We start from the raw sequence: 140,905 nt of genomic DNA on the forward strand, positions 1-140,905 counted from the left end.
AGAGTCTGATAATTTTGACTGGCAAAATTGAGTTAGGTTAATTCATAACAGTCAAGGCCTGAGAAAATTATCTTGGGCCACTGGAGCCAGTACTGATTAACATTAAGTAGGCAGTAGGCTGCTATGGATGGGAGCTTCTTACCAGTTGCTAGTATGAAAGACTATTGATGTCATTCTTTGGCACAAGAGACATGATTCTCACTTGAATGGATCCAGAGGTTTTAGAGTTTCTGACTTAGTATCCGTGCTGTTCCCATGGGCTGACAGTATAAAGTGCCACTCCAGTGGGGGCTGGCTGTTCCCTGGATTATGACTTACCTTCATCCTGTATGGTTCCTCCAAGTCTGCAGCACATTGTCCCTCAGCCCCATGAACATCTTATCTCATCTTAGTTCCTTTGTCTCCCTTCAACTGGAAAATTTTAACTAGACTTGATGATGGAGAAACAAGAAGCTTTGTTCTTGGCTTCCTGTCTTCTTTCTTGCTTTAAGTCTCTTCAGAGATTGCCTCTTGATGTTCAGAAGCACAAGCATTTGAAATTTTAAAAAGCCTTTCCTGGTATTCAGCTTTAACTGAAAATCATCCTGCCCCATGATTTAGCGTGAATGATATAGGAGACCAGAATATGCCACCCCAAAATATGCCTCTTTAGCATAAGAATTATTTTGAGAAACAGCAGACACAGGAGAAGCTCTGAAAACAAAGGAGAAGTAAACCCTTTTCTATGGGAAATTTGCATTTATAAAATAAATCTCAATTTTTTAAGTGTGTCTCCCTCTCTGTATAAGAAAGAGAAAGATGGGTAAATCACTAGAGACTCTTATCAGTGGGGAAAGTACTGATTTACATCTGCATTACAAAACTTACTCTTCTTTACTGTACTTTTCCTAGTTACCCTCTCCTCCCTGACACCATTCTCTGTTTTGTCTTTAGCTGAAGATAGTATTTATGCTTGAATTCTAAGCTATCTGTTTGAGAGTTCCTCATTTGTCCCTGGATAATGACAACGTATACATGTCTCCCATGTATACATTTATTGCAGGGTACCAAGCAAGAAGATTCAGGCAGCTCGTGTTTAAAATCTGAAGTCCCAGACAGTTTAAATGCAGGGGTTTATAAAGATGGCAGGGGGGAAGCAGAGGTTACAGAAAAAGTCATTGTATACATGTTAATAAACTTCTATTTGTTTTTCTTTTGTTAGTCTGTCTTTTTATATTGAGGCCCCAGCTGAGAATTTACAAGGGTAGAGGAAAAATTATTTTTTCTGTCCCTGTAATGGGCACATGAAGAAATACCATGAAAAAGAAACTTACTAATTCATTATATATATATATATCCCAAGCCTTATCTCAAATCCCTAGAATGAGATAGGTTTGGAAAGCTAGAATTTTGGAGAACTTTGCAAAAGATAATATGGTACATATTATATGTGCAGGGAAGTTTAAACTTCTCTTCTGAAGGTTTGATAATTGAGTCTGCTGAAATAAACTGATAATAGACAGATTAACAGGAGAAAAGGCATACAGATGTATTAACATGAAAGTGCAGAGGAGTCACAAAAAGTATGAAAACTCAAACACAGTTCAGATGATTGAAGCTTAAATTCCCTCTTATAAACCAAAAATAAAATCCTAAGCCCCCTCAGCTAACTAAACATGAAATCGCCTGGTGGGTTCTTCCTGCCCATTACATGGACAAAATTAATTCACTGAGATTGTGGTATTGCAGTAAAGAAATAGTTTAACTGACATGAGGCAGACCACACAGGAGAACTGCAGTTGTCACTCATATCAGCCTCCCTAAAGGCTCAGAGGTTAGTTTTTCAAAGATAGTTTGGTGGACAGGGGACTAATGAGTGGGTGCTGCTGATTAGCTGGGGATGCAATCACAGGGCATGGAAAATAGTCCTTGTGTGCTGGAGGGGCACTCGGTGAAGGGCCACAGGACCCGTTGAGTCCTGAGTCTGGGTGGGGTCAGTGGTTGCCAGAATACAAAAGTCTAAAAAACATCTCAAAAGGCCAATTTAGTTTCTACAATAGTGATGCTATCTAAAGGAGCAATAAGTCACAAATCTTGTGACCTCCAGCCGCGTGACTGCTGAGCAGTAGTGGACTACAGAAAGTAGATCTTAGCAGAATTCAATCCTCTTTCATGGTTAGCTTGGCCTGTAGCCAAGAATGGGTAAAAACAGCCAGCATGTGAGGCTAGAGGCAAGTTGGAATCAGCCATGCTAGATTTGTCTCACTGTCATAATCTTTGCAAATGCAGCTTTAATCAGACCCTCTCTAGTTCAGGGAGAACCCAGAGAAACCTGAAAAACTGAATTACCAGCTATGATGGGAATGGAGGTCTGATATGCCTCATCATACTCCCACCCTTTGCAGTTTAGGCACAACTGACCAGCATTAACGTTAAAATAGAGATCATAAGACTGAGTAAACAGACTATGGCAATAAGACACCAATTCCAGCCTGACTGGTATAGCATGTCATGGCACATGACAAATAGCAGACCATGAAGGAAATAAACAGATTTTACTTTAAGTTATTTTTCTTTAACATATTTTGAAATGGCCCTGCAAAGCCATCTTCTGTGGGGGAAATTTGCATCTGTAGAGAATCTCCATCAATGGAGTCAGGCCTTCACTTTCTAGGCTTTTCTTGGATCTAGGGGAGATTAACTGAGAGTTTGATACCTTTAAAGTCTGAAAAGAGACATTTACCTTCTATTCTCTCTGAAGACTGCAGTCTATGAAGCTTCATCTACATACCAAAAACCTTGGCCCTCACAACCCCCCTTATCTTTACCCAAGCATTTTTGTTTCTACTGACTTCAAGTCTTTAGACAAAACTTAACTCTTTCAACCAACTGCCAATCGGAAAATCTTTGAATTTACCTATGATCTGTAAGCATCCCCTCAACCTTGCCTTCAAGATATCTCAACCATTTAGGCTGAACCAATGTATACTTTCTATATATAGATTTATGATTTTACCTACAATTCCTGTCTCCCTAGAATGTATAAAACCAAATTGCAACCTGACAAGCTCAGTCACACTGTTGAAGGAGCTCTTGAGACAGTTCTCAGGCCATGGTCACTCATATTGGCTCAGAATAAGCCTCAACACTTTCCATGGGAGAAAGGGAAGTGGAAGATAATAGACAATTTTTGAGGGAAAATACATGATTTTTAGGGGAGGTGAATGGGCTTGAAGAACAGACAATAGCCTGGGAAAAAGTTTGTATGGGCTTCAAGTGTAGAGTCAGCTTCAATCTTCTTTCCTATGAGTTAGTCTCATCTGTTTGATGAAATTATGGGGGTGACGGGTGGGGTGGGGCAAGAAAATGCCTTCCGAAGGAAATTCTCTTAGTCAAATAAGGAACTCAGCATTTGCTGCTCCTCAGGTCCTCTCAGTTGGAAGTTCAAAGCAGTATATTTCAGGGTATCATTTTCCGACCCCCAACATTTGATACGCTGCAGCAGAAAGTAACACTCCCATAATCAATCATACTAATATTTCTGGTATATAACATAAAAATATGCACCCTAAGTGTGGTAAATAAAGACTTAAAAGTAGCCTCACATTAGTTTAGGTCAGGTTTAGAAGCCAAATGAGCTAGAAGTTATTTCGATTTTTCTGAGATTTTGAATGTGAAACAGCACATAGGGATTATGAACCTGTATTATCTTATCCCAACAATAAACACTAAGTCTGCCATTTTGCTGTTTCTTTGGCATTTCTTCAGTATCATCAGCCATGAAAGAGGCTGCTCTCCTGTTAGACCCAGAAGATTTAGGAAGCAGTTAAACATAGACTCAAAAAATTATCTGATGGAAGTGTGATTCCCTTTATATATTGGAGAATATGCAATGCATATAAATTAGACTGATGTATTCTTTTGTAGCAGGATGTGAACATTCACTCTTATTGTGGAAAAATAGTCATTTGGTTCTCCTTTTCTCTGAAGCAGTAGAAAGATGGAACGCAAATATTTCCTTCTCCAGGGAAAGTTTCAGGATGAAGTCAAACAGCTATTTGGTTGCTAATGATTTTGGTAGGCTATCAAAAACTATTGAGAAAGGAGCAGGAATAGAGCCTGGGTAAGGCAAAAGGCAGAGGATATGGAATCTGTAGGACCTGAGGGAGAAAGATTTGTGGGGATCTCTGGAGCAGAGGGTGCCTGCCTACTGTTCCAAGGCAGGACCCTGAGGACATGGAGGATATAAGGGAATTGCTTGTGGTGCACCAGAAAGCAAGTCTAGACCTGAGATACTCTGTTTCCTGGAGAATAATAACAAACTCCCTGCAAGGCAAGGAAACGTAAGAGAGACAGACCTGAACAAGCCCAGCAAATAAGGATAATGGGCATTTCAGGGTGAATTCGGTTTCATGGATAATTGAGAACCAAAACCCTTCAGACCCCTCCCCTTTGTTCCAACTGTGTGAGACCTGGATGAATGACATAACCTCAGGAGTTAGTAGGGAAGGTTGTCTCAAAATTGAAGGGCTATATTTCCCACCAGCTCAGCAGGACAGGGGTTCAGAATCAAAATTAAAACAGATTTATAGTAAAATAAGACATTTCTGGCCCACCTGAGTTTGTAATCTGAGGTCAACAACCACTACAATTTAATTGGGATATTAAATGTTACTGTTTTATAATATGTTTAGTTATAATGGCAACTGATGGTCTTTAAAAACAAACTTTCAGAATGTCTTCCTGGATTGTTTAATTCTGAGAAAAGATGCCAAAATGATGTACTGGTAGGTTCATCACACTCACACACACAGACTCACAAGCACCAAAAACAAACAAACACACACACAGAAAACAACTCTAAATATGTAAATACATAAAGATCTAGGCATTGAAACTGAGCCTGTTTTTCTATTTTTAAAAATTCTATGTACTACGGTTATTTTATGATAGAAAAGAATTGGAATACAAATACTAATGTAAGTATCTATAAGATTATTAAAGGAAAGGGCTCCATAGACTTTAAGCCCTAGAGGAGTCTTAGAGACAATGTAGTCCCATTTTATAGAGGAGAGCAAGACTCACATAGTATAAAGTACCTGTGGTAGTTTTAAAATATTGCTCCCAAATTCTTTGTCACATCTCCTATTGAGAGGTGGGAGCTACGTCTCATTGCTTTGAATTTGGGTGACTCGCAACTGCTTGGCTCAATCGAGTATGGGAGAAGTGATCTTATATGATTTCCAAGGCTATGTCATAAATATCCATGTAGTTTCCACAGGTTCTACACTCACCCTAGAGGAAGTCAGAATGTCATATTAAAACTATTGTCATAACACTGCCACTTGAAAAAGCCATGTGCCAGTGTCCTAGATGACAGCCCCAACTGAGCTCCCAGTCAACTACTAGTACTAACCACTAGAGTGAGGCATCTTGGATATCTAGCCTAGCTGAGCTATGAGATGATTTCAGTCCCAGTTGACATATGACTGCAATGGTAGAAGAAACTCCAAGTGAAAACTCTCCAGCCTAAGCCTTTCCCAAATTTCTGACCCATAAAATTTAAGCAAAATAAAAATATTACTTTAAGCCACTAAGTTTTGTAGTAATAATAACTAGAATATCCAAGGGTCATGGAGCTAAGAGACTTAGTAACAGGACTTGTGCTAGAACCCAACTTTCCCTTCTCACCTAGGGTATTCCTGTGGCCCAAGGTAATCAGATGAGACACTGGATCAAGACAAATATATATACTTGTTGTTAAATTCCATAATATTCTTTGTGTACCATGGATTGCTCCTATATTGTGTCAGGGGCTGTTAAACACAGGGTGGCATTAAAAGAGGTTACAACGGGTGGGGGAAAAGTTGTCAATCTCACCTCATTCCCATATTCCTGGGAAGAAAAAATCATAACTGCTGGAAAAATGATAGATGTTCAAAAAGTATGTGCAAACGTTTAGATAAAGAGTAATCTTTACATGATGTTTTAATTATCATACACTATAAACATTATCATTTTTTTCATTAAGATAGGAAATTATCATTGTTTTCATTAAAATAGGAAGTGAAACCAAATAAAATTTGCGAAGCTGTCAGTCATCTTTGGGAGGCCTCAGATGAATGAGGGAGAGTCTTGAGCTTGGTATCCTTTCATCTTGGAAGAATTCATAGCTGGGTATTGGCTAAAACTTTGCAGTGGGTTGAATTATGGCTTCCAATGAGATCTGTCCATGCCTTAGTCTTCAGAACTTGTAAATGTGACCTTATTTGGAAAAATGGATTTTACAGGTGTAATTAGGAATCTTGAGATGATATCATCCTGGATTACCTGGGTGGGCTCTAAATCAGATGAAAAATGTTCTCATAAAAAACTTCAGAGAGAGTGAAGCCTGCAGACACCTTGATTTCAGGCTTCTAGCCTCCAGAAATATGAGATAATAAATTTCTATTGGTTTAAGTCACCAAGATTGGGGCAATGTGTTACAGCAGCTCTAGGGATCTAATATAAGCTCCTTAAAAGAGAGTTGTAAGAGACCTGGAGGAACAAGGCTGTCCTCTTAGGGTAACAGCAGTGACTACAGCACTACGACCACATAGGTAGATATGAGACAGCAGTGAAACTCATATTAGGAGTTTCTCTGCAAAAGTCAGACATTTTTTGCTGCCAGCTGTTTTATTCCGGAGACATTACCAATTAGAACATGCTGATCATATGCTGTTGGTTAGTATGTCTGTCTCCTCAGCTGATTTGTGAATTTCTAAAGACCAAGAGCCTTCATTTCTTTGTTCAACAAAACTTAATTGAAAGACTATTATATTCTCCACTCTTTGCTAGGTGCTAAGATGCTGAGTCACACATAGTTATTGTTTTCAAGATGCCAGCCGACCTTGGGTGATACACCACATTGCATTCAACTAATGTTTGATGGAGGAAATAAATATGGATAGATAAAATGGTTTAGAAGAGTAGACAGTTTTTTACTGACAGAGACCTGGGTTCAAGTTGTGTAAACTTGGATAATTTCCTTAACGGTAAGATGGAAAAAAGTAACACCTATCTTGTAGGGCTTCTAGGATGATTAGCATGATTTAAAATATAGGCCCCACATAAAGTACATATTTTCAAATGCCTGTAATGTTACTAATAAATGAGGAACTAATGTTCCAGCAAAGATTATACCTTGCATCCTTGCATTAATATTTTAGTACGTTTTCCATGTGTTTTTACTTATTTCATCTTTCTCCAGCTTTCTAATGTAGGCAGGGCGGGGATGATTCTCACATGGAGCAAAAGAACAAGACACTGAATCCATAAAAGAAGAGAATGGTAATAGAGCTAGACAACCCCCTAGATTTCTTGTCCCACAGGGCCCTGTATTTCCCACCACAGCCATGCCATTCACCTAGTTGAGAAAGCCCTTCAAGGAAAAAGGGTGATCTGCTCACAGTTACAGTTTAAACATGACTCATCTTCCTTAACAGTCAATTTTACCCAAAGATTTGGGGAACAATATATCCTTAAAATACTGCAACAACACAGCTTCATTTTAAAGAATGCAAAAACTGAATTATAATAATGAATACTTATGTGCATCAGTCTCTGTTCTAACCATTTAAAAAACCAGTATTTCATTTAACTCTTACAACTTTCCCAAGTAGATCTTATCATTACCCTCATTCTACACATTAAGAAACCAGGAAATAAAAACAGTTAAAAGACTTACACAAAGTTACAGTTAGTGGCAGAGCTGGGATTTGACCAAAGAGATTTGGCTCTAGAGGTTCCAATTTTAACCAATTTTTATGAATGTTTAGATAATTAATTATGAATATTTTAATGGACCTAGGGTACCAGGGCCACAGTTATTTTATTCTATTGTCTATCATTGTGGGCATAGGTCAGGGGAAGACAGAGGAGAATTTCAGAAGCAATGTGCTACACAGGCTGTTTACAGAAATGGTTTTTAAGGATCAATTGTGTGCGTCTGTGTGTGTATGTGTGTGTGTGTTTCTCTGTGTGTGTGTGTGTGTGTGTGTGTGTAGAGAGAGAGAGAGAGCAAGAGAGCAAGCATTTCACAGTGTGTGCAATTTTAGCTTAATTAGAATAGGAAGACTATTAACAAGTTATTTTTAAATGCACCAAAGATCAGGAGGTATATTAGAATTAAATTACACCGTGTGAGGCTGATTGGCAGCCCATGTAATGTGGGTAAGTTCACAGTCTTGTCTTTATCAGCACAGTTTGCAAAGTAGGCCTGAAAGGCATGGCCCCAAACCCACAGAGTGTGGAGCTGTAATTATTCAAGTAAAAAAAAGAAACTAATTGGAAATGTGATATGCAATGATTAGCTAGCCCATTTCAGGAGGAAAATGAACAAAATGAGCAGATGCCAACTGCAGTGGCTTTAGTGAAAAAGGATAGATACACTTGTTTAAATGAAAAGTTCTCTGTCACCTGAAGACAGAATTTCCCTTAAGACCAGACCATTAGCATATCATTTGCATAGACAACTTAAAACAAAAACAGCCACCACAAATAGAAACTCCTGGGCACAAATATAGACTGCATTCAATGGATGCTGACTGGTGCAAGGGACTGAGTCTGTGCTGAGGGCACTGGGAGACCAATTGCCAGTTGGGAATGTTCCTGACCTTGCAGTAGCAAGAACTAAAATAACCCCAGCAAAACAGAGCGTGGAAGAAGGGAGAGGGGTTAGAAGACCTTGGCTCCTGTTTTGGCTGAAGCTCTTGGGCTGGAGCCCAGAGCCCATGTGCATTTGAGGAATAACTTTTCCTCCCTGGGTTCCCTCATGGGTAACTCCCTCCTCTCCAGTGCTAACTGCATCTGCCTCCTCCTTATTTTGGACTGTTGAATCAAACCCTTGAGCTCTCCAGAGTCTCCACGTTGTTACCCCCTAACTCCAGCTTTATCTTGTGTTCAAGGTGGGGGTTTGATCTCTGGAGTCCAACTGCTTCAGTTCAAATTCTCATGCTAATGATTGCGACCCTTAGCTAGACCTTGTGCTCTGCCTCAATTTCCTCCTCTGTAGGATGGAGGTAAGATACTTCACAGGGTTGTTGAGAGGATTCAAGCAGATAAAGAAGGTAAAATAGAGAATAGTGCTTGGCGCTTACCAAGTACTCAATAAATGTTAAGAATTAATATGAATTTGCCTCCTTGGGTAGAGCTCCCTAACTTCAATTATTCGTATTAACACCTCCTGTAGTTGTCATGGGTAAATTTCATCTACTTAATGTATTTTAAAAATCAATTCAAGTTTTTAAACTCAGCCATATGTCAAGCAATATTATTTGTGAAAGCCCAGGCTGTGTTAATGATTTTTTCTAATATATGTTAATGATCCACTAAAATAAAGGTGGATCTATTTTTATAAAGGTGGCACAATCTTAAATTATCTCAGATAACAGTACACATTTCACACATTAGGAAACACAGTCTACACACATTCACTCATCTTCCAGTTGTTCTCTCAGCAAGCATCTAGACAACACTTACCATGTGAATGGAGAGGAAGTCAGGCAATAGAAGTGGAAAAGCATCTTTTCTGCCTCCACTGGGCAGAGACCCAGAGAGAGATGAGAACAATGACCCAGTAGTAGAGCTTTTCTTCATGGGGTAGCCTTTTGGTCCTGCTTGGGCAGGTCGGTTCCCTCAGGAAACAGCAGGAAGTAAAGAACGAAGCATGTAAGGTGTTCCAAATTCCAGTTCCAAGATAACTTGGCCTTGCAGCCAGATTCTACATGGTGAGACCCTAGGCTTCTTATCTGAGCTCTCTGACCATCTGTTTCCTCATCTGTTAAATGGGCATAGTATGTACATCACTGAGCTAGTGGAGGATTCAATTCGATGACATAGCGAGTACTCAGTGAATGAGCGTTCTCCTCAGATTATTAGTGCTCACACAGGACCCACATTTCCTGTCCTGCAGACCTGGGGAATGTGCCCATTCTCCTCTGTTGTAAATGCTCTCTAGGTCTTTACCTAAAAGTCTGCCTCTTTGCCTAAGCAGCCCTTGGCATACTAAACCAACTTAACATTGGCCAGCATGTAGTGAAGGCTTTCCAAAAAGTTCAAGACCCATCTTCAAAAGCCTAATGTGTCTTCTTACCACAATTTTATGTTGTATAGTATGAGACTTGTAAAATCTCATTTTACACATGATGAAACTGAGGCATGGAGAGGTTAAGTAATTTGCCCAGATCATAAAACTGGCAAATGGAGGAGCAGGTAACCTCTACAATTTGTAACCACTAAAATTGCTACTAGTAAAGACAAGACTATAAGGCCCACAGTAGGACCACATCATCTAGCTCAGTGATTCTCCACTAAGAGGAACTTTGTCTTTCAGGGGACATTTGGCAATGTCTGGTGAAATTTTTGGTTGTCACAGCTGTGGGGTGGGTGCTACTGGCATCTAGTGGGTGGAGGCCAGGGATGCTGCCAAACATCCCACAGTGCACATGACGGCTTCCCTCCCTCCCAACACACAACTATCCAATGCAAAAATAAGTCAGCAGTGCTAAGGTTGAAATACCCTGGTGCAGGCACTATGACATTAACTATTTAGAACCCAGTTGATAACTAAGAAGAAGCTACAGAATCTCTCAGATTCCAAAACAGGTAGCATGAAGTTCAGGCAGAAAATCTCATGCACTTTGTCACAAGAAATGACCAGGAGCCAATTTCCTAAGGCATATTCATCTCACCATTCATGTAAGTCGATTAATAGCACCAAATGGATGTGGTATCTGGGTAGAAAAGGGAAGCATGGAATATGACAAGAGTCAAGAAGAGAGCCAACAGCTTGCTAGTATGAGGAATGGAGAAAGTAGAAGAAGCAGTAGAAACTTTGGCTGTGTAAATCCCTGCAAGAAACAGCCACGTGGATAGAGGCAGCTTCTGAGACCGTGGGAAGAGGTCTTCTGTGCATTCAGATGGACATCATGCCAGGACACCAGCATGGCGGGCAGGCCATGAGCAGCATCTGCTTCATCTCATATTACTGAGCTTCTGTGACTTTTTTTTTTTTTAAGGAGTGTGAGACTGTCAGTTGAGGAAGACAGTATGAAAAAGCTGGAGATTATTTACTTGGTGACGTTTTCTGCATAAATTGCAAAATAAACAAATGAGGCAAATGGATTTAGCTACTAGGAATGGGAACAGGAGGCAGGATGCTCACCTGAGTATTTTGCTTTATTCAATCTAATAAACATTTTATTTATATAAAAGACAATGCATAGAATGAAAATAAGTGCTTGAGACTTTTGATATAAAAAGAGTTTATAGCATTCACATTCCTATTTTAATACATGAGTACAGTTGAAGTGTTCCATAAAAGAATAAAACTTTCCCTTTATGTATAGTAGTGAAAAAAGTCAGTATTTTTAGGAACTACAGAATGTTATTCCTTGGTCTTTTTTCTTGAATAAGAAAAAGAAAACATAAACAAAACAAGCCATAGTATTGTCTGACACTACATTCCAGTTTATGCTGATAACCCAGAAGTGAGAATACTCGAATCTTGAATATCTCATGAATGGACCAGTATTCTAGAAACTCACCACTAGAGGTCAATGAGCAACAGCTATTGGGATGGTATCAGCATGCCCTACAGTGCAAGTGGAATTTCTAGGCACCTCTATTCTACTGCAGCCACACTGTCTTTAACTCTCAGCCCACCCACACTGAGCAGGGTGCCCAGAGGTTCTGCCTAGTTCCAAACTTTTGCATGTATCCTAAAAATCTCAATAAAATGAGACCTTCCAACAACCAAACAGAGTTGATATTCTCACTGCCAGTCCCTTTCTAATATTTCTATTTGGCTGAAAATAAGTAGCTTCAAAAACAGTTTTAAAAAAGAGATTACTTGCAGCATTAACACTTCTTTGTTGATTAACAAGTTTCCTATGGAGTTTTAAAGCTCATACTTTGTTCTTGTCCTTGTGGACACAAATTTCCTAACTGCAAATGGGACTTTTATGTCCCACATTCAAGTCCTCTCTAGTAATTTCTGCAAAGGTTGGGAAGGCTGGCATGATGGAGAGAACGGTAACCATGAGGAAAGCTTCTTGGAGTAAAGCGCTCCTCTCTCCAATGCAGAGGGTAAAACTATTAACATATAAGCAAAAGAAACTTGGGCTAACTAAGACCCTTAAAGGAGTTCCCCTTTAGTCCAATAAAAGGCCAACTTCAAATCTTAACACCAGATAAGGTAGTCAAAATCATATTATATACCCAGAGAATGACTGCTTGAATGGACATTTCTTACAAGGGACCTTGGTTAGGTGCAGATTTAATTCCTAGACTGGGGTCCAGGTAGGCAGTGGAAAGAGCTAATGTTTATAGTGAGAAGTGAGGCAGCTTTGTGTCTCCACACCTTCACATTTTGTGAACGTGGACTGGAGATAACTGAAAACCATCTGCTATCCTTACCTGGGGATCCAGATTTTCCTGCAAAATCTCCAAATATTTATAAAGTGGCTTCACTTTTTGAAACGTTGTGCTGACCAAACAAAACATATGTTTAGAGTGCCTGAGATCATAGTCCTGACAATGATAGTATTGTGTAGTTGAAATCCTTTTCATTAGGCTAAACTGTGCTTGAGCAATCAGGAGCCCAGAAAGATGGAACCCATAGGTGTTTGTATAGAAAACTAGAGAATCAAGTCAAGTGTAATGAAAAAGTAAACACGATAAAGCCTAGAGTGAGAATTTGCTCCTTTTTAGAAAAGGATGAAGGCTGGGAGCAGAGAATAGTAACGTAAGTGCAGGGGAAAGATGAAACAAAGAACAATTTTTCATTAGTAGATGGTGGGGCAATAGCATAGATGGGGACATCTCTTCTGATTTTTCTGCAACCCATGAAGGTAAAAAGTGGGGTTCAGAACAGTCAAGGTAGTAAAGATAGGGTAGAGTTTCTAAACTAGGTTGAGGGAGAGTTTCTAAACTAGCCCCCCAGATGTGGGGCTTGGAGCTCAAATGAAAAGTCCAGGAGACATAAGGGCACACAGGAACCCCAGGAACACTGGTCCCCAAACAGTGCCACTGTACTTAGTTCCATGGCCAGAAGAGAAGTGCTAGGCAGGGAATGATTATTTTGCAAAAGCAAGTGCAATGTGGTCATAGCTGGCTGTGAGACATGGAGCCTCTTTCCTCATGCAAAGTTCCCTGTTTTACAGTCAGAGAACAACTGCATGTGTGATTGTCAAATGCTAATGCTGTCATGGGTCCCTTCCTTCTCTGCTTGGTTCTAGAGTTCTCCAATAAAACCAATTTCCTGGGAATATTTGATCTTTTTCCTTGTCTCTTTTCAAGGTATGGCTATATATATAGAGATATAGACATATATAGATATATATATATATAAAACATAGCTATTCATATTTATATACAGGCATTAATAAAGTGCAAATGTTATTGGCTATTGTAAAAATCAATCTCATTTCCTGAGGAAGTGCTAACACAGCTTATCCTATGACAACGTCAAAGGCATAGAATGCTCTATGTCACCTACTCCCTGCTGCTGTTGTTTCTGCTTATCCCCACAGCTTACAGGGAGGGGAGTGACCCCCTTGGTTTTCCAGGAAGCATCAGTTCAGGGGCAGCTTCCTGCTGCCTCTGTTCTTTGGTGAGAGGGGCAGCCTCTTTGGACATGGCCCAGCCTGCCCCAGAAGAGCTATTTGGTAGTGTTTAGGGAGCCGTCTTCAGGAATCTTCTCCTCCGAGCAGCTCCTCCCCGAGAGCCTGTCCAGGTGCTCCAGCTCACCGAAGCGTTCTGCCACACACTGGGCTGTGAGACGGGCCTCTGGGTCGTGGTCCCAGCACTCAGTCAATGTCTCACACACCATCTGGATGCCCTGCAGCGGGAAAGAGATCCAAAGGGCACCATGAGTTGGTGGGCTCCGCGGAAGGCAAGGTGGCCTGCTGACCTTGTTGCTATAGTGAGTGCAAGCAGGGTGCAAAAGTGCCTGTGCATTTAACATGTGCTGACTGAGTGCCTGCTGCTGGAGGCCAGCCAGTTCCATGTGGAAAGGGTAGGGGGTGGTTTGTGCTGGTGGCAGCTGTGCTCGAAACCTACCATACTTTTTGGCTCTGGTGCTATCTGATCACAATAGGTCCTGACAGCACAATGATCCTCTGCTGGGCTTCTGGGGTACACTAACACTCCCAACACCTGAAAATTTCCCATGTAGTGGCCCTTAATATCATTTTAACACCTTTCTATTTAGAGAAGTTCTTGGTTCACAGCAAAATTGAGTGGAAAGTACAGAGAGTTTTCACAAAACCCCTTCCCCATATAGGCACAGCTTTCTCCACCTTGACATCATGCGTCTATGTGGTACATTTGTTATAACTGATGAACTAACACTGACATATCATTATCAATCAAATTCATAGTTTACATTAGGGTTCACTCTTGGTGTTGTATATTCTAGGGGTTTTGACAAATGTATAATGACATGTATCTACCATTATAGTATCATGCAGAATATTTTCTCTGCCCCTCAAGCTCCCTGCATTCCACTTATTCATCCCTCCCTCCATCCCCCTAAATTTCTGGCAGCCACTGATTTTTTACTGTCTCTGTAGTTTTTGCCTTTTCCAGAGTGTCATATAGCTGGGTCACATACACTGTTCTATTTTAACAGGGCTGATTACCCCAGTCAGAATTGTATGCAGGCATTAGCATGGTTTCATTTTCTATAGGCCACACATTTTGTAGAGTGATTCAGTAGCAGCTTCTATGAGCTGCCAAGGATGACCTCTGGGATGCTCCATTCGTCTCCAACAACATTAGGTTGAGCCCTGTAAAACAGCTGCCTTTGTGGGTCAGGTATGCTTAACTCTGTGCCATTTCCTAGGGTTCACTCTAACCAAATCAAGCTCCCATCCAAGGAGACGATCCAGGAGATCCTGCCCAGGAAGGTGGCAAGAGTTTTCTCTCACTGGCTTAATTTTTATTTTGCATTGCAAATATTCTTGTTATTTCAAATCCTTATTGGAAATAAAGCAGGCAGGAGTTAAGTAAATGGTCTGATAGATGGAAATAGAGTGTGCTCCTCCCAGTTATAAGATCAACATTGCTAATGGGGATCCCTCACACAGGTGGCTGGGAGTGGGATGGATAAATCTCAAAACTACCTGGGAGAGCTGGCACTTTCTCTACTTGCTTTCTAATACCAACAACTTTCCAAACACACCTAGGAACCTATCTCTCCCTCCCCACCCAATGAGTTCATGATGTTAAATTAATTGCATAATTCACCTAATTGACAGTATTGACAGATGGCCCTGTTAAGAGTAGAGTGCTATTGTTGGTACACAAGTAACGTTTATTTTATTTTGGCACCGTAATTACAGGCAGTAAATTAAATTAAATATTAAGCATTAACTTGAAATCAATAGGGCAACAAATCTCATTATGAGAAAAAATGTATTATGCAAATTCTTTTCAGAATTTTATCATCATGAATAATGGCTTCATTACGAGAACTATACACCAGAGGAGGCAACAGAGTTTGAAAGAAATATAACGCTCCAGCACATTCTGATTTCAGAATTTATGCAAAACATTCTTACAGTCTTAGTGTCAAAGAGGATTTGCCCAAAACTCCAGAGAAACCTGTGACCCACCACAGCCTGGTTCACCCCCGCCCCCTCCTTGGACTTTATTAAGGTCTGTCTGCTGAAGTGGCTCTGGGCCAGGACTGGCACAGACCAGGCTTCCTGCTCCATTTGTCTTCCCAATTGTGCCTGATTTGTTGTTTCTGTTTCTTATCTGAATTTGCCTTGCCCTTAGGGAAACCTACAACTTAGCCTCGGCCTTCATGGTTGAGGGAATTCACCCAAAAGAGGCAATAAAAGGTTTTAGTCAGTAGAAAGAACAGTTTTCTCAGTGAGATAGGGCCACACTGTTCTCTCTCATTCTTCACTAAGGGCTCCTTCCTGGGTGTGTCAGACATATGGCTGCTTCTGACTCACTCACAACCTATCGTTTTCTTTTTTCTCTGACCATTGCCCTCATCAAAGTGCCCCCAAATGAACAATTTGGATCAGCCTCTTTATAAGTCCAGAATGACTGCCCGGCTATGGACAGCCTTAGCTACCATTTCTTAACAAGAAAAAATAAGAGGCGATTAAGATGTTCCCAGCAGACAGATTTCTCATTCCTTCCTGGGCATTCTCCTCTTCTTTGCTTTCCTTAATTCCAGGGTGAGGAGTCGGTCTCCTCTTTCCCACGCGTGCTCACTCAGGCCTCTCCGAAGTGTGTGCGCACAGCCTGCAAACACCTGTACACAGCCTTCTGCATGCCACAGTCACTTCTCACCACAGCTGCCTGACAAACCCTGCTTGTTTTGCATCTGCTAAGTATTTCCTTACGGAGCTGAAGATTCCCAGAAGAAAACATTTGGAATCCAGAGGGAATGAAATGTAAACTCCTGACGTGAAGGCCCAGGAGTAAGTAGCAGAGGCTGCAAACAAAATGTTTTAACCCAGGACCAAGGGGGCTTCGAAAATGTGACAAATGCCCTCCAAATGGCTATTTGTGAGCTCTCAAAGTATACATCAGCTGGTTGGAACCTATAATAATTGGGTCATTCACTGTATTGAAATTTTCTTTGTAAACAAAATTTAACAGGGCCATAGAACACAATGGGACCTTCCCTCAGATTTAAGCTCAATATTCCAGAATTCTCTGCCACCTAAGAGGCAACTTTGGTTGAATCTTACTGACCTTTGTAAACACTCACTCCTTACCTGGTGGTTGAGCCAGAAGCTGGGAATTTCTGGTCGCCCTCGATCTCTCAACACGTTGTCCTTCATGCTTTCGACACAGGGGTGCTCCCGCACCTTGGAACCAAATGGAGGCTCATAATCTTTTACTTCTGTGAAGAAAGCCAGCAAACACAGGGTCACTGAGAATGGCGTGTGCAGCCAAAGGAAACGAGCATGGTGAGATGCCTGGCTGGGGAGCATGAAGCGCTAAGTAACAAATACATATGTGATTACTCTAAGAGCAAATTTTAATAATAATGGTTAAGATAAGAAGGAAGGAGTGCTTGGGGAAGGGCTAGAGAAGTTTTCAATAAATGATTGTTGAGCACTTAAAATGTGCTAGGTGTTATGCTGGGGGACAGAGTGGACAACAAGATAGAGAGGGTCACGGAGCTTACATTTTAACACAGGCATTCTCTACAGGGTGATATTGCACCAAAAGGGTGAAATTGGTTCTTGGGAAGTGGAAAAATCTTATGTATTACAATGGCTTGTGAGCCTCCAAAGGCCCAGAGTATACAAAGAGATTTAAAATGTGGTATTAAATTTCATGTAGGTATTAAGGCATAAAAAGGAATGAAACTCTGGCACATGCTACAACATGGATGAACCTTGAAGACATTATGCTAAGTGAAATAAGCCAGACACAAAAGGACAAATATTGTATCATTCCACTTATATGAAGTACCTTGAACAGGTATATTCAGAGACAGTATAATGGTGGTTGTCCACGGGGCAACCTGGGAGATAGGGGTATGAGAAGTTATCCTTTAAGGGGTAAAGAATTTCAGTTGAGCAAATTTCAGTACAGAAAAATGAATAACGGTGATGGTTGTAGAGCTCTGTGAATGTACTTAATGCCAGTAAACTTTACACTTAAAAATGGTTAAGATGGTACATTTTATATTATGTCTATTTTGCTACAGAAAAACATCATGGAGAGTAGTGTTTAGAAAAAAGCTGTCTATAGGCCAGGTGCTGTGGCTCATGTGTGTAATCCCAGCACTTTAGGAGGCTGAAAGAGGATTTCTTAAGTCCAGGAGTTTGAGACCAACCTGGACAACATAGTGAGATCCTTTGTCCATACAAAATAAAAAACAACAAAAGCAAACAAAAAAAGTTGTTTAAAAAGTCTCCTTATGATATCACTGATTTTAAAAAAGGTTGAGAAATGCTGTTTTAGTGGGAAGACAGAGGGGACAGATTAATGACATCAACAAAATTTTAAAAAGATAATTTTCCTCTGATGGTATATTCAATAAATAAAATGACAAAGGAGCAGGTAACCCTTCACCAGGGCTTCAGGCTTCAACTAAGGTCAAATTCTTTATAAAAACTTCCTTGAACATCCTTAGGGTCAATCTTGGTTAGATATCCTGGGCAGGGCTCTATTCTTGCACGTACCATATTTTATTTAATATATCCACCTGCTTATTTTTCTCACCTAACTGGACTGTGAGCATTTGGGTGCAAGTTGAGTCCCTTTCTCATTCTTGTATTCTTGGTGCCAATTGCAAGGGTCTCTCATGCCAACAGGCTGTCAACAAATGCTTTGTTGAGTGAGTGAATGAATGAATGAAATCTTAGATTCTCTCCAAAGTGGCAGTGCATAAACTCTGGCTGAACATTAAAACAAAACACCAACTTAAATGAGCAGATTAATATAGTGTAAACAGAGCAAGGACAGTTAAAAAGATAGAAAACATCCCAGTACTAAAACACGCCTGGGCTGAAAGGAGAGATTGGGCTGGATTCAACACTTTTCTCCAAAGTAAGTAGGATCTTTGGCCTTTAGCTTCAAAATAATCTTATTTAATGAGTAAAACTTTCAATAAATTTGCACTTCTAGGTAACGAATTGAAGAAGCTTTCATGGCAAGATGACATTTTGAAAAGGGATGGCTTGTTTTTGTTCTTTGTTCATTTGCTTTTTACCCCTTTTCCAGAACTCTACTTGAATATTTATCTTTTTCAGCTTCACCCAAATAGTAGAGCTGCCAGGATATTTTCTTTTTTATAGTTTTAAATACAGGGGAATTTGGGATGAAGGCCTCCCATCACATTAAGACAAACCACAAACTATCCTCCTGTGTGTCATGCTTTTGCCTTCAAGTGCCCAAGCATTTAATCCACACTGCTCTTGGGTGAGATCTGAATTGTGATTTGTATAGTATTTATACTCTTATTTTTTCTTTCATTCCCTATCTTCAACCAGACTGTAAATGCCTAAGGCACAAGGCAGTGGCTGAATGTGGTGTCTTTCACTTATCTGCTCAGTGCCTAAAACTGTGCCTTATATGTAGTAAGAATTTAATGAGTTGGGTTGAATTCAAGCAAAAGAGAAAACAGAATCAGATCTGGTTCCCAGTAAGTGTTTACTCTCACGTACTTCTTCTCTTCTATAAAATGAATATATTGAACTGAGCTACCTCCATGTTCCTCTTCAGATTTATCTTGCAATCCAATCTAATCAAATATGATGCCCCCTTGGTACCATACCTTGAGATATATGTACTACCATATAATAGTAAAGGATAGGATTTGTATATGATATAAATTGTTCCTTAGATAAGGTACAGTCCACAAACCTTCCATCTTCAATTGTTCTGGCTTATGTAGCAGTTGTAGTGGGTGCCTGCCAAGGTCCCCTTGGCTAAGCTAGGGCCAGCAGCCTACAGCTGCCACAGGTTTTGGCTCATAAGGGCTCACACCTTCACCCTTTTCTGGGGGATTGTCCTTGGTCAATGGGAGTTGCCTATCCTAGATGTTTCTGGACATGACCACCTTACTCTCAGAGGCAGTGTATAGCCAATGACAAATTAATGTTGAGGTTTAACAGTCCAATTCTCTTGGCTCTTGGTGGGTAACTATGGTGCAATTCACACTCTCCAGAGCTTCCTGTGAGATCAAGCTGAGGTTAGACTTCTCCTGAAATACAAGTTCACTTAACTCCTTCCATGCCTCTTCCTGCTTCTCTTACTTCCTTCTCATGAGAGCTTATCCTCAACAAATCATTGCACAAAAGTGTGTCAGACTCTACTTCTAGTAAAGCTGGCCCAATACAGCTGCCAAGGAAGTGCTTTCTCCTCTCTCCCTAGGCCTTTGTCTCAGTGAATCTGCACAATCTGACTGTAGCTGCAAAGCTACCCTGGGGAAGCCTTGATGTAGCCCCTTCTTGTGAAGGTGAAATTACTAAACCAGGAAGAACATTCTGAATCTCACATTGTATTACTGTTATTCTGATGAAACTCCTTTGCCTTTCTAGAAAGCTTTCATGCTTTTTCCTTTCTACCAAGCATTTCAGAGAGTTCTTTCTCCTCTGACTATCAACAACGATCCCTATACTCATGGTCAGAAGTGACAGAGACATGACCAACATCAGAGGAGGAAAATGCTGGAATCAGAATAAACCCCAGTCAATCTCATGGCTGATAGTCCTTGAGAACAAAGAAAAAGTCTTTGTCCTTGAGACTATAAACCCAGAGCCAATTCATTTCAAGTCCTAATCTTCCTAGTTACAAACACTACAGAATTTATTCTAATTTTTTTTATAGGTACTCTGTGGACCAAGGCAAGTTTCCATGGGGAATGAGAGAAGATGGCACTGGGCATATTTTTACTTAAAGAAAAATTAATGAATGCTGTTTTAGAAAGGAAGACAAAGGCAATAACCCCTTCCCAGAACAAACAGACTTATAAATAGGTTACTTCCTACTTTTCGTAAAATCTTGGAAAGTTGTGAGATTCCCTGATATTCGCAGGGGATACAAGGCCTGCTTCCCATCTTTGACTTACGGGTAATTTCAAAAGGAAGGGAGGTCACGGGTAGTCTGAAAGGTGTTGGCAAAAGGACTGGCTCCCTGTGCCCCACTGGGAGAATTTATGGCTCTTCTGCCTCCTCCTAAGCTTAAAATAGACAAGTCTGGGGAGGGAGGATCATCATTTGACCCAAACTGTCATACTCTAACCCTTTAATACTAGTTTTTCAGATTAGGAGTATGGATGGGGATCTGCAGTGTGTGCATGATTTATGCTGACGTTTCTTTAACTTCTGAAAAATGTCCTATTTATGTAACATAGATTTTCCAAAACAGCTAAATGCATGTTTGCTTTTTTCTTTCTAATTACGGATTTTTGCAATTCTTCTTTCTTTACCCTTCTCTCTCATTTTGGACCTTTTTTTTTTTTTTTTCTCATGCCCTGCAATGTGTAGGAAGATGGTTTAATGTTTGGCAGTGTGTATACATGTGCCTCTCAGTTAACATCTTTGATATCCAATGCAGTGATCAGGCAACGTTGCTCGTTTTTCCTACTATGGCCATTAAGGCAATGCCATTCTCAGGGCCTCCATTAGGACTTGTGGGATGACCATGTAACATGGAGGCCATTCCCTCCTGGAGGGCATTTCTTAATTGCTCCTCAGTTCTAAGTGTCCCTCAGAATGCCTCAGATATTTGCTTTGACTCAGCAGAAGAAGGGAAGAGCGTTGCCAGAGACAGCCTGAACCCTGTGAGAGGAGGTTAGAAAGCAGAAAGCCCTTTGCCAGCCAGGTGGGTACCAATGGTCCTTCCTAGGATGAGACCTCATGTAACAGAACCCAGGCAGTCCTGGGGAACTGGACAGAGCTGGTGATTGGCAACAAGTTGATGGCCTGAGACCTTTGACACTCCAAATTTTTCCCCAGGGTTTCAGGCAGCTGGAGACTGGGATGTTTAATCCACTTTGGCAAAATCACTGGGTCCAAACTGTGTATCTTATTTATTTTCCATGATGGTGCTTAAAATATTTTTATTTTGGAAAATGCATATGATTAAAACTATGAAATGACTAAACAAATATGTATAAAGAAATGCAAATCTCTCCCCAACTCCTAACCACTGTTTCTTTCACAAAAGTGGCTTAGGTGGAATAGCGAGATTAAAAGTGATTAAAATTTTTCCCTTATTACTTATAAATGAGCACTTCTCAATTGATTTTTTTATAAAAGCCCAGATGTTTTACCCTCAATTCATTGGGAAGAAAGGCTTTGGTAAAATACAGTAGAAATGAATTACAAGAAAAATGAATCCCACTTGAGTGTTGTGGCAACATCAAACTGCTATTAAAGGTACTAAACACATCTTGGTTTCTGTCCTTACATTGCAAATCTGAAACAGAGAGTTTGAGGATCAGCACCTTCCAAAGACCACACTTGGGGCAACACTGCCCTAAATGCTTCCTAAGGAATGTGAGATGCATTTTGACACAGGAAAAAAGAACACAAGTTATTAAACGTATTTTAAGGGTTTCAAATGAGTCAGACAAAGAATACTGAAAAAGTCTTCAGACACGGGATCCAACATCCTCATTTTACAGTTGAGAAAACTGAGGCCCAAAGAGTACACTGGATTCCAGGAAGAGCATTTAGAATTGCACACTGTATTACTGTTACTCTGAAGAAATTTGCCTTTGCCTTTTTAGGAAGCTTTCATGCTTGCTCATCTCTGCCAAGCATTTCAGAGATTTCTCCCCTAACCAGAGTAAGTACAGCTGGGGCAGTCCCCGGTATGAACATGCCCTTCCCAAACGTGACAAGTGTGTCCCTCCCTGCCTTGATGGGACCCTCCTCGGCATACAACCTTGAGAAGGGGAACCTTATGGGATCTGCTGGATGGTTGTTATTTGTAATTTCTAAACCAGCTGTGCAAAAAAAAAACAATTACAAAGAGCAGCCCTCTCCTTAGCTGGTATTATTTACCCACATTAAACCCAAACACTTGTCCTTTCTGGGTTTAGGGAAGTAGATGTGACTGGTGGTGGAGGTGAGGTAAGGATGAGAATCTCATTTGAACTACAGGCATCAGATCAGGGCATAGTTGGCAACAGAATTAATGCAGTTCCTCTTTGCACATTTGATCTAATGATGCTTGACCTTGGGCCTCTCTTTTGTGAAGAACTGTATAGAAAGCAAGTTCAGGATGGTGTGGGCTGAGTCCAGAGAAAATGTTACACCTGGCTAACCTATAATAAGAATCACCTTTTTAAAAAATATTGGAATTGCCTCTAAGAAAAAAAGTGCAGGGCTTAGAGAGTATGACTGAGTTTAGCACTTCAAAAGTGGAAGAGCTAACAATATGCATAGTAAGTATTATTTGTTGTCTTTGCCCTGACTCCTTTAAAAAGTAGACATGAGGACTTAGAAAAGAGATGCCAAGAGTTTGTGCCTCACTTCTTATATCCACAAAATAAGAATAGTCACATATGCCCCCCACAATTATTCACTGTGATGCTGCAGGGCCAGCTGCACCACCACCTCCCAACCCCATTGCACCGGCTCTTCCGGTTAGGCTGGCCCAACTCCAGGAGGAATAGGCAGGAGGGCTGGGGAGTGAACCCTCCCAGGTCGGCCTGGAGCAGCCCTCCAGCAAAGACTGATGGGAGTTGGAAAGATAAACACCCAGCCTCCTTTGAGTCAGGTGGTATGACATGAGGTGTGTGTTTTGCCTGTAGTTACACTCCAGTTGCCCACGGTGGTAATTCACTTGATAAGATATCCTTTACTGGTTTCCTTCCCTTTCCTGACTCATTTCCTCATTCTTTTACTGGCATTTCCTGCAATCTCTTCCCAAATAAACCACTTGCACTCAAATTCTTGTTCCAGGGTCAGAGGCACTCCACCCAAGACTTATGCCTACACAGCAGAATTAGTTCATCAAACCAAGTCTTTGTCTCACCCTCAGACTGTTTCTGAAGCCACACGGACGGGGCTGAACACCTCAGAATTTCCCTGAGTGCCTCAAACAGCATCTTTTCTAAAAAAACCTCTTTATTTCACTGCTTGAGAACGACTTTCTCTTCTTTCCATCTCCCTCCCGCCACCTCTCTCTGGAGTCTTTTCACTGATGGACGCCACCCACAACTGCCCGGCCCTCACAGCTTCTTTTAATTTGTTTCAAAAGGCTCTTAAGAGAAAACTACGCTTGCCTGTCTCTTCCCAGTTCCGCAACACTCAAAGGGCAGGTCTCTGGGACAGCAATGGTATTCCTCGGAAAGTCAGCATCTGGTGCACAGCTGCTGTTTTGACTGTAGTCCCAACGTAACAGGGCAGCAAAGTTGTTGATGGTTTTCCCCAAAGCAGTACCCCCGAGTTTTCATATCTGCTTTCTAAACTGTGTTCCCTTGAAATCCAGGAAAATGAAGTGTTTCAATCTTGGTCTCTCCTCAGCCCTCTCTCCAACACCTCCTGTTTTTCTCTCTCTTTCTTCCCCCACCCCCTTCCCTTTCTTTTTGGTTCATTTGCACTTTTTTTTCTTTTCCATCTCACAAGGCTGCAGCAACTTGACAATACGCTAAGGAGCCCTTCCTGGAGTTGTGTGGCTCCTCGTTAAATACTTGTTCAGCTGGCTGCTACATGTCAGCTTCTGTTCAAAGGCCTAAATGCTAGGGATGTGGAAGTCAGTGTGCTTGTAGGCCAGTTTGGCTGGGGATGACGAGAGTATTTTGCCTGCTGTGTTCACCAAAGGGGGCCCTGAACAGGACCGCCTTCACCCGCCTTCCACACAACACACAAACACTTGCATGAACACCAAACAGACTGAAAGCCTGGGACAGAGATTTCTTTGTAAAAGAGAACCAGTCTCCAGTGCTGTCCTTGCTGAATGGCGATTTCATGAAGAAGCTTTTTCTCCTTTTTCATAAAACAGTAACACACCAATCACCTCCTCCTGTCTTGTTCTTACTTCAAACAATTCTGAAATATTTGTTTTCTTTTTTTTTCTTTTGTATTCTTTCAGAGGATTAAAATGTCTGAAATGACAGCCTCTTTCATTATCTATCCCTCAAGTCTATTTTTCTTTCTAAAATCATCCCACCCACCCCACCCAACTCCAACATTATATTACATATCTCTTTGTTCATTACCTGTCCCTAAAATACTGGCTCTTCACTAGACTTCCTGTCTGTCAAAGAAAGACACTGCTTTTTAAACTGCTGTATCCCTGGCATTTTAAATAATGCCTGCGACACAATAGGTACTCAATAAATACTTTTTGAGTGAATGAATGAATAAATATATCTTTAGGGAAATAAAGATAAAACAGTTATCTCAAATTTTAAGGCATCAATACTGTGATATGCTACACAAATTAACAGCCTTGGATTCTGTTAACAAGGATTCACCCAGAGAAGTGAGGCCATCACTGAATGTTCCTCAAACATGTGATTGTCTCCTCAGCTTCTGCTGGAAGGCTTCATATCAACTGCCAGGATGCACAGAGTAGCTCTGACTCTCCTATCCATACTGATCATAGGAATCATAGCTACTATTTTTTTGGGGGTGTGGGGACGGAGTCTCGCTCTGTTGCCCAGGCTAGAGTGCAGTGGTGTGATCTCAGCTCACTGCAACCTCCGCCTCCCGGGTTCAAGCAATTCTCTACCTCAGCCTCTTGAGTAGCTGCAATTACAGGCGCCCGCCACCATGCCTGGCTAATATTTGTATTTTCAGTAGAGATGGCATTTCACCATCTTGGCCAGGCTGGTCTTAAACTCCTGACCTCATGATCTGCCTGCCTCGGCATCCCAAAGTGCTGGGATTACAGACGTGAGCCACCACACCTGGCCATAGCTACTATTTTTTAAATACGTTCTCCATTGGCCAGGCTAGCAGTACACCAGGAATACTAAGGCCCGTGAGCTACAGAGTCAGACAACAGGGCTTTGATTCCTGGCTCCACAACTTTTGCACTTCCTGAGCCCTCAGTTTTCTTGCTGTAAAATGGGATTAATAACAGTACACACCTCAAAGAGTTTTGGTAGATTAAATGAGTTGATGTCTGCAGCAAGTGCTTAAGAAGTGGTAATTATTCATTTATGGCTTTCTTTACCTGGACCAAATGTACTTTCGACAAGAAGACTTTCTCTCTGACCACTCTCTTCACCTAACTGCAACACATCTCCTGAGGCCCCTGGTAGAATTTTGTGCTAAATGAAGCTGTACCACCTGGCTTTTGAAGAGCTCTATTATCATCTGTTTATGTTTTCTCACCTGATAAAAGTGAGGCTTCTCCAGTGTAGTGCTGTTCTTTCTCTGTTTTCCCTGTGCTCCCTTGCATTGAGGGGAGACTGGCTGATAAAGAAGTAACTCAGAAGGACATCCCAGAGTCTTCCTCTTCCTTTAAGAGCTGACCTAAGTCTCATTCCCTGATCCTAACACTGCACTCCCTGTAGCCAACCTGGGCATTCAGTCCTTTGAGCTCACTGCCTTCCCTTCCTAAGCATTTATCACAATTGAACCACACTTGCCTGTTAAAAACAGACTAGTTAAGTGTTCCAGTGCCAGTAAATAGCGTGAGACAAAGCCTGGAGGTAAGACCTAAAAGACATTCATCATGATGAACTGATGAACACAGAATGAGAATGTGGCCTGGAGGTGAGCTTGGAGCCTTAATATCCATGTTTATGGGTCACTTAAAGGCAGGCTAGGTGAGACTTCACAGTTTTCTGTGAAATCTTCTGTCCCTAATCCTTGTATCCTATTTCATTCAGTTAGATCTTCTGCTGCTTAGAACATTTTTCTTCAAGTAGTGAGTAGTGTAATGTTAACATCCAAGAAAGTAAAACAAATAGTCACCTCTGCAACAGCTCATTAACAATTGGTAACAGAGAGGTTAATGTTCCATAGCTTTAAAAAGTATCAATACAACTGGGGACTCTCTCAGTACAGGATGGGGTGCTATATCCACATTACCAATGGCAGTCATCCTAAGAAATCCAAGCAGCCACACTTACTCTCCTTCAGTGGGTAGATCCACTACACTTGTCATGTAGATTAGCTGTTTTCACTGGAGACTTGGATCCCACCATCCTTCTGCACACAGTCGAGGTGGACCATACCTTTTTTTTTTTTTTTTTTTTTTTATTGAGACGGAGTCTCGCTCTGTTGCCCAGGCCGGAGTACAGTGGCATGATCTCGGCTCACTGCAAGCTCCGCCTCCCGGGTTCACGCCATTCTGTGGCCTCAGCCTCCTGAGTAGCTGGGACTACAGGCGCCCGCCACCATGCCCGGCTAATTTGTTGTATTTTTAGTAGAGACGGGGTTTCACCATGTTAGCCAGGATGGTCTCGATCTCCTGACCTCATGATCCACCTGCCTCAGCTTCCCAAAGTGTTGGGATTACAGGCGTGAGCCACCGTGCCCCGCAGGACCATACCTCTTGAGTAGGCTTCTCTGCAGGTGCTTGGTAGCTGGCTCGATGTGTCAGATCATAAGCCTTTCATGTCACAGAAGTGGCCCTGATCCATGATCCCACAAGCACACAGACTCAGAGCCTACAGAGAAGATGATCCTGGAGATCTGGTTCCATTTACTGTCCATCTATGATTCATCATACAAAGGTAAGCATATTCCACATTTCCTTTTTTGAAATAAGACTGCTGATTTTTAAAAAATGGTAATTACATATGTTGTACTGCAAACTGCAGAAGTTCAAGCTCAAGGAAAGACCTTTTACATCCTTCCCTCTTCCTTATACCTTAAAATTAAAGTCTAACATCAAACAGGGGGATTCATTATTTATTTAATTTGTAAAGTAAGAAACATATCTGCATGTGTACGTTTTTTAAAAAGAAGGGAGAAGAAAGAAACAACTGTTTCCTGTAGACTACAAGCTTCTTGAGGTCAAAACCTGTCCTTTCCATCTGTGTTTCTGCAAAAGCTACAGCAGGGACAACATCAAGATGAATGCAGTTGGAGGGAATCCATCTGTCTTCAGGCTTCGTGTACTTTCCAAAGGACTTTTTGAATGTAAAAGAAAAGCCTCTGAAACTAAGACTAGGCTGAAAATCTGTCTTTAAGGTTTTTGAGACATGCCAAAAAGAAACAAACAAACAAAAGCCACTAATGTTTTTAAAAGAAGAAGTCAAGGTGGGAGAAGGAGCTTACTACGTGAGTTCACACACTTAATCAAGCGAAGGGCTTTGTGTCAGGACAAACGTGAGGATGGATAAATAATCTTGGTGTCTGCAGCCTGAGCAAAGATGGGAGAAACAGGACTGTGGGCTTAAGATCAAACGAAATGAGAACTGGGATGGCCTCTTTCCGGTTCCCCAGGACTGTCTGTTCTTATCCTAAGGATATAAAAGGTTTTATGAGACTAGCTGAATAAACCAGATCCTGTTCCTTCCTTGGGAAAACTTGTTTATACTGTAACTGTTTTTAGACCTCGTAAAATTTGGTGAACTTCTTCCTCATTAGCTTAAATTCTTCCACACTCAGCAAATATCAACAGGCAAGGGTTTTAGTCAGTGATAACAATGAAAGCTGGGAGCTCACCTAGGGCCTTAATAAGCTGGCTGCACTGACAGAGGGAAAGACAGAGACACAATCTCTAGCTCATGTTTATAGAATAACAGGGTTGAAACGATAGGGAATGATACTGAAATCTAGGTAAATTTATTCTGACAGTGACAACAGCATTGTCTCTGATACAACTCATACCCGGCTCTTTAAAGATTCATTTTGGAACTGTCAAAGCTTTCAAGCAGAAAATTATTCTCAGTGGCTGAAACTTGGTTAAACAAATTTCACTGTGCAAGGAAAAACAAAGTCAACTTTTGGAAGTGTTTTGGGGGAAGAAATCTCGGTCAAGAAACTAGAAAATAATAACTATGTCAGCTAGATAGGAAGTGCCATCCCCATGTGGGGTCTCAGGAAAACACGTGAGGTTCGGCAGGGTGCAGGATGGGAGGGGGTGACCCAGACCCATGCTGGAGAATTGGCTATGCATATTCTGAACAGGATGAAGAATCAGAGCCAGCAGTGGTGCCAATTGAATCTGCCTTGGGCAAAATGTTGGGTAGTTTAGACCAGTGACCCAAGCTGTGGCAACCTGAGCAACAAAATAAATAATAACAATACTGGATACTCATATAATAAAACAAATATCCAAAATCCCCTGCTGATATAAATACGTAATTAGTAAACAAAGAAGAGGGGATGGTGACAGAAGAGACAGATCTTTTTTAAAGTAGAATGCATATTAATAAATACAGAAGGAACAAGAAAAACAGAAAATCTTCCTTAAGTAAACATTACAGTAATAATTCTTTTAGGCAGGAATTAGTCATAGATTGTCAAATTAGTGGGTAAATGATGAATAAGAAAGTTCTAGTACCTTTGCTAAACAGGTATTTGGTATCCTTAGAAACAAGTCAAAGGCATGTATTACTTACAAATGGACAAATAGCAGCAGGTCCCGCTTTAACCAAAGGACCAAATTTAACATTAATAACCAGACACATGGACATCTTATTCCCCCTGATATGATGCACTGAAGACAGGAACACTATCATTTCTGTGGTAATTTTGCCCAAAATATGTAATCTCAATCTAATCATGAGAAAACATTAGTGAAACCCAAAGTGAGAGAGAGTCTAAATAACTGTTTTAAACTTTTTACAAGTGTCAAGGTCACAAAAGACAAAAATCGACTGAGGAACTGTCACAAGGTCAAGGAGACTAAGGAGGCATGCACATTAGATCAATGCGAGACCCTAGACTAGATACTGTTTCAGAAAAGAACATTACTGGGGACTTGGAAGTACAAACAGGTATATGGACTAATTAAGATCACTGAATCCAGGTTAATTTGTTGTTTTTGACAGCCACACTATGGTTTAAGTTAGATATTAGCAACAGGCAAAGTTGAGTTAAGAGTATATAGAAACTCCACTATTTTTGCAACTATTTTGTAAGTCTAAAATTATCACAAAACAAAAAGTTAAAAATGGAATGGAGGCTGGGCGCAGTGGTTCACGCCTGTAATCCCAGCACTTTAGGAGGCTGAGGTGGGCAGATCATGAGGTCAAAAGTTCGATACCAGCCTGATCAACACAGTGAACTGCTTGAACCCAGGAGGCAGAGGTTGCAGTCAGCCGATATTGCACCATTGCACGCCAGCCTGGGTGACAGAGCGAGACTCTGTCACAAAAAAAAAAAAAAAAAAAAAAAAAAAAAAAAAAAAAAAGGGAGTTAGTTTGGCTTCATTTGGCAGCCAATCAGGATGAACTTGGGTGCACAGATTTCTCAGGTGAGACCTAAGACCCTGTCTCACCTAAGAAATAAAGAAGGACATGAATAGAAACAAACAGTGGACAGGAGACAGCAAAAGGCAGTTCTAGTTCAGTGAGAGCTTGCGCTGGGCTGCTTTCAGTGGACAAGCATGCCAGAATTCTATTGCTTTATGTGTCATGCATCTGCCCTCCAAGGTACTGAGAAGAGAGTCAGGAAAGGGTATAGTAATGTAGACCTCAACTGTTCTTGCCTCCTGGACAACAAGGGACAATACTTCCTAGAACAATAGCCTCACCCTGGCACCCCAGATGTTTGTTGCCCATCCTATCTACAGTCTCACGGTCAGTAGTAGTAACAGCCTCTAACAGTGAAAAGGACTCAGCACACAACCTGCTGAGAAGACATAGCAGAGGGCATCTGGGAGGCTATGACAGTGGGTTCAGGGAAAAATGATCCTAAAAGAAAAAAAAAACAGTAGGTGGCTGAACTTGGGGAGAAAAAGAGCAAGCCAGCTGGACACCTTGGGCTTTTCAGGAGAAAAGTTAGTCTCCTAATCAGTCTTGCAGGCTTAAGCAGTAAGAAGATGGCCTTCCTCAATAACCTCTTCCTAGAATTTTCAAAACCTAAACAAATATCTCAGACAATGATTTTTTTTCCCAATAAAAGAATGTCATGTCCATAAAAGTAAATTTTGAATCAAATCTTTTTCCCAGACATAATTCTGAAAAACTTTAAAACACTAAGTAAAAGAAATCAGATGCTTATCTGAATATTATCCACATGATCATGAGATAATTCTTATACATTTATTAGTATTTGTCTCTTGCCAGATATTTAAGTAACTGTGAAGAGATGTGTCAAGAGAAGAGTAATTATACAAAGCTTTATAAAAGGAGATACAAAGCTTTATGCTCCAAATGTCGCTTTCAGTTTAAAAACCTAGGCTGTTTAGCATAACCCCAAATAGTTCTGGGATGGTTGTGTAATATCAGATCTCGACTAGCTCTAACAACTGCTTTGTAACCCCTGGAATAATGCTTGAAGCAACACATGATCTTATTTTGAAGTCAAGTTTACCACTACACAATGATGCTGGTCCATACATACCTCCCACTGCATTACAGCGAGATGTCATTTCCCAGAGCACTAGAGCCATGGAGTAGACATCGGTCTGCTTGAAGGACTCAACATTCTCCAAATTCATCCTGGATTCTAGGACTTCTGGAGCCATGTATCTTGCAGTTCCCACCTATAGCAAAAACAGACAGTGAGGCCCATCGTTTAATTCCAGCTGCATTTTTATTTTCACAATATAGCTGATGGTGGCCCCTGACATGTGCAGAGGATTTTTTTAAAAAACCAAAGTGCTGTTTTAAAGAGTGAGAAATGCACAGAAAGGTACAGATAGATGATTATTTTTTAAAATAGATGTTCTCTCCCTGAAAACCCTCTAAAGACTATAAACAAAGCATGCCAAAATAAGGAAGTGCCAAACCCCAGAGCTGCCTTATCTAACCCCATGACTTATGCCATCACATTTTTCAATAACATCCTTACAGATAACCTGAGACAATATTTGTGATATTTTAAATGTTTATTTTTGCTTTCTGAAATTGAATTTTTTTTTATTCCTGAAACTCCAAGACTTATGGTAAAAATAATAATTGCTATCAGTTTTGATCACTTCAGGACTGAGTCTTAATCTTTGTTTATCCCATGGCACATTCCAGTGTGCAAAGGATATAGTACAATTGCATAACATCTCTACTAAATTAAATTGTATAAAAGCATTTTCACAGTGAAAGACCAAATCTGGATCACTTTATAATTTCGACGTGTGGGCCATGTAGTTTTATTTTGACTTTTAGGCCTGTGCTAATCTCTATGACTGATAATATGCAAACATGGGATCCACATGAAAAAGGAAAAGAATATTCCAGGGAATGGATCACTTAAATATTTAGTATTGTAGTATGTATAGACTGATTAAATAACAATAAAGTCCTACCTTCCCAAGGATTTAGGGAAGCCAAATGAGTTGACATTATCATTCCAAGGAATGTTTCTTATTGGCATGTATTAGAAAAAAGTTTTTCTTCTCAAGAGGTCATTGCATGGCTCATTACTCTGGCACATTAGTCTGTCCATGTTTTGATGTTTACCTCAACACTGTGTGGGCTGCCATGGATACAGGGTTGACTGAGCAGTAACCGAATACTTCAAAGTGTGTCCTGCCACCTGGCTAAAGAAGACAGTGCTGCTCTCCACAGACTCCACTGTGTGAAAACACTGGGCTCGTCATTTATAAGGGATGTTGTGGTGATTTCGAATCACCTTCCAATAGTTTCTTAGCCAAAAACATTTCCATTTTAATCTGTGAGACTGCTTCAAGAGTGGAAGTGCTCACTCAGTCGACAAGTACTTATTTTACCTTCAATGTTCAAGGCATTGTGCTAGATATCTTGGGTGACCATGTGGATGTAGATTTGCACTTCAGGGAGATTGCCTTCCTCGATGCTATTAATACAAAGAATAATACAAAGAAACCAACACAACTACAGCTAGTATAGAGTAGAAAGGACTGAGTACAACCATAAGAGAGGGAAAAGTAGAGGTAAAGTACTAACGGTGCTTGAAACAAAGAAAAAACATTTGCTGGAAGAGAAATGAGGATTGATCCAGGAGGAAAAAATGTGCTGAATTGGGAAGGATTTGAAGACAGGAGGAGAAATGCTGTCCATTAGCAAAAATGCTCAGGCAGGAGAGAGCAAAGCATGCTCAAGGCAGACTCCTTAGTTTGGCTAGATTCCCTAGACCAGTGTCCAGAGCACAGGGCTGTTTGAGATAAGAGCCAGGAGATATGGAACAAGAGGTAGGATGAGGCCAGACTCAAGGTAAAGGGGATCTAGCATTAGCTCTAACTTACCTGCCCGCTGTTAGCCAGGTCATCCACAGACAGAGTAGGGTCCAGACGCAGGGAAAGCCCAAAGTCACAAAGGCAACAGGTTAGGTCATTCTTCACGAGGATATTGGAGCTCTTGAGGTCCCTGTGCACGATGGGCATCTTGGGCCTCCCGCATGGAGTGTGATCACTATGGAGGTGAGCAATGCCCCGGGCGAGGGAGCTGCCCAGCTTGCGCAGGTCCTCCCAGCTGATGACATGCCGCGTCAGGTACTCCTGTAGGTTGCCCTTGGCGTGGAAGGCAGTGATCAGCCAGTACTGTTTCCCCAACTCCGTCTTCCGCTCCTCAGCCGTCAGGAACTGGAGTATGTTCTCATGCTTCAGGTTGATGTCTGAGAAGATGTCCTTCTCCGTCTTCCAAGATGCATACTCCTCATAGGGAAAGATTTTGACTGCCACTGTCTCAAACTGCTCTGAAGTGTTCTGCTTCAGCTTGGCCTTATAGACCTCAGCAAAGCGACCTTTCCCTACCAGGGTGTCCAGCTCAATGGGCAGCAGCTCTGTGTTGTGGTTGATGTTGTTGGCGCACGTGGAGCTGATGTCAGAGCGGTCGTCTTCCAGGATGATGGCACAGTGATCGCTGAACTCCATGAGCTTCCGTGTCTTGCCGGTTTCCCAGGATGAACTCAGCTTCTGCTGCCGGTTAACACGGTAGCAGTAGAAGATGATGATGACAGATATGGCAACTCCCAGTGGTGGCAGGAGGCTGATGCCTGTCACTTGAAATATGACTAGCAACAAGTCAGGATTGCTGGTGTTATATTCTGATGGGGAAACAAAACAAGGAGAGAAGGAGTTGGATGTGGTAGGTAAGTATGGTCAGGAAGTGGGTTCATGCCAGAGCATCTATAGGTTTTAGCATCTGCATAGTTTTTGTAGATACAATATTGTTAATTTTTATTTCAGGGATGCAAGTGCATGCTCGTTCAGTCTTCCCTGCCTCTGGCCATCTATTCGACATCTCCTACTCTTCCTTCAAACTTTAGCTTAAATGTCACTCCTTAAGAGAGGCCTAGAAAAACTTGGAAAGTTGTCTTATTTTATACATTTTCATAGCACCTTATATTTTTCCCAGGTAACAATTCAGTACAACTTAAACTAAATGAACTATGACTCTACCTCTTGATTTCACGTCTATCTTTCCCTACTTTTGCCATCCCCCACGGACAGAGAACTCCATGCTGGAAGGGACCATGTCTTCTTCACTACTGTAAACTGCACTTAGCACACAGTAGGTCCTCAATATTGCCAAATAAAAACACAAAGCATTTACTGAGTGTTATCTAAGTTCAGGACATTGGGAACATGGAAAAAAATGACACAGCTTCTGCCTTCAAAATATCTGCATGTATGATATCTGGTAAAAACACAGAGCGTGCCAGTTTCCACCAAAATCTTTGTTCTTTTTCAAACTCCAACTTGTTCTGCTCTGATCAGCATTCAGGCTACCCTGGGCCCATGGGTGACATGGAGAGGAGTCCGTGGAAAGGATCTCTTTGGACAGCTATCTTACATCCACCCAACATTCCTCTTTTCAGTGTGCATGTGAGTTATAGTTTCATGGAACTGAAATATTTAATAGCAACAATGGAAACATTGCCACAAAGGTAAAATAAGTTAAAAATGGAAATGCTGCAGTTTTATGACGTGGAATTCTGAAGCAGGCTCCTGTGGGCTGACAAGGAGAGTCCTTAGCACCAGATATCTAACTATAATATCTTGTGCATCAAACTTTGGTTCATGTGCTGGCCTTGTTGGCTCTGGTGAAACAGTTTTCCTCTTTGGAAGAAGGACATGAATAGAAACGGACAGTGGACAGGAGACAGCAAAAGGCAGCTCTAGTTCAATGGGAGCTTGTGCTGGGCTGCTTTCATTGGGCAAATATGCCAGAATTCTATTGCTTTATGTGTCATCCATCTGCCCTCCAAAGTACCCATTAATGAGCAGGCCTCATGCTCAGATCCTAGAATCATTCATTAAATATATCACTACTGAGTGTCTATGATGGGCATGGCACTGCCCTCAGAGAGTACCTCAGTAGAGGACTTAGGGCATATATACAAGTAAGCAATATATGGCATCTGGGATAGGGGCTAAATGTACAATGTAATCTATAATATTAGTGGAATGTGGAAAAGCTTAGAGAAACATGGAAGGCACAGTATCAAAAAACTGCCTTTAAATTGGTCTCTGAAGAATGGGAAAAGTCAGCGATGAGTGGAAAGAGTGCTATGTTAAGGAGAAGGAATATATGATCTATTTAAGGAAGAGCAATTATCCCATACTGACTACTCTGCACCTGGGGAATAGAAAGGAAAAAAATGGGTAGGTGGTATGGACCCAAACTCCATGTCAGAGAAGGATCTTTTGATTATTCATTTGTCAGTTTTCATCTACAGTAGGTGTTTGAAGAGAAAAAAAAAAAGTGATGAGAATATAGTCCAGGTGGAATGAGGATATAACCAAATTCTCTCAAAGGGAACCCATCACCTAAATGGTACTGATAAAGGAGTTAAGAAGAAGTTACTTGGGCAGATAGTAAGGGTATGGAAGTCCTCAGTAAGGCGTTTCTTTTTAATGAAAAGCAGCCCCACATCATTTTCTAACAAAGAGCAGCCTGTAAAGTTGAGCTTCAGACATAGACAGGCAAGCTGGGAGCTTGCACGGGTGAATGCCAGCAGGAACTAAGGACATGTTCAAGATGGCAGCTCCATCTTCCCTTCTCTTTGTCAGCCATGTGTACAATAAAGAGTAGACAAGATGGCACTGATCAACTGGAAAGCCCATTTGCATAATAAGATTAGGGTGGGGTGACCAGTCTTCCCCATGCACTATGTAAACGTCACACCTGATTGAACCAATCTGTGAGCCCTATGTAAATCAGTCACCACCTCCTCAAACCAGAGTATAAAAGCCAGCATATTCACCACCGGCCCGTCCTTTCTGCTTGCAGACTCCTTTCTCTATAGAGAGAGTTGTTTCGCTTTCTCTTCTCTTCTGCCTATTAAACCTTCACTCCTAAACTCCTCGTGCGTGTTCATGTCCTAAATTTTCCTGGCTCACAATGATGAACCCCAGGTTATATACCCCAGTCAACATAGCTGCTTCAGCATCTGATACTTTCTTTTTTTTTTTTTTCTCGAGATGGAGTCTTGCTCTGTCACCCAGGCAGGAGTGCAATGGCAGGATCTCTGCTCACTGCAACCTCGCCTCTTGGGTTCAAGCGATTCTCCTGCCTCAGCCTCCCAAGTAGCTGGGATTACAGGTGTGCACCGCTATGCCTGGCTAACTTTTTTTTTTTTTTGTATTTTTAGTAGAGACAGGGTTTCACCATGTTGGCCAGGCTGGTCTCAAACTCCTGACCTTGTGATCTGCCTGCCTTGGCCTCCCAAAGTGCTGGGATTACAGGTGTGAGCCACTGCACCTGGCCCAGCATCTGATACTTTCATCTAATGAAACAGTGAGAAATGAAGCTAGTACATACCAATTTTTAAGGTTTATGTGTAATATAATTATTTGTTCTTAAGCTAAGTCTGAATGGAAATGCCAACTTCCACTGACTATAGATTCTAGATGAAAATCTTGGGTTTAGTAACCAGAGAAGTAACCCCAAGATATCAGAATTCCAGTAACCAAGAGGAAAAAAACTACCATTTTTTAGAAAGATACATGAATGCATTTTAAAAGTATAGGGAAAGTGAGAAAATTTGGTGATTGACTCTTAAAAACAAATTCTTACACTGGGAGGCTTGGATTGGGACAAAGAACAGGCAAGAGTAGGGCAGAAATGGGGTGGGACAAAGCAATTACAGAACGATTTGAATGCAAAAGAAAAAAAAGATGCTCTTGTGGAGATGTATGGATTGTCCTGTTGTCCAGCAAAGTATAAACTTGGAGAACAAAATTAAGGGGGCAGATGAACTAATGTTCAAACACAACAGCCGATCCAGCAGTCGGCATTTCCACTTAGACTTACCACTTCCACAATGCTCCCTCCCTGAAACTCCACCTCCATTATATGTGGTATCCAATGAATGTGTTTGCTTGAAGTACCCACTTGTCTCCATTCTCTGTGTCTATAACTACACGGAATGTCTTATAATCACAAATCCACTTGATTATCTGATTGCTTCTCTCCTGACAAAGCAGGGTAGTGGCCAGATCTGTTTTGATCACCATGATATACCCAGCGCCTGGGGCAGAATGGGGCAATTTACGGTATTCAACAAACGTTTATTTTAGAAGCTGAATGATTACTTATGTGGAATGATACTTCTCAAATTTTTTATATTTTACAGCAAGGTTTGACAAACTATGGCTCAAGAGCCCATGGCCTGCTTTTGTATAGTCCTATGACCTAAGAATGATTCCCCCCCCATTTTTAAAGAGTTGTTTAAAAAACAATAAAACTAAGAGGTTCCTGCAACAGAGATCTGATCTGGCCCAGAAAGCCTAAAATATTTACTATCTGGCCCTTCACAGAAAAACTTTGCCGACCCCTGTTCTAGAGGTGTTATTTTAATAACCTCATTGGCAGAATCTGGAGAGACTTCACTTTGGCCAAATGTGAATACGTAGTCAATTTTTTTTCACATATGAGAAATACAATTTGAAAAAATTTAAATATTAACTGCATAATTACTTAGCTGTGTCCTTAATTCACTAAAACGTCCAAATGAAATGTTGATTCATCATGGATAATTTTATTTTATAATTCCTAACTATCTATAAAAACAGTTGTATTTGCTAATTTCAATTCCTTTTTAGCCTAAAGGAAACACAAAAACAGAAATCCCCTTAAGTTTATGTGTGCCACTGACTGAAGAAGATTCTAGAAATCCCCAGTTCAATGTCAGAAACCAAAGTTTTACTTTCTCCTAAAATTTCCTGTTATTTCTTTAGAAAACTTACACTTACAAAATTTGAGGGGGAGGAATTCTTGAATAACATCTGTCAATCTTGAAACTTCAAAGAGGTGGTGAAAAACTCTAACAATAGCAACCAGGGCTGGAAGGAAGCTTTGGGATGTGGCTTTATCTAAACAGGAGCCACCCACACCCTCTGGCAGTATTAACCCTTGGGTTGCTACTAGAAAACCCAACAGCTGTTGGTGTAGGTACAAGCCAGCATCTCCTTTAGTCGAAGACCAACAGGAAACGTTTCTTTTCATCAGCCGGCAGTCACAGAGAAACTCATAAACTGAACACTTACTAAGTTCCTGGCTGTCTGCTAAGGATTTTATAGAATATTTAAGTTTAATTGATAGAAAAGCCCTATGAGGTAGAAACTGCTATTATTATAAACCCCATTTTACAAATAGGAAAGCTAAAGATCAGACAGTTTAGGTAATTTTCCAAGATGATAAATTTAGGCAACAGCAAAGCTGGTATTTACAATGAGCACTGCCTGATTGGTAAGACTTCTGATGTCAACTCCATACCTGATCTCTAAACTTCATATTGGTGACAGCGAACTAAGAGTGACAATGACCTTGGGCTGGGTGTGGTGGCTCATGCCTGAAACCCTAGCACTTTGGCGGGAGGATCACTTGAGCCTAGAAGTTCGAGACCAGCCTGGGCAACATAGTGAGACTGTCTCTACACAAACTTAAAAAAAAAAAAAAAAAAATTAGCCAGGCACTGTGGTGCTTCCTGCAGTCCCAGCTATTAGGGTGGCTGAGGCAGGATTACTTTACTTGAGGTAGGAGTTCAAGGCTGCAGCACACTATGATCCTGCCACTGCATTCCAGCCTGGGTAACAGAGCAAGACCCTGTGTTTGTGCGGGCAGGAGTGGGGGGTGGGGGGGGGGGGGGGGGAAGAATGACTTTATGTAAGCTCCCAATTTGATAAAGTGTTTTTCTTTAGTGTAGCCTGGACTAAGTGATTTTACAGCCATCCACCAAGTGACATTGGCAATTCTTGTATAATGTGTCTAAAGGAGTATATTTTGGGTATGGGGATTATATTCCTTTGTTCTGAACTAAGAACCACAGTTTAGTAGTGTCTCTGTAAATATGCATCTTTTTCCTGCCAGGAAATAAAAAGTTTTATGTGAAGGAGAACCCCCAAATCTTTTTCTTTTCTCAGTGCCTATTCTCATGGCCTAGACCTTAGCAGAGCTCAAAACGTAATTGTCGCACTATTGGGACCTTCCATGAATAGTAATAACATTGAACTAGATATAGCTCTGAAGGGCATTAAAAATAAGGGTGGAATTTATCCAAGGTCCATAAAAAAATGAGGCTATAATAGTAAACATTTTTAGCCTGGGTTCGATAAATAGAGTTCAGTGGGTCTGTGAATTTGAACGGGCAAAAATTGCATCTTTTTTATTTTCTCTAACCTTTAATTAAAAATTAATATTTCCTAGTATTAGCTGTACCTATGAGTTTGTTGTTGCAGACGTCTCAGCATGTGATTTACACTCATCATTTAAACATTTCAATTGTTTAGATCTGCTGCTATTGTTATTTAAAGCATTATTATAGAAATACATATTACTATAACACAAATTCATTTTTAAAATATTTGATCATTGTATTTCAATGTAATTGGTTTTCTTTGAAATACTCCGTGTTCTATTTTATGCATTTAAAAAACATCACAGTGAGAAGGGGTCCACAGGCTTCCCTACTTCAAGAAGTCCGTGGCACAGACACACAAAAAGGGAAGCTCCCTTGGCAGAGTGAAGGCATTTGGGCTCTAGCCTCTTCTCCAGGACTTGCTAGAGCAGGGATTTGGAGATTGATGGGTTTCTCTAGGAAGTTGGTAACTAGTGCCAGTGGGACATCTGCCTGGCTTGATTTGTTGTGCTGCACATGGACAACTGCGGATACTGTCAGAGCTTCTGTGGAGTGGGAAGGGGGCTCCCCAGTGGAGAATGAGGAGAAGCCCTCCTTCGAAATCTTGTAACAATAAGAAAGATAACTCATATACGATGTGCTTTGTTGGGTTAGGCACTGGGCAATTTATTTTGTAAATATGATCTACTTTTAGATTCTCTTACCCTCATTTTACAGAGGAGGATACTGAACCTTGGTTGCTTCTACAACATTTTTGTCTACTTAGTAAATAAGTATTCTTGTTAAGTAAAAGTTGTTCCTAGTAAGTACTCAATAAATGAATGCTGTCCTTTTAATGTTATAATTAACATGACTTGAGACAGGAAGTTCTTCCTTCCCCTCAGCTATCTCTCTTTAGCACAGTTTCCTTCTCTGGATCTCAGCCAGTTGCATATATACTCTTGCTTTAGGTGAACATGCTGGCATGTGAACATCCTTGTGGTTAGAGCTTCACTGCCAACTTCACAAGAATCTCTCTTGGCATCTGAGGCTCATTAGTGTACTAATACACCAAGGTGTGCGAAAAACTGTCATCCGTGTCCCTTTCTATTGCTCGGATAAATTAGTATCCCACAAAATTTTTGCCCTAAACTCCTTTATCGAGTGGAGGAATTGCCAAACTACTTCAAATATTAAAGTAGGAGCCTATCTCCCAAATTCAGCTATGTTGATTTGCTTTTTATCAAGACACATTAACTGATCCACATAGGATTTTATTTACTAAGTTGGCCTTAATTGAACGTTTTTATTTTTTTAATCAAGTGACTTTTATTTAAAATACTGAATTAGGTTCAGTTTTAAGTTCCTTTTAGGAACTAGTGTCGGCATAACAAAGCACATAAAAGAGGCTGAGAGCAACGTGTGTGCGTGCGCATGCACGTGTGCATGTGTGTGCGCACATGCATACTCAAGTTATAAGACAAATTGTTTACTTTTCAATCACTCCAAAGGAAAGTATACCACAGGATTTCCCCTTGAGGTTTTCTGCCAGTTTGCATTTTTTTATGGCATACTAACATTTATCTTTGGAAGACAGAAAAAAAAAGAATTTGACATTTGTCTTTAAAAAAAATATTTATGTAACAAGACTCTGACATTTGCAAATGGCTCCTTATTTGCAACTAAGTCTGGCCTCTATGAGTGACAGAAGTGACTGGAAATTTTCAGAATTATTAAATGGATCTCAGAGTTCATTGTTAAGGAGATATCTTGGTGGTATGGAAAGAACAAAACTTTGAAGCCACTCAGATGATTAAAAAAAAAATGGGGGGCAGACATGGTGGCTCACACCTGTAATCCCAGCACTTTGTGAGGCTGAGATGGGAGGATCACTTGAGCTCAGGAGTTTGAGACCAGCCTGGGCAATATACTGAGACCCTGTCTGTATAAAAAAAAGAAATTAGCTGGATGTGGTGGTGTGGGCATGTAATCTGAGCTACTTAAAAGGCTGCGGCAGGAGGATCACGAGCCCAGAAATTCAAGACTGCAGTGAACTATAATGGTGCCACTGCATTTTAGCCTGGGCAACAGAAGGAGACCGTCTCCCCCCGCCCCACCCCCGCTGCCCCCCAAAAAAAAAGTTAGCCCTCTCTTCCTCTTTCCTTTCTCCTAAGGGTATTTAAAATAATATACTTAGCCCAAGAGCACGGCATGGCTTTCAAAATTAGAGAAATTACTCTGATTTCTCTCTTGTGAAAAAGAATTCATTCCAAAATAAAACACAGATATAGAAAAGTGCATAAAACAAGTGTCGGGCTTAGTGAATTACTATAAGATCAACACTCTTGTAACCACTGGTCAGGTCATAAAACATAATTTTGCTGGCCACCCCAGAAGTCTGTTCATGTTCCTCAACTCAATCGGAGATCCCTCCCTTCCTCTAAAAAGGAATCACTATTCCTGGCTTTTATAGTTAGCATTTTCTTGAGCTTTTAAACTTGGTTTATCATCCAAGTATGCATCTGTAGTCGTCTTGGTACTAACAGGACTGAATATAAATGGAAAACCTTGTTTTTTTGCAGAATTACTGTTTAAAAAAAATTTCCTACAATGAAAACACCAGAATCTTTATAAAAATGTTTAATCTGAATTAATCAAATCATCAGACAAATCTACAAAGTGCCTTTATAAAGTAAATGAAATGGTCTGACCTATTTAAATCAAAGTCAATGTCATGAAAACCAAAAAAACACACTGCAGAGGCAAAACAATCAATTTTAATGTGTTGTCCTTGACTGGATTCTGAATTTAAACAATAGACCCATAACCTTGAAGAAATCTGAATATGGACTGTACTGTATATATATTTAGATGTATATATGTGAATGTATCTGTGTCTGAGTATCTATATACACACATACACACAGAAAGAGAGTGAAAGCTAAGCACTCACATATATGCTTCATACTGCAGAGTTCAAAGATCTTGCCATCATTTTCTGCACCTTTAAAAATTTTGTTGGCATGTTACATAAAGAATAACTTGTCACCTCGTTATTCTAAGTGTGCCCGCAGACCAGCAGCCATCAGCATCCCCTGCCAACTTACTGGAAATGCAGAGTCTTAGCGCTGTCCTCAACTAACTGAATCAGAATCTGCATTTAAAAGTTCTCTCAGTGATTCATTTACACATTCAAGTTTCAGAGGTAAATGTTATTCTTGCTAAAGAGTTTAGCAAAAATAAAGTAAAGTTCTTTGGTACTCTGCCATAGAGATGCTTTCCTCCTACAAAAAATTTCTTAGTGGAATTGTTTGCAAAGCTCTGGTATAGTTGTATTCAGCACTAGCCAATGAGAAAATGGTCCATGATAATTTTCTAGTCAATTAACTGGTGGAGGAGTGTAGAATGAGATATGCTTCCCCATTCATCATCCTAGTAAAAAGCACACCAATTTAGGCAAACAATAAAAAGTCATTTCAATTAAACAACAAAAGGACAGTAAGCTCACTAGCAATGAAGGATTTAATTTAACTTCTAGCTATTGACAGCACTGTTTGACATTCTGGATATATTTTGAGAGTATTTTTTCCCCAAATGATGAAAGAAGTCTTCTCTCCAATCAATGTGGTTGTTTTATTCCAACTGCACATATTTCAGAACAAAGCTATTCTCCACCTCTCCTATCCCATGGCACAGTCTCCTTTGTATTATTTCCTTCTTATCTCTCTCCCAGATGGAAAAGCCTTGCATGTATTCTAATCCAGTATGATAACCTCTTTCTAGAATACCCATGAGAGGTAGAGGTAAAACCTCTGCTTGAAAATGTTATGGTAGAAGGACACCATTCCTTTGTTATCATTCCATAATCAAATCACAATATTTCTAACTGCAGATATATTGGGATAAAGTCTAAATATTGGGATATGTTTAAAATTATTCTTTACATTAAGTCAAATGTAGCCTCTGTGTACTTCTATTATAGGTCCTTCTGCTGTTCTCTAAAGCGAAAAGCAACAAAATGAATCCATTTTCTATGGGATGAGAACTATCAAACTCCTGCTGGATATTAAACTCATATCCCCTAAATCATTTCATTTTCAGGTTGAACAGCCATGTTTTCTTCGGTTACTTTTCAAGAGATATATTTATGAGACTCTAAAGTCTGACATATCTATCAGACCCTAAAATCAGCCTGCCCAGCATATAGCACCCAATAAATGCCAGGACCTTTTTTCTAAGGATAAAGTGATCTATCCACACTTGCTATTTAAGATTCTTCATCATGTGTTTTGATAGACACAGATATAATACTTGGAATATAATCTGTGTAGCAAAGATTACAGCAGGACTCTCACCTCCTCTTCCACCGAGTGGAGTTTAAGGCTCTTGATGGCTTGTTCTTTCTGTTTTGTTTTGATTCTTTCAGCCAGATCATCCTGATTTCAGAATGACCTTAACTCACCTCTAAACCCTGGGGTCTTCATCACATGAGCAGATTCCCAGCCAGTGCTTTGACAAGTGCTCCTTTGCAACTGATTGTTTGAATCTATATGTCTGATTTTACATCTACCTGTCAAGTTTTAGAAAATTGGTCATTTCAGGTCATTAAAACCCTGATTCAGCCTTTGCTCTTTTAGGCATCCCTTCCACTGTGCTTTTCACCCTTTATCTTCCTCCTTAGGATATAGATTCCTGCTACTTCTCTTGCTCTGACTTTAAAAGGAGGGCAACCAACATTAGGAGGGTGCCTACAAGGTACCAGGCTTTGTCCAGGAAATGATGACACATCTGTCCCTCCACAAAGAGAGTTTCACACTTGATATATGTTCTTTGGAGCAAGATCTTTTTTTCATTTTCTTTTCTGTGTTATTACAGTCTTCTGACTACTAAAAGCTTAGGTTTTGTTAGGATCCCCACACCTGCCTTGATTCTTTAATTCTTTTTCTGGCTGGCTGGCTGAATTACACCTTGTACTCTGTCTAGGGGCCCTCATATTCTCAGGAAACCTGAAAGCAAGGTACATTTCTTAAGTTATTTCAGGATGCTCTCCAACAGGGAGACCAGATTGCTTTGGAAAAGCATATTCATTATTCACAATACCTATTAAGTCACCAAAATACATCCTCTCTCTCTCTCTCTCTCTGGCTTTCCAGGTGAACCACAGGCTTCTGCAATTCCTTCCCACCTGAGTTTATCACCTCCTAAAATCATGCAAACAGCCTCCCTGGTCCCTGCCTTGTCTCTGCCAAGGCACTGGCACCCAAACCTTGCCATCCAACCTTTTGGACACATTAAGGTTTAAAATGTGCTTTCCTTTAATGTATAATTTAATCAGTTTTAAAAGCTAAGATGCCTATTGCCAGTGAGACCCTTGACCTTGTTCTAAAGCAATTGCTTGTAAATTGTTGTAGAAAACAAAATAATATTCCCTCTTAAAGAGTCTTGTTATTCCTCCATGGATGGGATAAAACAGGTTGGTTTTTCTCCTCTTCTAACCTTCGAAGGCAGAATTTTGGCTCCTTCCTGTGGTAGTTGCCATTCTTTAATTGTTACCGTCCCTTTCCAGGCTATGGGGGGAATGTGATGAAAAATATAAAAAGATTTGGCAGAACAAACTGTCTTGAGTCCAGTGGTTCCCAATGTTGGCTGCATATTAAAATATCTTGAAGAATTAAAAAATAATTCCTGATACCAGGCCCCAGACCAATTAAGTCAGAAACTGCAGGAGTAAGACCCAGTTAATGAGTAGTTTTTAAAGCTCCTCAGGTGTTTCCAATGTGCAGCCAAGGCTAAGCATGACTACATCAGCCTGGTGGAAGAAATAGGTATTTTGAATAGGATGGGGCCTGGAAAATGAAAGACATGGAAATAATTTTAATGACTAAATTTCAGATAAATTGTTCTTGACATTGGAACCAACTGTACCCTCTAATTAGGCAACAAAAGGCATATATAATGTATATTTTTAAAAGTAGACAAGCAAATATAAATTATTTCTCTAAAAGTTAACTTTTTTAAAAAAAAAGTATAATTTGTAATGGCAAAATTGATATTTTCCACAACAGGTAACATGCAGGAGCAATTTAGAATAAAAAAAGACTTTCCAAAGGCAAGTCATCCAGATGTCCAAATGGTGGTGAATACAGACTCTGGAGTATACGTGGGAGGAAATAAAAGTCAATTTCACAGTGGTTAGCTACCTCCCTGAGCCTTTTTATCCCCTGGTGGGACACTGAGACACTTGCAAAGCAACAAAAGGTCTCAGTGGACCCTTCTTGCCATTACTTATGGGTGTGGAGTTTATGGAACACATGGAGGCCGCAGTGGGAGAGACCTGAGGCTGCAGAGGAACCACCAGAATCTTGCTACAGCACCAGCAGTATGGGTCCGATTGCTTTCTTGGCCACTCATATCCAGTGGATGGAATTTGAGACAGCCTGTGTCCATACTGGATTCCACTCTGCTGATTCATACCAGAATGAGGTTCTAGAGTACAAATATTCACAACCAGAAACCACATCTGGCCTCAGTGCAGCTTTGTTTACTTTGCTACTTAGGAGAAAAAAAAATCTTGAAAAGTAAGTTGCTTTTGCCTTAATGCAGTTCAAATACATTCTAAGCTTCCTTCAACTGAGTCACAGTGTCCTCTAGCATGCAAAATGTTTATTATTTCCTTGGCCAGACATAGGGCCATATTGATGAATTCCAAGTGTGCTTTCTAACCAAGGCTGGTTCACAACCAAAGGCTGCTTCAGCTCTGAGTCATCACCTCAAATAACTGATTTCTCTTCTCAGGAATGAGACTAGCAACTTTAATCCATAATTTTCTTCCTCTTCTAACAACTTTTCTCAACCATATTTCCACACTTATTTTTTCTTCTGCATTTAGACCAGAAAGTAAATCTGGTTTGTTTCTTTTGAAACAAAAATGCACAGCTGGAAAGCCAGCTATTTTGAGGCGTGAGTGCACAGTTCCAAGGCAGCATACCTAAAATCCCCCAGAGCTACCAAAACACCATTTACTCTTTTCATTTCTTACATGCAAGAACTAATCATTTCCCCAAGAAGCCAGCTCCCTGGTGTTGGAGCTGAACAAACACAAAATGAGATTTGGGAGAAAGAGGGCAGCATTTCTAAGACTTCCCTTACTCAGAAAGCAACGGAAGTCAACAAAATGCTCAAGGCATGTGATCAGTACACAGAGTGGGTTTGGTGGATGGCGTAAAGCGACGACATTAAGGACACAATGGGTCCAGAGGGAACCAGCTGGCTGAGATGTTCTGCTAGCAAGTTAAACATAGACAGGAAACCGCGTGTCTGATACTGTAAAAAAATAATTTGTCTTCCTGCCAGAGTTAGGCTTGCAAACCAGAAAGGCTGTTTTCACTTAAAAGAAATGCTACAACAATGAGAGAGGAAAGAATGAAACTTTGTGGCTACAAGAAATCCTCTTCTCTGCCCCTCTCTCAACATCTCAGGTTAGAGGGCACACATCACCACACTAACTGCTAAAGCCTGTACATAGCTTGCGAGTCAGCAACGTGCACCACTGGGCGTACATCTTATGGTCTGCTTCCCTATTTAACCACATAGATTGAACTTTGAGTCAGAAGTGGTTTCTCAAGTCCTGGTTTCTAAGCTAGCAAGATATAATTGACTTATTTACTTACAGTCCTATCCCATTCCCAAAAACAACAACAACAACAACAACAAAAACACAGTGAAAGAAGATAAAGTCAAGATAGGAGCTATAATTATGACAAATGGAATATAAATGTGAGAAAACAGGGTAAAAACTGGTAAGCAAGAGTGATATTAGTATACTTAATGTGTAGGTACATATTTGCTAAAAGCATGATTCAGATTTGACTCTAAGCTTTTCTGGTAGCTAGCATTTGAGAGGGAAACACAAAAACCATGAATATCTCTATCAGGGGTTGGCCTGAGCCCTGTTTTTGTAAGTGAAGTTGTCCTGGAACACAGCCACGTCCAATCACTTACACACTGTCTGTGGCTGCTACCACAGAAGAGTTGAGGAGCTGCGACAGAGACTCTGCCCTGCAAAGCTGAAAATATTTACTATCTTGCCCTTTATCAAAGAAGTTTGCAGACCCCTGCTCGGTATGCTTCAAAGTGTCCTTAAGATCAGAGGCAAACAGGTCCTCATGAGGAGAACACCTTTCTAAAACAGAGAGCCAAAATAAATGTCTCCTGGCTTCCTCATGAAGATAACAATACCATGCAGTGAACTGCATCCTCCACATTCTTTACAGTAAACATACCACTTTGATTCACAGGACTCCTTATAATGGAGAGCACCTCAATAGGACTCAGGTGGAGGAATTTTCAGGGAAGAGGAGAATATATGACGTTGGTACAAATCTCCTCACTCATCCGGCTAAAGCCAAAGATAAGAAATTTGAATCTAGTGGAACAGTAATAACTATTTACAGTCAAAATTCATTAAGTGCTCACTCTGTGCCAGGTGCTGTGCCAAGTTCTCTACATAAATAAATACATTTATCCTCAAAATAATCCTATTAAAAGTATTCATTATTTCTACTCCCATTTTTCAGAGAGGAAAACAAATAGTTTTCCCAAGAACCAAGAGCTTATACACGGCTGAGCTGGGATCTGAACACAGATAATCAGCAGGGAAGCCATGCTCTCAGCCCTGCCCTCTGTTGTCTTCCCAACAGATGAGCATCTTACTGGCCATTGTTTATACACATCATTTCTCATGGACATGGAAACAGTGTCAGCCTGAGGTTGTGCTTCTTGCCAAGGACATGCTGAGTGATGGGTTTGGGCTGCTGTTTGGCAAACAGAACAGGTAGCCTCTTATGTAAGGTGTGCAGCCTCCCGTGGGTTAAGACTGATAAAAAAGCAAACACACCACCACCACGGGAATGTGGAAGGGTAAGGGTATTCTTTCTATAAGAGACAAGATTATCTGGTTCTTCTATGATTCTCCTATGGATAAAAAGTGAGGAACAAACTATGAGATCTTGGAAAATCCCAGCTCCTCTTTGGAGATCCATTTTTTTGTCATTAAAATGAAAAGTCTGGAGGAGCCAATTCACGGGTTTCACTTCATCATAAAAATGTAATGAGTCTATGAAACAAGACAACACACCTGAAAGTAGTTAGCACAGGTGCGCACATTCAGAGTAGGCTGCAATCCAAGGCAGTGGTCATCACTATGGTTGTTCTATGAGTTCCCACAGCCTAGGCCATGGGCTTGCCGCCACCTTGCCTACATTTCAATTGGAAAAGGGGTGGGACCCTGGTCCTGCAAACAAACTACTGAAAGTCTAGTACTTGGGTCCAATGCTATCCCTTTCCTACATGGCCCCAGTGCCTCTCATTTTCTAGAATAAGCAGTTCAGTTCTAAGTTAGCAGGAAAAGCAGGATGGCCAAGATCCAGTCATTTGGGAGCTGGAAGTGGTCCAGAGGCATGCCTCCCTTCATCCTCCTTGGCTTACCATCTTGTTTTCCATGTACCCACCTTCAGCAGACAATCTTAGCAAACAACCCAGGAATGAACTGATTCAGGCCAACTCTTCTTAGCACCACACTATTACTCTCCAAGGATTTCCAAGGCCACCAAACATCTCCTCCACAGATCAAATTCAAAACAGTATCTTGTACAATGCATCTTGAAAACATTCACAAATATCTTCTTGCTTTGGGAAATATTAAGGGACAGTCCCACAAATAAACTAATACAAATACAATAAACTAACATGAACATGATCATAGAAACAAAAGAAATGCTTACTGAAAAGGTCTCTGATTTTCTCCACATTAAGATCCACACCAGAACAACGTTCGTGGAGTATATTTAAAAAATAAACTTTATTGTCACTGCTGAAAAAGACCCACATGCCACTGGAGAGTTCTGTTACACAAACTGACTGAGTAAAGTATATTTAGCTGATTTCCAAATGACCAGGCTTTAGACCAAATTTATTCCTCATGGGCCCATTAGCTCAGGGAGTTACTAGCATGAAGTTAATAAGACCTCCATCTCTGGTTCCATCCCTACCTGGTGAGTTCACACCAGTGCTTCTCACACTTCAGTGTGCAAACAAATCACCAAGGGCCTTGTTAAAGGCAGATGCTGATGCAATAGGCTCCGGAGGACCCAAGGTTGTGCAGTTCTAATAAGCTCCCTGGTGATCCTGCTGCTGCTGGTCTAGATACTTTCAGTAGCAATGTTTTATACTATTCAGAAGAGGTATGTGTCTTGGTGTAGAGTGTTCTCCTTAATTAGAGGAAGAAGGAGTAAGAAAGGATACACCTACTGTGTGCCACCTACTGTGCTGGGCGCTCCCAAGCATCATCTCCTTAAATCCCACAACAACCCACAGGTACCATTTATCAGCACTACTTGGCCAATAATGGCGCAGTCATTCAAAGAGAAGGCCTTGTGGCCCAAAGCAAGCTTTCCATGGAAAAAATGAAGAGGGAATGAATCCCTTTGGCAAGTACAGAACTGCGATTACCCTAATCACTTATGTGAAAGGCACTTGTGAGTTGTTTCAGTTTTATTTAGCTGCTTCCTGCTGTGATTCTGAGTCAAAACAGGAACAACGTGCCTAATTTGTAATATTATCCAACAATGCCAGGGATGTGGTTAGCTTTGATTAGAAATTCTAGACTCAGCATGCTCCCCTTGCCTCTGTGAAGGCATGTGGAGAAAAAGAGAAACTGGATGAAACAGGGATTAAAGCAGAGTGAGCCTCTCCAAAATCTTGTGGTGTGATATGTAGGTATCCGAATGCTCAGTTTATGCACCACAGTCAGCACTCAACTACAAAATCTCAGTGTTAGAACAGACCTAAGGCTACACAGGCCTGGTTTCCTGCATTCAGACAAGCACAAGTCACCAGCCCTCTATAAAAAGCCCAACTACTGCTAACAGCTAACAGACAGTGACATGTCAGGCAATGTTGCCAGCACTTTATATGCACTAATCTACTCAATCCTCACAACACCTCCCACCCGCTTTGTATTTCCATTTTACAGATGAAGAGACTGAAGCATGGAGATGTCAGTCACTGGCCCGACATAGCAGAGCTAATAAGCTGTAGAATAAGCCTTAAATCCAGGAGATCTGGCTCATTCTTGAGTATTACACTAGACTGTTTCACTCTTACCTAAACCAGCAGAAATCACCTCTTCGCTCAGTGTTCCACAAATTAAATGTCTCACTGCACTTGGAAACCATTTATGAAATGAATAAAACTGAGTTGTTGTGTTTGATTCTTACAGGTTCAGTGAGAGATCAATAACCATATCATGTCTTTGCAAAGTGGGGATGTCATTGGCAAGTAAACAACGTGGCTATTTGCTCAGGATTCCTTCCTCTCCTACCTCCTGTGCTGCTGCCTTCAGTACTGGTGCCCATCAGGTCTCATCTGACTGACAGCTGTCACCAGGCCATCCATCATGACCAATCCAAACAACTTCTCTTCTAATTGGAATTTTATATGTTGGTTAGTACAGGGATAGACTCTGATTTCCTTAGAATTCTACACAAAATGTTTTGGCAGGAGGGAATCTTCAGAGACTGGGAGGGAACCATGAATGTGACAGAACAGTTGTGCAGTGCAGACCCCAGCCCCATTCTAGTTGTTTCTCGACTCCTGCCTGCCCTTGGTCACTGTACGGAGGCAGGGGAACTGGCGCTAGGCCCCACTGAGGGATTCCAGGGTTAAGGGTAGGTACCCGGTTCAAGGAAAAAAACAGCAAGGTTTCTTTAACTCTTTCATTCTAAAAACCATGATCTCAGTCCTCTGAGGAACGGGCATCTATGACACCAGTCTCTGATGTCAAGATGTTACTGTGTTCCTCTGCCTCTACAGACAACCAAGCCTCATTTACAACGACAACAAAAGGAACAAATGTTAAATCCCTGCACCATTTAGTCTAGATGTTTGAATTTGTCTAGCATTTGAATTTTTTATCATGTGCATATATTATGTTTGGAAACAGAGAGATATAAAGAGAAAGAAGGAAATAAAAAGAGGAAAAAAGGAAAGAATTAAAAAAGGAAAAAAGGAAAACCTTCACAGGTTTTAGTGCCTTACATATCCCATTATAAATCCTAGCTTTGATACTTACTAATTGTTTGATCGTAGACAAAGTGTTAAATTTCTCTAAGCCTGGTTTTCTCATGCATAAATAGGGATACTAACAGTGCCCACTTGCATGGGGTGGCTATGAGATTAAATGAGGTCATATTTGGAAAGGGCTGAGCTCCCTGCACAGCGACAGTATGTTTTCTCTGAATATTAACTATCATTAATAGTAGCACTAGAAATAAAGATCCATACTTAAGATCTTGTGGCTCAACTTTTTTTTCTTACATATTAAAAAAGGTAGATGTACATAATTATCATCCATTGTGTAGCCGCAGATCAGGAACTTGCCAGCAAGAGTACTGTACTACTAATAATACAGCCACAATGCACTTCATAGCTTTTGCGTTCACCACCTTGTTGGACTTGGAGTAGAGAAATCAACATTAAGAGTTTTCATCCTGGCCGGGTGCGGTGGCTCATGCCTGTAATCCCAGCACTTTGGGAGGCTGAGGCAGGTGGATCATTTGAGGTCAAGAATTTGAGACCAGCCTGACCAACATGGTGAAACCCCATCTCTACTAAAAACACAAAAATTAGTCGGGCATGGTGGCAGATGCCTGTAATCCCAGCTACTCGAGAGGCTGAGGCAGGAGAATTGCTTGAATCCAGGAGGCAGAGGTTGCAGTGAGCCGAGAGTGTGCTGTTGCACTCCAGCCTGGGTGACAGAGTGAGATTCTGTCTCAAAAAAAAAAAAAAAAAAGTTTTCATTCCTCAATATAAAGAAGAGATGGTGGCAATAAGGGGAGAAACGGAATATAAAATGTTGCTCCTAATGTCTGCTGTTTTAGGTGGAAGAAATATCCCACCACACAGAAGAGAGATGGTTAAAAAGCAGACACCCCCTACCTCGTGGAGCATTTTAGAAGACTCTGAAATCACCCAGACATTTGAGTCATCAGCTGTGAAAGGCTTCCTGTACTGTACAGTGAGAAATTGTCTTTATGCTTATTATCTCACTTCATAAGAAAGTCTGAGAATAAGTAAGAGGAAAAATATGAGGGATGCCCATGATGATCACTTGAGTTGAAATACTCTGAAAATGCAAGTCATTAATATCTGAAAGGCTCATAGCAAAATATAAAATGCATGATATATTTTGACAAAGATATTCAATGATAAAATGTAGATCCAACTTGCGGGCCATGTATCAACTTTTGTCCTTTTGGAGGAAATAAACTTGTCTAATGTAGACAAGCCAGTATACAGAAGGAGAGAAAAGTTTCTTCAATGCTAGTAAACATGCCTGGGTATTCTACTAACAGAGATTAATTCCTTTGGCTTAGCCTAGGCCTTCTTTTAAAACTACTTGAAGAAAGCCGACCTGGTAAGTCAGAATATCAGGTGTTACCATGCTTCATGTGATTAAACTATTTAGATTTCCCTCCTAACTCAAATCACATAAAGAACATGAGGCCGAGCACAGTGGTTCATGCCTGTAATTCTAGCACTTTGGCAGGCCAAGGCAGGTCGTTCACCTGAGGTCAGGAGTTCGAGACCAGCCTGACCAACATGGTGAAACCCGTCTCTACTAAAAATACAAAGATTAGCTGGGTATGGTGGCACACTCCTGCAGTCCCACCTACTCAGGAGGCTGAGGCAGGAGGATCACTTGAACCTGGGAGGCAGAGGTTGCAGTGAGCCAAGATCGCGCCATTTTACTCCAGCATGGGCGACAGAGTGAGATTCCATCAAAAAAAACAAAAAACAAAAAAACAGAAAAGAAAAGGAGAGAAACGCATCATTTATAGGATGAGAACACAGGAAGGAAGAGTAATCTGGCAAGCGTTGCCCTGACAAGATGTGCATGCCTGCCTTCAGTTCACGGAGAAGTTGGCCTGGGGGATGTTGGACAGGAAGATAGGGAGAATGGCAGTAGGCGAAGGACACAGGAAGAGAACAAGCTGGATCTGCAGTGCTACTGAGCACCAAACACGAAACATGAGGACACATCTCTTCTCGCAGGTGGAATGCACATGGCCGCAGAGATAGGGTGTAGAGTCAGCACTTGTATTTCAAAAAGATTTTTTAATTAAATCAGACCTGTTGTTGACTAAACTAACTTTTACACTATCACACTGGTAAAATTAAAAGACTTATCCATCCCCGGTGTTGGAGAAGGTACACAGAAATCCATATGCTTACATCCTTTTCAGGAGGAGAATAGTTTAGTAGTGCTTATTCAAATTTAAAATACACATAATTCTAATCTAGAAATTTCACTTCTGGCAGTCTGCCTTGCAGAAATATTAGCACAAATGCATGAGATATTTTTACAAAGATATTCAATGTAGCATTAAGTGGAAAAACTGAAGACAATCCATCAACAGGGACATGATAAGATCCATCATGGGAGATGATATGAAATTCGAGACTAAATTAAAAGATGTACAGTATATCTACGTGTTCTATCTTGTTTAGAAGGAATTGTAAAAGTGGTTGGGTATAAAAAAGTGTTGCAAAATAATATTTATAGTATGATCAAATAGTTGCACTGAAAGATGGATGGGTGGATGGAAGGATGGACAGATGGATGAAAGGAAGGAAAGAGAAAGGAAGAGAGGGAGAGATTGGGAGAGAGGACGGAGTGGGAGATAATATGAATGAATGATAGAGACGTGTGCATCTAATACATTGTCAATACAGATGATCTGTTGCATTGGGTGTGAGGGGAGGAGGGACATGTACTTCCATTTTTAATTTGCACACACTGTCGGATTGTTTGAAATTTTAATGATGAGCATATACTACTTTTGTAATTAAAAACCACTGAATACTCTTCTTATTAAAAATTGAGGGAATAGTGTATGCCTTCCTTTCAAGCTGAGTAAACGCTGAACTTCAAAGATGGAGGCTAGTATCTAATCTACTCTTCTCCTGGCTCTAGGAGTAAACTTTGGCTTATTATTTCCTCTCTGTATTTCAATGTTTCTCTCAAATGGGATCGATGACAAGTACCCTAAAGACAAATCCTGGGACTATGTACAAGAAACGACATCAGTTATAAAGAAAGTCCTCCTCTAAGATTAAACAACCCCATCCAAATCTTTAGAACAATGGTTACCAAATTTTAGCTGCACAGAATTACTGGGAGGGCTTGTTAAAATACAGATAGCTGGGATTCACCACCTATGTTTCTGATTTAGTGGGGCCTGAGAATCTGCATTTATAACAGGTTCCCAGGTGATACTGATGCTGGCTGCTCAAGGGGCTGCACTTTTCTCACCACTGCTCCAGGTGAAAGAAACTATTTGTCAAACACAAATAATAATGTTTGCCCCAGTCAACCATATTTGATGAGAACCAGAACAAATCCTGCTACTCCCTAAGCCCCTCTTTCCGCCAGCTGAATGGGCTCCTAATCTACTGTATGGAATCCACCACAGGAGGAATGTGCTCTACGACACTGCAGACCAAGGATGCAAAAAATTGGCACAGATCTCAGGTCCCACACCCTTAAGAGAAGAAAACTCACCTTCTGAGAAGATGATGTTGTCATTGCACTCATCAGAGCTACAGGAACACATGAAGAAAGTCTCACCAGGCTTTTTTTTTTCCTTCATAATGCACTTTGGAGAAGCAGCATCTTCCAGAATAAAGTCGTGGTAGGGGAGCTTGGGGTCATGGCAAACTGTCTCTAGTGTTATGTTCTCGTCATTCTTTCTCCTAGAGTGCAGAGATTCATTGGAAATGAGGGGAGAGGGAGAGAGAGAAAGAGAATAAATGAATAATATGGCCTCCAGACAGAAAGGCAATCTGGAATACTTTTCCTTCATGAAGTTGTTCCTAACAACGGCAGCTGGTTCCTGTTCTCCAGCATTCACAGGCTGTCCTATAGTCTCCTATGCTTTTCTACTTTTTTCTGTTTTTCCTTTGTTTATTCTTGGAACCCATTTGTGATTATAAACATCACCTGGAGCAGACAGCGTTCCATGGGGGCAGTCCTGGTGGAGAATTTTACATATTGAAGTCTTAATTAAATCATTAAAAGGGAAGACACAGAAAAAAAGAACATTCCTAGGTACTCAGGATAATTTTAAATCTTCTATCCTAATGCAAACCTCACATCACACCCCTAGTTTAACTGGCAAAATCTGTCCTGTCTAGCTATACTGTTTTCAAAGAACATGCCTGGGGAAATAGTCACAGTTTCTCTTTTTTTGTTTGCTGGGCCCCAGAGCATTGCGTGTAAAGGGTATACTCCTTGTCAACAGCTGGTTCTGCCGAGAAAAACGGGAAGAAACATCCCAGATAAAGAACTAGTCTTTCCCAAATTACAGAAAGGAGCAATTCAGAAAAAGCAAACAAACAAAACAAATAAAAGAAATGGAAAAGGATGTCAGGGTGTTCTTCATTTACAGTTCGATGAAATATTTTATGCTGTCATAAACTAACTACTTGTACACTTAGTATCCCTTCATAGCACATATTTGAAGACTAATTTAGCCCAGGGCTCAGAGAATTTCTCACATAGCATTTTCCTTGGGCCCTAGGAAATGCTCAGTTGGCTGTGAGTGTACATTAGATTTTTAAACAACATGATTAATGCCCACTATTATAATTGAACAAAAGAACACTTTGGCTGTCTTGGAAAAGGGCATCACCTCTCTATCTACCTCCCTCTGCTCCCTCATGAACATACGATCTTGGATGACTGTCCAACAAGGTTAGTCTGACATCCTCCCTTTCACCTCTGTCCTTTTTAGATGCAAAATACGTGTTGTCTTGAATCCCGTTCTCTCTGTCTAGAGAGGGAGCAGAAGGAAGGGCTAATTTGGTCCAGTCAGTTTTACTAGAGTAATCTTCTATGAAGATTCTGAGTGCACACATGAGCCAATGCATGCATGTACTCACTCACCAATTTTCCCCTAATCCTCCCTGCCCCATGCACAAAGGCTCACTGCTCACAGCAAGGAAAATGGAAGGCAGGCTAGAAGCAAGAAGCTGCTAAGACACAGCTTGCACCTGTAAAAGATGTGGGGCCATCCCCATGAGAGAAAGAGCAACTTTGACCAATACCACCTTTTTAGTGCTTAAATCAAGGACACTAAAGGACAATAAGTTGACAAAGGGATAAGGGCAAGGGTATGGGTTAGGACAGCCCAGGCAGGAATGGTGCCAGTGTTGACATCCATGCAGCCCAGAGTTGACTCCAGTGGAGGTCCATGTGTCTGCTTGTGAAGGGGCTCAAGGGTTCTTAAACTAGAATTCTGAAAGACACAAGAGGAGCAAGGCTTTGCTAAGTTGGTCCCTGCTGTGACAGGAAGAGTGACAGGCAGAATAATTGGTTGAGGGTAGCTATCAGGACACCAAATGAAACTAAATGAAAGTTGGCATGATCATACAACAAATGATGTATATTTGGAAATCTACCCATCTTTAACCCCAAAGCTACTGGGCAGTCTTCAAATCAGCTGTAGTCATGGAACAAGAACACCTTCCTCCCTGCCCCCACAGTTTTGTGTGTGTGTGTGTGTGTGTGTGTGTGTGTGTGTGTGTGTGTGTGTGTTGTGTGTGTGTGTGTGTGTGTGTGTGTGTGTGTGTGTGTGTGTGTGTAGGTTGTTTTTGGTTTTGGTAATAAAATGAAGGTATGCTGTGCCCACAGAAAGGCACGGTCTCTCTTCCTTGTGACGCTTATAGAGGCCAAAGAAGGAACTGTGAGCCATGAAAGAAAGCTGCTCTATAATTATTGGACAGCTCTTCCAGAGCCTCTGGTTTTCTACCTCTTAGCTACTTAGAGAACTAAAATCACAGAGAGAAAACAACCGTAATACTTGAGACCTGGTGAAGCCCTTAACTGCTTTCTCCACTCACTCCTGTAATAGCCAGGCACAGCTAACTTTTCAAACCCTTTTTGGATACAGCTGTGCATAGGAAAGGTAAATACAAAGAAGTAAATATGGACTTCTTTTTTTGTCCTGCAACATTTGCTCTGAGCCACTGAAGAGGTTGTCAATTTCCACTGAAAGAAGAACCAACATGATAAAATTAATTTTGGAGGCTGGGCGCAGTGGCTCATGCCTGTAATCGAAGCACTTTCGGAGGCCGAGGCAGGCGGATCACAAGGTCAGGAGTTCGAGACCAGCCTGGCCAACATAGTGAAACCCCATCTCTACTAAAAATACAAAAAATTAGCCAGGTGATGGTGGGATGCACCTATAATCCCAGCTACTCGGGAAGCTGAAGCAGGAGAATCGCATGAGCCTGGGAGGCGGAGGTTTCAATGAGCCAAGATCATGCCATTGCACTCCAGCCTGGGCAACAGTGGGAGACTCTCTCTCAATTTAAAAATAATAATAATAATAATTTTGGTTATAAAATATTTCTATCCTTGGAGATAGCTTAAGCATTTTACATGGAATGGGCACACAACTGACATTAGTTAAATGAATTAATGAATGAATGAAAAACACTAAAATTGATTAAAAAACAACAACACTGAAATCTACAATCATAGTAGAGCCTTTCAGTTTCCACATTGGCTATTTTTACAATAGACTCCTGTCTTAGTTTAGGTTTCCTGGAAACAGACCTTGAGGCTGTAAGAATTCTGTGCAGAAGGTTTTTGGAGATGCATCTGTAAGGGACTAAGGGCAGCAGTATTGCACAGAAGGAAAAAGCTAAACCATAATGCAGGTTGCAGCAAAGGCCTCGGTGAATGTCTTGGAAACTCTGAAAATGGGATGGTCCTTCAAAGATGTCCCACATTATGGCAAAATAACCAGGAATTTGTTTCTCTGCATCAATTAGCCATGGGATGATGGCTACCCATGAAAAGTGTCCAACGTGAATGAGGCAGCTCCCATCACTGGAGGGAAGGCTCAGCAGTGATCCTTCAACAGCCAACACTCCCAGGGAATGAGTGCCTTGGTCATGAAGGAGGATCAAGGAGGGCACCACAGCATACCCTATACTTCCCCTTCTCATTATCAACACCCCCAGCTTCACAGGAGAATTTTCTTTGGCCAACACAGGTCAAAATAATGTTCATTGTATTTACCCTTTATAGCTGGGACACCGAAAAGACAGCCTACTCTCTTCGACATGCTCACATTTTTTTGAGGCTAGCAAAGCCTCTGTTCTCGAGAGACTTGATTCACATTCAATGATTTAGGCTTGTATTACTGGTCAGGAAAACAAAAATCTTAATTAAAAGAGCCTTTCTGGGTAGCAAAAGCAAGCGTTCACACCACCGTAGATATTTAAGAAACCACGGAAGGAAGCTTTGAGGCCATCTAGTCTGGTGTCTCAATCTTTCCGGCATTCTATCTGACATATGGTCATCCAGCCTCTCCTGAACTTCACTTGGTGCTTACAGAAAAGGAAGCCTGTTCTGCTGTTGGGAAACCATGATTGTGAAAATGTCCAAACTTATGCTGAGCACAAGTCTGCCTGCTTGCAAATGTTACAGATCCTCCCTCTACCCTTCAGAGTTATGAGGAATATGTTTATTATATTTTCTACCTGAGAGCCTTTCAACTTCTTCAGCAGAACCCACGATGTCTCTTCACTGTACTAACCATGTCTAATTGCCCAGGCCATTCCTCAGACAGCATGATTTCTAGGCCTCTAACCTCACTGGTCCCTCTCCTCTGAACACATTCTTTGTCCAAATCCTTTCTTTGAAAGCGTTACCTAGAAGTGGACATGGACCGGTATCACATCATATTGGCAAGTAAGTCATGACAAGTCTTTGCTGTTAACATTCCTTCAGTTCTTAAGAAACCAGTTCATCCTCTGGTATGTACAGAAGTTTGTAAGGTTTCCAGATCTATCATCAAGGCTAGCTTTACATGGTCTAGGGGTCTCAAATGACTCATTCCCAAAAAAGGGGGAGAGATATTTGGGTTTATATTCTTGTTTGTCAACTAGCCAGGAGCCACATAAGTTACTTTTTAAAAAACGGCCAACAAATTAAAAACATCAGAATAAGTCTGCAAAATGTCCTATCTCATTAATGAATTTATGTACTTTTGTAAAATTACAACTCTTCTAAAGATCAAGGTTGTTTATTTCTTGTTCATGCTCACAATCTATAACCATGAATTAATCAAATGATTCATGAGTATCCACTGTGTATGTATAATTATTATTTGAGATATGTGTATGAGTTGGAGGGAGTGAGACAGAGAGAGAGAGAGAGGAGAAAATGTGATTTGATAAAACTATATAGTTCTAGTTGGGCACGGTGGCTCATGCCTGTAATCCCAGCACTTTGGGAAGCAGAGGCGAGTGGATCACCTGAGGTCGGGAGTTGGAGACCAGCCTGGCCAACATGGTGAAACCCCGTCTCTACTAAAAATACAAAACTTAGCCAGGTGTGGTAGCGGGCACCTGTAATCCCAGCTACTCGAAAGGCTGAGGCAAGAGCATCGCTTGAACCTGGGAGGTGGAGGTTGCGGTGAGCCAAGATTGTGCCATTGCACTCCAGCCTGAATGACAAAGCAAGACTCCATCTCAAAAAAAAAAAAAGAAATATGTAGTTCTGAGCCAAGAGAAAGAAGTCATATCTAGCCCAATGGTTATATGAATGATATAACCAGGATTTCTGACTAAAAAAATAGGTTGTTTTTGTGGTTCTCCAAGTAGATTCCCCATTTTTGGCTGGTAGTTTTCTTTTCCAACAGCCAACCTTTCATCACCTCTTCTTCCAGACCTGAGATTGCCTCAGGAGAACAAAGCTCCTGGTCTCACTATGGGGTGCTGAGGAGGTGTCGGTTAAATGACTACGAAGTGGCAAATCCCTCTTCTTGATACAAGAAAGAGTTTCCAGATTTATTATATATTAAAGATCATTTTGTGATCTTTATGTTTATCATGATCATTTTATGATCATGATACGTTTATACACCCACATAAACATACACATACATGCAGAGAACACCCCTAGAAACTACATTTAATAATCGAAAGAGAGATGGTCTAAGGGAAAGGGAAATGGAACAGATGTTTACATTTAGGGGACAGAGATACACTGACTGTGTGTACTATGAGAATACATGATGTAAAAGGGGGAAAAGAAAGAATAACTTCTTAAAAGTCTTGCTTACCATACAGCCACACAGACTTCCTGTGGCTTCTCACAGATGGAGGTGATGCTGCAGTTGCTCATGCAGGATTTCTGGTTGTCACAGGTGGAAAATCTCACATCACAAAATTTACACAGTTGTGGAAACTTGACTGCACCATTGTTGTCAGTGACCATCATGTCATTATTAACTGAGGAGAGAGAAAGATATATTAAATGATTATCCAACTGCCAGGTAGCCTGCCAATGCATTTCTGAAGATGTTATGCAATTTCAAATGAACTTGATGTCATGAGAATGAATCTGAAGAAAGGCAAAATAATTCCTTCACATCAGATTAGAATTCCCTCATGTATGCAATTTGTAATAAAATCCATTGCACAGTGGTGAGGGGTGGTGAGGGGTTGGGGTGGTTGAGTAGCCACTTGCTTTTGTCAATGGTTGTCATAAGGCCCACTTTCTACAAAAATCTTATCATTCAATAAAGAAACCTAGATGGGCCCACTGTATAGTACGGAGTGCTGGGCCCACAAATAAAAGTACCCTTAAGGAAATTGTAGTTTAGCTGGGTGAATAAGACAGGAAACAGACCAAGTCAGGGTGACCCAAAATAGAGGGCAGCACAGAGGATGTGGGAGCCAGGCGAGCATCACCGCCCAGCTGGGCAGGGAGGCTATAACCTTACAGAGTCATGAAGTGCCACACAAAAGGAGGAACTGTTGGTGGAGGCACAAGACTTTGCAGCCATTTTCCTGACCTACTCCTGAAAGAGCTATAAGGGTCTTCTTTTCAAGGGACTAGTTCTACTGACCTCTCTCTGTGTTTGAGGCAAATCGATTGATTAACCAGCACTTACTGAGTGCCTCCGAGACACAATCCCAAGCATTGGTGAGGCATTGGAGTTACGATCGCAGCAAATAAAAGCTGAATCCACCTCAGGATCTGCCTTCTGTACCTCTCCCTTACCAGTGCCATCACCAACCTCCTGCCCCTTTCTGGGAAGAAGCCAAGTTCATTCCCTCCTCAGGCCTTTCACTTGCTATTACCTTTGTTTAGCTTCCTGTCACTTTTCTGGTCTCTGATCAAATGCCACCTCTTCATCCTACAGCAACTCTGTTTTATTGTCTGCACGAACTATCTGCATCACATACTTGCTAATAATCTATCCACAAAAATGTAAGCTCCATGAGACCTTCTCCACCTCATTTACCTACTATATCTCCAGTGCCAAGAAGAGAACCTGTCACATAGCAGGTATACAAAAATCTTTATTGGATAAATGAGTGAACACAGGATGAATACAAGGAGTCCATGTTTGGCCCTTGATGCCATGTAGGATAGGATACAGAACTTCTTCACTCAGATTAGAGAGGAATGTGATTATAAATGTGATATTCATTCACATTTATTCAATAAAATATGGAAGACAGACTATTCTTTGCAAAATACATGCTGCAAATTAGGGGCAGTTTAAATAAAGGTGTAACACCCCATTCCCCATTTTCTTCCTCAGTGAGATGGTGATGATGTTTACGACATGAGTTTGGACAGTCAGTGAAGTATGACAAGGCTACTAGGCACTCAACCAGCAAACATGAATTAATACGTACATGCTAGACTAAGAAACATTAAGCACTTAGACCACATGGGGTGCTGGAGGAGTTGCTGGGCCATAGAAAGTTGTGAGGTACTTTTCCAAGGCATAACCCTTAGAAAGGCCTAAGCAAAGCCTCATGTTCCCTCTGTTCTTGCCTAGAGAGGAACACTTTCAATGCCTTTCCACAGTCACTCTCTGCCCTGTGAATTTTAGGTTTCTGTCATAGATACTTTGCCCTGCAACTGTCTTTATAGCTTGGGCATAGCACCTGTTTCCTGGGTCTCTAAAAATACAAACATATATAAATTTAAGATTTGCTTTCTTGTGGTAACAGTAAATATAGAAGAAAAAAATAAAGCCATTCATCCCTCTCAGGCCTCAAGTTCATTTCAGGAAGTTTATTTTTAGGTAACAAGCTATTTTGAAATTCTCAGTGTCTCCCAGACCAAGAGCTCTATACTTAGCTAAAAATATAGGCAGAAATACTCTCTGAACTGTGTGTGAAATTTGGGAGAAACACAACAATTAATATGTATTTTTTTCTAACATGTTTATACTTGGATCAATTTTTGAAACAACTAATAATGCTTTAGGTTTCTTTAACATTGTTAAAGCAAAAAAAAAAGTGAAACCACATTTTGTTTATTTCATACATACGTACTTTTTGTATAGAGTATCTTTTGGACAAACATCTATTTGCTGATTAGGAAGGTTTGTTGTTTGTAAATATAAAATCAAATTTCCATGACTTGAAATTCAGCCTTCCAACATTTTAGAATTTTAGCTTAGACTGGTGGCTATCAACTTGGAGAGCATGTTGAAATCCATCACCTGAGGAAATTTAAAAAATACTGAAGGGGTCCCACTCCCAGATAGTCTGATTTAATTTTTCTGGAAGATAACTGAGGCATCAGGATTTTTAGAAGCTGCCCAGATGATTCTAATGTGGAACCAAGGTTGAGAACCCTGGCCTATAATTAGTTGGAAAAAAACACGATAAGCAGAAAACGAAACAGCAACCCCCCCAACCCCACCCCACCACCACAAACATGTATACAACTTATGCTGCTGAGGGGACAGCACCTGGATAAAGCTGGAATTAGTTCCCTTGTGAAAAACATGCACCTAAGGAGAGGTGATTAGCTCTTTCACACCTCAGATAGAAATTCTTCTCTGTGCTGGCCAGTCCTTTTCTAGCAAAACCTTGGAAACATGAGAATAGTGACAGGAGTGAGCAGTGATAGATAAGACAGAAATGAAAACAGATGAGATGGATGCTGGGAGCACTGGTGGCCACAGATGTGTTGACAAATACAAGTGGTTTAAGTCTGATGCTTGCAGAACACAATCAACAGGGAAGAGAAAAAAGGACCATTAAAAGAAAGGGAGAGAAAGGGAAGAAGGATGGAGGGAGAGAGAGAGGAAGGAAGGAAGGGAGGAAGGGAAAGAAAGAGGGAGGGGGGAGAGAGAGAGAGAGAGAAGGTCCACCAATTTGCACAGCTCCAGGCGTACCACTGTAATGGGGCCCCTGGAGAGATACAATACATGTTACTTTATGGGTAGACCCAACGAGAGAAAGCCTTTCCATTGAATTTGAAGAAAAGCCAAACAAGCAACCATACTGCATACAGACACGGGCATATGGTGGGAAGAGCAGTGTACAATAAGAATTTGCACACGCTGGGCACCCACTGTATATGAGGAAAGTTGCCTAAGATACAGCATATTACTTCACAAGAATCCAGCCAGGGATGCCACATTTTTCTCCTTGTTACAGCAGAAGTTACCAAAAGCTACCACTGCTACAGCTTAACCAGAACTTTTTTCAAAAGTCTGTATGCAGGACATGTTCACCACCAGCCAGTGACTCCCTATTAGTTGACCCTAGGAGGCTCCCCAGCTTAACAATTCCAGGTAGCCCTTGAGGTCATATACATTCCAACCTTTGTTTTAAACCAGTATTCTTTTCCTCTATATGATATAGGTCCTCAGGTCCTTTTATGCATACCATATGTACTGGTGGAATAGGTGGTTAAGTTCAGAGGGCAAAGCTACCCTAAACCTTTGCTGGGGTCACCTAAGCTTGATAAAAGCCTTACGAACACACTTTGGAGTGGGGGAAAGGGGAAAAGAAACAAATACAAAATTTGTAGGTCATCTGAGAAGGTTCGCAGATTCTCTGAGGCCCATAAGATCCAGTTAAGTCATCCCAAGCCAAGCCCAGAATCCTCAAGAGTCACTAATAACATGCTCAGTGGTATACTGCTGGTCAGAGTGGGATGAGGGCCAGTGGGAGGGAAGGGTAACAGTCATTTGCTGTATGGGACATTGCATCTGTGCACTCCAAACCACAGGAAAAGATGTTACCAGTCACGACCTCAGATATCAAACAACATCTCCTTATGTTTAATACATGATGTTTAAAAAGCCAAACGAATTGGAAGGATAGTAAGTGCATACATGTGCATAGCTAGGAATATACTCCTCTAAACAATGATACAAAACCCACCTAATTAACCCTATAGCAGACCCTAATCCAACTTCAACATTACTTTTAATCCAGATTGTTAAATTAGTCCAAGTCTCTCTAGTTAAGATATTCTCATATTAAGGCAGTATATAGTCAGCCTTCTGTATCTGTGGGTTCCACATCTGCAGTTTCAATCAACCGTGGATGGAAAATATTTTTTTAAAAAAATAGATGGTTGTGGCTGTACTGAATATGTACAGACATTTTTTCTTGTCATTATTCCCTAAGCACCACAGTATAACAACTATTTACATAGAATTTACATTGTATTATGTATAAGTAATCTAGAGATGATTTAAAGGATATTGGAGGATGTGTGTAGGTTATATGTAAATATTACACAATTTTATATAAGGGAGTTAAACATCTGTAGATTTTGGTCTCCTCAAGGAGTCCTGGAACCAACCCCCCATGGGTACTGAGAGATGACTGTACTTCGATTCCTATAGACTCTCTGTGAGCAGCTAACCATCTTTAGAGAATTTTCTACCCCTAACAGGCAAATTCGTTATTCATAAATATCTCCAGAAAGAAGTTCCAATAAGAATCTCTGTCACCTAGAAAGCCATCCACTAAAGGAAGTGAACATGGGTAGAATCTCTCAGCATATGATAGTATCACATGGCCCATAATATTTCACTTCTCTTCAAATAAGCCCATGAGTAATATCAAAACCTTCACTCTAGGTCATACCACCTTCCCCATTTTATCTCACATTTTCCCCACACTCACTGCCTACAGACAGAGGTTCCAGGTCTTGAGAATATGAATTGACTGCTTAGCTGTGTCTATTTCTGGAACTGCACTATTGTCTTTGAGGGTCAGATGAGCAGCCTAATAAGATTTAGGCTTATTTCAGATAAATATTAGAAATTCTGAATATGACCTCAGTCCAAATCTTTGAAATAGTGTCTATTATTAGCTGAACCATTAGGTAAAATCTCAAGGTTTAACAATAATCATAAACACTTGTCAGAAATGCATTCATTTATTGAATTCATGCATTCGTGTATCACTGAATTCATGTATCTACCTACTGTTGTTTTCTGGAATGTTTTTTGTGGGGGGAAACTTAGAAATTTATTTGTTCTACAAACACCTGTGGATGTCTTGATTAGTGTTATATATTCATAGTAAGACCGCTGAAATGGACACAATTAAATAACATCTCAAAGAATAATCCATGGAAACTGGTGAATAGAATTTACTGTTTTAGAGTACTGCTTCTCAAATATTAATACACAAGTACTTTGGGAATATTTTTAACCTGCAGGTGTAGCATAGTGGTATTGCCAGTGGCTGGCAAGTCTGAAATTTATAGGGCAGACTGGCAGCCTGGGAACTCAGGCAGAAATCAGTGCTGCAGTTTTGAGGCAGTATTTTTTCTCTGGGAAACCTCAGCTTTTGCTCTTAAGGCTGTTCAATTGATTGGATGAGGCCCACTCACATTATAGAGAGTAATTTATTTTACTTAAAGTCAAATGATTTTAGCTGTTAATCACATCTACAACATACCTTCACAGCAACAATGAGATTAGTGGGTACCAGAACCTAGCCAAGTACACACAAAACTGACCTTACAGATAGGAAGGGAGCTGCCACCCTGGGTGATGCCGTGCTGCCAGCCCACCTTATGTTGAGTGGGAAGGCTGTGGAGAACCCAGTTTTTAATCATTGTTTCCCTTTCTCCAGTCATTTTGGAGTTAGTGAAATTAAATACCTATTCTTCACCTTTTTACAGGCATTTCTCATCTTCCAGTTCTTTCCATATGCTTTTCTCTTGAGCCTGACCTCTTAAATGATTGCAAACCCAGAGGCCCTGATCACCATATGGGCCCAGAATTGAAAGCCATGTTCTCTGAAAGGAGGTTTTTAATTGCCTGCAGCATTTCCGAGTCAGATACTGAGGCAGCCATCTGGCAGAAAGCCGCTGTGGCCTGTGATGCTGGCAACAGCAGCTCCGACCCTTGAGACAAGGTGGGACAAGGCTATTGGCCAGTCACACACTTCCTCCCACCCAGAACAAAGAAGAAAGTCAAGCAATCTGAGAGGATTCCCCGTATAATTCTTCAGGAAAGACATCCCCAAGCCAATCAGATACCTTGGCCAATTACTACAACCAACCAACCAACCAAATAAACACCTTGTGATTAAACCAAAGATAGGAACATTTTAGGAATATTTCTTTTTGCTGAAAATCTATTGCACACTCTAATTGGAACTTCTAATATAATACCTTCTTTTTAGTTTTTAAAAATGCGTTTGAACCCTAATGCTTTATCTAATTATACCTTGAGAGAAGAGAGGCGTGGGGCTTTCCTTCAACTGACAGTCCACATGGTCTCTGGGGTACCAAGGTCAATACTAGAGAAACCATCATTTAGCTAACAGGGAGACTATGGCGTGTGCAGGAAGAAAACAGAGACAAGTGACCTGAAGGCATCAATTCTCCTTCTTATGCAAATATTTTTGTAGTAATAATACTTTAAAACCTTTCAGAGATGACAAAGTGAATACTCTAAAATCTCTGTGAAATGACAATGCCTTATAATTCTTGCTTTTAAATAGTAAGTACTCAACAAGTGCCAGAAGAATTAATGCCATTTAAAATCATTATCAATGCTTATTGGAAACAAATATCATCTCATATGAGTTCTCTATATTGTGTTAAAATGCTGCTTTAAATACTACTTCCTGACCATGCCACCAGAGAATAAGCTCTAAAAGTGAAGCATATCAACCTCATTGCTAACAAGAGAAATGCAGATTAAAAATGCATACCATATTTCACCTAACTCATATTGAAAAAGATCAATAAGTCAGATAACACAGTGAGCTGGGTAAAGTATGGGGAAACAAACATCCTCATAATGCTGGGGTGTAAATTGGTATAACATCTCAGGAGTACATGTTATTGATATCAATCAACACTGCAAATGCAAATAGCCTTTTGTCTAGCACTGTCACTTCAAAAAATTTATGATATTCATTGATAAATTCGCTGCAGTGTTGTTTGTAAGGACAAACAGATTTTTTTTTAACCACTCATCAAGAGAAGACTAGTAAAATAAATTAGACAAATCCAAACAAGGAATACGACGCAATGACTAAAAAGCAGGGGGCAGCTCCATGTGGCTATCTTTATAAGTGTTGAAGCCCAGGCTGTAGCATTCAAGAAAAAAAGCAAGATAGAGACCAATGTATAGAGTTACTTGGGCTGGGTGTCTTCTATTGCCCTTAGAGATCAGTTCTCCACCCTTGGTCACCAGACTGTCTGCCCCAGGAGGCTCATCTTTATGGACTACATCAACCAGCTCTCTTGTCCTCAAGCTTCCATTAAGTTTGGCCAATGGGGAGACCCAGCGGTATCTAAGGGAAGCAATGAGGAGCACATTTAGGGTATCTGTACTCTGGCTCCCTCTGTGGAATTTTTTCCAGCTGGCTGAGTCCCTCACTTAGAGGTCACAGGTTCACTTGAGGAGGTCATTTCCAAGATTTACTTCTTCCCTCTCCTTGCCCCTTTGGGCCTAGCAAGTCAACATAGCAATTACTAGTCCCAAGTATCTGCACTATGGTTTCTCCCCTTTTGTGGTGGTTTCCCTTGACTCTGTCCACACCTTTGTAAGTACTTCTTTTACTAAACTCTCCTTAAATCTCCCTAATTTGAGGGTGCCATCTGCTTGCAACTGGAACCCTGGTTGACACACCACCATTTCTGTTTTGTTGTTATTGCTTTTATTGTTTTGTTTTGTTTTGTTTTTTGAGACAGAGTCTTGCTCTATCACCCAGGCTGGAGTACAGTGAAGCCATCTCAGCTCACTATAAGCTCTGCCTCCTGGGTTCACGCCATTCTCCTGCCTCAGCCTCCCGAGTAGCTGGGACTACAGGCACCCCCCACCACGCCAGGCTAATTTTTTGTATTTTTAGTAGAGACAGGGTTTCACTGTGTTAGCCAGGATGGTCTCAATCTCCTGACCTCGTGATCCGCCCGCCTCAGCCTCCCAAAGTGCTGGGATTACAGGCTTGAGCCACCGTGCCTGGCCTGTTATTGCTTTTTAAAGGGAATACATATACATACACACACACACACACACACAACTGCACACACACACATATTCATGCTTATATATGTAGACTGTCTCTGGGAGTAGATGTAAGAACATGAGAATCAAACATTATTTGGCCCTGTAAAAGGAAAATAAATAGGTAGAAAACTGAGGTTGAGAAGCAACTTTTTCATACCCTTCTGTTACTTTTGAATTTTCTATTATTTTTCTGTACTTAAAAAAATGTTTTCATTATAAATAAGCAAATGCAAGGCAGATTCTGTCATAGCAGATGCATGCAGCTTTCATTCAAGTGACAGCCCCACATGGCCTCTGGGCACCAGGATCAGAAGTGGAGAAACCATACCTAATAGGGAGACCGCCATGTGGGCAGAAAATAAAGAGATAAGCTCAAAAGCATCAATTTTCCTTTTCATGCACATATTTTTGTAATACTGATATTGTTTTTAAAACCTTTCAAGAATGACATAATCAATACTCTAAAATCTCTTGAAAGAGCAGGAAATAATTCTAGTAAAATACCTAGTAAGGGCCGGGTGTGGTGGCTCCACACTACACACACACACACACACACACACACACACACACACACACACACACACAACACACACACACACACACACACACACACACACACACATATATATTTTCACACTGAAACTACCTACCATCTGGCCAACAATTAAGGATGTCAAATGTCTGCGATACTCTCCACACAACAAGAGATCTAAAACAAACACCAGGTTGGTTCCTACCCTCCTGTGGCTTATATTCTAGTTTGAGGGGCAAAATCAACAACTGCGACCTCATGTGAATCAGTTACTTGCCTTTAAATGCAAACATGAGGTCAGAAATGGAGACAGAGCTGATACAGGAAGTGTGTGTGTGAGTGTGTGTGTTTATGCATTTATGTGTGTGATTTCCCCATTTGGACTTGTTCAACTGAGGGAATTCAGCTTTGTAGGTTTGAGTTTCACTAGCATTTTGGCTCATGAATTTAGTATTATGCTATGATTGCTTTAAGAAAACTGCATAAACATAAATTTGTATTTACCAAACAATTAAATTAAGGGATTAAGGAATGATTACTGTGTCTCAAAGGAATTCATCCAATGAGGTACTTTAAATTGAAATCTTGGCTGTACCTTTAAACTCAAATTTTTTTAAATGTAATTTACAAGGAAGTTTTTTTAGTCTTCTACAGAATGAAACAAGCTGTAGCTGAACGGAAAAATAATTGGCTTTCTCCAGTGACAAACATAAAATAACTGAGCTGGAATTTCAATTGCATCCTTTCCTATTTAACACTTACCAGCCCCAATGACTCCAAATAAATCCTAAAAATGCATACTTGTTTTTCTTACTTTCTTGTATCATTGAAGAATGAAGTACAATTTGAGTCCCCCCAACACTTGCTGAATTTTCATTTATTTTTCTGTTTTTTGTTTGTTTTTGTTTTTGTTTTTAGTGGCAGGGGACCTCTCTGAGATACAGGCCACATAACAGGAGACAAAACCTAAACATTTAAAATGACTCTTGCAGGTGGAAATATCTACACATTGTTGCCAAAGGCAGTATTTCAGAATTCTAGCACTTGTGCCATATTCAAAAAGCTGAAACAATTGTAGCTTTCTCAATCATGCTCTTTCAGCTCTAATAGGACTCAGTGATTAAAATAAATTTCTGAAAGCTGGGGAGAAGCAAGCAGTTTATAGTAAATACTGTCATCAATACATGAAATTCTTAAGTTTTTCATTGATGAAGCTCACTTTAACAGTGCCTTTATCTGGCAAAGACTGACTGCAGGGACTATGACATGAGTCAAAAACCAGAATGTAGGGTTGGGGGCTGAGAAAAAGAGGAAGCCAGTTGAAAAAGTTAAGCCATATAAATGCAAATGGTATACTAGATCAACTTAAAGAGTAGAATGGAGCACTATTTCATGAACTGTCAAAATAATAACTTTATGCCTCTGCTGAGAAGTGCTTTAAAGTTGGTACTTTACCTAACGTGATAGCAACTGAGAAAGCAATTCTCCCTCAGTTGACAGGACTTGGAGTGCTGTAGCAACAAGGAAATAATTTATTATTGAAAATAAAAGATGATTAAATAACTGTCTTGGTGATAGTCAAAACAACATTGGTAAACGGCACAGACTGATAGAGGCAAGATAATGATAAACAACTGATGGAGTTTTATAACATTCCAATTCAACTAAAGTAATTTGTTACTTACCAGCAAAATTAGTCAACATAAATGAAAATGCGCTGCTTTCTGAGAGCCCTCATATTTAAACCCTTGAGGAAAGAGGGGACAGGATAAGACATGGTCCTTTCCTCAAGATCTTTAAGTTCTTCTAGGGAATTTTTAAAAATGCACGAAATGATTTTCATCAAAAGAGCTTTGGAAATAAGGAAGGTCTAAATGAAGATGTGCTTTTTAATTAAGTTATTCATTTAGGATTTAAACAATTCTTTATCTCAAAGTACTGAGGCAGCTTAATGGAAAATGCAGAAACTAACACAAAATCTGGTAAGAACAGATTTTTAAAAGATAGTGACTATTTGAGAATCTGAAAAATCAGCCCCTGAAATGAGCCATTTGCCTCAACTAAGCATGGAATTAGGTCCGAATATCAATTTTCTGTGAGAGCAGTATTTTCGCTGATAAATTTCTCTGTGGAGGCTTTTGCTTCATTTTTTCAAAATATGCTGCGGGGCTCTTGTGCATGCCTGGTACCTGAAAGATTTTTCAATTACAGTTTTATTAAACATGTGAAAATATTGGTCAAAACAGATGATTTCCATATTTTCTCTGGAAAAGGGCCAGAGTACTACCATATTTGGGAAAGGCATCCCTTTAAAAAGTAATATAACGAGGTCCAAGGCGCTTGGTTTCTAACAACCAAATAACTTGGGAACAGACTGAGAAGTTAAAGCAGAAATTGCTATAGTGGGTACAAGAGCTGGATACAGAGCACAGATGTGTTCTGTTTGGCCTGAACTCTTTTCTTTTTAAAATATAAACCAAGTTTTAAAATTCAGAGATTTCACATGCAAAGCTGGTTTTCTAATTCTACTTAAAGAAATAAAAAAGACTTGGCAACAGTGGGCCCACACCATCCCGAGTCGACAGTCAGCTGACTGTGAGCTGTGATGCTCCTCTTGAGAAAGTCTCTGTGTCCTCAAATTTGCCTCCTCCCTGACACTCCTTCATGTCACCTACTCCCCTGCCAGGCCCCTGTGGCCACCTGAATGTTTACAATTAATGATTATTTCACCTGCCCACTCAATTCTCTCTTCTAATATTAGGGTTTAACTAGAATGCAAAAAGTCATGATTTAACTCTCTAATATGAATATTTTTAACAGGTATGTAATCCTCTAATGTGGATAATCACATTTCAGTTCAAGGCCAGAGGCCATCTACTTTAGAAATCAGATCTATGTGATAATAATAATTATTATTACCATGATCATGATTTATTGAATGCAGACCAAATGCTTAGTCCAGTACTAAGTACTGTGATGATTATTTCATTTACTTATCACAACCACCATGCAATTTTGTCATCAACATTTTATAGATGGAGAAATTAAGAGTCAAAGAGATGAAATAACTTATCATATCATATCAATGAGAGAAAGCGAGTAAAAGACAAAGCCAATGGTGACACATAAGCCCTCATCCTTCCTGATACTCCACAATGAAATAGATACTCCATCAAAAAGTTTAAGAGTAGAACTTTACACACATTCCGGTACAAGGCAAAGACAAGTGTGACTACTAGGAGGTGAACGTATACAAGGGGTGGCGAAGCAGTAAGTTTCTTAGACAAAAGCTTTGGTTCTTTGTAATTACTTCACTTATTTTAGGAGACATATATAATAAAGTCAGCTTGGTGAAGCCCAAGAGTTTTAAGATAAAAACTTGAGTGTGAATTCAGGCTCTTACATGTATTAGCTGTGGGCCACTTAACTTCTTCAAACCTCCATTTCCTGAGTTATGAAATGGCCCCATGTAGGATCATGATGAAGAGCAAACACGCTTGAAGTACATGCGAAAATCCTCTAGACAGTAAGAAATGCCACACAAGCATTCACTTGTTAGAAAGGTAACATTCCATGCAATGCTCTCTCACACCAAAGAAAACTGCAGGAAACAAATGACAAGATAAGTATGGGTTTGGTAAATCTATTCCTATTTATCAAAAGAATGTAGCAGTTTGATGACTTCTAAAAAACCTTTCAGGAAATTTGAATGAACAGACAAATTGAAATATAATAATTTTTTGTTACCACTGTGCCCTGATGCTTTCAAATATACGATGGAATCAATCATTGTTACAGTAAAGTTGCCAAGAGTGTTTAGGATCTAGAACCAAATAATCTGGTTTTGAAATATTGTTCACAACCAGCATAGGTCTGGCAAATAGCAGTAACTTGAGAATCCAGTTCAATTTTCAAATCCTCCGCTGACTCCTGCACATTTATCAGGTGAGAGCTGATCTACTTTGGCTTTGAGACACTTAGTGTGTTATTTCACAACATGCTAATAAAATCAGTAAGTTTGACATGCAGAGATGGGAAGGCAATGATGTGTCTTAAGATTGTGGAATTCTAAAATATTGAAATAAAATCATGTTTGGCTTATTTTTCAAGGAAATAAAACTGGTGTACTTTCATTCACAGCTGATGAAAGAATTACAGAAGAATATGGGCAACAACAATTGTATTAGATTTTTAAGTACCTAGTTAAAAAGTGTTCTGGGCCATCCAGATATATGGAAAGCAATATTCCTTAATCTTCTCTCCTTGAGCTCATTTGCTCATGTAAAAGTTAATTATAAAACATTGCTATATGACTTCTACTGGAGGAGAATTCACCATGCTGGGAATGGCAGCAGGTTGCAGTGGAGAAGGCTCTGAATCGACCATGAGCTGGCTTTGAGTTCAAGGGCAATTACCCAACCACTCTCTGTGCCTGTTCTCCAACCAGTCAAATGGGTTGGACATGATGAACTTAAAGATCCCTTTCATTTTGAAAAACGACACAAAAAGGACAGAAAGACACATTCAGATTCACTTTGGTTTCTAAGATAACACCAAACACTTTGAAACTTCCCCCTTCATGTTTTTCAAGCAGAGGAAGTAAAAAAAAAAAAAAAAAAAAGAAATAAGTTTCAAGTATTGTTAAGGCTTCTAGAAAGGACAACAAAGGGCAGGAAATTTGAAACAAAATCTGAGAATCTGCCCTTAAACTGGGCAATTTTGCTTGTTTTCTCACAGTGCACTTAGATGAAAAAGTGTAAGGTTGATCTTCGCCTTTCCTGGGCATTACTCATTGCTGTCATGACCTTGATGCTATTTGCAGTAAACAGCATAAAGGTCTCTCTTGTGGTGAGTAGCTGCAACTTTTATGATGCTACCTCCTGTGATTAAAATATCTACTCCCGGCCCGGCATGGTGGCTCATGCCTGTAATCCCAGCACTTTGGGAGGCCGAGGTGAGTGAATCACGAGGTCAAGAAATCGAGACCATCCTGACCAACATGGTGAAACCCCGTCTCTACTAAAAATACAAAAATTAGCTAGGGCATGATGGCGCGTGCCTGTAGTCCCAGCTACTCAGGAGGCTGAGGCAGGAGAATCGCTTGAACCCAGGAGACAGAGGTTGCAGAGAGCCTAGATTGTGCCACTACACTCCAGCCTCACAACAGAGCAAGACTCTGTATTAAAAAAAAAAAAAAAGTCTACTCCCTTCCAAGTCCTACCAATCCCACTAAGGTTGGTAACTTAGTCTGTTTGGCTGCCATAACAAAATATGTGAGACTGGGTAATTTATAAAGGACACAAATTTTTCACAGTTCTAGAGGCTGACAAGTCCAAAATCAAGGCACTGGCAGTTCTGATGTCTCGTGAGAGCCCCCTTTCCTGCTTCCGAGATGGCGCCTTGTTGCTGTGTCCTCTAGAGAGGATCAGTACTGTGTCATCACATAGCAGAAAATGGAACACCAAGAGGACCCAGGCTGGTTACCTCCAGCCCTTTTATGTGGGACTAATCCACTCATGACTTACTCATTTCCCCCAAATCTCCAACTCTTGATACCACCATAATGGGGATTAAGTTTCAACATAAATTTTGGAGGGGAGACATCAGCCACAGTAGTTGGTGAGAAAAAAGGACAGTATTTACATAATGACAATTGTCAATGGGCTGTGGAAAAGTCAAGATAGATTCCAGCAGTGATTTTAAGATGGAAAATGAGAATCATGCACACAGTCTTCAAGGTGCAATCCTCCAACAGAGTTCTGGAACACAGCTGCCTCCTTCCATCCATGGGGAATGACCACATTTGTGTGCTGAAATAACATTTGGTACTAGAGATAAAAATGGAATAAGTGATCTAAACTTTGAAATGTTTTGAATGACCTTTGGCTAAGAAGTCAAATTATAATGCTTTCTATTTCTTAAGACAACTCTTTATGAAAGTTCTAGTATGTACCTAACTCTGACACCTTAAATTTGCCCCACACTGAATCTTATCTATTAATCCTATCTCATTCTGGGGTGAGAACCCAGATGTGTAAAATCGTATGGCCAGAGGTGACTGAGAAGTGCATTTTGACTATGTTTCATAGTCTTTTATCCATCTTAGCATAATCTTTTTACCAGCACCAGTGGAGTTGTGAACTGGCTCAATTTCTTGTGATGTCCAGTGTAAAAATGTATGCCTATAAATGTAACTCTTAGAAAGAGAAGCAAAAATGAGAAACCATGGGGGAGGAGGGGAGGAAATGACAAGCACAGTCTGTTTTTAGGACACTGTACTTGCTGTTTCCTCCAACTAGAATGAGCTTAACCCAGAGATCTGCCTTCTTCATCCCGATTTCATACCAATTACCACTCAAATATCACTTTATCAAAGATGCCATTCTTGACAACCGCTTCTAAAATTACAAGCATCTACCATTGTTCTCAGACCCTCGTGCTGTACTTATCTGCTGACATGTTGATAGAATCTTATTAGCTTGTACACATGGACTTTAATTCATTCTGTATCCCCCAAATCTCAAACATTGGCTGGCACATGGTGGTTGGTACTCTATAAACACTTGGTGATAGCTTTCCTATTCCTAAGTCCTCCGAAGCCAAGTTTCATACCTCATCCTTAAGTTCCAAAGGAAACCTTCTTATCTGCAGAAAATTAATGCATATTTGCTGTTGCTGGATAAAGAATAAGGATATAGTCACAGAGAAAAAAGGACATGTTGAAGCCAGGTATGGAGGGTATAAACAGTTGGTGAAGAGTTTTAAGCTCAAGGCTTAGCCTGTCTAAATTAGCAATAAAAGGAAGTCAGTTTTGAAGTCAAAGAGAGTTCTTCTTTCCCCCCTGGGAGGAGCTGGTTCATGAAAGTGGAGGGCCAGAGCCAAGAGAATTCTCCCAAGACACACTGTTCAAAAGTCAAGGGCATAATCTAGAGCTACACAGTAGCCATGAGGACACATGGATTTATAAATTTAAATTAACTAAAGTTAAATGAAATCATATATTCAGTTCCAAGTCAGACCAGCGATTTTCAAGTGCTTAATAGCCACATGTGCTCAGGAATAGACAGGATACTTTCATCATTGCAGAAAGTCCTATAGGACAACACTGATCTAAAGAAATTCAAAAGGACCTGCATTCCTCAGCTTCCGAGGAGATCTGAAAACGAAGGCCCAGAAGGAACTGGAAGGAGAAGCAGGGCAGAGCTGGAAAAGTAATCGCACTGGAAAGGGCCCTGACTGCTGGCTTGGATGCCTTGTGTAATTAAAGTTCTATCCCAACTTCTTAAGGAATGAGTCTAGTATTAAATGACTGGGTGTCTGTAGTGTCACTGCTGAGGTAGGGAGAGAAGACAATTAGGGACAAGGAGTAGTGTTCCATGGAAAACATGTTAGCTATGAATGGCAGCAGCAAAAGGTCTCAGAAGTGAGAGAAATGGACCCAACTAGGTTTGCAACAAGCTGAAACCTGTAAAGGCTCAAGTCAGCTGGCACAGCCTCTCAAAATGCAAATCCCTGAGCCCAAGATAAAAGTAAGGCTCGTCTGACTCCTAAGGTATCAAGTAATTCTTATTAAGCCCAATTTCAATGACTGAAACCTAATGCAGAGCCCAGGCACACAGATTAAATTTCCAGTCAAAGCCCACAGAAGCCTAAAGAAAGGAAATTAACATTTTAGAAAAAAAAAAAAAAAAAAACCACTGGCTTTTTCAAAGGTTTTTTGTTTGTTTGTTTGTTTTGGAGGGTTTAAGTCACAGCATGCCAAATAAAGGTGAGTTTCTAGGAGAATACAGCACAGAGGTGACAAAGGTGGGTGAAATTTATTCACAGGGGAAAATCCAAATGCCTTCAGAGAAACTGCTTTTGCAGGGTTCTTCTGATAAATACTGAACCCAATTAAAAGCATCCCTTCAGGGCAAGTTTTCTCCTAGGAGACTTCTATCTGCTGCTTTAACTTCCCTTTCCCCAGAATTTCCAGGAAAAGTTTAATGGCTTATAATTCCTACCACTCCATGCTCATAGACTTTAAGCATATTTTTCTCCCACAAGGCAGTACTATTTTTATAATCCTTTTGAGATTAAAGCTAAAAACATAGATGAAAAAAAAAAAAAAAAAAAGGCCTGGCTGCATCCTCCTACAATAAAGTATTATAATTACAGTGCACTACTAAGGAGTATTTCCACAAACATTAGACTATCTGGTTTCCAGGACAAAGAAACAGCCTATAATTCCAAAGCACAGGAATGGAAAGGTACAAGTAATTTAATCTGTCCCACTGTGATTATAGGTGCTAAGAAATTACCTGAATGTACCTCTTTGGGACTTGAGAAGAATGGGAACTTCAATGATGCTCTATAACTGCCCTATTCATTATGATACCCAAAACCACCTGTGGCTATTTAAATTCAAGTTAACTGAAATAAAAATATATCTATATTTGAAATTCAGTTCCTTATTTGCACCTGCCACATTTCAAGCCACATGTATCATCTAAGATGGTCTTAGACCCACTGTTCAATAGAACTTCTTGCAAAGGTGAAAATATCTTATACCTGTGCTGTCCTTAAACCTTAGCACAGCCCAGGTATAAGATATTTTCATCTCTGCAGAAAGTTCTGTTGAACAGTGGTTCTAAGATCATCTTAGAGAGATAATTACATAATTTTCCCCAATTTCATAATAGAGATTATGAAGTAACAACCTCCAAAATACAGGGTTTTTAGGCTACTGGCTACCTTCTACACTCAGATGAACTCTTTGTAGTGGTTTACACATGTGTACCAATTGCCCTCATCTCCCCAGTTTCAAGTACATTAAAATGGCATTAGATGTAATAAAATGCATGCCACTGAGACTCAGCTCAATTGAAATTGAGTTTCTTCAGAATTCCAAAGGATGGTGCATCTCTTTGTGAAACCTGAAGTGGGGACTTCTCAGGAAAACGTCTATGAGTGAGGCCTAGGAAAAAGAAGGCATTTTCCGAAATTAATAAATTTATTTCCTTGTTTTTTTGTCACACCTTATTCCAGAGGTGTCCCTAGGTTACCGTGTGCGGAACGAGGTCTGGACAGAACCTAATGATAAATTGGGGGATGCTGAAAGTCCTGGCACTCTAAGGAGCTTCCCCATACATCTTTAGATTTTTTTTCCCATATGGGGAAAAAAGAAAGGGATTTCCTATCTTCCAATCACAAACTCCTGGCTTTGCAGTGGTTTTATTACGTCATTCCCCTACTTACAATCTGCCGGTGGCTCAGAGAATTTAGCCCAAACTGGCACTTAAGGCTCCCATAATCTGATTACCTTTCTGCTCAATAACTCCTTTTATCAGAAACCCTTTGACCTGATAACTGCTGGCTTTCCTACCACCAAAATTTCTACCTCCCTACCAGATCTATCACGTGGATTTTAAGGTCAAGAAGAGCATCCCCAAGACAGCCTGCCCAGCCCCTGGAAGGAGTTCAGTGCCTTCACTGTTGGCTGTGAGGTTTACGTGATGGAGGGAAGAGACTCCAAGAATGGTATCTGAAAGGATGCCTGGTGTCTGATGCTGCCCCTCAGGAGTGATCCAAGGTGGTTCAAATACTGCCTGCTTTGGCCATGGCTGACAGAGCTGAAGAACTGCCTCTACGTGGTGGGTGGACACACACCTGAGGCAGGCACTTGCGGCTTCCCTCTGTTTCCTTGAAGGAAGTGGAGTAGCATGGCCCTGGGGCTAACAAGTGAACAATAGTGCCTGCTTTAAATCATACCCAGCCTTTCAGACCCAGGTCAAGTGTTTTCTCTTTTGGAAAATCATCCATTCCCCCCACTACCAGCCCCACCAAGAGTGCTCTGCCTCCTCCGGTTTTGGTTTTTAACCATCTTTACTGTGAGGTATCCTTTTAGATAGGCCTGTATTTGCTCTGTTCTGCAGATGTTTCCAAAACTTTCTAAAACCTTGCTCATATTTGTTTTGCTGGATTTAAAGTCAACAGATGGGAGTTTTGAACCCAGTAAATGGCATTTCTTTGCTGAGGGAAATCAAGTACTTTGACCTCTCTGGTGAAATTCTTCATTTGTAACCTCACTGGGTTAGGCTAGATTAGTGTTTCTCAACATGGTTCCACATCGGAATCATCTGGGGATCTTTTAAAACAATAATGATGCCAAAGTCCTACCCCAGGGCAATGAGTCAGAACTTCTAGGTGCTTGGCTCAGGCTTTGGAATTCTTTTAGAAGTTTGCAGGTGATCCTAACGTGCAGCCAGGGTTAGAAAAATAAACTGAGTTCAGGAAGGGACTTATCCTACATGGACCGGAGAACTCAATAGGAAAAAATGTAGTAGTTAGAGATGGGGCATGGCAGTACTAGACAGAGGCAGTCAGGCCCATAGGTGATGCTTCTCATCTTTGCCTTGAGCTGTAACTAGAAAAATTTCAAACTGCATTATAACCAGAACATTATTATATACGTATGCATGTACAATCAAGCCCAACCCAATTAATTTTCTCATATGACTCAAACTCTAATACTATTTGGAGATGAGGCAGGAATCATAAACATAATTGGCTGCAGGGCATTTAGTTGCCATTGTATAAATTCTTCCTGAAAAATAATTTTAGATTAATTTTTAAGTGTGGATTTTACAAGTTCCTCTCTTTTTAAAGGGTGGGAATCTTTTGCCAATTCCCAAGGGGACAATAAGCTTAAAGGAAGATAATGCCTGAAAGATCTGAGGACCGAGTTTCCTGAGAAAGCTGTATTTCTAAAGTTTTGACCCTACAAGGCAACATTAAAAGAAAGTTCACGGAAACAAATGTGAGAAAACATATCTCCCTTTAGATAACCTAGCAAAGAAGTTAAGAAGGGAAATAGTTCCTTACATCAGAATTAACAGTTGTGGATAGCCTCCTCTTCAGAAAATTGCAATGCTAAACAGACATTACACAAACAATATATCCCTGCAACTTAATTTCTCTTCCTAGGATCTTTAATATTTTTCTTTTTTTATTCCATTAAACAAATATATATTGAGCATCACCTATCCACCAGATCTGAAGAAACACTATTTTTAATATGTTCAAAATTTGAGTCTTTTCTTGATACAATAGCATCGGCCTTAACAGGAATCAGTATGTAAAAATTATAGTTTTTAAAGAATTACATAAAAGGTATTATTCCAGAAGACTTGCTATGGAATCCCTTTTAAAAAGGGCGTTCAGAAAAAGGTAACACTGAAATTTATTACAGTTTGAAGAAAATCACTCCAATTATAAATTCATGAACCCAGTCATTGTTTAATGAAGCTCATCTTTGCTGGAAAATCCCTACTGAGAACAAGGCATCACAATGATCCACACAGTCCTAACCAAGCCCACTGGAAAAATCACCCTGAAGAACACTGGTGGAAAAGAGAAAGAAGTCCATACCACAGTGTGAGAGCTAATTTAATGTGTTCTTCAACAAAAATTAAATAAAACAACATGACTCAATTTTTCTTTTATGTTGCAAGGAAAATAACATTTATATAAAGCTAGTAGAAAAGCAGAAGTATAGCTTAGATTTCTATGATGGCAAGTGAAACAGTTTCTGCTTATCAAAGTGATTCTTTTTTTTTTTTTTTTCCTTTGAGACAGAGTCTTGCTCTGCCGCCAGGCTGGAGTGCAGTGGCACAATCTCGACTCACTGCAACCTCCGCCTCCTAGGTTCAGGTGATTCCCCTGCCTCAGCCTCCCGAATAGCCAGGACTAGACGCACGTGCCACCATGCCCAGCTAATTTTTGTATTTTTAGTAGAGACGGGGTTTCACCATGTTGGCCAGGATGGTCTCAATCTCTTAACCTCGTGATCTGCCCTCCTCGGCCTCCCAAGGAGCTGGGATTACAGGTGTGAGCCACCATGTCTGGCCATCAAAGTGATTCTTAGCCATTTTCTTTGAAAATGTCAGCCATACAGGTAGGCTCTGTTGCTCTTCAATGTATACCTTCTTTTACATAAAAGCAATTTGACTAAATATTAGATGTCTGTGTGAGTCGTGTTCTGCTACTCAAACCAGTTCTTCTTCTGTTCTTCTCTATATTTTGTTTGTTTTTTGAGATGGAATCTTGGTCTGTTGTCCAGGCTGGAGTCTAATGGCATGATCTCGGCTCACTGTAACCTCCACCTCCTGGGTTCAAGCGATTCTCCTGCCTCAGCCTCCCGAGTAGCTGTGATTACAGGCACCCACCACCATGCCCAGCTAATTTTTGTATTTTCTAGTAGAAATAGGATTTCACCAGGTTGGTCAGGCTGGTCTTAAACTCTTGACCTCAGGTGATCCACCCGCCTTGGCCTCACAAAGTGTTGGGATTACAGGTATGAGCCACAGCGCCTAACCTCTTCTCTGTATGTTTATTCAGACATTCATGTTTAAGAATTTCTGAGAAAGGAAGCCAAAGATAATAATACCTGACCTCTATGTCTATATGATGAAGAAGTGCACTTCCTATGTAAAGATGCCCATATTCCTGATTAGGTTAAGTAACTTGAAGTTCTAGTGAAGGGCAAAACTACAGGCCTGTAGGAACTGGCACAGCCTTTTATACATGGCAGCATTTGTCTATTGACAATGGTGACACAACCTCCAAGAGGGCAGACCACACGGTGTATAAAAGAGAATCTGTCCCCATAAGAAAAGGGGAAAAGTAAAATGACTCATTACATAGTTTGAAATCTCTTATGATGGGTGGACAAAACCCTCAAAGAAGAAATTCTCCAGTCTTAAATAGGGCTTTTAATGTTCGAGGCAAGAACAAGTCTCCTGATGACTACACTGCCATCGCCTCTTTGACAATTTAGCTATGAAAATATGAAAATACGAGGAGACTATAGATTTTTATCTTAGATTTACTTACAAATTAAGCAGTGAGGGAGCACAATGACTAAAAATAGAAAAATGATGAAAAGATTAATTAATGATACATTACTATGTCTCAGTGGATGGGCAGTCCTATTACAGCTGGGGCAGCTGATTTCATCTTTCTGGGCCTCCATTTCCACATCTGTAAAACAGGATAATTATATCCATCTCAGAGAGTTGTTTTTAAAATTACAGATGACAAGAAAGTGAAACTGTTTTGAAAATAATGAAGCTTTCTATCACTGTGAGATTATTAAAAGATTATTATAACTAGACACGGTCAATATGTTTTCTTCAAAGTTATCAGACTAGACATTTTTCCCTCTGGTGCTCTTTCACCCATGTGTCTCAATCATACTAAAATTATTCAAATCACTTCTTTTTTCTGTTTTCCTGGTACTAGTTTCTCTTTTTCTTTTTCTTTCTTTTTTTTTTTGAGACAAAGTCTCGCTCTGTCGCCCAGGCTCAAGTGCAACAGCGCAGTATTGGATCACTGCAACCACTGTCTCCTGGGTTCAAGTGATTCTCCTGGCTCAGCCTCCTGAGTAGCTGGGATTATAGGCGTGTGCCACCACTCCCAGTTAATTTTTGTATTTTTAGTAAAGACAGGGTTTCACCATGTTGGTCAGGCTGGTCTCAAACTCCTGACCTCGTGATCCGCCTGCCTTGGCCTCTCAAATTGCTGGGATTACAGGCCTGAGCCATTGTACTGGCTGGTACTAGTTTTCTATCTGCCTGAAGAAGTACGCAAATGACTATTTTCATGACTATCTTTTTTTTTTTTTGCCTTTAATATTATTTAACAGCTATTTTAACAATGAAAGACATTTTACATATTCCCAAAAGGTATGCACCAAAGAAGGGTGTGGGCAGAAATGTTCACAAAATCAGGACCTTTCATTGCATCTTAGTGACCACCAATAAAGTACACAGAAACCCATAGTGATCTGAGGTCTAAGTGGCTGCTATCAACCAACACATTCTTGAACTGCTGAGTCTGATCACTTCATTTTCTTAAAACTTCAGGACAGTTCAATTTAGAGAGCACAAGAGTGAAGTTAGCCTCCCTGGTCATCTTAAGCAACATGGGAAGATAATTTAAGAAAAGTGACACCATATCAATCACTTTCCCAAGCTTTTCAGGTGCTCGCTCCAAAGACTTTCTTGATGATAAATTTTATTAAAGTGCTGACCATAATCAAAACAGTACATTGTATCAGAGGTCGAGCATTGTTTTTCACTTCCCTTCCCAGAACTTATTAAAGATGTACCTCTGAAGAAAGACATAAGGAAGAACAAAATTGTTTCGACTGACAGAAAATGGCTTACACAGACATCTAATACTTAGTCAAGTTGCTTATATATATGAAATAAGTTATACCTTGGGAGTAACAAAGCCAGTAGGCTTGGCTCATAGGGGGCTAACTACAGCTGCAGCAGTTATTTAAGAAGTTAACATATTCCCTCCTGTCCCCTAAAGACACCACAGGCATCTAAGTAATAAACTGATAACAACCAATACTCAGAGTCTGTGAAAATGCTTTGTAAAGTGCTGAATAAATGTGATTATCTACTAACGACAAACGTCCTCACCAACAGCATCATTAAAATCTTGAAAGATAAGTGCTTTTCAGTAGTTTTGAGAGTGAACCAATGACATGCTAAATTAAAAGCATTATATTTCAACCATTTCCAGTAAGTGCCACAGAATATTAAGACTTCAGAATATTAAAATTCTGGTCAGGTGCAGTGGGTCATGCCTGTAATCCCAGCACTTTGGGAGGCCGAGGAGGGTAGATCGCCTGAGGTCAGAAGCTCGAGAGCAGCATGGCCAACATGGCGAAACTCTGTCTCTACTAAAAATACAAAAATTAGCCAGGTGTGGTAGTGGGCACCTACAATCCCAGCTACTCAGGAGGCTGAGGCAGGAGAATCACTTGAACCCAGGAGGCAGAGGTTGCAGTGAGCTGAGATCGTGCCATTGTACTCCAGCCTGGGTGACAAGAGCCAAACTCTGTCTCAAAAAATAAGAAAGAATATTAAAATTCTTATTTCATCTCCTTTTCCTCTATAGATAGAGCAGGTAGGGCACTGCCAGTCCAAATCTATGTAATATTATGATGTCAGTGGTAGCTCCAGAATTCCCATAGAGGAGGGGCTACATGGGTGATGATCTGGCTGAAAGGGAGGCGGGCAACACATCTGGAAGCTGTGCTTGCACAAGAGAACACTACTTGTGGCACCTAGACTGCATGTTTATTCAGGATGGATGGGGACTATGGCGGAGGAGAAGGCTGAAGGCCAAATTCAAGACTATCCTTAGAAACCCACTCCTATTAAGCGCCCACATAAGAAAGGCCTCATATTTAAGTCTCCTTAGCATGTGTCATTTTAACAGGGCTTTCCAAAAAGTACAACCAGGGGTCACTTTTGCGATATGGGATTATTTACCCTCAGGTAGGTAGAAGAGTATCTTCAGGCACTCTTCATTTTACCAAGACCCCTTCAGCCATCCCTATTCCAGCAATCCCAATGACTGAGATTATCTATGATTCATAAAGAGGAAAGGCAGGAGTGGCAAAAAAAATTGTCATGCGTCAGGTGGTGTGATTTACTTTATGACTTTGTCTGGTCTCTATAGTCATAATGCATTGAGCCTTCTGCAAAAGATTCACACATGAGAGAATAAATGAATCAAAGGCAGAGCCAGTGATGGATGGAAAATCAACCTTAACACCCACACACCACAGCTCCCCAAAATTCACAGAAACTAAAGACTGCAGACAGAGCAAGTCTCCACTGTAAAGAATAATTTACACAAAGCAGATCATACGAGATTTTCCATAAGCCTACGGTTCTGTCAAACAATGCTACAGGTGGCTTTAAGCCATTGACATTTATACTTCGTGGTGAAAAGCCATCTAGGAGAAAAAAAAATAGCACTCTCAGCCTTGGATCTAAAAGCAAGTTTCCTCGGCCTTTAAAAGCAATGAATTCCAAACAGCAACAAACACAACACATAAACAGAATTAGAATCTGTGCTAAGAGCTATGGCAAAATCAGACAGAAGTTTCTCCCTCAAAGAGTTTTCATTCTAGTAAAAGAGTTTTGTTTTGTTTTGTTTTGTTTTGAGACAGAGTCTTGCTCTGTCTCCTAGGCTGGAGTGCAGTGGCGCCATCTCGGCTCACTGCAAGCTCCGCCTCCCAGGTTCAGGCCATTCTCCTGCCTCAGCCTCCCAAGTAGCTGGGACTACAGGCACCTACCACCACGCCCAGCTAATTTTTTGTAGTTTTAGTAGAGACAGGGTTTCACCGTGTTCGCCAGGATGGTCTCGATGTCCTGACTTCGTGATCCGCCCGCCTCGGCCTCCCAAAGTGCTGGGATTACAGGCATAAGCCACTGCGCCTGGCTAGTAAGAGTTTAAAACACACAGAGACAACACAGGTAGCTTGGCAAACAAGGTCATCTGAATGAGGATGCAAGGCTTGTTAGAGAGGCTATGGGCAGGAAAAAGCATCGCAGTGGGATGGATAATCAAGGAAGGCCCAATAGAAAAAGTAACATTTAGACCAGGCATTATTTCAAAGGGTGGAGCTGTTGCAGGGCACAAATAGAGAATGGTAAAACTTGGGGGAGGTGGTGGAGAATGGTCACAAGCTAGGAAATTTGTAAGCAAAAAGGATGTGTGAGGCAGCTGGGTTCCAGTGGAACCAGGGTGTGAGGGATGTGAAGGGTGGAATAGATGATGGGCAAGAGGTTTGGCTTCATCTGTGCACGTAGTCATCAGACTGGTCCTGTGTCCCATCAGCACAAGGCACTCTCTTAGGAGCCAAGGGACACTGAGACAGCCCCCATGCTCAAAGAGGAAGGGAAGGCCGTGTGATGATCTAGGATTCCTAAAATCCATGGAAGGCTTTCTAGCAGGGGCCAGCTATTCAAAATGCCATCCGGGGGGAGATTCAACTGATGGCAATGCCTGTGTTATTGACAGAGAAAGAACAAAGGGTGTCCATAAGCAGAGACCAATTAGGTGATTTTTACAGATGACAAAAATAAGAGTTCAGGTTTGTGTTATGGTAGCATAATTCAAGGGCAAAAATAAAACCAAATGGTTATGCGTTTTGCGTAACTTTTCTGATGAATAACTTAAGATTTGATGCAACAGGAAGCACCATGAGATATGAGTTGCAATGGAAAGTTTTTATGTTTTTTTTTCTTGCCAAGTATAGTTCAGATGTCAAAGGCAAAGAAAAAAAAAAGTCAGAAAATAAAATTATTTAGAAACATCAGAAACTGCTTGTAAGGACTGGTTATTGTGGCTACTGTTACTTAAGAGCATTAATAACTGACAGGGACCCATAATTCTGGAAGACAAAAGTAACTAAGTCACAAAAAGCTGCCTTATTATATTAAAATAAAGAAGCAAATCAATGAAAAAGGCTACAGTGGCACTCTCAGAACAGTCTAAAACAAATGTTGAGCAATTCAAGAAAAATTTATTGAGTCTTCACTGAGCATCAGACAAATAAGTTCCTCAAGACAGAAGAGGATTAAAAAATGTTGAAAAGTAAAACCACTTCCTGAAAACCTGTCATCGAATCATTAACTTATTGGGTACCTACTTTGTATCCTACCTATTTTAAGAAATGCTGAGGTATAATAGCTCCAGAATGAATTAAGGCCTACATATGTCAAGGCAATCTGTGAGTAAATGCCTAATGAGGTAAACATGATTAATGCAGTGAGTTCAGTATAGAAATGGGTCCTTGGGGCTGGGCACAATGGCTCACGCCTGTAATCCCAGCACTTTGGGAGGCCGAGGCAGGCAGATCATGAGGTCAGGAGTTTGAGACTAGCCTGACCAACATGGTGAAACCGCGTCTCTACTAAAAATACAAAAAAAAAAAAAAAATTAGCCAAGTGTGGTGACACACACCTGTAATCCCAGCTACTCAGGAGGCTGAAGCAGGAGAATCACTTGAACCCAGGAGGCAGAGGTTGCAGTGAGCCGAGACTGCACCACTGTACTCCAGCCTGGGCAACAGAGTGAGACTCTATCTCAAAAAAAAAGAAAAGAAAAAGAAATGGGTCCTTGGGTTCTACAGTTCACCATGGTCAAGGGATGGACAATCAGTGGATAAAAGACTCACGAAGGATGACTGGCGAAACAGACTAGTTAAAAACTGACTCATTTAGTTGACTTGCTACCAGTGCCTTCTGTCTTCTGCTAGCTTTAGCATGTTATAATAGTTACCACACAGTTAAAACAGCTTAGGAGGAGTCAAAAGACTCTCATAAAACTAAGTGCAACTCTTCCTTGAATTCTCTTCTTTATTGACAGAAACAAGCCTGATGTGATTCACTAAAACCATTGCAGATCATTTCGCTACTCTTCGGAACATGCTTTAATGCTATTACTGCAGTGTTTTTCAAACTGCTATGTGTACAGGAATCACCTGGGGACCTTGTCTACATTCTGTTGTAGTAGGTCTAGGGAGAGGACCCACAATCCTCATTTCCAATAAATTCTCAGTGATGCTAGACCTCCTGTGAGCGGCAAGGTTTAGAACATCTTCAGTTGCTGTTATCAGAAGATGATAGGAAACCATCATTTTCAGGGTCAGAATGCTGGAGCTCAAGATTTGGGCCTCGATGCATATAATAACTCATAAAATGTAATATTCAGGCAGGAATGAGGCTCCTGAAGTGAGAAAGTAGAATGAACAAAGGCCTAAGAGAATAGAAATGTATTCTAACAATATAAATTATAAAAATAAAAGTAAGAGTGCCCAGGGGGATTGAGATTGTTAGATTATTTTATAATGATATAATTTAAGGGATTCCAAAATAATGAATATAAAATGTTATTATTAGATTTTTTTCCTTTTCACATACTTGAAGGACAAATTATATCATATTGTCTTTTTTTCTTCCCCAATACTATGAGCTTTAGAGAATGAGACGCAAATCCGATATGTAGTAACAAGGTAGTCACTCAAAGCAAAAGTTGAAAGATTCCTAGTCTATGCTAACAAGTGTCTGCAAACTCTACAGAAATGCAATTATAGGTTGCGGCAGCTACTCCCCTGCCTAAAACAGCAGTCTAAAAACTGCCAATCTGTTGCAAATTCTGTCTTTTCTGAGAATATTTTAAGAAAAGTGGTAGAGAAATATTTGAAAGGCAACAGAACACTAATTATATCTAGACAAGTTTCCTTTTTTTTTTTCCCAAAAAATATGAAAGCTCCTTTAGGCTTTACTTCTCCTAGGCATAGCAAAGCATTTCATAATTTTCTACCTTAGGAAAAATTTTCACAGACACTTTTACCAATTCAGAGGAAGGGGAGAATGAAAATACCATAATTAAGAGAAATAATATTACCACCAAAACCAAGTAAGCCTTTTATTTAGCAAGAAGGAGTGAGCTCTAGCTGAAGTAAACATGCTATTTAGTCAGGATGTATGCTCAGACACCTGTAGAAGGAAATTTTCAAAATAGCTATGGTTTTTTTTCTTTTCTTTTTTTAATAGTATTCATCTCCAATGAACACCAGTGGAAGTTTGTGGTATTTCTCAGTTCTGACCTGTTATGACTTTTGTTAGTTTTCTATTTTGATTAGCTAAAGATTTTCTAACTCAACTTCAATGATTTATTCTAGTAACAAAATAGTTGAGGGATAACAAAGAATGAAATGTTTCAGAAGAGAAAATAGTGGAAATCTTATTTAGTCCAATTCTTGTCACTGTATAGAAGGAAAATGAGCCCCATTGGGAAGAAAGACAGCCTGGTCACCCAGACACCTTGATTCCTCGTACAACATACCTTAGTCTTTACCAGCTGTCTCCTAGGTAGAGTCTTTCTAATCTCAAACTAAGGGTCAGAGCTAGGTTATCTTTCATCCAAGATGAAGGTTTGTGATAATTACATCTTTGCAACTTCTTTTCTACTTGGCATGGGGCTCTAAAGTAGAAAAATGATGAAAGGTTTAGCTAAACCTGGAGGAAAAATATTTTGGTTTTGTGAAATAACAATGCAGATTTCAGGCTCTGTTTGCAATGCGGGGAAGGAGGAAGAGGCATTTTTAACATTTATTTTCTAAACCAACAAACAAATCCTACCATTAGTCAAAGACTCAGCTCTTTGGAATCTGAAGCTTGTAAATTTCAGGGGTACTCTTTAAGAAGAAGAATACAAAATTAAGAATAAAGTGAATACAAAATTAAGAATAAAGTGAATATTTATTTAGAATTAAAATGGTATACAGGCCAGGTGCAGTGGCTTACACCTGTATTCCTAACACTTTGGGAAGCAGAGGTGGACAGGTTCCTTTGAGCCCCAGAGTTCAAGACCAGACTGGGTACATAGTAAGACACCATCTCTACAAAAATTAAAAACAACAAAAAAATGGCCGGTCATGGTGGTGCATGCCTTTAGTCCGAGCTACTCTAGAGGATTGCTTGAGCCTAGGAATCCAAGGCTGCAGTGAGTTATGATCATGCAACTGCTTTCCAGACTGAGTGACAGAATGAGATCTCTGGAAAAAAAAATTTTAAATAGTATCATACAAACAACAATTTTTTAAAAGCTATAAATACTACAAATATGAAGTGTTTAAAAAACAAATATTTTTATTAATTGATTGCCATACCTCTGAAATACTTTTCCTATATTTTTTGGTTGCACAGTCTTTGATCATCTCTTCCAATAACATTTTGCAATATTCTCTATTGAGAGAATAGAAAAATAATTCAGTCTTCCCTTTAGAACTGTAGATCAGAATTTGTAATTTATTCTTGAATAATTTGGAAAAGTTCCTTTCAGCTTCATAATTCATTATAGGTAATGTCATATAAATTTTTTGGATTGACTCCAAATTTGGAAAACTTATCAGGTTTCTTTTATATGTGAGCTGTAAGAGTCAGGGCACTGCAAGATTTCATAGTGTTTGACTTGATGACACTTGTTAACCACATTGCCAGGGCCTCTCCTAGAGCCAGGAGATGGACCTATACCAGAGTATAGGTAGCCTTGAAGGTTAAGTTCAAGCACTTCACAGTAAATCCACCTGAGCCTGGCATTTATATTCTCAACATATTTGATGCATCTGTGAAGTCTCTCAGTCCTTTCAAATAAAGTGCCTGTTTAACTCAGAATACCTAAACTCCCTGATGGCATAATTGTTCCATGATTCAGCCAAGACTGTATCACTTGAGGTATATACTTCATTTTCCCATTGAGGTCACAAGACAGGCATGATGTTTGACTACCTGGTGTATAAACCAAGTGTTATTTTATTACACTAAGGAAATTCAATGGGATAATAGATGAAGAATGCTAAAACATTAGAAAAATGTTGGATATTATTATTTCTCTTAACCCCTAGTCTTCCAACACCCATGCTATAATGGACAAGTAGTTTATGTCAATTAAGGCAGACTAGTCTCAGTACAGTATAACAATTAGGAGTCTAGATCCCCAAACCAGACCATCTTGGTTCCAACCTCAGCCTAATCATTTTCTAACTAGGTGGACTTAGGCAAATTTATTAACTCTGGAGGATTTATAATAAGCATAATATAACCTACGTTCTAAAGTTGTTTTGAGGGTTAGTACACTTGAAGTACTCAGCATGATCCAGGCAGTAGCAAGACCTCAATAAGTGGTAGCAACTATGATTATTGGGAAATTAGTCCATGAAGTCTCTTGAGAAAAGCTACAGGGGGCATAAGCCCAATTCCATTTCCCTATGTAGAAAAGTTTGCAGGATTTGGGCATGACAGGTAGTCATCCACAAAATAGCGGTGTTATCGCCCCACAGGAAATGAAGACTTGTAATGATTTATACTTTAATAAAGAGCTGCTGCAGCATATACTGAAAACAGGCACCCAACCCATATCTTCTTTCAAAGGCATTCATGTTAGTTCAACCAAATCCCTAGTTCTCTAAAATGAAGTTTTGACAATCTTATATCTTCTAAAGAACTGGGAAGCCTTTTTCCCTGTTTCCTCAAAGAGGCTTGAGAAGAACCAAGCCTCTTTTTTATTTGAACCGTGGATGGTTCAAATAAAATATTTGTAATAGGAGGAAAAAACATTCAGATAAACTTCGCCTTGCCCTGGTGGTCTCTCAATACACAGAAGAAATGCAACTAGGGCACTAGGAAATCTAAAAAAAAAAAGAAAGAAAAAAAAGTATAGAGCTAAAGTTCACTTCAGGACAACGCAAACTAAGAAAAACTACATTTCCCAAAGGAAATAGAGCACTATGTCTACAAAGTAACTCTTATCTTTTTCTTTAATGTTCAATGCTGTCTATTCCAGGGAAAAAATGATACAATTAACCAAAACTAATTTCTACCCAACATCTCTGCAAAGGAATGTTGCTGCTGCAGATTCACCCCCAACATGGGAAGGCCCAAGGCAAGTGAGCAAATAGAGGCCCATGTACCATAAGTCAAAACATTTAAAGTTACAAATCAAGTTAGCAAGCTCAATAAAATAGGTTTTATCCTTCTACCTAGACTGACAAATATATCTTTTCAATGTCTTGGAAGACCAGGTACAACTTTAGAACTCCTACAATGTTTATAGTCCTTCCTCAGAAATGGGTAGTTTAAAGAGAGACATCATCCTGAGCCCTGGTAATCAATTTGCCTTCCTCCCCCCTGCCTGCTCCATCCTACATCAAGAGGGGCCTTGTGATATGTGGACACCCAAGCTCGCTCTCTGTCTCTCTCTCTCTCTCTCTCACACACACACACACACACACACACACACACAGCTATCCCTTAAACAACCCTCATGCAGAGATTGCACAACCAGTAGCAAAGACAGCCTTCAGGAAGATGGCTTCAAGGATCCATGCAAACTGCAGATACCAGTTCAGGGCCTTCTGGGCAGTGAATGTGGGTTCCCACATAACCAAATCATGGTCTAAAAACGAAAAGAGAGTAAGACTGGAAGGCCCAAAAGTCACCTCACCCCATAGGCATGGCTCTGACCAGAGAAGAATGACAGCAGAGTACCGTCTAAGGCCCAGGACAGAGGCCAGTTGTGTTCATATACTAGGCCTATATTTTAGTTGTAGAGCTGAAAAAAATTGGAGGAAAATATTCCCTCAGAAAAGAGAGAGAAAAAAAAAGAGCTGCATGTCTTGACCTTTCCCAGATAGAATCTCCCCAGTCATAGGTACAGGCCCTGAGGCTAAATCTCATCTAATAATGATAGCTTCAAACCCATAAACAAAACACAGATGCTAGGGGACCCTTAAGAGTCTAAGCAGGAGGCCATAAGTAGACTAAATTCACTACACCCAAGAGGATAGTTGCTACCTGTTGGGTGCTAAGACCTAAAAAGCTGACTGTGGCAAGTAAAAGGCAGAAGTAATCCTGATGTAATGGGTGAGGAAGAGAATCTTAACCTCCTGTAAGTTTTCAAATTGTCCCCTTCAAAAGTCAAACTGTTCCCTTCTTCTTTTTTATGTTGGATAAAGCCGGCTCTTCTTGCCCTCATCAGCAGTTGTACACATTGATTGTACACAAATGATTGTCCTACATGCTTGAAATTTGGGGTTTACAATACATATCTTTGCAAATGGGGTATGTCCAACTGCTATAAGTGGCCAAACCACAGGTCACCCACCATGAGCCCTACCACTAAGGCACCATTGTCAAACTGTGGGCTGTAGAGTTTCCTTATACAAAGAATCTCTGCCTTATCGTGATTTTCTGTGGTACAAATGTAGTCAGGAAGGAGGCAGATAATGCAAGCAACGCAAATCAATTAAATCAGGAGCACTGAACTGACGACATTAGATGGTAAGCTTCCCCTCTCTCAAATCTGATATCCATTCACCCCTCTTCAGCCTCTCTCCCAACACACGCATACACACACAGAGACCACACAAAAGAACCTAGCAGGCCACACACACATACATGCACCCAGGCAAAACTCCAGAGAGACTCTGAGCAGGATCCATCTTTCCATCCATAAAATAAAGATAATAAAACTTATCTTGGAGATTTCTTCCTAGGATTAAATTAGATACATAATGTCAAGTGGCTGGCTCAGGGTAGGTTCTCAAATGTTAATTCTCTTTCTCTTCCTTCTCCCTGAAATGAGCCAATTTGCCTTCCAAACCCTTTTGGCATGCCAAGCAAAGAAGTATGAGTCATTATCTTGCCTCAGTCACAAGCAACAAGTACCTGTGGAGCAAAATATTACCAGGAAAGTAGAGAGTACAAAATAAGTGGTGAGCATTCTTGCTGTGAATGCGTATCTGTTCTACTGAAAATCATAACTTAAATCTGCTGAAGTTGTACATAAGGACCTGGAGCGTAGAAGCTAACAAGGTAACAGAGTTATGCTTTTATGTGGAACTTGGCCAAATAATGCCATGCCGTAGCCAGGAAGTATGTTTCCCCTGCACCCTATTTAAAACTGCTTTGGTGGTTTGCATCAGACCTAAATAATATCCACGCTACTCTAGAGTAGGCAGTGGTGGCTACAAGACCACACTTCCCTTCACCCAACGCTGCTTCACCCTTATAAACCAAAACATAAAACCCGATGAAAAAAGAAACTTAAAAACTAAATTTTGATTTTAGTACTTCATTCGTAATAAAATTCTCTTTTCGACACCTTTCTACGAAAAAAAAAAAAAAGAGGAATGAGTATCTACTGGATAATTCCTCTGGTGACTTTATTTAAAGTTTTGCAGTGGCTTTCAAGGCCCTATACTAATTCAAAATTTATGGCTACAGGAATTGCATGAAAACTTCTAGCAGCTTTCCATCATGTTTGTCAGAAGTTGAAACATCTTTTTCCATATTTCATGAGAATACAAGAACCAATTCCATACTTCAAAAACAGTCAAATTACTTATTGTGATCAGAACTAAAACTATTCTAACTGAAAGTAAAGATTTTACTATTCGGACCAAACACCTAATAAACAGTGACTGCTTAGTTAAATGCTCGACCTCAGTTGCACTAGATACAGTAGGATGAAGTGGAGGTTCAGCTCAGCACTTCCTGGGTGCTAAATGATGTGTCAGGCACTGCCAGAGACCCCGGAGATAGAAAACTGAATAAGATTGAGAGGATTGAAGGTCTAATGGGCAAGAGAGTTACGTAAAGATATAACTTCGGCTTGGTATTGTTATCAGCTAAGTGAGAAGTCTGCATCTCATAGGAGATATTTACCTCAAACTGGGGCATTCAAAGCAGGTTTCCTCAAGAAGATGACACTTGAACTATGTCTTAAAAGATGAGTGAAAATTAGCCAGGTAGCAGGAGTTCCAGACATTCGGAACAAAGGCACAGCTGCCTAAATTGCTCACATTGTGTGTATGTGTAGTGACACAAATAGACTGGGAAAATGTGGGCTGTGGTGGGATGTGAAGCAGCAGAGTCAAATGGGAACCACGTCAGAGGCCCCTGGTAAGCCCAATTAAGGAGTTAATAGTAATAACAGAAGCTCATATTTATTGAGCATTTACTATGTTGCAGGCACCATGTTAAATACTTTAAAACAATATTTTATTTAATCCTCACCATAACTCCATAATCCTCATTTTACAAATGAGACCAGGGATGACTAGTAGGTAAAGTAACTACAACAGGCTACACAGCCAGTAAATGGGAAGTGGGTTTGGAACCCAGGACGGCCTGATTCCAAAGTTTATACCCTACACTCTTCTACCACCATCCTATCCTCAAAGAGAACACTAAATGAATGCATTGGGTCCATCATGCTGGCTATGGAATGGAGAATGCAATTAAAGGCTGCCCAACTGGGGCTCCGTGACAAGGCAGGTATAGGAAAGTGAGAATAAATTGATTCAAAAATACATTCAATGGGACCTAGAAGGAAACATTCAACACGCACATCCTCCTAGTGCATACAACAACAAAAAAAATGAGGCTTTTGAAAATGAGGTGTAGAAAATAAAACACCAGTATTCCATAATGCTTTCAAATATAAAGAGTTAAAACATGTATCCTTTTCTTTACTTATAACATGCTCCCAGCTGTTACACTCAATGGCAAAGACCAGGTCTGCCTTATTCATCTGAGATGGTGCCCCAGGTCTGAGCGTCCTGCCTGGCAAGAGATACTCAAATATGGTTGAAAAGGTAGAAGAAAAGATGCCCACTTTTTGCAATGATATCGATGAGGTGCCTTATTGATCCAGAGTTAAAAACTAACCTTACTGAAAAAATTAAAAAGTCATGTTCATAACTGAGTAGAAAACATGTAGTAGTTACGTTGACTACATAGACAACAGTCATCATTAGGGAATGCTACATTGAAAAGAAGGCAATGAGTTCAAAATGTGATTAGAATTTTGTATAAATCATAACTCATTAAAAATAAGATGTTGAGTGGCCTAAAGGTGAAAATGTGTTTTTATGAGGGGGAAAAAGAAGTGCAAGTAGACCAAAGATCAGATTTGGAGCCTAATGATGTCTAGTCTCTTACCCTGACAAAATAAGCAGGTTATTAAAGTGATTTGAAGAACCTGTATCACTATGACACTTTTACAAATTCTTTGTCCTGAATAAGAATCTACTTTTAGGAACCTGAAAAGTCATATTTTTCAGACCTGAAGAGTTATTGTACACTTTACAGTTTTCCCCAAAAGAGATATTTCTTAATTTTGATCATTTAGGAAGAGTGAATCTACTAAGTCAAAAACAAAGAAAAAAAAATTTCTATTTCTTAGTGAAATTTGTTCTTATATTTAAATCCTTTGCATACTACTAAACAGAAGTACAGAAGCTACTAAACGGAAGACAGATTTTTGGGCCTTTTCAGGTGACATAAAAGGAGCTTGTTGTTTATTAAACAATCTCATTACCTCATATATTATCTTGCATTAAGATATTTTGAAAAAATGTTTTCAGTTTACCAATTATGTTAGAGAAATTCTGAAACTATTTACTTACATGAAAAACTAAAATGTAAGTAAGTAGAATTAGGTTTCTCGTCTTCAATATATCTGTCTTCAACCTTCGGCCAACTTTGAAAATTTAATTTGAATCAAATGAATACAAATTCAAAATGATTCATTAATTCAACCATTTTGAAACTTCAGTTCTATAAAAATATAAAATCTGTGGGCCTTGTAAAACTGTCTAAATACCCAAATAAAAAGCCACCATGCTTTTAAGCTAATTGTTTAAAAGTGTGTATATTGATGAAATGAAAGTGACTCATGAACTATTGGGTCTAGAATTTGCAAATCATAAATCTTATCCTTGTAAAGAGAACCTAACTAACAACATCAGGACCTGCCAATTTCCTTCTTTTATAATCTGGAACAAAGGTTTTAATGATTTTTAACATCCACAGAAAATTAAGGGTACCATTTTAAATATTTATTAGCAAAATATAACGGGTTTTAAGAGTCTGAAGGAAAATGAGAGACAATAGAACATTCTGGTACTGCGATGCAGGAAAAACGCCAAGCACGAAACACTATTTTATTAAAACCGTAGGACTCAAATGTGTGTTAAGACTTTTTGCTTGCAATAGTGCCTCTTCCTAATTTGATTAAAAACTTCCATCTCCATGCCACCTTCAATGTATGCCATAATTTTTAAAAAGTTCCCAATCTACTTCAAATACTCTAAAATTTACAACTGACCGTGATGCGCATTTTTTCTAGACAAACCTAAAGGTAAATCTGCCCATGCCCCTGGATAAATAAAATGAGTGCCTCCGGGTGATGTGGACTGTCAACTCCTCTACATTTCATCCAAAGTCTACATGGGTCGTCTCCAAGTCACCAGAAGAGCTAGGGGAAAGGAGGGGTGGGGCACAACACGTTAAGATGTTAAACATGAAGATGATGTGTAAAATTACCCAGCTTCAACCTCGCCATTTTATAGATGAGGAAACTAAGGCCCAGAAAAAGCTCTATGGCTTGCCCAAATACTCGGTTACCCAGACCACAGCTGCAGATAATGTTATTTGGATCATAGCTGCAAAAAGTCTAACTTTTGGCCGGGCGCGGTGGCTCACGTCTGTAATCCCAGCACTTTGGGAGGCCAAGGTGGGCGGATCACGAGGGCCAATATGGTGAAACCCCATCTCTACTAAAAATACAAAAATTAGCTGCGCGTGGTGGCACGCCCCTGTAATCCCAGCTACTCGGGAGGCTAAGGCAGGAGAATCGCTTGAACCCGGAGGCAAAGGTGCTGTGAGCCGAGATCGCGCCACTGCACTCAAGCCTGGTGACCGAGCGAGACTCCGTCTCAAAAAAAAAAAAAAATCTAACTTTTGAAGTTTCAATGGTTTTACACTTTCCATAACAAATAGTTAAGAACCCCCATTCCTGCATGCATATATATATATATATATATATTTTTTTTTTTTTTTTTTTTCCTTAAAAACCTTCAGAGACAGCTATCAGGTGGGTAGCCTAGTTAGGATTTTAACCCTTCGGTTTCCAACAAACGATAATTGCATAGAACCATCAACTCCCTGAAGACAAGACTGTCTTGTTCCAGGCAAAATCTACAGCCTCTAGCACCTAGTAGGCATTCAGTGAGGGATTCTCGGTTTCACCTGAGCATCTCCACTCCCTACCCATCCATGCCAAGGCGTCAGTGGAGCCAGCTAACTTTCTTTTGGAAATCGATTATTTTCTTGAAACTTGTATCCCAAAACTCCGGGCCAAGAAGCCGGCCTGAGGGAAAGGTGGCCGTGTCCAGGAGCTAAGGACTGAGGAACTGGCCTTTTGAACGGGTGGTTCAGAAAGAGCTGGGTGGGCACGCGGCATCGCCACGGGCAGAGTGGCCCAGGTGCGCTGGCTGCTTTGGCAGCTCAGGCTGCCGCTCCGGGCCGCTGCTCCCCGGCCGCCTTCAGATAACCAACTTCTCAAACTTCCCTTTCCGGGGGTGGGGGCTCGCCTCGAACGCGGCCAACACAACGCCTTTCCTGCTCGCACAAAGGGGACCAAACCTGCCCCGCGCCCCTTGCAACTGAACTTTCCTTCTCTTTTTCAAGAAAAACTCACACATCCCTGCAGCTATGGGAGTCGGGCTGCGTGAGTGCCGCGGGGGAAACTTTCCTCGTTTCCGCCCGGGCGCCAGGTTGCCGGGCCCGACTGTCAAGCGCTGCGGAGAGGCGGGGACCCCAGGAAGACTCCCGGCGCCCCGCCGAGCCCGGGCTGGGGACCACTCACCCGACTTCTGAACGTGCGGTGGGATCGTGCTGGCGATACGCGTCCACAGGACGATGTGCAGCGGCCACAGGCCCCTGAGCAGCCCCCGACCCATGGCAGACCCCGCTGCTCGTCATAGACCGAGCCCCGAGCGCAGCGGACGGCGCCTTCCCGGACCCCTGGCTGCGCCTCCGCGCCGCGCCCTCTCTGGACCCCGCGCCGGGCCGGCCGCGCAGATGTGCGGGCCAGATGTGGCTCCCGCTCACCAGCCAGGAGGGGGCCTGGAGGCCGGCGAGGCGCGGGGAGGCCCCCGGCGGCCGAGGGAAGCTGCACAGGAGTCCGGCTCCTGTCCCGAGCGGGTGCACGCGCGGGGGTGTCGTCGCTCCGTGCGCGCGAGTGACTCACTCAACTTCAACTCAGCGCTGCGGGGGAAACAGGAAACTCCTCGCCAACAGCTGGGCAGGACCTCTCTCCGCCGGAGAGCCTTCTCCCTCTCCTCGACGTCCAGCCCCTAGCTCTCTCGTAGCTGCCAATCATGTTTCCTAGACCAGCCCCTCCGAGCGCTTTGGCCGACTTTCAGCTGCCCCTCACCGCCCTCCCACACCACTCGGGAGTTCCTCGCTCCAAGTATTTACTCAAGAATGACTAAGTGCACGCAGTTCACAAAGTAACAACAGAAAACGTCCACGTTTTCCCTGGTAGATCAGAACATCTGCCGCCTCCCCTCAGCTTTCTTCAGATTGCTCCTAGGTGCTTTAGAGATGCGTTTTCAAATTACAAGTTGAGATCCAGGAGTGAATACTCAAATCTATTGAGTTGCGAGCACATTTCTTTCCCAAATAAAATAGTAACGGTAAATTTTACTTCATTAAATTTGTGCTTCGGTTGTGTCTATATACATGTATGTATGTGCATACACTGTGAAGTTGTACAATGTTTTTCTTTAGGTCGAAGTCTAGAGGTTTTTCTCAAGTTTTAATGTACATATTGATCACCTGGGAATCTTATTAAAAAATGCAGATTCTAATTCAGTAGGTCTAGGAGGCAGGCAGAGATTCTGCATTTCTAATGAGCACCTGGATAGAGCCTCCCATTTTGCACCGCCTCTTTCCGGGACTGAGTCAGTGAGTAATTGTAAATGATCACCTATCACGAAGTGATAATGGTGGGAAATGTAATTTTCAGAATGTATAGAGTATAGCAGAAACTGTAAAATTAAAAGTGGCTTGGGAGTCACCTGAATGCTTTGCTTTTATTCCCTTAATGCAGGTGAAGAAAGAGAATACTTAGCCTCTCATGTGCAAACGGGGTAACATGGGAGCAGAACAGTATAAACTTTCAAATTTCCTTTCTTGCAAAGGCAACCAGATTTGCCCAAGACATTCCTGGTGTACATGTTTTGTAGTTTAAATATTAATAGAACCCCCTTTCTCTTTCAGATATATCCTGATTGGATAATAAACTATGTGGTCAACCTACTTCCCACTCTCAAAGATATGATTCTGTACAGCCCTCTGGTCAGTAGATCTTCCAGCAATTCATTTAACGAATTCCTTTACCTGAGAGGAAGATTGCAGAGGCAAGGGTTTGTGCCAGGGTCTCCAGGGAATAAAGGTAAATAGCCCTCCCCCAAACCCAACTCCCAAATCTTTCCTGTCATTCTAAGAGTTCATTTGCTTCATCCTGGAATTTTAACTCATTCTCCACCTAGCACCCAAGCTGCCTCTGGATGTTTTGCCACTTCCCAGCACTCATGTTTAAGATGCAGAAAATGCAGTGAAATCAGGAGGGCTAGGCATCATCTTTCCCAACAATTAATTGCCTTGCCAAAGCTGGGGTGACTTTGTCAATGGAGGAAGATTGAGTTCCAAATCTTCTCCCTATTCCCTCTTCTGCCACCAGCCCATGCCACTGCCATAGTTTGCGTAGGAGTCTCCCACCAGTCACCCTCAGCCACGGCCATTCTGGGCTCTTTCATTCAGTTTCTCAAACGAGAGCTGAATTCAGCTTTTCAAAATACAAAACTCGTTATACCAACCCTCTGATTAAAATCATTTAATGGCTTCCCACTGCTCTTGAGATAAAGAGAAGATAAAAAACCAGATCCTTGAACGGGTCTTCAAGCCTCCACCTCTCCCGTAAACTTTCATTTGGCTTCTCCTTGCTTGCTGAAAGCCTTCTCCAAATTTCGTGAATGTGCCTCTGTAATCCTCCTACCCTTTATGCATAGAGCCTTCCCCAGTATGGACTTCCTTCCTCTGACCTTTTTTTCTTCACCCAGCCAACTCCTGGTCTTCATGGATTGAATCATAACTTCTTTGATGGGCAAGCTTTCCCTCACCTCCAGGAGTAGATCTTGTATTATAGGTTCTCTTGGCACCATATGCTTTTCTTTTAACAGCTGTAACTTCATAATTATTTGTGTCATTCTTTAATTTATATTTCTATCCTCCATTCAACTACAAATTTCTTGAGGGCAGGTATTATATATCTTTCCCTCCACTTACTATTGTGTCCCTAAGCATCAAACACATAATCGATGTTTAATAAATATTTGTTGGATGAATGAATGAATCAGGCAATAAAGATTTAGAAGAAAATTGTACTTGATTGTTCTAGTTGCTTCATAACTCTGGAGAAAACATTGTTACTGAATATTTGAGATATAAACAGACTACATTTTAGCCGAGAATGATGTCACCACTACTTCCTTTTCTTAAGAATGGAGAAGTATGTGGGTTTCTTTCTTCTTCTTTTTTTTTTTTCCTACATTTGCCCAAGTTCCTCCAGACAGCATACATGTACTTTCTTTCTCCTGAAAACACAATGTGGCAAATAAATGTCCAATAGATTCCAAAGGCTTTGTTTTCCTTAATTATCACAAAGACAGATGTTTTACATTGTTGGAGGCTAGATATTTGAATCTATAGTGGAATGTTTAACTGGTGGTCTTTGTCATCATACATCATTAATGTTGATTTTAATTTTGTTTGCCCTTAACATTTCTGATTTAATCTCCAGTCTCCTGTGAAATTGAGAAGAATCAGAATTCAGCATTGCCAAGTGCAAGCAAGCCTTTTGAAAATCATCATAATAAAAATAATAGAGACGTAAACTCATGCATATTGCAATTTGATCATTTTAAAAATTCATCAGGCTGAGTGCAGTGGTCCACGCCTGTAATCCCAGCACTTTGGGAGGCCTAGACGGGAGGATTACTTGAGCCCAGGAGTTTGAGACGAGCCTAAGCAACATAGTGAGACTTCATCTTTACTAAAAAAAAAAAAAAAGCCAGGCATGTTGGCATGTATCTGTAGTGCCAACTACTCAGGAGGCTGAGGTGGGAGGATCACTTGAGCCCAGGAGACCAAGGCTGCAGTGAGCCATGATTGTGCCACTGCACTTCAGCCTAGAAGACAGAATGAGACCCTATCTCAAAAACAAAAAATAAATAAAAGAAAAAGAGAAAAAAAATTGTCATGATGCCCTTCCTTTTGAAATTCTTATTGAAAGGGAGGTCTGATACCCTTAATCAAGACATCATTTTCACACATAGTTGTATATTTGGCTTAGTATAATATTTTGTGTATTCACATAAGCAGTTAATATATACATGTAAAAAACTGGGCCATTTGCAACTGGGAACAAAAAAAATAATAGCCCTACTCAGGGTTTAAAAAACAAGGAAGGTAATTTTTAAGCCCTTAATGGGTTGAAAAACAATAAATATCAACTTGAACAGAAATTTTAAAAGTTGACAGTCTATTTTACCAGTTTTTTAAACTCTGCACGCGCACACACACACACGCACACAATTGAACTGAATCAAATTGTGATTTTTTTAAACCTTGCATTTCTCAGTTGTGATGAGAGAAGAACTTCCTACTTCCCTGAACTTTGTGACATGCAGCTGTTGAGGTTACTGTCAGCTAGAGCAGTTAACAGGGAGATTCCTCTCCTTATAAATTAACCAGTCACATTCTCAGCATTTATCTCTTGACCAATTTTCCTTTTATTGTGAAGCAAACCAATAAGCACTGAGACTGTAGTTAATTTGTGAGGGTCATCCATCCTTTGTGGGTCATCCATGATGCTACCTCCTGCAGGGAATATTTTGTGATGCTTCACCTCCTGTGATCACTCCTCTCCCAGGGATAACCCAGGGAACATTTCGTTTATTTAGCCTTTTTTTTAAAAAAAAGTTTGCCCCATTCTGACATGGAGTACATTATTGTTATTTATTTGCTTTTTAGAATTCTACCCTAATGATTGTAAAGTCCTTGAAAGCACAAAATATTCCTTTTTCCTTGTAGAACCACACTCTGTGCTCTACAGATAATCAGTATTCAGTGTGTGTTTCTTGTCTTCAATTGAGAGAAAAATGAGAATATCAGTTTTCCTAATCCATTCTCTTGTTTGTAGTTCTTCACAGATATTAATGGAACCTGCAATTATGCCACATGTTTACAGAAAGCATCAATAGTATGTTTTGAAAAAAATAACTTTTTGAAAATTACAAGGGTAATATATGTTAATTATAGGTAGGAAATACAGATTCTTTTTTTAAAGGCAGACGTTAAAAGGATTCTTAACCCTATTATCCAAAGATAATCCTTGTTAAATTTTGGAGCATGTCCTTGCAGTACTATTCTAATCTTCCCTTTACAAATGAAGAATTTGAGGATTAGAGAGATTAACTATTTGGCAAAGGTCACATAGCTAGTAAAAGACAGAGCCCAGATTTGAACTTAGTCCTGTCTAGTTCCAGACTTGTTCTACACTCTAGAACAAATTGATCAGGTGGTTGATCTTTGCCACCTGACCAGTGAAGGATTTCAGGAAATGCCACTCCAAAATACGCTGCTTTGGTATACTGATTATTTTCAGTTGAAGGCACTTAAAGACCAGCAAATGCAGGGAGGAAGAGAGACATGTGGAACAGATGTGGACCAACCTCCTGATTGAATCTAAGCCAGACCTCCATAAGCCAATCTCAAGCCTACCTCTAGCCAATCCATAGGAGTCTGAGTAAGAATAAGTAAGTGCTGTTTAAGGAAAAATTCGGGTTGGTTTGTTATCCAGAATTTTTGAGGCAATAGCTAAGAGATATAAGGGATGTGAAGGGTGAGGAATCACGGAAAAGCAAGGTTAAATAATTTGCAGGTGGTAAAACTACAAAGGGGTTCTTATAGCAAAAACTATCATGAGGTTTATTATGGGGGCTGAAGATGAGGAAGGCAGTAGGTCTCCCATTTAGACTTTTAGGGTCATCTACAAATTAAGTTGTACATACAGTTAAAGAATATGGGCCGGGCACGCTGGCTCACGCCTGTAATTCCAGCACTTTGGGAGGCCGAGGCAGGCAGATCATCAGGTCAGGATTTCCACACCAGCCTGACCAACATTGTGAAACCCTGTCTCTACTAAAAATACGAAAATTAGCTGAGCATGGTGGCGCACACCTGTAATCCCAGCTACTCGGGAGGCTAAGGCAGGAGAATCGCTTGAACGGGGGAGGTGGAGCTTGCAGTGAGCCGAGATCACGCCATTGTGCTCTAGCCTGGGCAATGGAGCGAGACTCCGCCTCAAAAAAAAAAAAAAAAAAATGACCAACACCGTTCCTTGTTTACTTAAAATCCACTCTCTCTCCCATCTTGCCATTAGTTCACTAACTTTGTTTAGGATTTGGATGCAGCTCCTCTTAAGGAAAAGGCCCATCCTTGTCTAAGGGTGGGTATGTGATCCAGGTCCGGTCAAATCTCTACAAGAAGAAATCTGATGGGGGCTTGTGGGAAATTTTTTTTCTACCTGATAAGAGAGAAGTGCCTAAGGAAAAGGACTCACCTGTTTCCTAGCTTTGAATATAATTGGAAGAGGACAAAACAGTTGGAAATACTCCAACCACCTTTCAACAGTGAGAGGAAGGCCAAAAGTATCAGAGTAGAACCACTGAATCATTATCAGCAACTACCTCAATGTAGACATTATTTGAGTATGGTGGATAGTCTGTAAAGATGGCCACCATTGCCTCCTTTTTTCACTGTACTCACACATTATTCTGCACAATAACAGGTGGGATGGAGTCTATTTTCCCTTTCCTTGAATCTGCACTAGCTTTGTAACTTCCTTTCACCAGAATATAGTGGGAGTGACATTGACCATTAGTGCCAATTCTGGGACTGGCCTCAAAAAGAGACTTCCTCTCTCTCAGAAACCAGTTTTGCCAGATGCAGTGGAGTGCACCTATAGTCCCAGCTATTAGGGAGACTAGGGAGTCCCAGCTATTAGGGAGCTATTAAGCAGGAAGATTGCTTGAGCCCAGAAATTTGAGTCCAGTCTCAGCAACATAGCGAGAACCTGTCTCAAAAAAAAAAAAAAAAAAAGAATCAGGGCTGGGTGCAGTGGCTCACACCTGTAATCCCAACACTTTGGGAGGCCAAGCAGGCTTATCACAAGGTCAGGAAATCAAGACCATCCTGGCTAACACAGTGAAACCCCGTCTCTACTAAAAAATACAAAAAATTAGCTGGGCATGGTAGCACACGTCTGTAGTCCCAGCTACTCAGGAGGCTGAGGCAGGAGAATCGTTTGAACCCAGGAGGCAGAGGTTTCAGTGAGCCAAGATTGTACCACTGCACTCCAGCCTGGACAAGAGTGAGACTCCGTCAAAAAAAAAAAAAGAAAAAAATAGAATCAGTTACCACATAAGAAGTTTGAATACCTGGAGTCCATCGTGCCTCATGGAAGCCCAAGCTAGCCATTTGAGAGGCCGCATGGAGAAAGAAATGCCCAGCCAGCTACCCTATATTCTAGCCCTCCTACCTGAGGCACCAGAAATGTGAGTGAAAAAGCCATCTTGGATTTTCTAGCCCCAGCAAATACCAGGAGGAGTAGAGCCAGCAAGATGATCCCCATTTTGCAGAACTATGAGAAATAATTAATTGATATTGCATAAACTATTAGTTCCAGCCCAAATCATTTCTAATACAGAGAAATCCACTGATTAAATTGAAAAAGGAAGACATTTCAGTTACCATAAGCTGTTAACCTGTGTACCAAATACATAGTCACATCAACTATGAATTGAGAATTGCGTGGTTTCTTTAGTTATCTTTGAATTGTGCAATTATACACATTTCTATATTGTATATGTTTAAAGTGATTCCATGTTACAAACCCATAAATGTAAAACATATTGTGATTTTTATTTTGGCATTTATTTTTACACACTAATAAGGAATCTCAATACCCAATAGTGGCCCAGCATAACTTGAGCTTGAGAGGCCCTGTGTTTCGTTTCAGAATGAAGATAATAAAAAGGCATTGAAGGAGATTTTGGTCATGGGAGGGAGATGATAATGGATAATCAGATAAGATTTTTCAGTCAGTGATTAGAAAGTCTGGATAATGCATCCAAGGACATAAGACTGTCAGGAAATCAAGTAGGAAATAACCAAAGTCTAAACCAAAGTCATGACTGTGAGAATAGGGGGAAGTCAACACATTAAAAAGATAATACAGAGTTCAGTCTGGTAGGAATTGGTATCTGAGTTGACATAGAGTGACACAAAGAGATATTCTAGCAGGAGACAGCTCTCAAAGCAACCTACACTTAACATAATAATTCTAGACAACGTGTATTGTCTGGCACATTTATCTCTACATGTCATACAACATTCAGAGTGTTTGTATGAATAAATGACGTTAGTCCTTGCAACAATCCTATGAGGTAGATATCATCATACATAGTCATTTTATAGGTGGGGAAACTGAACCATAGAGAGGTTAAGAGGTGGCAGAGTCAGAATTCTGGCTCAATACAACTGGCTGAAGAGCCCAGGCTCTAAGCCACTCTGTCATCTGCTACCATGACACCAGTCACCTCTCAGTCTCTCCAACTAGGCTGTGATTTACTGAGGCAGGGACTGTGTCTTTAGCATTTTTAGCTTCTTGTGCCTGATCCATATTTTTTGCTCAATGAATACTAGTGAATAAGAGGATGGTTCAATGAATAAACTCTATAATTTGTAATATTTAAAAATTGGGACTTAGAAAGTTGTGAATTTAGGAAATAAAATCTGCATTGCCCACAATGCCTGACCACAAAATGAGGTTCATAATGCTCATCACAGAATTTAAACACCTGCACAGAACTTCCTCTTAAAATGATGAAAAATGCTTTGTAAAAGTGAAAATGGTACAAACAAATGAAGACAGATTTCATTTCCAGAGAGAGACTTTATATCCTTTTTAGTTACATTAATAAATTTCATCCTGGTAAAACATTCATCTCAAATTCTTAATTTTTTAAGAAGGAAAATTACAATAAACAGTTTTAAATCTTTTTGTCAAACTCAGTATGTGCTTCCTTAAAAATAATGACACTCCTATTTGGACATTATATTCCAAGTGCCACAATGACTTGGTTTAATAGTTGTTAAACAAACTATACACAAACCTTGGAAGCTAGACACTTCATCAAACATAATTAATTTCTTTAATTACAACAAATTGTTTTAATTATTCATTTCTCAAAAGTACAAAGCCACTTACCAATACAGGTTAATTGACTTAAAAATCTTTACCTTAAGGTGGATTTATTTAGTTGCTATTAGAAAAAAGATAATAGCAATTTTAAGAGTTATGTTTAATGGGCATGTACTTCAAATTAATGGTATTACACATCTTAAAACATATACAATGTATATGCATTAATTATATTCAATAAATACTTGATATTTACTGGAAAAAGTTGTACTTTAATCAAAAATAAATATTTCAAGCATATTGTAGCATTTGGAAAGGTCTTCTCAAAAGGCTGTACCCCTGGAAAGCTTCTGGAATTGCTTCAGCCAATCCTCTTCTTCTTTCAACTCCAGAAGCTTTGTTAATCCGCATAATGGAGGTGAGAAATACATTTTCATTTTGGCCATTATTTGTGCTTAAAATATAAAGACTGGCTTACAGGATTGTACAGGTATGCCTCCTGTGACATGAATAGGGCAAAAATCTTACATCCTTTCCAGTAGAGCCGTAGCCCTAAGTATCCAGTCCTGTCTTAAGCCATTTTTGTAATATTCTGACATTTGATGTCAGACTAACTGTATCCTACTGCTCAAAAATTTTCACATTTTTCTAAAGTGGTGATTTCCTGCAAAATACTGTCACAGCATGCTGAAGGATCAAGAGCAAAGTCTTCACTTAGTTTACAGAACAGGTCCATGCAGGTTTGCTAATAAAAAGTTTGTAAATGTTGAAGAATTCAATCTGAGATTTATTTTTATTGTTAAGTGTTACCTGGGTAGCAAGGATGTGGGGAGACCTTGAGATCTTATCCATTTCTAACTCCTCCCATCTACCAAACCTAACTAAATATTTGTCAATGACAAATTGACTTTGGTCAATTCACAACAGCTCTCTAAATGCAGAAACTTTAGATTAACGGCTAAGAAAGATTGCAAAGAATACTTGGTAACAAAACACTTACGCTTTAGTGTATCAGAGGTTAGGAATGCACAGTGTGATATGTGCTCTTGCATAATCATTTGCGCAAGTCTCCAGAGGATATTAATTATTAACCCACAGAATCATTTGAACACTCTGTGCCACTTTTGCCTTCAGGCATTTCAAAGGGTTGCCTCCTTCCTGAACCTGACAATAGACTCATTGGTTATTGTTTAGAATTGCCATGGTAAATGCTTATCTCCAAGTTATAAAAAACTGAACCGTCTGTTTCTCACTTAGTCATTCCCCACCTAAAGGCTCTCAGAATGCTTCCAGTTCTTTAGAATTCCAGAAAAAAATAGTTCAGAGAGGTTGCCTTTGATATTTATCATTACCATTTTGCCTCCACGTGTAAAACAAACCCCTAAAAGACAGTTAAAACATTGAACTGTTTTTGTAACACTTAGTGTTTTATTTGACTAATTTTATAGATACCTTTTATTATGCTCTACTTTCTTTCTCCTCAACCATCTGCTCTAATGAAACATATTTTTTCTCTATGGGGAGTACCCATGTTTCCTAGGGCATTTTTCTCTAAGTAGAGAAAACTAGATCATAGTTTTACCGTAGAATTGTTATACGTTTTCATATCAATCCTTTACATAAATATCTTACAAAAGGTAACAATTATGTACATAAAATTCTACTCCTGGATGAAGTATACAATCTCTAGCTAGACCTAGAAAATAATATTGGTGTAGTGTTTTCCACTTCACAGAGTCTCTGCATATACGATCTTCTTCACTACACGTAAAAACTATATGATGTGAAATTATTAATATATAATTATCGTTTATGTTATTATCAACATTTTACAGATGAAGACGTTAATATTCAGAGACATTAGTGACTTATCCAAGGCCACCTAGCTGGTAAATGCTAAAATACAAATTGATTATCTGACTGCTCTTTCCTGTAGCCCTCATAGCCGTCTTAACCTTTCTTTCCTGTTGTCGTATATGTCAAACTTTATGCTAGTCTTTTACCTCTGTCCCCAGCTCAGGGTACACTGGTGTGCTTCAGTCCATTTGCAAGGTCCAAGCAATATCATTTGCTTCCTATCCAGAAAGGGTCCAGAAGGGCATTGCTATAGCACCTCCAGCAAGGTGATCATCAGTTAACAGATGATAATCTACACATACAGAGGAGCCCGCTGGAGCTGCCTGCACAGGTGAGTCATCCCTACGGTGAGTGGGGATGAGGACGGGCATCTTCTAGTAAAACCACTGCTCTTGGCACTCCATGATGCCCCTATGGTTATCCTCTACTCATTCAAGTCCTCAGAGCCTCTTCATTCTGAGAGCCACACTTGAACCAGCAAAGTCCCTTTCAGAATGTGATTCTCTGCTCTGTTCTTATAAATGTGGCTTCTCTCTTCCCTACATATAAGCCTACAACATGCTTTTTTCCAAAACAGGAGATCCTGACCTAGAATTCATGGAATTAACTCAAATGAAGTGCAAACTGTTGTATGTATCTACATAAGTATGTTTTTCCTTTCCTTTTCTTTTCTCTCTTTCTTTTTTTTTTTTTAGACAGAGTCTCACCCTGTTGCCTAGGCTGGGGTGCAGTAGTACAATCTCAGCTCACTGCAATCTCTGCCTCCTGGGTTCAAGCAATTCTCCTGCCTCAGCCTCCCGAGTAGCTGGGATTACAGGCACCCACCACCACACCTGACTAATTTTTATATTTTTAGTAGAGAAGGGGTTTCAACATGTTGGCCAGGCTGGTCTTGAACTCTTGACCTCAGGTGTTCCACCCTCCTCGGCCTCCCAAAGTGCTGGGATTACAGGCGTGAGCCACTATGCCCAGCCATAAGTGTGTTTTTCAAAAGAGAAGATTTTAGCTTTTATCATATTCTCAAAGGGGCCTGTGGAAAAAAAATTACTAATAATATTTAGAATGAGTGATAGACCTAGAAATCAAACTCAGGCCATTTCACTCTAAAGTGCCTATTACTCACTTCTTTCTTGATTTTTCACTTTCTAACTGGGTGACCCTGAACAATTTATTCAACATTCCTGAGTCCAATTTATTTTTGATAGTCATGCCGGACTTTCATTTCCATGAATATGGCATAGGCACATTTTTCCTATTCCTATTGTTAAGTACAATAAAAGCCCCAGACATTATGTATTAGGCAAATGTAAGAAGACTATAAAAGGAGAAAATATAAAGACAAGCCAGTTCAGGATGCCTAGACCTAGTGAAATCACATAGCAGTAATTGTCGTGGGCTTCCTTTTGCTTCACATATCTCAGACATGAAGCTGCAGAAGCCGGAAACCTATAAATACCAATAGACAAGAGAAAATAAAATTTAAGCTCCAACAAAAGCTTCTTCTCTCTAGCCAAACATTAGGAAAAAGGCAACCTATTAAGACAGAAACATTTTACACAATAACTTCTCCAACAAAATACCACATGAAATACTGTGGCCCCACACGTATCTATACCAGTAAAAGATGAACTCAGAGCCTAGATTTCCACCCTTGTGAGTCTGTAATAAGGAACCCTAACACTTCTACTAGGATAGCTTCAAAGAAGGTCAAGTCAGAACGAAGGATTTTCATCCCTGCTGTTCAGTAATGATATCCCCACTCTGCTCCCCTCTGCTTTCATGGTGGTAATGAAGACCACATGAGAAGCTTGGACCACATCTAGCAGTAGCAAGATGTCTCTATCCTTCCTCACTGTGGTGGTATCAGAAGAGACCGATTGGAAATTTAGGACTTTAAATATTGCCTAGAGTAATGAGGCCACTACCACATCAGTGGAGACCACTTGGGGAGCTGGAACTCCAACCTGTACCAGGCAGTAATGAGATGCTTCTCTCCCCGCTGCCTCTACCACACAGGTGTCACTGGAGGTAAAGGGGGAACCCAGATCTCTTCTGGCAGGAACAAGGTGGTAACTACTAGCAGTAACAAGGTGGTGCCTAGCATCTCACTGAAGCAGTGTCAAAATAATAAAACACATAGTTTGTAGTAAGATCGTAAATCATGTAACATGATGCAAAAATGTCCAGGTTTTGATAGAATATGATTCATTATGCCATGAACCAGGAATATCTCAAACAATGAAAAAAAAAGATAGTCAATAAATTCCAACACCAAGAAAACAGAAATGTTAAAATTACCTGCTAAAAATTTTAAAGCACCTATGATAAAAACGTTTGAACAAGGAATTAGGACCAATGCCAGGAGCAAATTACAAAGTCTCAACCAAGAAATAGAAAATCTCAGCAAAGAAATAGAAAGTATAAAAAAGAAACACATGGAGATTTAGAATGAAAAATATAATAACTGAAATAAGAATCTCAGTTGGTGGAATAAAAAAACAGATTGAAGAGGAATGAGGAAAGAATCAAGGAACTGGAAGACAGCACAATAGAAATTGTCCAATCTGGGCAAAAAAGAGAAATAGGCAGAAAAAAAAAGGGCATAGCCTTAGGGATCTGTGAGACTATAACAATGTATCTAGTATTTATGATATCAGAGTCTGGAAAGGAGAGAAAGAGGGAAGAACTGAAAACATACTTGAAGAAATAATGGCTGAAAACTCCCCAATTTGGGGAAAGATATAAACCTATAGATTCAAGAGGCTGAACAAAGCCTGAAAATAATAAGGCCAAATCAACTGATGTCAAGATACATGATAATTACAATTTTGAAAGCTAATGATGGAAAAAATGTTGAGGCAGCCTGAGTAAAACATCTTACTTATAGATGAAAAATAAGGATGATAGCAAATTTATCTTCCAAACTACGAAGGTAAAATTGAAGTGGGATAATATGTTCAGGCACTGAAAGAAAAAAACCCTGCAAACTCAGAATCCTATATTTAATAAAATATATCCTTTAGAAAAAAAGAAAATCAAGTCATTCACAGATGAAGTACAATTAAGAGAAGAATTTGTTGCCTAAAGACCTATCCTAAAAGATGTTTTTTAAACAGGAAGAGAATGATAAAAGAATCTTGGAAATCAGAAAGGGCAAAAGTACAATACAAACAGTAAAAATATGAGTGAACACAATAAATTTTCCTTCTCTTTTTGAGTTTTCTAAATCATGTTTTATTATATAACACCATCTGATGTGGCTCTAAATCTATGTAGAGGAAATATTTAAGATAATTATTATAAATGGAGGAGAGTTAAAGATGAAAAGACAGGTGATAGTTCAGCATATCATTCAAATTGATAAAATAGTGGCACCAGTAGACTGCAATAAGTTATGTATATATCCATTAAAACCACAAGTAAACTGTGCAAAGAAATGCACTCAAAATGCTATAGGCCAAGCGAAATAGAATTTTTGCAAAAAAATGTTTGAGTAAGGGAGAAAAATGTAAACAGAGAAGTAAGAACCAGAAGAAATAAATAGGAAAACAAAACTAGACTTAAGTACTAACTTATCAATAATCACATTGAATATAAATAGTCTAAATATACTAATTTAAAAACAGATATTGGAAAGAGTGAGTTAAAAATGACCACACTACATGCTGTCTACAATAAACCTACTTCAGATATAATGATATGGGCAGGTTGAAGCTAAAATTATAGAAATGTATTTATCATGCAAATATTAATTAAAGAAAAGAAGGAGTGGCTATACCAATAGTTGATAAAGTAGATTTCAGAGCAAAGAAAATTACCAAAGGCAAAGAGAGACATTAAATAACAATATACCATCAATTCACCAAGAAGACATAGCACCCCAAATGTATATGCACCAAACAACAGATCTGCAAAATATGTTAACCAAAATGGATAGAACTGTAGGTCAATAATTATAGTTAGAGACTTTAAGACATCTCTCTCACTAACTGATTGGAAAGCTAGACAAAAGTCAGTAAGGATAGAGAAGAATAAAATAATGCCATTGACTGACAGGAATGAATAGACATTTATAGAATACTTCCCCAAATAACAGCAGGATATAGATTCTTTTGAAGTGCCCTCAGAACCTATTCCAAGATAGACTATCCTGGGCCATGAGACAAACCTCAACAAATTTAAAAGATCTAAAATCATACAAAGTACATTTTGAGACTATAATAGAGTCAAATAGATATCACTAACAGAATGATAATAGAGAAATCTTCAACCACCTGGAAGCCAAATGACATACTTCTGAATTATATTAGATCAAAGAAGAAGTCTAAAAGGAAATCAAATAATACATTAAACTGAAGAAAAGTAAAAATACAACAGGTTAAAATTGTGAGATACAGTTAAAGCAGTGCTGAGAGGAAAACTTATAGTACTAAATACATAAATTAGAAAAAAGGAAAATTCTCCAGTAAATAATCTAAGTTTCCACCTCAAGAACCTTGAAAAATAGAAACCAAATAAACACAGAGCAAGCAGAATAAATGAAGCAATAAAGATAAGAACAAAAATCAATAAAATTGAAAATAGAAAACTATAGAAAAAATCAGTGAAACAGAGAACAGTTTATTGGAAAAGATGGATAAAATTGACAAAACTCTAGCAAGCTTGACAAAGAAAAATGGAGTGAAAACACAAATTACCAATATCAGGATGAAATGGGGATGCCATGTGCAGACCTGCAGACATCAAATGATATTGGAACACTATGGACAACTCTACCCATATAATTTGACAACTTAGATAATAGGGGTCAATTCCTTGAAAAGCATAAACTACCCCAACCCACTAACCATGAAATAGATAATGCGAATAAATCTATAACTATTAAGCAAATTGAATTTGTAATTTTAAAACTCCAAAAAAGGGCCTGGCACGGTGGCTCACGCCTGTAATCCCAGCACTTTGGGAGGCCGAGGTGAGCTGATCACAAGGTCAGGAGATGGAGACCATCCTGGCTAACATGATGAAACCCCGTCTCTACTAAAAATACAAAAAGTTAGCCAGGCGCAGTGGCGCGTGCCTGTAGTCCCAGCTACTCGGGAGGCTGAGGCAGGAGAATGGCGTGAACCCGGGAGGCGGAGCTTGCAGTGAGCCGAGATTGCGCCACTGCACTCCAGCCTGGGGCGACAGAGCGAGACTCCGTCTCAAAAAAAAAAAAAAAAAAAAACTCCAAAAAAGGAATTTTCAGTCCCAGATGGTTTCACTGAAGGATTCTACCAAGCATTTAAAGAATTAACACCAATTCGATGCACTGCATTCTGGAAAACAGAAAAGGAGGGAGCACTTTCCAGTTCATTTACTGAAGCTGGTATTGTCCTAATACAAAAACCAGACAAAGACAGTACAAAAAATTAAAGATTAATACACTTATGAATATAGATGCAAAAATCCTTAATGCAATATTAGCAAATATCATTCAACAACATAGTAAATGAGTGAAATACCATGACCAAATAGGGTTTGTTGTATGAACACAAAATGGTTCAATATCATAAATCAATCAATGTAATCCATCAAACCAACAGGCTACAAAATAAAACTTATATAATTACGTCAATTCACATAGAAAAAGCGTTTGACAAAAGTAAATATCCACTTCTGATTTTTAAAAAACTCTCAAAAACAGTAATGTAGGCGAACCTACTTAACTTTATAAAGAGCATCCATAAAAATCTTGTAAAAACAAGGAAGCGTGTTCACTCTCACATTCTTATTCAACATAGTACTATATTTTTAGCCAGTGCAAAAAGTCAAAAATAAATAAATAAATAAATAAGTAAATAAATAAATAAATAAATGGCATACAGATCAGAAAGGAAAAGTGAAAACTGTTCTAATTTGTTATTGACAAGCTACAAAATAAAAACAACTTCAAGAAATAATAGGTGAGTTCAGCAAGGTCACAAGCTGCAAGATAACAAATATCAAATGTATCTGTATTTTCTAACAAAGAACATGTAGCCACTAAAAGTAAAAATACAATACTCTTTACATAGCTCACAAATGAAATGAAATACTGGGGCATAAATTGAACAACATATAGAACTTGTAAGCTAAAAACCAGACAACATTGGTGAAAGAAATTAAGAAAGATCATGAATGGAGAGATGTATCATGTTCACAGATTGCAATACTCAAAATAGGAAAGATGTCAATTCTTAAAAGATACCAATTCTTTTAAGTGTGTTTCCTTTCAAAATATCAGCAATATTTTTGTAGATATAAAATATTAATAGAAAATGCATTCCAAAATTTATATGGAAAGGCAAAGAAAATAGCTAAAACAATTTTCAAAGAAAATAATAGAGATAAAGAAATCAGTCTTTAAGCTACAGTAATCAGACCAGAAATAAAGCCCAGAAATAGACTCACATAAATATGCCCAAATAATTTTTTACTAACATACAAAAGCAATTTAATTGAAGAAAGATAGCCTTTTCAACAAATGGTGCTGGACCACTTGGACTTTGGATTTCCATATGCAAAAAAAACCCCACACACACATACACACACACACACACACACACACACACAAACCCTCAAACTAACTCATATTTTATACAAAAATTGACTCAAAATGAATTACAGACTTAATGTGGAAAGTACAGCTATTAGAGTTTTAGAAAAATAGGAGGATAAATCTTTGGAATCTAGCTTTAGGCAAAGAGTTGATAGTCTTGAGAAGAAAGCCACATTCATAATAGAAACAATTAATAAATTAGATTTCATAATTTAAAAGTTTGCTCTGTGAAGACATTGTTAAGAAGAAAAAAAAAGACAAGCTACAGAATGTGAGAAAACATTTGCAGACCACATATGTGATACAGGACTAGTATCTATAATATAAAAAGAATTCTCAAAACTCAGTAGTACAAAGCAAACAATGAAACTAAAACATGGGCCAAAAAAGCGAGGATACATTTCAACAAAGAATACATACAAATGGCAAACAAGCACATAAAAAGATGTTCAACATCATTAGCCTTTAACGAATTGCAAATTATAACCACGATGAAATATCACTAAATACGTATAAGTATGGCTAAAATAAAACATAACAACATTGTCTTTCTGTACTTAGATTTTTTCACTTAGTAGAGTGTCTTCCAGTTTCATTCATGTTGTTACATATAAAGGGATTTTCTTCTTTTTAAAGCCTGAATGCTATTTCATTGTGCATAGAAATACGTGTGTGTGTGTGTGTGTGTGTGTGTTTATCCATTCATCCATTTGTCTGTCAATGGACATTTAGGTTAATGTCATATTTGTTTCTACTGTGAATAATGCTGTAATGAACATAGGAGTGAAAATATATTTTTGGAATACTGATTTCATCTTTCCTTTGGATATATACCCAAAAGTGGGACTGTTGGATCTTACAGTAAATCTCACTTCTACATAAAATCTGAAAAAGTTGGACTCATAGAAGCAGAGAGTACAATGGTGGTTGCCAGGGGCTGAAAGTGGGGGAAATGGAGAAATATTGGTCAAAGACACAATGTCTCAGTTATGCAGGATAAATAAATTCTAGAGATCTAATATATAGCAAGGTGTTTGTAAGAAATAATAATGTATTGTATATTGAAATTTGCTAAGAGACTAGATCTTAAATGTTCTCACCACACCCACACACACACAAATGGAATTATGTAAGGTAATGAATATGTTCATTAGCTTGGTAGTGGTACCTATATCAAAACATCACGTCGTATACTTTAAACGTATACAATTTTTATTTGTCAGTTATGCCTCAATAAATCTGAAAAAAGTAATGATAACATCAAATTCTAGTGAGGATAAAGAGAAACGGATTCACTCAGACATCATTGGTGGGAACGTAAAACAATACAGCCATTTTAGAAAACAGTTTGGCAGTTTTAACAATAATTAAACATGCAATTTTCATGTAACCCAACAATTTCACTCCTGGGTATGTATTCCAGAAAAATGAAGATGTGTGTTCCCACAAAAAAATGAACAAGAATGTTTATAGCAGATAATTTCTAATAGCCTCAAACTGGAACTAACACAGAAGTCATTGAACTAGTGAATGATTAAACAAACTGTGATACATCTATGCCAAGGGAATAGTACTTAGCAATAAAAGAAAATGAACTACACTGATACATGCAGCAGCCTGGATACATATCGAGATAAATATCCCAATGAAATAAAGTTGATGGCAAAAACTTACATGCTATGTGTTTCTATTTATAGTACTCTTGAAGTTACAAAAATATGAAAATGGAAAACAGATTAGTGGTTGTCAAGGGTTAAGGAGGGGGCAAGGCAGTAGGGAGTAGGTGTGACTATGAAGAGGCAACATGAGGAAGCTGGTGGTGACAGACATGTTCTGTATCTTGACTGTATCGATATCAATATCTTGGCACTGTATGATATGGCACTGCATTTTTGCAGTGTTATCACTCAGGGAAAACTCAATTGGGGTATATGGACTCTCTCTGCATTATTTCTTATAACTATATGTGAATCTACAATTATCTCAAAATAAAAATTTTATTTAAAAATCGTGTCTGTCAATGTTTTCTTGAAAATCAAATGTGACCATTTCTAGGAAAACTCTTTATAACTTGTAAAGCACAGATACATGTTAAGTTACATATATATGCACATATATATAACATAAAAGTTTTTTATATATATGTATATATAACATTAAGCTTTTTCTTTATAGGTATTTGAAACTGGTATTTCATTAGTCAATTGCACTCAACGCATTTTCAAGCATTTGTTTGCCAGGTTCTCCAATGTCCATGGAAAGAGAAATAGTTAATGAGGATGCAGGCCTGATTCTAATTATAATGAGAGATAGATAAAAACACTTCTGGGTTAACACACACAATGTGGCCTTTGTGCTTGAGGATGTTGCTGCCAACAAGATAATTAACTATCAGTGATGCAGCAGTGAATGGATTCCAAAATTGGCCTCAAAAGTGATGGCTGGAGATCACTGGCCAACTATTGCAAAGATTACATAAGAGAATGCTTATAAATTATTAAACTTAGTCCCAACTATATAGTAGATATACAACAAATATTCGTTGACCAAATGAATGCCAAACTGCTGGTATACAACAAATATTCATTGACCAAATGAATGCCAAACTACTAAATAAGTGGTAGCAGTTTGTACTGCAATTAAATCTGCACTAGAATGTCCTGCAGACACCTCAAATTTATCATGTTCCTCCCAGAATTGGCACCTCTGCCTCTGCAATCAAACCAGACACTTCTCTGGCATTCATTTTTTAACAAATGACACCAGCATCTACCGACATTAGTTCCATCATGCCAGCAAGCTTGAGGTAGTTCTAGACTCCTCTTCCACACCCAAACTGGAAATTTAGTACTTAGCATCTCCTTAATTGTCCACCTTCCCCACCCTCACTAACTCTGGCTTCCTTCCTTTGTCATTTCTCAACTGGGAAATTTCACATTGCCTCTGTCTTCAATGGTCAGAGTGACTCATCTTGGGGAAAGCTGCCCCAATCAGATCAAATCAAATATTTTTATGATAACATTAATAACCATTTATTGAGCTCCTACATTACTATACACTATGCTAAGCTCCTTTCATACACTAACTGTGAGGGTGGTTTAGAAGGTATTTTGATTGCCTTCCCAAGTGAATCTAATCCATTCCCACCCCTTAACCTCACATAATTTTCCTTCCTGGATTTCCTTCCATATTTTGTTCAAGTGTTTTTTCACTGTATATCCACATATCCTAGAAAAAGAGCCTCTTCCCTGAACATTTCAGAGGATAAATATTAATTAGTTTGGGCCAATCCTGCCGTTTTACTAGCTTTGACATCTGGAGGTTAAGACATGGCAATTCTGGCCAAATAAGAGGAAGTTTGCTGATAGTGGGTAAATAGGAGAAGAGTAGATTCTGACAGAATTTTGTTGCTCTTAACAAGAGATGTGTAACTTTCTTTTTTTTCTGTTCAAAAATATACTTGATTACTTAGAACAGTTATAGATTTACAGAAAAATGGAAAGACAGTACAAAGAGTTCCCATATACCTCCCAGCCACTGTCCCCTATAATTAATATCTTAACTTTCCCTTTGAGGTCTATTGACATGGCTGTATGAGGAGATGGTTGGATCCCCTGTAGCCACCTAGCAAACATGAAGGTAACACTGAGGGCGAACACCAACATAGCACAAGGAATGTGTTTACGGCCTCACAACTACAGTATAGCAGAGCTTGAATTCAAGCCCTATGTAATTCCAAGATTATGTTTTGATTATTCAATTCTTATCACACAATATTGCATTTATTCATCGTTTCACTATCTCCACTCCTAGACTGTAATTTCCTTACAGGTAAATTTTATACAGTTTAATGTGATTTCTTCCAGTACAAGAACCATATATTTTCATATGACTAGACATAATATTAGGGCAAGTAAACAGTATGCTTTAGAAATACTGCTTTATCTCCCTTAGCAGGGGACATTCTGGTGGTCCTCACGGATTTGATTCACTCTTTACCCCAAATAACAGACATAAGGTTTGTATGAGATTGACTACACCCCTAGCTCTAGCAATCACAATTGGCCCAAGTCAGTCAAGATAATTCTATCCTTTTTTCTGACATTTCTAGTTTGAGATCATAATATGATGAAGGATGATACAATCAATGTGAATTTTTAATTAGTGGTTGGGGTGAAAGTAATCTCCTCCACCTAGAAGTGAAGAAGGTCTGGAGCCCTAGAAATCACTGGCAGCTTTCTTCTTGCCATTCCTACATGAGGGAAGCCAGCTTAAGTATGAAGAAAACACACAGAAGAAGTAAAGCTAAGAGAATTGAAGGAAAATGAGACCTGATGACATTATGGACCTTTGGACCAAACTTAAAACCTGCCCAAATTCTGAACTTTTCAACTTCATGAGTCAATACGTTTCCTTATACTAATCAATCTGAATAGGGCTTTCTATAACATGCATATAAAGAGTCCTTACTGATACAATCTTAATTACTTTTTAAATTAAAATCTATTTTAGATAAAATATCATACTGCAAATATGTAAATATAGACTCCGGTCTGTATTATCTAGCAATAATAATAGCATTTGTTATACACGTTCCTTTTTAGTTATATCCTTGAAGCATTAAAATTGTATATCTAATATTACATTGTTTGGTATAAACCATTTAAGAATTTTAGAAAGTGGTCAAATGTGAATATTAACTTAAAAAAAGAGAAAATTTTGTCTACATATAATTAATTTGTTTCTAGGTGTCAGTCAAATCATGATTTGAGTATAAATACAAATCTGTCATATTAAAAAGAAACAAGACCAATGTTTCATTACAGCTAAGGTTGGGACTCTGAAATCATGACACTCCTATTCATCGTGTAAACTTAAATCATATAGCCCTTGGAGCACAGTTTCCTTCAATGAAGTATTTTGTGAAATGATCTATGTGTGTATATTATATATATGTATATATAATTTATGATTATGAGATTTATGTTTTCTTTATGAAGACACAAGTCTGAGCTTTTAAGATCTTGACATTACATTTGTTGAATGAATAAATATGGCAAAGATTTTTGGTAAGATTTCACAAGGAGTTCAAAAAGGCCTCAAAGTCAACCTGTTATATGGAGAATCTGCTTTTGGAAAAATTTATTTATTGGAGATGAAAAAGTGGAGAGGCAACTTAAATATTCTGGTTCAAAAATTGAAATCCATACGCCATATATCAAGTTAACAGGCAAAGAATAGAGAGAAAAGTGCAAAAACTCATTCTTTGACTATGATGTTGAAAGTGAGTTCAATAGCCATGAGACTGCTATTGAAGTGAGCGTCACAATGCTTTGAAACAAATGGAGTCTTCTATTTGTCTTTATAAAAACTTGCCTTGATTCTTAAGAGAGTTTTACAACCTTTTACAATAAAAACTTAACCATCAGGCAATAATATGACTACTTGGTCTTGTTCATAAGTTGTAGTTTAATGCTCTGATTCTTCCACTGGACTTTGCCCTTTTGATAAAGAATTAATGTTTGAACAAGTCTTCAAAAGGAATGGTGGGGCAAAAGAGAGGAAGGGGAGTGGTGGGAAATGAGAATAGAGTGGTAGCTAAGGCTGATACTAAAGAAGTTTATTCTATCAAGAAAACTCTAGTGTGCCTCTGAAGGAACCTAAGCAAAGGAGAGCTTGGTTTTTAGGTTTAATTATTCCCTTAGTGGAGCTTGGCACAGTCCTAAAAGAGATTTCTCTTCCTCCCTGAACTTCTCCTTACTCCCATGCGGCCTAGTTTACTCACTATCTCCTGTATCCAGTCCTTACCACCAATCATGGGTGCTCCATGCTTTCTCACAGGCCAGGGATCTCCAAAGATTTTTGGTTGTATGCCTTTATCAGTTTAAAAAAAGTGAAAATACAAAAATTTTTCTCTCATATAAAATGAGATCTTTATGGACAATATGGTGGCTCCATGTTGTCATAAGCTCCTTATATCTTTCTGTCCCCCTATCTCTCATGTGGCTTCTAGCTTCAAAGTGAGAAGATGGCAATCAGACCCAAGAAGGGAAAAAAGGAAGGATCCTATTTCTGTGTTCTCCCATTTTAAGGAGACTTCCCAGAGGTTCCATCCAATAACTTCTAATTGTTCAGAATCTAATTATTTGACCATAACACAGTTGTAAAGAAGACTGGGGAATATAATATTTCAGCCGGGCACACTACCACACCCAGCAAACATCACAGAAGAAGAGAATGCTGTTTCTGCCATTTGCTTTTGCTTCAGAATCTTGTTTTTTCTATTAATCGTCAAAGCAGCCACAATTCTTTGCTAAAATATCCTTAAGAATATATTATTTCCTCTATGCACATCTTTCCTTTTAACAATCTCCAAAATGTATTGCTTCAGGCATTGCTGTATCATGAAGGAAATTTAACGAATAACATAAGCTGAGATGAGTTAACACATCTATATTTTTATTCAGCTGGCAAATCACCTTCCTGCATGGTGTGATGTGCTCTAACAATCGTCTCGTTTGTATCTCCAGCAATGTATTCTATGTATTTTTGAGTAAGTTTACTGACAAATGCTTTTTAATTTGTTGCTACATTGTATCTTGATGTTATTTCAGCCATTTTTAATATGCCATGAAAAAAACCATTTATAATTATTGCATGTCATTTTGTATTCAATTATTATGAATTAAACTTCACTAGATTTCTTGGATGTTTTGCTTTTAGTTATCCAGTTAATCATGATGTCTTCATACTAATATTACCTATAAATTCAAGCTGCTTCTCTTTAGGAAATTTTGGTGTCTTGCTGCAGATCTGAACTTCATGTTATGGACATGACACAGACCTGTGCCTTAAACTATTCATATCAGTTCTGTTTAATAGCCATTTAATGCAAACTATGGTTGTAATTTAAAAATTTCTAGCAGCCACATTAAAAAGTATAAAAAGAAACATAAGATTAATTTTAATAATATACAACCTAATATATCCAAAACATTAAAATTTCAAAACAAAATCAATAAAAAATTTAGAGACATTTTAATTTTCTTGTACTGTCTTTGATTTTCATTTTATATTTTACATTTACAGTACATGTTAATTCAGACAAGTCACATTTGAAGTACTCAATAGCTGCCTGTGATGAATGGCAATGGTATTGGTCAGCACAGGCCCAGATCTTACCACATCTATCTATACCCTGAAGATGGGGAGATGGGTCTTGTGACTCAAGATCAGTTCCTAAAATTCCATATCCCAAATAACCCCTTTAGGGATTAAGTTGTTTCTTCACTGTAACGTGTGATAGCGGCAATGATATTTGGTCATTTGACTCAACTCCTCCCCCTCCATTGCTCTCAGTGGTCTTACAATTTCATTAGCGGATATGACCTGGCTTGACTTCCTAGAATTCCTAAGGTGTATATGCAAATACTACCTCACAGAAACACATACTTTGCATACCTTCAATAATATTTAACCCAGAAACACCTTTTGTCCTTCACTGAGTACAACATTCCTTTGTTCTCTCTTATACTAAACGTCAACTCCTGTCCTTTATACCTAGCTCATGCCATGTACATTTTGTAACTCAGATTTCCCAATCAAAGACCATTAGCTTCTATATTATTCCTTAGGAAACTTCAGGCTACAAGTAACAAAAAAACCTTATACATACTGTCTTCAAACACAATAAACTGCACTAGTGCACACAACTAGAAGAACACAGACAGGGTAGGTATCATGTATGGCTGAAAAATGGTTTCAGGCACTGTCTTAGATTGGGGTTCCCAAGAAGTAGCATCTGGGACAGGGATTTGGGTCTATGTAGTTTGTGGAGGAAAAACCCTCAGGAGAAAGGAAGTGAGGAAAATAGGATGAGGCAGATGAGGAGCGAAGCAGAGATGTGATTTCAGCTGGAGTTGGCTTCTGCCTAATCCCACAGGGAACTCCGGACAGGAATTACGCCACAAAGTCAGTCCCACCTTGAAGCAGGAAGGTGGTCTTCTGTACCCCTATGGCGGTCAGTCATTCGCTGAGGGTTATTTCAGGGATGAAAGAGGTGCATAACTTCCAGCAGAGGGGAGTCCAGCTTCTCATCTGAAGGGAGAAATTCTTAGGAGGAAAGGACAGCTATTAGCAGTGGCATGCTTTAGTTGATAAGGAGATCAGAGCACGGCACCCGCAGCATCCCATACAGCTGCGTTTTTTTGTAGTTCTCTTGGACATGTCCTCCTCTGGGTATGGATTTTATCTTCAGCATTTCCCCTCTCCCCTGGAAAACCTGCTTTTCTTTTGCAGATCCTGGGGGAGTCAGAGTGTTAAATTTCCTATGAGTTCACCAGGCGCAGTCGCTCACTCCTCTAATCCCAGCACTTCGGGAGGCTAAGGCGGGCAGATCACATGTGGCCGGGAGTTAGAGGCCAGCCTGGCCAACATGGCGAAATGCCATCTCTACTAAAAATACAAAAATTAGCTGAGCGTAGTGGCACCTGCCTGTAATCCTAGCTACTTGGGAGGCTGAGGCAGGAGAATCCTCTGAACCCGGGAGGCGGAAGTTGCAGTGAGCTGAGATCTACCACTGCCCTCCAGCCTGGGTGACTCTTCTCGCAAAAAGAAAACAAAAATTCCTATGAGTCTCTCAAAAGAGTTAGAAAAACCTTCTCAGAAGGCCCCAACAAACTTCCTCTTGCTTCTTGGCCAAAATGTGGTCATATCATCATTCCTGAAGCTTTCTTTAGTAAGGAGGATGGGATTAAATGTTGACCCATCAGTTTCACACCTTGGTATAAGATCAGCTCCCACCAAGGGAGAAGTGGAATATGGTGTCAGCCTCAAGGTACACAACTCACAGAGAGAAAGTCTGAGAAACTAATTTGCGTTGAGATATAAACAATTGTTAATGGTTTCTAGGAAGGCTCTCTGTCAGGAATTTTTATCTCTTATAAGGCAAAAAGGAGAGGATTTAGCCAAAGAATATTTTCACATAATCTATTGTCACATAGAACAAATGTGAGTTGTTACCTCTTTATTTTTCTAACAACTTAGTAAAAAGAAACATAAGAAGTTGCATTATATATAAGTATACACACACGTATGAGCAAGTTTTATAGTTGATGAGCTGAAACTGTCAGTGGTTACCAGATCTTCTTAATATAAGAAAGTGTATACTTATATATCTGTGTGTATTTTTATTTTCCATTCACTCTATAAAGTGAAGCAGATTGCATCATGAATTAGAAATCCTGTTGTTTTGTTGTTGTTGTTGTTTTTGGTGGTGGTATTTTTAACATAGGATCTCATTCTGTTGCCTAGGCTGGATTGCAGTAGCAGGATCATAGCTCACTGTAACCTCAAACTCCTGGGCTCAAGCAATCCTCCCACCTTAGCCTCCTAAGTAGCTAGGACTACGGGTGTGTGCCACCAGATCTGGCTACGTTTTTAAAAATGTTTTCTCACTATGTTGCGTAGACCAGTCTCGAACTCTTGGCCTCAAGCAGTCCTCCTGCCTTGGCCTCCCAAAATGTTGGACATACAGGCAAGACTCACCACACCCTGCCACAGAAATCCTGGGTTTTGTCCTCAGCTGCACCACTTACTAGCTGTTGTGATTCTAGCAAACTAATTTAACCTCTCTGAATTTCACTTTGTTTATTTACAAAATAAGGAAAAAGATTTATCCTGCTTAGAGAACGGTATTGTGACACAATGAGTTGATGAATGTCAAAGTGCCTTACAAAGTATATGTTCACATATTTTATGATTTATTTATTACAGTATTATTACAATGGGGAATTGATTTATGGCAATATGATCTATAACATTTTTGGAACTCCAATAATATTCCAGGTATTGGGCCTGATGCTTTCAATCATAGTATCTATGTGTCTTCTTGAATCTCAGGGCTAGACATGCACTGACCCAGAGAGCATGGTAAAAATGATGCCATGTGATTTTCAAGGCTAGGTTATTAAAAACTGTTCAGCTTCCACCTTCTTTGCTGAAACACTCATTGTAGGCATTCTGAGCTCTACATAAGAAGTCTGACCACCCTGACGTGTCCATGATGGAGAGGCCTGGAGGAGAAATCACAGAGAGAAGCCCTGAGACTACATTGAGAGAGATGCCAATGAGCTTTAGCCATGAGTCATTCTGGCCCAGGTATCAGACCTGAAAGTGAAGAAGTCTCCAGAGAATTCTAGCCTCCAGCCATTCAGCTCAACCTCAGCCATTTGAGTCTTCTAAGCAGAGGTTCCAGACATTGTGGAGTACAGTCAAGCCATGTTGACTATGTCATCTGAACTCCTGACACAAAAAATTCATGAGCATAACATACTCATTGTTACACCAAGTTTTGGAGTGGTTTGTTTTGCAATAATAAATAATCAAAACAGTTTATTAGTAAAGTGTTTTGATTAGTAAACCATAAAACTCTGCATCATCTCTGTCAACTGAAGAATGATGACGTTCATAAATTTGGAAAGGAGAGCATTATTTCTCATAAAGGTTGCAATCTGCAGGCTGGCCATCTTACAGGGAAGCCTCACTTCTGGCAAAAGATGAGAGCAAGCACTTTGAGGGAGAGGTAAAGGCAACAGGAATTTATGCTGAGCATAGTGGCTGAATTTACACAGTCAATAAGCTACAGGAGAAGTCATGAATATTTCATGAAAGCAGAAACAAGGGCATGCACAACTGAGCTTCATGCCTCTTCATGGGTTGCATGTTCAAAAAACGGCAGCCTTAGCATGATCCTCGGGCCAGGGTGTGGTGGGGTTGGCCCTCTGACACCAAAAGGTGAAGCAGAGGACACGAACAGCATCACTGTCCATCCTCTGTGAGCCAGCCAAAACCAGTCTGGAGATGGTGGTCAGTTTTTAGGAAGGGATGCATTGTGAAACTGGTGAGCTGTCATGTTGAAACCACAAAGAGGGAGGGGGAGTCCAGTTGCAGCCTCAGATGACTAGCTAAAGGCAATAAAGGAATGAATCCTTTATTGCTAGTTTTCCAGAGTTTGTTTCTGCTTACTTCTTAGGAAAGAATTCTGGTTAAAGTTTAACAAAGAAGGGGCACACTGAGGCATATCCAACCTCTGGTCCTGTTATAGCCAGGAACACAGTTTTGAAGGTTTCTAGAGTTGCGCTGGCCAAGAGGGAGTCTGTATAGTGGGTTGGGGGGTGGGGGATCTTATTTTGATTTCTCATCTCAATTTTTATAGATGGAAACTGGGAGTGAGAGAGCTTAAGTAACTTTTAGTCTTACTATTGATAATGGTAGATCCAAGATAGTAACTCAGGTCTGCCTTAAGGGAGAATCTGTTTTTCTAACCATAGTGGGACTGACCTCTGGGGGACGTGCATGGTCAGCCTGCTGAGTCCACAGGATGAAGAGGCAGAAGGAGAAACGTATTTTTGCTTTGGTGTATGGAGTTGCCTTGGCCAAGTGGGAGTCAGTTCAGTGGGTTGGGGGGTGGGGGATCTTATTTTTATTTCTTATCTCAATTTTTATAGATGGAAACTGAGAGTGAGAGAGCTTAAGTAACTTTTAGTCTTGGTATTGATAATGGTAGATCCAGGATAGTAACTAGTGTCTGCCTTAAGGCAGAATCTATGTTCTTCTAACCACAGTGGGACCAACATCTGTGTGACATGCTTGGCCAGCCGGCTGAGTCCACAGGATGAAGAGGCAGAAGGAGAAGTGTGTTTTTGCTTTGTTGTATGTTTGTCTCCAGGATGTGTGCTGGATGATTATCCAAGGAGCCCTCTGAATTTGTTATTATCTGCTTCAGACATCTTAATTAAATGCTTTAGAGGCCTCTACCATACAATCAAAACTCTAAGCACTCTTCTCCCTATGAAAAAAAAAAGTAAACAAAAATTCCTGTCCGCTGTTAAGATTCCAGCTATTGATTTCTGCTCATTTTTAACTTACTTTCTCTCTGAGAGTGCAAGTCCCCCAACAAGAGAAGAATAAATAAGATCAAGTCAGTGCCACCTGGGTGAAAGAGGAGGAGGGGGTTAGAACACCCTGATAAGGGTCTGAGTTGATGGTTCAATAGGAGAAGGGTTAGGAGACTTGAAGTTAAAACTTGTTTGAACTTGCAAGACCCTTTTTTGAAACTCCAGGAGAAGGCCTTTCATTTCACAGTGAACCTTGCTCCACATATACTCTCACAGTAAGAATAAGAAAAATGAAATTTAAGAGAGAGAAAACAAGAAAGCAAAAGGATGTCAAATATTGAATATTTCATTAACTTTTTAAACAGAAAAATAATTTTCTCCCTCAATTTTATTAAATAAAGGGACTGGCCCAGAGATCCCATGTGATATATTTGAGGTGGCAGATAACTTACGGAGGCAGCGCCTGGAGAAGAAGCCTCAATTCTGTCTCTTGCTTTCACACTGTATTGTCCATATTTACTTTTATCCCATGCAATTGCTACGAGTAATATCTGTGTAGCGTAAGGTCTGGCCACTTGTTTCTGTGAGGCTATATTTAGAATAAGAGCAGCCAACAGATTATTAGAGAAAGTGAGAAGTGGAGAAAGAGGGAATGCAGTCTGTTCGAAAGCTGAGACATATGTATCATCTTAGCAGGTATAACTATCGAGTACCTAAATAATCTATGCAGGACTTCCATTAGGTGATTTACATATTTAATCTTCACAAAAAGTCTCTGAGGCCAGTCTTCTTATCTCTATATTTATATGAAGCATTGACTTTTAAAGAAGTTATATTACCTTGGAAGTGGATAAGATGAATACCAGTTCATCTTACCCCAGTTTATGTTTATTCCACTCTGCCAGTATTTCTCATGGTATGTACAATGTGATTTTAGTAGACATGATATATTCCAATATTTATGTGCTTATTTTAGTGCACATTGAAAAATGTAATAGGCACATAAAACCTTAATATTCATGGATATTCTTTCTTACAACAGGGATAAGGTATGTATTTAAGGTATTTTTTTTTAAATAGAAATAGAGCAAAAATATTTACTAAATAATCATATATAAAAAATGAAGTGGCATGCAGTGATTAATGTTTGGGGAACTAGACTATTCTGGGTTGTCTTCATTTCATTGATTGATTATTTGAGAATTTTGAAAGAATTTGTTCAGATTTACTGATAAAACACAAGTTAAGTTTTGATTTTACAGTGATATCAATAATGTTAGATTAGAATATGCTCTTAAAGAAAAGGTACTATTCCTTTTAAATGTATCTGTTTAATTTAGTAGGAATGTAAAGTTCATGTATTCGTGATCACAGATGAAAGCACCATACTTTTATTCATGCATTTATTCATGTATTCAATGAAATTTATTGAGTACCTGAAATTTAGTAGAAATTAATTACACACATCCCATATTTTGTAGGGTCTCATGTCTCCTAAGAAAGTCAGTCATCTTAACATTTATTCATGACATAGTTATTTGTGGACAAAGTGCTATGGGATCAACCAAGGAGAGAATTACTCTCTACCTGTCTAGGAATGGGGTCTCTGGGAAAACAACACAGTGCAAAGAATTTTATTGTAGGTAATAAGCTGGCACTAAATTCAGTCTGGATCCAGGACAGTTGAAAACCTGCGACCTGCATCTGACAAATCATGGGATTATAGTTTGGGGTTAAGATAGTGCTTAACATTATAAAAGATCTAGCATAATTTATACCCAGAGCTGATTCTATCTTACTTAACAGCACACTTCTTTATAAGATAAAATTATTTTCAATATCAACCCTCAATAAAAGAAATAACAATAAAACTGGCCAGAAAGGAAATACAGTGTAATAGATTAATATTTTTAATTATTTTAATGAATTCTTTGAACAAAGGGGAATAGGTATACCATCATACTGGTCACTGATACTAATGAAAAATTACATTAGTTCGGTTTTGAGGCTTAACTTCTGTCATTGTTGATGACTTCATCAAAATTAATCTTCTTCATCATATTCCTGCAGAAAAAATAGTCTAGCTAGGGTTTTTAACCTATTTCATTCACAGTTGATCAAATAATACATTTTATTAATTTCATTTCAGAAAATTTCTTTAACATGAAGCAAAATATACAAAGTAGTTATGTAAAGTCTTAAACATAAGGATAAATTTGTCAGAGATGATAAAAATTCCATTTTATAATAAATTTCAGAAAATGCAACTACCCATATATTTGTTTCTTCTTCAATGGTGTAATTGGTTCTAAAGCCTCTAAATGTTTCTGCTCTTGAATTGTAAACAGAAATTAAAACACAACAGAATGACATATTAAAGTCACCTAAATTATGTTTCTTGTCTTTACAATCACTGTGCTATCATTGTTTATTTCAAAGCTACTGCTTAAACACAGGAATATGGAGCACAGTAGGAGTCAGAAACAGAACTCTAGCCTGAAGCAAGCTCAAAGGATTTCAAAGTGTTCCAGACTTCCTCTCAAAGTGAATTTATATAGCTGAGTCTAGGTATTCTGGGTCAAGCTGTCTAACCAAGGATTCTCTCAATTTTCATGTAGAATATAAAATTTACTAATGTAGAAATTATAAAATATGCTAACTTGCTACTTATATATTGCGTTCGTTTGAATGTGTCTCTCCCAAAATTATGTGTTGGAAACTTAATCCCCAATGCAACAGTATTAGGAGGTAGGGCCTAATGAGAGGTGATTAGGCCTTGAGGGTAGAGTGAATGGATTAAAACCTGTATTATTACAAGAGTGCATTTATTATCATGTAAGTGCCTTCATCATAAAAGTGAGAATTTGGACCCCTTTTACTCTTTCTCTCACCCTCTCTTTGCCCTTCTGCTATGGAATGACATAGAAAGAAGGTCCTTGCAAGATACTGGCCCCTTGATCTTGGATTTTCCAGCCTACAGAACCATGAGCCAATAAATTTTTGTTCATTATACATTACCCAGTCTGTGGTATTCTATTATAGCATCACAAAATGGACAAAGAAAATTGGTACTAGTGAAGTGTGGTGTTGCCATATCAAATACGTGAAAATGTGGAAACCTCTTTGGAATTGGTAATGGGCAGCGGTTGAAAGAATTTGGAGGAACAGGCAAGAAAAACCCTGTATTGCCATAAACAGATCATTAAGAGTGATTCTGGTAAGGTTTCAGAAGAGAATTGTAGTAAAAATACGAAACTTTTAGACATTACTTTAGGAGTCAAATGATTTTCAATCTGGCCCTGTGGTAGAAAATGAAAGAATAATTTCAGGAGGGAAACCAAGGGTATAGGCAAGAGACCATTTGGTAAGGAGATTAGTATAGATAGAATGAAGTCAGAGGCTAGCCATGAGACACTGGAAGAATGACCCTGAAGCCACTTTGGAGATTAATGGTACTGCCTTTTCTGCCTCTTATATCACAGGCAACAAGTTTAATTTTCAATATAATAGTGTTGAAATGTGGATCCTAATAAGGAGTGATTAGGCCATAAGGGGAAAGTAAATAGATTAATACCATTATGGCAAAAGTGAGTTCATTATTGTGGGAATGGGTTTGTTATAGAAGGAAGAGTTTGGTACCCTTTTACTCTCTCTCTCGGCCTCTCTTTGTCCTTTTGCTATGGAACAATATAACATGAAGGCTTTTGCAAGATGCCAGCCCATTGATCTCGGACTGCCCAGCCTTCAAAACCGTGATCCAATATGTTTCTGTTCAATATCAATTACCCAGTCTGTGGTGTCCTTTTCAGCTGCACAAAAAATGATGCACACACACACACACACACACACACACACACACACGGATATATATGGTTAAAATTCAACTATAACCACAGCAATTGGTTAGGTCTTAAACCAACAACATATTTTAATTTTTACAGAGGAACATCTTTACGTCATTGACATTATTCAGATTTGCTAGTGTATAGTATTTTTAAAATTATTATTTTAAAACATTTTTGTGGGTACATAGTAGGTATATATATTTATGGGGTACATGAGATGTTTTGATACAGGCATGCAATGTGAAATAACAACATCATGGAGAATGGAGTGTCCATCTTCTCAAGCATTTATTCTTTGAGTTACAAACAATCCACTACCTTCTTTAAGTTACTTTCAAATATACAATTATATTATTATTGATTATAGACACCGTATTGTGCTTTCAAATGGTATGTCTTATTCTTCCTATCCTTTGATATCCATTAACCATCACCACCTCCCCCTCAACCCCCTACTATAATTCCCAGCCTCTGGTAACCATTCTTCTACTCTCTATGTCCATGAGTTCAATTGATTTTATTTTTAGATCCCACCAATAAGAGAGAACATGTGATGTTTGTCTTTCTGTGCCTGGCTTATTTCACTTAACATAATGATCTCCAGTTCCATTCATGTTGTTGTAATGACAAAAATCTCATTATTTTTATGGCTGAATAGTACTCCATCATATATATGTACATTTTCTTTATCCATTCATCTATTGATGGACATTTAGGTTTCTTCCCTATCTTAGCTATTGTAAACAGGCTGCAACAAACATGAGAGTGCAGATATCTCTTTGATATACTGACTTCCTTTCTTTTGGGTATATACCCAGCAGTGGGATTGCTGGATCATATAGTAGCTCTATTTTTTGTTTTTTGAGAAACTTCCAAACTGTTCTCCATAGTGGTTGCACTAATTCACATTCCCACTAACGGTGTACAAGGGTTCCCTTTCCTACACATCCTCACCAGTGTTTGTTATTGCCTATGTTTTGGATATAAGCCACTTTTACTATGTGCGTATGTAACTGGAGTGGGATAGTATCTCATTGTAGTTTTGATTTGCATTTGTCTGATGACCAAGGATGTTGAGCACCTTTTCATAGGCCTGTTTGCTATTTGTATGTTTTCTTATGAGAAATGTCTATTTAAATATTTTGACTATTTTTTGATTGATTATTAGATTTTTTTTCTATAGAGTTATTTGAGCTTCTTGTATATTCTAGTTATTGACTCCTTGTCAGAGGGGTGATTTGCAAATATTTTCTCCCATTTTGTGGGTTATCTCTTCACTTTATTGATTGTATCCTTTTCTGTGAAAAAGCTTTTTAACTTGATGTGATCTCATTTGTCTAATTTTGCTTTGATTGCTTGTGCTTGTGGGATACTGCTCAAAAAATCTTTGCCCATTGTCGGGACCAATCTACAGGACCATTGTCCTGGAGATTTTCCCCAAAGTTTGCTTGTAGTAGTTTCATAATTTGAAGTATTACATTTATGTATTTAACCCATTTGATTTGATTTTTGTTTATGGCAAGAGATAGAAATCTAGTTTCATTCTGTTTTCATATGGCTATCCAGTTTTCCCAGAACCATTTGTTGAAGAGACTGTCTTTTCCTCAGTCTATGTTCTTGGCACCTTTGTCAAAAATGAGTTCACTGTAGGTGTGTGGATTTGTCTCTGGTTCTCTATTTTAATCCATTGGTCTATGCATCTGTTTTTATGCCAGTACTATGCTGTTTTTGTTAGTATAGCTCTATAGTATAGTTTGAAGTCAGGTAATGTGATTCCTCCAGTTTTGTTCTTTTTGCTTAGGATAGCTTTGGCTATCCTGAGTCTTTTGTAATTCATTTATACATTTTAGAATTGTTTTTTCTATTTCTGTGAAGAATGTCATTGATATTTTGATAGGGATTGCATCGAATCTGTCGATTGCTTTGGGTGGTAAGGACAAGTTAACAGTATTGATTCTTCCAATCCATAAACATGGAATATATTTCCATTTTTTAGTATCCTCTTCAAGTTCCTTCATCAGTGTTTTATAGTTTTCATTATAGAGATTTCACTTATTTGGTTAATTCCTATGTCTTAAATTTTATGTGTGGTTATTGTAAATGAAATTATTTTTTAAATTTCTTTTCGACATTGTTCACTGTTGCCATATAGAAATGCTGTTCATTTCTGTATGTTAATTTTGTATCTTACAACTTTACTGAATTCGCTTATCAATTCTAATAATTTTCTTGTGGAGTCTTTAGGTTTTTTCAAATATAAGATCATATAATCTGCAAATAAGGATAATTTGACTTCTTCCTTCCAATTTGGATGGCTTTTACATCTTTCTATCATCTGATTGCTCTAGCTAGGACTTCCAGTACTATGCTGAATTGCAGTAATGACAGTGGGAGTCTTTGTCATGTTCCAGATCTTAGAGGAAAGACTTTCAGTTTTTCCTCATTCGGTATGATACTAGCTGTGGGTCTGTTGTACATAGCTTTTATTATGTTGAGGTATGTTTCTTCTATCCAGTTTTTTAGGGGTTTTTTTTCGTGAAGGGATGTTAAATTTTGTCAAATGCTTTTTTCAGCATCAATTGAAATAATCATATGGTTTTTATCTTTCATTCGGTTGATATGATGTATCACATTGATTGATCTGCATATGTTAAACTATCTTGCATCCCAGGGATAAATCCCACTTGGTCATGATGAATGATCTTTCTAATATATTGTTGAAATTGGTTTGCTAGTATTTTGTTGAGGATTTTTGTGTCAACATTCAACAGCGATATTGGCTTGTGGTTTTCTTTTTGTGGTGTGTCTTTGTCTGATTTGGGTATTGGGGTAATACTGGCCTCATAGAATGAGTTTGGAAGTATTCCCTCATCCTCTGTTTTTCAGAATAGTTTGAGTAGGATTGCTATTTATTCTTCTTTAAATGTTTGCAAGAATTTAGTAGTGAAGCCATCAAGTTTTGGGCTTTTCTTTACTAGAAGACTTTTTATTATAGCTTTGATCTTGTTACTTATTATTGATCTGTTCATGTTTCAGATTTCTTCCAGGTTTAATCTTGGTAGGTTGTGTGTATCTAGGAATTTGTCACTTTCTTATAGATTTTACAATGTATTGGCATATAGTTGCTTATAGTATCCACTAATGGTCTTTTGCATTTTTGCAGTATCAGTTACAATGTCTCCTTTTTCATTTCCGATTTTATTTATTTGGATCTCTTTTTTTTTTCTTAGTCTGGCTAAAGGTTTGTCAATTTTGTTTAACTTTTCAAAAGAAAACCTTTTTGTTTCATTGATATTTTGTATTGTCTCTTTCATTTCAATTTCATTTATTTCTATTTTGATTTTTATTATTTTTTTTCTTCTAGAATTTTGGTTTTGGTTTGCTCTTGCTTTTCTAGTTCTTTAATACGAATTGTTAAATTGTTTATTTAAAATTTTTATTCTGTTTTGATGTAGGGACTTATAACTATAAACTTCCTTCATAGTATTGCTTTTGCTATATCCCATAGGTTTTGATGTGTTGTGTTTCCATTATCATTTGTTTTAAGAAATTTTCACTTTCCTTCTTAATTTCTTTATTGACCCACTGGTCATTCAGGAACATATTGTCTAGTTTCCATGTATTTGTATAGTTTCTTAAATTCCTCTTTTTAGAAATTTCTAGTTTTATTTCAATGTGGTAAGAGAAGATGCTTGATATTATTTCAATTTTTCGAATGTTTTATTACTTGTTTTGTGACCTAACATATGGTCTATCATTGAAAATAACCCATATGCGGAGGATAAAAAATATATATCCTGCAGCTCTTAAATGAAATGTTCTGTAAGTATCTATTAGATCCATTGGTCTATAGTGCAGGTTGAGTCTGATGTTTGTTTTTTGATTTTCTTTTGGGAACATCTGTCAAATGCTGAAAGTAGGGTGAACACTCCAGTTATTATTGTACTGGGGTCTATCTCTCACTTTAGCTCTAATAATATATGCTTTATATATCTGATGCTCCCATGTTGGGTGCATATATATTAAAATTGGTATATCTTCTTGATGAATTGACCCCTTTATCATTAAATAGTGACCTTCTTTGTCTGTTTTTATGCTTGTTGTCTTGAAATTTATTTTGCCTGATGTAAGCAAAGTGACTCCTGCTCTTTTTTGGTTTTCATTGGCATGGAATATTTTTTCCATCTTTTGATTTTCAGTCTCTTTGTGTCTTTATAAGTGAAGCATGTTTCTTGTAGACAAAAGATAAATGGGTCTTGCCTTTTCATTCATTCAGCCAGTCTTTACTTTCTGCTTGGAGAGTTTAGTCCATTTTCTTTCAATGTGATTATTAGTAAGTAGGTACTTACTCTTGCCATTTTGTTATTTGTTTTTCTGTTGTTTTGTAGTCTTTTCTTCTTCTTCTTTTTTTTTAATTCCTGTCTTCCTCTAATGAAGATGATTTTCTCTGGGGATATGATTTAGTTTCTTGCTTTTTATTTTTTGTGTGTCCATTGTATTTTTTGGTTTGCTATTACCAGGAGGCTTACAAATACTATCTTATAACTTGTTATTTTAACCTGATAACAACTTAACCATCTTAACACAAACAAACCAACAGGCAAAAAGAAAACTAATACTGATTGACCTTAATTTCATCTTCCCACTTCTTAACTTTGGTATTGTTTGATTTTTGTTGATGCCATTGATATCTTATTGTACTTACTATGTCTTGAAAAGTTGTTGTAGTTATTATTTTGATTGGTTCATCATTTAGTCTTCCTACTTAGGATAAGTACATACCACAGTTACAGTGTTATAATATTCTGTGTTTTTCTGTGTACTTACAATTGCCTGTATGTTTTCTAGCTTCAGGTGATTATTTATTGCTCATTAATGCCCTTTTCTTCTTTATTGAAGTATTCTCTTTAATTCTTGTAGGACAGGTCTGGTATTAATGAAATCCCTTAGCTTTTGTTTGCTTGGGAAAGTCATAATTTCTCCTTCATGATTAAAGAATATTTTCACTGTATATACTATTATAGGGTAAAAGATTTTCAGCACTTCAAATATGTCATGCCACTCTCTCTTATTCTATAAGGTTTCCACTGCAAAGTCTGCTTCCAGACGTATTGAAGCTCTATTGTATGCTATTTGTTTCTTTTCTCTTGTTACTGTTAGGATCCTTTCTTCATCCTTGACTTTTGGGAGTTAGATTATTAAATGCCTTGAGGTAGTCTTCTTTGAGTGAAATCTGCTTGGTTTCCTATAACGTTCTTGTAGTTGAATATTCATATCTTTCTCTGGGTTTGGGAAGTTCTCTGTTACTATCTCTTTGAATAAACTTTCTACTGCTATCTCTTACTCTACCTCCTGTTAAAGGACAATAACTCTTAGATTTGCCTTTTTGAGCCTATTTTCTAGATCCTGTAGGTGGGTGTCATTGTTTTTATTCTTTTTTCTTTTGTCTCCTCTGTGTATTTTCAAACAGCCTGTCTTTAAGCTCACTATTTCTTCTGCTTGCTCCATTCTGCTGTTAAAGAACTCTGATGTATTTTTGAGTATACTAATTGCATTTTAGAGCTCCGAAATTTCTGCTTGATTCTTTTAAATTATTTCAATCTCTTTGTTAAATTTATCTGATAGGATTCTGAATTCCTTTTCTTCATTATCTTGAGTTTCTTTGAGTTTCCTCAACACAACTATTTTAAATTCCCTTTCTGAAAGGTCACATATCTCTGTTTCTCTAGGATTGGTCCCTGGTACGTTATTTAGTTCATCTGATGATGTCATGTTTTTCTGGATGATGTTGATGCTAGTAGATGTTCTCTGGTGTTGGTGCATTGAAGAGTTACATGTTTACTGTAGTCTTCACTGTCTGGGTTTATTTGTAGCATCCCTTCTTGGGAAGGATTTCCAGATATTTGAAAGGACTTGAGTGTTGTGACCTAAGCTGTTTGTGTTTTGGGGGGCACCCCAAGCAAAATACCACTGTGGTTCTTGCAGACTTGTAGAGCTATCGCCTTGATGGTCTTGGACAAGATCTGGGGGAATTCTCTGCATTACCAGGCAGAGACTCTTGGTCTCATTCCTTAGTTTCTCTCAAGCATACGAAGACTCTCTTTCTCTGTTCTGAGCCACCGAAAGCTGGGAGTGTCCTATCCTGCTGTGGCAGACCAGTCTCAAGATGTAAAACAAATTTCTCCTCACTCTTCTCTCTCTTCTCCTGAAGTAGAAGAAAGGGGTTTCTTTGGGAGCCATGAAACATGCAGCCTGGAGCTAGAGGAGGGGTGATGCCAGTTCTATCTTGACTGCCCAGCTGGTGGTGTCTCAATATGTCACATGCCTCCCCAGTCCCCTTTCTTTGGGCCTAGTGCAGCCCTAGTAGTCACCTGTGATTTGCAATCCTTATAACCGAGACTACCTTTGAAGTTTACTTCAAGACTGAGAGCACTTTGGCCCTCAGTGGTGAGGTTTTTGGTCACTCAAGTTCCGACTGCAGGGATCCGCAATTCCTCTCTGGCCTGGGCTGGTTTAAATGCTCCCTCTATGGGTGGGTGTCAGCTGAGTTTGATCTGGTTTTTCTTTCTGCTCTAACAGGAGAGCACTGAGTTCACTATCTCACTATTTTTGCGTTCTCCCTCCCTCAGTGCCCAGAGATGTTCTTTATATCATGCTGCTACTGTGGGGGATAGTGGAGGGGTGGCCTTGGTGATTCAGGACTGTTTTTTCTATCTCTTTAGTGCTTCTTCCAGTGATACAAAGTTTAAATCACGTGCTATGAGTGCTCATCTAATTTTTGGTGCTTATGAAAGTGTTTTTCTGTGAAGATAAGTTGTTAACTTGGTGTTAATGCCTGAGGTTGGGGGGAGCAATCAGGGGAGCTCTCTATTCCATCTTGGTCTGCCTCCCCACTAATGTATAGTGTTAATAAAGTAGACTGACTTTAATTAGTTTTATCATTGCTTTACCATTTGCTATATGCACTATGTCTATCTTATTGACTACATGTGAGGCTGACAACTTTGGCAGCCCCAGCCTTGGAATGCCACTCTTCTTGGAAAATCTGAGTTAGAGGGTAGAGCTAAATCATCTCTAATCAGGAACTGGGAAATAGGCTTTATCTTTATCTTAAGGTTAATATTATTGTTAATATTAGTAATAGTAAATCTCAAATCCCTGGTATTGATACTGAATCAGGCCCATTCTACTTATTGTTCAGTATGCCAATCACTAACATGACAAGTTTTGTAGCAAAGAAAGGATTTATTCACCGGGAAGCTAAGTAAGGAGGTAAGAGAACAGATCTCAAATTCACTGCCCAAAGACGAGTTTTAAGGATGTTTATTGCATAGAGGAGCAAAGTGGCCCAAGGCATGGAGAAAGGTGATTGGAGGTAAAGAAAAATTAGTCAACTGGGGGTTATCTGCACTAGTGTGGTCAAGCTTTATCGGTCTTCACAGGACTCATGTTCACACAATGGTGTGGTTAGCATGATTGGAAGATGGAGTTATGTGCCCTCTGAAGTCAAAAGGTCACCTATTAAATATTATTATAGGCCAATTGAAGGGTCAATGGTCTCAGCTGATTTGAACTGGACAAGAACTGACCCCAAGTCCCTGAAAAACAAGCAATTGTTACCATGGTGACCTATACATTGGAGATGTTATCTGTAAGGAAGCTAGTGGCAGTTTAGATATGTATTGTTTAACTGTGTGACTTTTAGCTATATGAGTTTCGAAATTGACTAAAAGCAAGTGACTAAAAACAAATGAGACAAGTTGGGCGGCCTAATCAGGTTAGCCCTCGGTTTCAGTATGAAACTCTTAAGTTCATTGTGAGAAAGCAGAAGCATATCCAGGTAAGGAATTCTGTCCACATTTCCTGCCCTCTGAGATTCCCACTCACTTGTGTCTGGAATGCTACCACATCATCTTTTCAGCAGAAAGGAGTTTGACTTACTGTGTTACAATTTCCTTTACCCACTGAGGGATCAACTGATTCCAACATAGGCTTGCAACTTTAGTCAAGGCTTTTCTTTCTTACAACTGCATCTCCTCATATGAAAAAGTGCAGATGTTAGACTACATCAGAAGACACAAACATCCCTACAGAGGCCAGGAGGTAATAATTGTGAGTGAAGACGGCAAAGACTCAGCAAAAGGGAGGAGTGGAGACTGTAAAAACCGGACAGCCCACATTCTGTCCCAAACAGGTAGCACCTGCTCCATATTCACCAATCAATGCCACATACAGGTTTGGTATTGCCAGATATTTTTACTTCTCCAGAAAGATCAATTATCTTCTTTTTTTAATGTTCAATCTTACACTTTCAAATGTTGGAAAAGAATTTTTGAAAATTAAAACCTGCATGAGACAAACATATATCTACAGGCCAGTTTATGGTCTCTGAATTTTGTGAGATTTCTTATTCTTGGGTTTCCTTAGTGATTCCATCATGCTAGAAAAGAGGAGCTTGACTTTATTCCTTGGGGAGAGCATCCAAAAAATGGTTTCTGATCTGATGCCAAGCTCACAGCTTGACCTTTTATAAACCATTGTTGGTTTGGTCCAAATCTGTTTAATCCACCCAGCTTGCACCCACTAGACTGGGAGAAAAGGAGGATTATCTTTTGTCAATGGTTTCCATTCTACATCATGACTTTGAGGTCCATTTGGGATTATGTTGGCTTTTTCTATTAGGATATAAATACAAATGGAAATGAAAATGAAACAAATGAAAATTCCCAATCTGAACAGACAAAATTGAAGTACAGAATCTCTACATGTTAATGAGCCTCTTTTATTTTTATGGTGAAAGAGTGAATTAAGGTAAGAACTATCTTTACTGTTTTCTTTACGTACACTTTTTTTTTTTTTTTGGTGCTAACATTTGGTGTTAATTGGTTTGGAAAGTTAGGGATACATTTTTTGTTTTGTTTTGTTTTACTTGCAATGCACTGCAGCTCACTGCCCATTTCAATTTTTATTTTTCCTTATTACCTTGATATTTTCCTAAAATACACAAAGTATAAGGAATTTTAAAGTTTGACGGAGATTAAAAGTAATTGGAATTAAAAGGAGGAAAGAAAGGCAGGGGACCAGAAGAAGGCAAAGACTGGGGAAAGGAAGCCTGAACAGAATTATCATTGTCAGTCATTAATCAAAGCTGCTGCTCTTGATTGTCATGTTGAGTCTAGTGGACTTTCCTCAGTGACAGAAATCCATGCTCGCATTCTTTTGTTTAATGCTTCCATTGTAATGGGAGAGAGTACTTATTCAAATATAATACCATTTCCAGAAGAATTATGGAAACATACTGAAAGTCAATGTATGAGAATTCTCTCAGTCCCAATTTTCCATGTAATGAAGGGCATTTCTGAAGCATAACTTATGCATTTGCGTCGTTTGTTATGATCAATTAAAGTGGAGAACACAATTATAAATTAAACCTTTTCAGAAAAGGATTAAAATGATTTTATAAACAGGCTTTTTAGTATGAGAGGATAAGCTTTACCTCTGAATTGGAAATCAATACCATATCAAAACTAATGCAAGGGAGTTTAATTAATCTATAGTTTATTCTCAACTACTGTGAGAAACAAAAAGAAGCTATCATTTACTTAGGATCTGTCTGTTTAATTTCTAGAAAAATTGCATTAATGGAGAGAGTAATTATTAGTGCAAAGGAATGCGTTTGAATGCTTTGCAATTACAAGAACAATGTCCAAAGTCTCCGTGCTTGAAATTTAATGTTTCACAGCGCTGTGATCTAATAAAAGAGTACCTGAATTTCAGCCATTTACAAAACACTTGTATTTGTCTGTGCTTGCCTGTTTTTATTAAATTCCTGGGGAAAAATAACAATATCAGGCATTTCAAACAATTATTCTAAAATATTGCCTCATTGATGAAAGGCATAAAACATTTCTGGCAAGGGCTAAGAAGTGAATTATACATAACATTTTCAATGAATATTTTACCCTTTACATAGACACAAGCAACGAGAAACCAGAAATGTAATTTCAGAATCTCTAAGAGAATTTCAAAGCCAATGTCAAGCACAAGAATTTAGAGGAAAAGAAGAATAAAAATATATAATTAAAAACAACCAACCATCTTTATATCTTAATCTTTGTACACATCCCTAATTATTTAAAGAGGTATCTTTTTAGGACAGTATGGGTTATGAGGAACCTTGCAATCTTTTTTTTTTTTTTTTTTTTT

At 39.3% G+C, this 140,905-nt stretch overlaps 1 protein-coding gene across 4 annotated transcripts; it reads right to left on the reverse strand.

The window, feature by feature from the left end:
* Positions 1 to 11,142: 11,142 nt before the first annotated feature.
* Positions 11,143 to 98,434, reverse strand: TGFBR2 (transforming growth factor beta receptor 2). Of its 4 annotated transcripts, XM_058443170.1 has the most exons (9): positions 98,058 to 98,388; positions 81,933 to 82,007; positions 60,266 to 60,434; positions 54,691 to 54,881; positions 43,531 to 43,638; positions 32,752 to 33,551; positions 30,933 to 31,074; positions 16,761 to 16,888; positions 11,183 to 13,858 (listed from the first exon to the last, which is right to left on the reverse strand). In XM_058443170.1, the coding sequence occupies exons 1-9, from the start codon at positions 98,149 to 98,151 to the stop codon at positions 13,679 to 13,681; spliced, it is 1,887 nt and encodes a 628-aa protein (XP_058299153.1). In that variant the 5' UTR covers positions 98,152 to 98,388; the 3' UTR covers positions 11,183 to 13,678. The 4 variants fall into 4 exon arrangements, with proteins under 4 accessions (XP_032018123.1, XP_032018124.1, XP_058299153.1 ...); XM_032162232.2 differs by lacking the exon at positions 43,531 to 43,638 and having other exon boundaries at positions 11,143 to 13,858; positions 98,058 to 98,434; XM_058443171.1 differs by lacking the exon at positions 81,933 to 82,007.
* Between the last annotated feature and the right edge of the window lie 42,471 nt (positions 98,435 to 140,905).

The sequence above is a fragment of the Hylobates moloch genome, unplaced genomic scaffold, assembly GCF_009828535.3.
Source record: "Hylobates moloch isolate HMO894 unplaced genomic scaffold, HMol_V3 SCAFFOLD_8, whole genome shotgun sequence".
Taxonomy (NCBI): domain Eukaryota; kingdom Metazoa; phylum Chordata; class Mammalia; order Primates; family Hylobatidae; genus Hylobates; species Hylobates moloch.

Bases quoted from the DNA above. Each gene is read 5' to 3' on its own strand.
- TGFBR2 (XM_058443170.1), bottom strand. From the start codon at position 98,151: ATGGGTCGGGGGCTGCTCAGGGGCCTGTGGCCGCTGCACATCGTCCTG. The intron at 54,882-60,265 runs GTAAGCAAGACT...TCTGCACTCTAG, and splicing joins GAAGTCTGTGTGGCTGTATG to GAGAAAGAATGACGAGAACA. The intron at 31,075-32,751 runs GTAAGTTAGAGC...TTTTTGCTATAG, and splicing joins ACCTGGCTAACAGCGGGCAG to GTGGGAACTGCAAGATACAT.